We start from the raw sequence: 144,179 nt of genomic DNA, 5'->3' as shown, positions 1-144,179 counted from the left end.
CACACATAATCCATTTCCGACTGTTTTCCCCTCAAGTCTGAAAACATCGGTGTTGCTATGTTTCTGGCTCCACAGCTTAAATCCATTCTAATAGTGGAGTCCACAGTTCCAATGTGAAATAAGCCTTCAAATAGTTGAATTTCTTCACCATAAGAATCCTATTAAGACCTAGTGTCGGTAAGGTGGATTCCCCCCTCCCCTGCTCCTCTTCCCCTCCCACTCCCCAGCCTGTCCTCCCCTCACCCTGAAAAATTAGTCCAAACTTCCCGGATGAAGCGAGAACTATATAAGGGAGAAGAGAGGGGCCCAGTGGGGAGATGATGGAGGGGCTTTATGGGGCAGCGGCTCCAGTGAGCTGAGAAAGGTACCAGTCCCAGGCCGTGGAACACTCCTCTATTAATTTTAAATGCATGAAATACAACCAGGGACTGGACAAAAATTTTACATTGTTTAATAAACTGTCTAGAGGTGGTGCAAAAACGTGGACATCAGGAGAACCAAGTTCTGCCACTAAGTGTCTCTGCGGCCTTAACCATAGATACTCTTTGGGTCTCAGTTTCCACATCTGTTATATGAAAGTATTGAATTAGCTTTGAAGTTCAATAATATTATCAACAAGAAAGGTTTAACAAACTTAAGAAGAAATGTTTTTAAGTAGTCTCAGTGTTTCGACATAATGCCGAGTGAGTGGAGCAGAGCCAGGAGAGCATTGTACACAACCACAGATATATATATGGATTCCGTGAAGAACAACCCTGACAGACTTCGCTCTTCTCAGCAACACAAGGTGCAAGGACAACTCCAAGGGACTCACGATGGAGAATGCTATCTGCATCCAGAGAAAGAACTGTGAAGTTTGAATGCAGATTGAGGCACACCTCATGCTCGCCTTTTTTTCATCTTTTGTTTTTGTTTTTGGGTTTTTTTTTTTTGGTTCTGTTTCTTCTTTCTCATGATTCATTCCATTGGTCATAATTCTTCTCCACAACTTGACTAGTGTATAAATTAATTCAATGCGAAGTTATACATGGTAGTTATATGAGATTCCATGCCGTCTTGGGAAGGGAGGGGAGAAAATCTGGAACTCAAAATTATGTAGAACCATGTGTTGTAAACTAAAGATAAAATAAATAAATAAATAAATAGATAGATAGATAAATAAATGAATAAATAAATAAATGAATAAATAAAAAAAGAAAAAAAAAGTAGTCTCAGTGTTTTAGGAGGCAGCTCGGCTTTGGATTTAGGTTTGAATTCCATTTCGCACACTTACTATCTTTGTAACCTGAGACAAGTTCTTTTGCTTTCTCTAGTCTCCAGTTACCTCATCTAAAGGGATTGGTCTAAGATTCCTTCCAATTCTAAATCTATGAACCTCTGGAATATTATTTTCATTCAAATAAAAGGTAAGAAGGCAAGTTTAATGAATAGATAGGAAAGTTTTTTTTTCATCTAAATCTGTAGTTTCATGGAGGTAGATACTGTTATCTCAATTTTACAGATGGGTAAACTGAGGTACTAGCCCCAGGTCATACAGCAAGTAAGAGTCTAAGGCCAGATTTGAACTCAGGCCATCCCGATTCCACGTCCAATGCTTCTGAAAACAAATGGAAGTTATTCTGAATCAATTCTCTGTATATGGTCAGACCATTTACTTAAAGCTAAGACCAGAATTGGCAAAAAGAATAAATAATAACATGAAAAAGATACTTCATACAGTTGAAATACTTTATTCATGAACTACTTAAACAAGTAATTAACTGTCAAAGCTGGAAAATGAGCAATATGAATAAATAATGATTCAGCACTTTCCAACCCTCACTGTTAAGCCGTGCCACCACCTATATTGGCAGGCCACATGGGAATTGAAGGCCTCTCCTATAGGGCTGGGCTCTGATTAGCGAGCTTGCACTTTATCTGACACAGACCCAAACACACCCTGACACTTCCCTGCAATCTCCAAGCCATGTTACTATACTTGTACCCACTCCCTTTCATTCTAAGTGTCTCATTCCCCTACTAGAATATAAGCTTCTTAAGTCCAGGGTCTATTTATCTTGCTTTCTTGTATTAATATCCCCAACGCTGAGCAGAATGTCTAGCATATAGTGAGTACTAGAAAAACGCTTTTTTATTCATTCATATGTGTTGGGGTCCAACCAGCAGACCCCAACCAGTCTCCAGGAAATGAAGACACGGGTCTGGTGGGTACTGGGACACAGCACATTTATTGAAAGCCAAGTAAGTTCTTATATAGTGTTTCTACTGCTTTGAAGCCTGTGTGTGGGTCGTATGCCAGGAATGTTGCCTGTATTTTTCCAGTATTATCGCTTAGTTTTTTCTCACACCAGACCTTATTTTTTCCCACACCGTATCTCCATGTTTCGTCTCAGTCCGGGAGCGCAGAGGACCTCCTTGGAGCATTCCTTAGAGCCCTTTCTCAAAACATGAAGAGTTCATGTTGAGGTCAGACTCAGCTCCGGGCTTCTAAACATATGTAATGTCATTACAAATATTAGCTTACACTAAACCTGGAACAGTATCATGGCTTCTCAGGTCCATGTGAGTTCCCCTGCTGCTTTAGGGAACTTACATGAAAGAAAAAGGAGTACAATGGCTCTGAACCACGAGTGAGGAAAATTCCTAATATTCAGGCAGAGGTTTGGCCCTTAGCCTTAATTGACATTTGTATCCATCTCTGGGCAGCTAGGTGGCACAGTGGATAGAGTGCTGGGCCTGGAGTCAGGAAGACTCATCTTCCTGAGTTCAAACCTGGTCTCAGACACTTTCTGGCTGTGTAACCCTGGGCAAGTCACCTCTTGCCTCAGTTTCCTCATCTGTAAAATTTCCTGGAGAAGGAAATGGCAAACTGCTCCCAAATTAGGTCAAAAAGAATTAGACATGACTGAAACCACTGAACAACAAAATTCATCTCATTAACCCTTGACTTCTTTGTGGTTGAGGCAAAATTCTGGTTACTGAAAATATCTAGATCGGGGTGGGGAACCTGTGGCCTCAGGGCTACACATGGCCCTCTAGGTCCTCAAGTGTGGCCCTTTACTGAATCCAAACCTCACAGAACAAATCCCCTTAATAAGAGGATTTTTTCTGTAAAATTTGGACTCAGTCAAAAGGCAGCACCCAAGGACCTAGAAGGCAACATATGGCCTTGAGGCCACAGGTTCCCCACCCCGATCTACATAAAGAAGCATTACAGCTTATTAGTGTCTGTTGATAAGTATTGAGAGGGAAAGCTAGGGAAAGAGCTAGGATTTTCTTAAAACTTTGTTTAGTCCTTCAGGAAATGGGTACAGCTGATAGTTTCAGCCTGAATGTTCTGCTCAGAGATGCCTGTAAAGGCAACAATTCTCCTCAATGTCTCCTGTCTTTGCCACACCTTGGTCTTACTTTTAATAGGAAGCTAGGTGACACAGTAGATGGAGCACTAGACCTTGAATTAGGAAGATCTGAGTTTAGTCTAGCCTTAGACATTTACTAGCTGTGTGACTTTCGGCAAGTCACTTAACTTCTGTCTGTTTCACAGATAACACACAGGAGGCACTGGAGGTTTCTGGACTCCAGCCTCTAAGACGTTCACTCTTGATCTGATCAGACAGGAAGGATAGCTTCAAAGGGGTTAATAATAAGCTTTATTCTAGTCTAGTCTTCTCTAACATAGTATTGCTGATAATGGAAGCACCATAAACTCCTACAGCATTCCCTTAACAACCTTCTCTCAGAGGCCAGCAAGAAAGGGGTGCAACTACCCCTATGTCTCTATGGGGTCAATCGAGACAAGCACAACTTGTGCATCCCCTAAATCCTCTCAAGTCTCAGTGGGGGCTGGTTGAGGCAGATGCATGTATTCCTCTATGCATTACCTATGGTTTCTGCAACTCACTGACAAATGCCCACCTGTTTTATAAGGCACCAGACAAAGAAGGCATCTTGCCAACATTAAGCTCACGAGTTAACTTTAGCAATATTGTCATTCTGTACAAGCGTAGTATCAATTATGTCACCCCTATATCTCACGGCACAGCCTCAGTAGGACTGTCTGTCACTATGATTCCAGGAATTACTATATAGGATCCTTGAGGCTATTCTGGGAGTTATTATCTAATACCTGGAAAGTAGACATCGCCATGGCCATGGATCCTGAGAAACTGAACTCTAAAAGGATAACAAAATCTTCCTTACATACACTGTCTCAGCTTCCTCATCTATAAAACGGTGGTAATACTAGCTCCTACTTCCCGGGACTGCTGTGAGAATCAAATGAGCTAATATTTGTAAAGCAGTTGGCACAGTACCTGGCATATAGTAGGTACTATATAAAAGTTATTATCATTATTTTTCTTTTTCCTCTTGCTGGTTGCCTCTGGGCTACTTGTTCCTTTCAACTCACCTCTAATTGTCTCTATTCTTCCCTTTGCTCTCAGACCCTTGAAATCTCTCCTCCTGCAAATGTTGAAATAGCCTGGGTTCTGAACTGCCCTATTTAGTAGACAACTCACAAGGCATGACCAAAGTTTCCTCAGTTAATCTAAATGCTCTTCTTGTCAATATCACTCCAGTTTATTCACTGACTTTACACTCTTAATCCAAAGTCTTTGATTTATTGAGACTTGTTCTGACCTGATAAATGCATCAGGGCGTGGCATCCTAATGAATCAATCATATCAAATCAATAAACATTTAAAAAAGACCTACTATGTGCCCGGCACAATGCTAAGTGCTGGGGGGACAAATTTTTTTTTTTTTAAATAGGTCCTGCCCTCAAATGAAGAAAAAAAAATACAAAAAAAAGTTAAGGGTGAAAAAAAAAGCAACAAAAGACCAATAATAAAATGTCATCAATATCGCAGGTAAATCCTAATTTCTTACCTGGCTGCATTACTATGGGTCTTCTCCAACAACTTCCCCACCATGCCCCAGGAGGCTCATTACTGGGCTAACCTCATCACCTTGTGAGATCTCATCAGATTCTGTTATAACTTACTTTTCAGTGGGAATGGGGTACTTTTTTACTCTTTCCTCATCTTGATGCTCTCTCTCTGCTTTTAATATTTACTGTAGTATGTTTGGCACTGTACATCATCTCTTAAAAGTAACTGCTTTGGGCAAGGGTGGGGTTTCTCAAGCTTCAGCTACAGCCTGTTCTCTCACCTAGACAGGAGGGGCACCTGGCAAACTTCAGGGGTCAGAAGATTTCTCATCTTACCATCATTGACCTAGCCTCATCCCTGGAACAGCTGGCATCCTTGTCTGCAACCATGACCAAGAACAAACTGAACAGAGATTCACAATTTCATAAGAAGCCCAGTAAAGAAGCTACACCAGGGGTAAGGAACCAGTGATCTCAAGGCCACATGTGGCCTTCTAGGTCTTTGGGTGCTGCTTTTGACTGAGTCTAAGTTTTACAGAACAAATCCTTTTATTAAGGGATTGTTCTGTGGAGTTTGGATACAGTCAAAGGGCTGCACTTGAGGATCTAGAAGTTCTCTAGGGCACAGGTTCCCCACCCCTGAGCTACACAGTGCATAAGGAGGAATTTCTTGAGCATCCCATGAAGGGCAGAGAAAGGACTTCTAGCAACCAGAAGCTCTGACACTCTAAGTACTCTTTGTACTCTAAGTTTAAGGCATTTTGGAGACTCAGCTGGCCTGGCCAGTCCTCCCCTCCCCTTACCTCTCAACTTCCCTTACCTGAGGGTGTTCTGTCCAAAGAAAGATAAATTTTGATGGCCAAAAGCTACCTGGTTAACTTGGAGTTTACTGGCTAGATTTCTTTCTCAAAGACCAAGCCTTAAACCCAATTCACTCTGGATCTCATGGATTGGACAATAGGACCCTGCCCAAGCCCCACTTAATGGTTATTTTTTGGACCCTCCTAGCTCAGAATGAATGTAAATAACAACTGTTTCTCTTTTGTCCAATAACCCTGAGGGTCTTCCCTCCCAGTTTGATTTTTTTTTTATTAAAAGGGCCATGCCTTGACTTTCTTAAAAAGGCCTATTCACTGAATGGCCATTGTCTCATTTTAAAATGGCCAAGGTCTCCCACTGCATCCTGGGCCATCTCCAGTCATCCTGATCGATATCTGGCCACTGGACCCAGATGGCTGAACTGGTGACTTTGCACAGCCCTCCCTCACTCAAACCAAAGTCAATTGCAAATGTTATCATCATCTCCTGGATGTCATGGTTCTCTTCAAGAAGGAAGGACAAACCACACAACAACCATAACTTTTCCCTTGACTAAATATGTACTAGTGGAAAAATGTATCACAGATTTTTGGGGAAATGTTTTATAACAACTCTTCTTACTATTCCACTGTAGAAACCTCTTTCTAAAAGCTTATTAAGACTTGCTGATTAATTGGTAATTAATTGGTAACTCTTTCAAGCTTATAAGCTATATAGCATTCTCTCTGTCTCTCTTTCTCTCTCTCTCCCCCTCCACACACTTGAGTTTAGTACTCCATTGCAATACAACCACACATTTGTTTCTTATAACTAATAGAATTATTGTGATCTAGGGGTGCTGGGAACCCCAAAATTCAAGGGCAAAAGATATGAGTCCTGCCTCAAAAGAATTCGACCCAAGTCTTCTTTCAGTCAGAGATAGGGTTTATTAAAACACCAGTGGAAGTGGGCCTCATCCACCCTATTGGCCACATTTTAAGAATCTGAGCATCTGTATTACTAATGCAAGTGGGCCATATTCTTAAGCAATCTGAACTCTTTAATGGAGGCAAGAAGGACTTTTTATACAGAAAGGCTGTGGGAAGATCTGGATGTGATCTAGAAATGGCCAAATAGTCTGGGGTGACTGGGAGGTAACAGAGAAGGGGTCTAGATGGAATTAAGGGTGGCAAGTGGCCAGGGCAATCCAGAGTTAATAGACAATGAAGGTCTAGAGGTAACAGAGAATTAGAGATTGGGGCAGGGTCAAAGCCACAGTGCAAGGATGAACAGTTCAAGGATTATTCACTCGGAAGGGCCAGGTGCCCCAGCAGAATGTCAGGGATCTGGGCCATTTGGGAAAGTCCAGGGCCTTTGAGGGGTCCACCATTAGCACCCCATCAGAAACACTTCAGATTTTTCAGCATAATTAAATTATTTTTGTTTCTGCAAGCAGGACTTTAATTTTTATTACTAATTTTGTTAGATATTTCCAGTTATTACATTCTGGATATGCAAACAGTTTCAACTATCAGACATTCTTAATGGATGAGGGTTTAATGAAAACCATGTAATTTTCTCTAAAAGTCCTTAACAAAGTAGATGAGAAAAGTTTCCACAGCTAGACTGAATTCCTTAAATACTTGAAAATACTAGGTGTTCAATAAACATTCATTACAAAGTTGAGTTTTCATTTCTTTCAGCCAAATGAGGAATCAACATGGTCATCTTCTTGCTTTTCTCACTGAAATGGTTGGTGATTTCATTTTACTCCTATAAAGTTTTCGTATTACATGGATCCTGGACTATATTTCTTCGCATACTTGTCCCCAACTACTGTCTTTCACTCCTATGTTTTCTTACCATTATCCTGCCATCTCTTGAGCATGAAGCTGGGCTTTCTCATAAACTCATAATTGTGTAATTACTATCTTTTACTGCCTCTTAAAAAGAATCTCTCACCACTCTTTGTCAAAGACTTTGAAAATCTTCATTTTTATAAGAAGCATTAAGAAAAGCTCCTTTAGCAGGCAGTAAGCCACTCTGAGGGAAGGAACATCATGGCATACTGGAGAAAAGCCTAGATCTGTAATCAGAGAACTTGGGATGGAAATATAGCTCTGTTACTAGTTGTGTAAGTCAATTTATTGGGAAAGTCACTTAATCTATCTTAGTTTCCTCTTCTGTAAAGTGAAGAGGTTGCACCAAATGACCTCTAAGTTCCCTATATGGCTTGCTAGGCTGCCCCTTGTGTAGATGGAGTAGGAAGCTGCCTTCCTGGTTTGATTTAAGCATAGTTGAAATGCCTGGCTTTCAAAAATACTGTAACAACAATGTGGCCAGCAGCTGCTGCTGAGGTGTAAGACCCAACAAGAACAGCAACAAGAGCTGCCAGCACAGGTTCTTTGATCTGCTTTTCTAAGGAAAGCAACTCTAAGGGGTTAACAACCTCACTTTAATCAAACATACATGGATCATTCATTTAGTTCAGGGAGAAAAGCCAGCACCCTGAACTTCAGAGCAAATACAAATAGAAATTACAAACAGAAAATATCAACAGATCAAACAATACTATTCAACAGACAGGCTTTGTCTGATCAAGATATCACATACATAGTCACCAAAAAGAGAAGCACCAACATCTGGGGTTTTTTTCGGGGAGGGGGGCGCAGTGGCTAACTGAGTCTCCACATCAACACTATTCCAGTGAGTGAGAGGGCCAGACAAAATGCTAACCTCTGAGTTTATATACCCTTTTTAAGGTCGAAAGTGTTCACACCTAATCAGCAAAAGGCTGCGCCTGGGGATTTGCACCTAGTAAGGTTTAATCAAAGGCACTTGATCACTTTAGCATTCTAAAAGAGAAAATAGTAAAAAATAAAAGTCCCACCTTAATTACCAACACAAATACCTCCCTCATTAACCTAAAATTTCTACTTTGCTAGTTTAATATGTAGAAGGCTGAGAAGACTCAAAGAATCTTAGAATTTGAAAGGGTCTCACAGATCATCTATACTACCTTATCTCATTTTAGTTATAAGGAATCTGAGGTACAAAGGGTTGAGAGAATTATCTAAAGTCTAATAGCTAGTGAAAGAACTGAGACCCAGACCCAGTGTTCTTTTTTCCAGTACCATGCCACTTCAATTGAGTTCCAACTTCCTAAAACACAGGCCTAGCAGTCCCTTTCTTTGAAGTCTTCCAGCTGTGAAACCCATATTTAACAGGAAATTTCACACTTATTGAAACTAGTTATTATTGTTGTTCTCAAACTGGATGCCATTTCAAGTAAATTTCAGAGTAGTTCACTTATCTTTAAAGAGATGAAAGGCCCTGAAGCTCTGCCTGTCTCTTCTATAAACCCATTTCCTTTTACTACATTATTACTGCTTTTCTTATTTAGCTCCACCCAGATGGGCTGAATTCTAAAATTTAATCTAGGTACCATAAAAAGGAAATCTCACTGCTGCCTGAAATGCACCCTATTCTTAATGCGAAATTGTCAGATTTAGAAAACTCTAAACATATCAACTTCCAGTTAAAGAACCAAAACACTGATACGGTAGATACAATCATCCCATTCCCACTTCTTTATAGACACGTTCATATTAGTGCTGGAAATCTTATGCCAAAATGAACCAACTTTGAAAATGTATTTCAAAGTTTCACATCAATTCAGTCAAATTTAAATCTTATAATTACAGTAATACAAGCCTTTTTACTAGCAGGCATATATTACTGAGCGACTAGTTAGTAACTAAAAGCAAATTAAAGTCATGTTACCCATCCTCTTGAGGACTGCTGAGCAATGATTACAGAGCTCTGACTCTTACCCCCACAGTGTTTTAGAAATTATCCTCTCTTGTACCAGAAGACACCCCTCGGTGATTCCCTCAGCCTACTACTTCAGGCCTCCTTTACAAGTCTCTGCTTGTAGATGATGAGGAAGTCAGCTTCCTCTTTCAGTAAATTTCCACTGCCCACTGAAATCTCTCCTCCCTGGATTGCTTGGGGGATGTACCTAAACCTGTCTCGGTCTGGTCTCATTTCTGATAAGAAATTCTTTCCCAGAGTTTGGTTAGGGTCCAATAGCATACCTTCCTGATCTTGCCTTGAGGTTAAAAGGTACTGGGGTTTTTTGCTTGTTTTGTTTTTGTTTGTTTTTTAGCAGAACCAGAAGATCTCACCTGACCTTTGCCTTTACTCAGTTTTATCAGTTCAGCTGAAGTTTACCTTTGGTCTTCTGAAACACAGTTTCCAAAAGTCAATCCACAAGCATTATTAAGCACCTGCTACAAGCACTGGGGATACAAAGAAAGGCAAAAACACACTTGCTACCCTTAAGATGTTCACATTCCAAAGGGGAAAACAACAGGCCCAAAATTGTACATATAAGATATATACAATGTAAATGGGAGTGTCAGAGGGAAGGTTCTCTCACCCTACCCTACCACCAGCTCAGGGGTGGGATGAGGGGGAGAGGCAAATAAAAAGGTGGATACTCAATTAGAAGGGCCTCTTGCAGAAGGCAGGATTGAGCTGAGTGTTGAAATTGGGAAAGCCAGGAGGCAGAGGTAAGAAGGGAGGCATTCCAGGCATGGGGGATGGGCAATGAAAAGACAAAGGAAATGTGTGTGAGGAACCACTGTTACTGAAAGTTAGTCCTCTATTTTACATCTTATATCTTCAATATAATAAAACTATACTTTGAGGTTGTAACTAAGTGGAGATTCCTTACTGTGAACTTGTTGTGGCACTGGGAAACTCTCGGCTACCCCAAGTTTCTCTAGGAAACTAAAAAAAGTTATTCTTTCAACAGACAGGCTTAATTATTTACTTGACTTTTCAAAATGCTTTGTAATCATTTACTCCTCCTCAGCCTTACAAAGCGGATCAAACCCAGAGGAGGGAAGGGGCTCACACAAGATCATACAGCAGCTTAGCCATAGAGGCTGGACAGGTTAGGGGAGTCTAAAGGCATTACTCAGCTTCATTAAGAATCCTAAACAATCATCATCTGATCACTTGACAAAGAATTATTGCTATTGTGGCTCAAGAGAGATGGTATTTAATAAAGGGCTCCCCTCCAGGCCCCAACCTCCAAAACAGGTTCTCTGAAACTCCACCTAAACTTATGTGTCACCAGGCATCCCAAAGAGCCGCATCTGCTGCAAGTAGCCAGCCTATAGTGAGCAGCTGAGAAAAAACATATCAGCCTTACTTTACTTGGAATTAGAATTCCCAGAACACCTCTCCTATCCATTGATATGCTACTAGGACACTTATCCTGGTTTTCAACAGCAAATAAATCTCCTACCTTATGTGTATTTGCTAATACATGGTAACCCAAAAATCTTAGAATAAATCTAAAGCTATGAAAGCTTACTACTTTTAGCTTTGAGACACTGTGACATGTGACTGCTTGAATATTAGACTTCTACTTTCATTTTGTTCTTCATTTGTTTCATAGTGTAACGTGTATGTTGCTCTTTCAGGGCCAAAGAGGGTAAGTACATCTCTGCCTCAGGAGGTTAGGGTACCATAAAGAATTGGGGTGTTTCTTTTCTTTACTATCAGTTTGATCCCCCACTGGCTATTTCCTCCCATTTGTCAGGGGAAAATAATTTATCATCCTAGTTTCCTTTAACCACTTAACATTTTACGAAGATATACTTCATACGTATGTTAAAAACGAATGTGCATTTTCCCCAATACCTCTGAGGCATATTCTCCTCCATAGAATTGTTGTCTCTGGGGAAGCAGGATCAAAATTTCCTACGTAGCATTGGTCCTACCAAGTTCACATCCAATGGTGACACCGCTACCACTGGGTGTGTCCTTATGAAGGGCTCTCACTCTTGGTGGCCTGCTGATGTGGAGACTCTGTGCAGCTGTAGTTAAGAGCCCTCCAGCTTGTAAACCTGCATGTTTGGACTTTTTAAAATTCTGGTAATTATGCATTGAGATTTGAATCAGACAAGGTCTGTCTGTTGATGTTTGTAATTTGTTTGTATTTTTCTCTAAAGTTCAGGGTGCTGGGTTTTTCCCCTGAACTAAGTGAATGATATTTGTATGCTGGATTAAGGTAAGATTGTTAACCCCTTAACGTTGCTATACTTAGTAAAGCAGGTGTGTTAATAACCCAGTTAGCAGCTCCTGTGGGGGCGTAAGACCCCCCCACAGCCAGCACCCAGGAGGCTGCCGGGACCCAGGAGGCTCCCAGGATGCTGGGAAAGCACAGGTTCTTTTTATCTGCTTAAACAAGGAAAGCACGGTGAAGGGGTTGACCAGCTTACTTTAATCCAGCATTCAGTTAGCATACAGACAACATTCATTTAGTTCAGGGGAAAACGCCAGCATTCAGTTAGCATTCAGTTAGTTCAGGGGAGCATACGGGCAAGCATCAACAGACAGGCCAAATACAGATTCATTCACATACTTCAGGGGAAAAAGCCAGCACCCTGAGGTTCAAAACATTCATTTAGTTCAGGGGAAAACAAAACAGCACCCTGAACCTCAAAAACAAAATACAAACAAATTACAAATATCAACAGACAGAACCAATACAATTCATAGTTACCAACATCTGGGCTCGGCCCGAGAGCAAGGGCTGGCCCAGAGTCACGCTCCCCGCTGCTCCCACATCAACCGGAAGAGGAAAGAGAGCTCTTCAAGCTGTCCTCTCCCCTCTTATAGAGTTTTGACATCATCAAGCGCTGCCTGAATGACCAGAGCTGATTGGTTCTTGAGCTGGCCCCTCCCCCTAGCACAGACTAGGTTAACACCCAACAGGGCGTGGCTCTGGAGCTAACACCTCCCCCCAGCCAGCCCCATGACTCATCACACAGGAAGTTCTCTGCTCGAAGGCCATGAGTCTCTGGACTTCCTACCCCAGAAGAGGTCACACAGGAAGTTCTCTGCTCCCAGGTATAGCCCAACAAAGCTCAATGAGGTAAGCTGAGTCACTCAAAGAAAACAAAGGCCACTCTGGCTACAGCAGATCAAAAGAACCTGGGCTTGAAGCGCTCTGTGAGCTGGTTGTTGTTGGTTTTACACCCTTCCACAGCAGCTGCTAGCCAGATTGTTGAAATATATTCAGACTCCTGGATTTCTGCGACTCACTCTCCCATGGTTGGAGTTTTTCCTCCCTGAACCCATAATGAAAAAGAATGAATGAAAAAGCTGAGGAGGCCTTGTTTCTGGGGGCCACATGGTCCCTAGCAATAAAGACTCCACAGCCCTTCCTCTTATATTAAAGTCTCTCCACCAGACGCTATCACATTGCCAGATCTCAGTTGAACACAAGGCAAAGAAATGGCAGAATCTAACTCCAACCTTTTTAAAGATGCTGACTTTCTAGGTACTCAGCCAGTGGAAAAAAGCTCCTCCCAATCACAAGTTTAACCAACTGGAAGCAGTCATACAATGGGTAGAAATGGGGAGAAAATTTGTAATTCAAACTCTTGTGAAAATCAATGCTGAAAACTAAATACATTAAATAAATAAATTTAAATTTTAAAAAATCCCATCTTCCCATTTTATAGATGAGGAAACTGAGACCTAGACATTTAAGTGATTTGGCTAATAAGCATCTGAGGTGAAATTTGAACCCCAAGTCTTTCTAATTTTAGATCTAGTGACCCAGTATGCCTGTATGTATCAATATAGCTTGTCTTTTAAATTATACTTTTAGACTATAAAGATTATGTTTATACAATTCTTTTTATATTGTCTAGTATGTTGCTAGGCATGAATATGTGCTTGAAAGATGTTTCATGATGATTGACATTGTGAGGAATGATTGAATTTTGTTTCCACAGAAATCATATAAACATAATTTACAAAAGTTAAGGAGTCATACTTATGGCTAATGCAAAAGATAACTTGATTGCTGAAGAAAGCAGTGGGGGATGTTAATTAAACATTTCACTCATCAGGATATAGCTGCCTATTAATCAGCATATTTAAGAGCAGACTCCCTTTCTTTGTTCTCTGACAATGCCTTTTTCCTGTATCAAAATTTGCCCGGCCAGGTGAAGCTCACTAAGGATGAGGCCCATTAACCCAAGCTGTCTTAGATAATGGGACTTTTCTTAAGGATATCCTGAGTTGAATCTTCAATTCACGCTTTTGTCAACTCTTATCAATTGAGAAAATTCCTTTTTCATGCTATGGAGATCATAAAATCTGAGTGATACTCATCCTAGGATGAGATTTTAAAAATGGCTTGTCATTCCTTTGCTAAATAAAGTATAAAGAGAATGAGGATGAAAGGGGGAGGGAATTGAAATGTGGAAACAAGAAATCTAAGTAGGGGTGGAGACCCATGTGGTGTAGAGGGACAGCTCTGAGAAAGTCCCCAACAGGACGAGTCCAGGCCAGAGTTTTCACTGAAGCCTGCTCTTGTCCTCAGGCTGATAATACTCAAGACATCGGCTCTCCAACTCCCTTACGTGTAAGTGTATGCATAGAATATTTTTTTCCCAGAAAGGATACAGGCACAGTACTGATAAGGCGCAAGGAAACAAAGTACACAATGTGATTAACAATTGCTAAGTGTTTTCATGAGAAAGTTATGTTTACCAGCTTGGAGAGTATATCTACCCTTTCTTTCTGGTCAATAAACGGAGCTGTTCTTAACTCTTCCACCTGGCCATTGTTTTTCTTTCGCTGTCTCTGGCATTCTGTCATCTCTGGCCATTCCGTGCCACAGCCACTGGCGGCAAGTGGCGTCACAAACAGGGACCCAAAGCAGATGGGGTCAGAAAGCAGAGGTTCTGAAAGAGTGAGTCTCCCGGAGAGAGGCCCTGAACATGCAAAGGAGCTCCGGTCGGCAGTCGACTTAGGTAAGGGTGATAATCTTTTTCTTTTCAAATTTTCTTTTCTAAGTATCACCAGGCTTATACAGGAACTATAATTCACAATGGGACAAGGACAGTCGAGTGGAAAAGATCAGGAATATTATCCGAAAGTCTTAAAAAAAAGTTAGTCAAAGAGAGAAGACTCTTAATTGTAGGGAACAAGATGAGTGAATATTTTAGAGAAATAGGGCATTTAGCAACGAGAATTCTGAAGGCAGATATGGCCTCAGGAACAGCTGGGGATCTGCCTCAGGTCATCTTAAAAAGCAGGGTCTACAAGACCCCAATAAAGCATGGCACCCAGCCTCCATTATACTCCTGAGGGCCAAACAATTTGTGATCAAAAAATCCTCTCTGTGTTCTTATCTGTATCTGTGTCTTTTCTGTTTCTTTGTGAGTGTGTAATCTGACACCCTCTTATCTCTTTCTCTCCCTCCCTGACTCCAGTCTCTTTGGAGGAGTGGGAGGGCAGGGGAGAGAGAAAGAGAGAGAAAAATGTTTTATTGTTTAGGTTATATGATGGAAAAGGCAAGTTGAAATGTCAGGCCAGAATTAGAAAGAAATAAGGTTTGGAAATTTTGGGGAAGTTGTTAGAAAAAATGATCTTTCTTTCTCCCTTCTTTCCAAATTTCTGTGATCAGAGCAAGTGGTCAGTATAAGATACGAGCTATTTTGTGTTATCTTACTTAGCAATCTAACCTTGGTTTTATCTAGAACTAGAATGTGTGCAGAAAAATTATACAACCTGCTTAAGACTCACCTTAAGATGTTCTCTTTGTTTAAAAGGATTCTAAGAGCAACAGTATTTTTCCTGTAATCAATCTTCTACTGTTACCAATGTCAGATTTCATTACAACACCTTTTTGACTAAGAAACTTTGTGATATCTGGGAATTCTGCAGTAACTAGAAACTTTGTTATAATACTCTGGAATTACTGTTACTTGAGGATTTCTGCACCAACTTAGTAAAGCTTTATAAACAACAGTAGAAATGCATGTGAGCCACTTAGGGCTCGCTTTGTAATTGTTCCTTAAGCAATATGAGAATGTTATTTTGTTATTTGATTAATATCATGCTTGTCTAAAGTTTTGTTACAATTAATGATGCTAAAAAGAAAAATAGTTTGTGATTTTTTTATAAATGCCATCAAAGAAACATGGCATGACTAAAAGGTTTAAGATTCTATATGCATTGTGTTAAAAATTGACTAATGTATTTACATATGTACTGAAGCCTTTTATTAATTCTTTAAGTGACATCTCATCCTCCTGATGAGAAAATTAATAATGGAGAAGTGTAAAGTGTTAGACACTGGCTTCTGATGTGAATTTCTTAAATATGACTATTGGCCATGGTTCAAATTTTGAGTTTGTAATAATGATCAAGGTTATTAAGATTAGAAATGATAATTAAAAATTGTGCTAAGATCACTCTTGTAGGAGAATGGACAGAAAGCTGGTTCCTACAAGAAGAGAAGAAGAAGAAGAAGCTGAGATGCAGTGCTGGAGATGGCTGGAACAGATACCAAGGAACAGAGGATTTCATTGACAATGTTCCTTGCCAGACAGCTGTATAAGAAAGGACTTTTTGAATCTTGAAGAGACAATGGCATTTTTATTTCTTTTTGACTTCACGTATCTATATTCATAAAGGGGACTGCCCCCTTTGATTTGTCAATGCATCAATCAATCCTTCCCATATTTACTCAAAGGGGTGATGGACATGCTGTCAATAGACTTCGTTCTAGTGTGCACCAATTAATTGCTGGTATTACTATTATAGCCACTCTTGTTGCCTCCTTCGCTATGTCCACAGTGGCAATGCAGAATTCAGTTCAGACTGCTAGCTATGCAAATGCCCTGGCTGCAACCTTCTCCCACACTTTAGAAAAACAGATACAGATCAATGAAGAGCTCCAATCCCAAGTAGAAATATTAAAGCAATCCCTCATATGGGTTGGTGATCATGTTCAAGAGATAGAAGCTTTTCTCAATCTGCAGTGTGATTATAGATATACCTTTATTTGCATAACCCCTTTTGAAGGAAACCTTCCTCACAATGATGCTTGGAACAAGATCAAGAACACTCCAAATGGGGCATGGCATAGCCATAATTTAACACAAGATATAAGTGATTTAACAGCTATCACTCAACTGATTGAACATAACAAAGCCCCCGGAATTGATCCTGAGGACATTACTAATGATTTGATGCACCTGTTGAGACAGATTAAACCCCTTGAATAATATCATTGCCCTTCTATGTCACTTTCTTCCCTTGCACGCCTTCTTGATACTGTTATGCATCTTAGGGCCCTGCGTGATCCGAGTCTTTACTCATCTCCTCATTGCTGTACGTACAGACTTATATGAGCTCAAGCTTCATCTTGAGAAAGGGGGAGATGTAGAAGGTCAGCTCTGAGAAAGTCCCCAACAGGAGGAGTCCAGGCCAGGTTTTCACTGAAGCCTGCTCTCGTCCTCGGGCTGATAATACTCAAGACATCGGCTCTCCAACCCCATTACGTGTAAGTGTATGCATAGAATATTTTGTTCCCAGAAAGGATACAGATGCAGTACTGATAAGGCTCAAGGAAACAAAGTACGCAATGCGGTTAACAATTGCTAAATGTTTTCATGAGAAAGTTTTTATGTTTACCAGCTTGGAGAGTATATCTACCCTTTCTTTCTGGTCAATGAACAGAGCTGCTCTTAACTCTCTTGTCTGGCCTGTGTTTTTCTTTCACTCTCTCCAGCATTCCACCATCTCTGGCCATTCTGTGCCACAGCCACTGGCGGCAACATGGGGGTGGGTTTTAGGTGTTTTCAGATAGGATGTGGACCCTGAAATGCCCAGCCAATGGGGTGGGGGGTGGTAATGCAAATCAGGATAAGATATAAAAGGCTTCGTAATTCTCTGAAAGGGTGTGTGTCCCTATGGGTCACCTGGGCTCTTTCTGTCTCTAGCAAGAGAACAATAAATAAAATCTTTCTTTAATTCACTGAGCTCCATGTGGAGTTTTTTGGTAAGGTGATTATTCCTCACAACATAGTTCCTGTTTACCAAATATTTGTACTACTCAAAGATAATTTAGGCATAGACATTTTAACAACAACGTTGCTAGCAGCTGCTGTGGAGGTACAAGACCAACACAAAACCAATAACAAGAGGAGGACTGCTAGCACAGGTTCTTTGATCTGCTTTTCTAAGGAAAGCCACTTTAAGGGGTTAATAAAGTCACTTTAATTAAACATACATATATCATTCACTTAGTTCTGGAGAAAAGGTCAGTACCCTGAACTTCAGAGCAAATAGAAACAGAAACTATATAAACAGAGCAAAATAACACAAATCAGCAGACAGGCGTCTATCTGTCCATAGCAATACATACATAGTTAGCAGAGAGAGAAGCAACAACATCTGGGTTTTTCAAAGCCAGGGGGCTCCAAGATGGCTTCCCGGAGTCGCATCTTCCAGTGAGTGAGAGCCCCAAAACAAAATGCTGACCTCAGATCATATGTACCCTTCTCAGGGTCAGAGGGTATCACAACCATGGGACTCAAACCCATGTGAACTAGGCTTTCTTGTTTCTTAAGCAGGTCATCAAAGACTCTTGATTCAATCAAAGACTCCCATTGAAACAAAGGTGAGATTCATCAAAGGCACTTGATTACCTCAGTGCTGAGAAGCACTCAAACAAAAAACAGCAAAAAGTCCCACTTTGCTTGCCATTACATTTGAAAGACAAGACTCATCAAAGGTACTTTATTACCTCAGCATTCCAAAAGAGAAAACAGTACAAAAAAAAAAGTCTCACCCTGCTTAACATTAAATACCTGAATAGGTGAGCAACTGATACAAATAAACCTTTCTAAGATATATAAGATAAGATGGGTTGTAAACTCTGACCAACTCAACCTCTTTAATTCAAGTTCTCAACCTTAAAGGAGAGAATATGCTCCAATGATATTATGGGAAATGTCTGTACATTTTTTCTTAAGGATCTTAGTTGGCACTTAAAAGGAGGTTTAATAATTCATTCCATATTCACCTGTTCTGAATAGAAGAGGAAAAATCCAAAGTATTGGAGTCTACTACTAGGACTTGAGGAATCTCAGAGAAGCATTAGAAGATAGTAAAGGCTGAAAGCAGTAAGCCTTTTATTTTGGTGGATTTAGCAGAAGATTCCATGGCTCAACTGCACCTGTTTCAGAACCAGAAGTACAGCAGGAAAATTAAGGGAAATGTGATGTATAAAAAGTTGAAGAGATATAATTTCTGGTTACTTAATAATTTTATTAATTATGCTAGCATATAATTAATAAAGGAGGTCAGTGGCACTCTCAAATGCCAAAGACCCCTCATGGAACCCACTCAACATTAGTGCCCTTGGAAGAGTGAATGTTCCTGAGAGTGCCAATCAATGCTAGTTGATTAACAGATAATGAGAAAAATGAACATTAGAGGTGAATGAATATGAATGAATATGAGAGGCTAATAACGAGGGGCTAAGGGACAAGCCTTTGATCATGTCATTGACTTTTAAATCACCCCCAGCCTGGGGCAATCTAATCAAAAAATTCGTCCCCACCCAAAGCTGAGTAGAATACAATGGGCTTCCCCATCTGAGTAGGGTCTGAACAAGATTGAGGAGAAAGTCAGTCCAATGTCATTATTAGCAATGTCTTTCAGATGCTGGCTTGGCCTAGTAGAGAATAAGGTTTCAGAAAAGAATAAATCCTTTGTCTCCCTAATATTAAGAATTTGTTATTTGATTAGCTTATTATTAAACAAAACCATTTCTCTCAGGAACAAGTGAAGGATGTTGGTGCAGCATACACTCCCCCAAACAACTGGTGCTGCAATCACCTCCAAAACTAGAGATAGTATCCATATGCAAATTTAGACACTTGATAATATCTCAAAAGTCAATTGACAAAGGGCAGAGAAAGGGCCAAACCTGCAATATCACTAAAATACTGATCTTCAAGGACAAAGCAAGAAGAGAAAGTCAAAGTCCAGTGAACTTGCCCCATGATTATATCAAGCTCTCCCCAGTTCCATGGATGGGACTCTAGGGTCTATTTTATTCCACATGTAACTAGATTTTGGATGGATTCAGGGGAAAATGTTCTGAAAGTTACTGTGGATTCTGGAAATTATTGTCATGGACAAACAGCATTCTCTTCCTGCCCTTGGACGACCTGGGAGTGTTGAGAACTGTGAAGCCAGGGGCAGAGACAAGATGGCAGCTGGAAAGCAGGGACTTGCATGAGCTCCCTGCCAAGTCCCTCCAAAAACCTATAAAAATGGCTCTGAACAAATTCTAGAACTGCAGAACCCACAAAATAGCAGAGGGAAGCAAGGCTCCATCCCAGGAAACCCTGGATGATTGCTGGGTGAGGTCTATCATGCACAGAGCTAGCTGAGAGGAGCAGAGCCCAGCGTGGGCTGCACCTGAACCAACCAGACCAGGAGCTGGGCAGAACAGGCCCTAGTGCCCTGAATCAGTGAGCTGTGGCAGTTACCAGACTTCTCAACCCACAAACACCAAAGACAACAGGGAAGGTTAGTGGGAAAAGCTGCTGAGACAGAGTGAAAGGAGTTCAAGGTTCAGCCACCACCCCAGGGCTGTGGAGGTGGTGCAGCTACAGAACTACAGTTGCAGTTGCTTCCAGCCCTAGGCCCACCTGGTGGGAGGAGTTAAGTGGTAGAGCTGAGCAGGAGTGCAGAGCCTGCTTAAGATCCGAGTCAGGTCCAGGTTGGTGGTTCTTGGGGAAGGAGGAGTGCTGGTGTGGCAGAGCTGGCTGTTCAGAAACAGCTCTGAAAACAACAGCAGATCCCCTCAAGCTTGGAACAAAGTACTCTCTACTCTACAAGCAGTCATACCCCAACGAAAAACTCAAGGATCAAGTAAGTTGGCTGGGAACATGGCCAGGCAGCGAAAACGGACTCAGATTCAGTCTCAGACTTTGGAATCTTTCTTTGGTGACAAAGAACACCAAAACATACAGCCAGAAGAAGTCACCAAAGTCAAAGAGCCTACATCAAAAGCCTCCAAGAAAAACATGAACTGGCCTCAGGCCATGGAAGACCTCAAAAAGGATCTGGGAAGCAAGTAAGAGAAGTAGAGGAAAAATTGGGAAGAGAAATGAGAATGATGTGAGAAAACCATGAAAAACAAGTCAATGACTTGCTAAAGGAGACCCAAAAAAATACTGAAAAAAATACTGAAGAAAACAACACCTTAAAAAATAGACTAACTCAAATGGCAAAAGAGCTCCAAAAAGCCAATGAGAAGAATGCCTTGAAAGGCAGAATTAGCCAAATGGAAAAGGAGCTACAAAAGACCACTCAAGAAAATACCACCTTAAAAATTATATTGGAGCAAGTGGAAGCTAGTGACTTTATGAGAAATCAAGATATTATAAAACAGAACCAAAGGAATGAAAAAGTAGAAGACAGTGTGAAATATCTCATTGGAAAAACCACTGACCTGGAAAATAGATCCAGGAGAGATAATTTTAAAATTATTGGACTACCTGAAAGCCATGATCAAAAAAAGAGCCTAGATATCATCTTTCAAGAAATTATCAAGGAGAACTGCCCTGATATTCTAGAACCAGAGGGTAAAATAGAAATTGAAAGAGAACTGTGAAGCCACAACTGTGTTCATTGTGCTGGGACTTTATGTACTGGAATTCAGGCTTCAGAGTGGAGCAGCGCAAAGGTAGATGCTTTGAATGGAAATCCATAGGGTGTGGATGCAATTAGAGCTTACCCCTATTCATTGTTCCACTTACCAAAAGATCTCTGATGGAAGCAGGTGGGGGGAATGCCCCATGGGTGAACCCATTGCTCCTCAACTTCCACCACCAAAGAAAGAACAGTTTCTAAAATTCTATGAAGATTGTTTTAGATCTCTGAGCAACACACTAATGTCCAGAACTTTTTCTTAAAGAGGATCCAAACAGTTGACAAAATTCCTAACACTAATGATGACAAAGTAGCAGGGAAAAAAATCAACTTGAGATGCCCTTTTAATTACAAGAAAAAAAAAAGGACAAAACACCTGAAAAGCTGGAAAGGGAGTCTAGTAGCTCTCAGCTTCAAAACCTTTTCCTGTTGTTTAGCTGTGTCCGGCTCTTCAGAACCCCATTTGGGGTTTTCTTGGCAAAGATACTGGAATAGTTTGCCATTTCCCTCTCCAGCTTATTTTACAGTAGATGAGGAAACTGAGGTAAATAGGTTTAAGTGACTTGCGCAGGATCCCACAAGTATAGTAAGTATATGAGGCAGAATTGAACTCAGGTTTTCTTGACTCCAGGTCTGGCCCTCTATCCACTGTACCACCTAGCTTCCCTAGGCAAAACCTAGAAGAAAAAACCTAGAAAAAATACAGAAGCAGGAGATTAATTATAAGTCAGAGGCCCAAATATAAAATTTTAAATGAACAACTTGAAGAAACACAGAAGCAGAATAATATCTTGTATAAAAGTAATTATTCATGCACTGACCACCATATTCCCACAATGAGGAAATGCTTTTTTTGTACAATACTTTCCCAAAACTTGTGAATTGGGTTTCTTATTGTTCAGATGTCACCAAATATAAACTTTAATAAAGTAGGTGTTTTTAAAGCAAACATGGTTAAGTGACTTTCCCAGAGTCACACAAGTGTCTGAGGCCAGATTTGAACTCAGGAAGATGAGTCTTCCTGCCTTCAGGCTTGGTACTCCATCCACTGTGCCACTTAGCTGTCCCCAATTTCTCTCTGTCTACTAGCTATTTCCCCACTGGGGCAGCTGGGTGGCAAAATGGATAGAGTGTTAGGCCTAGCATCAAGAAGGCTTGAGTTCAAATACAACCTCAGACACTTATTAGCTGTGACCCTGGGTGAGACATTTCACTGCCATCAGCCTCAGTTTCCCCAACTGTAAAATTGGAATAATAATAGCATTTACCTCTCAGAATTGTTTTGAAGATGAAATGAGATATTGTAAAGTGCCTAGCAGAAAGTCGGCACTTAATAAATGTTCCCTCCTCCTATCCCTACTGTCTACAAACATGCCCACATCTCCCCATTCTCAAAAACCCCTCATCTAAACCATCTATCACTACTAACTACTTGATACCCTTAGTCTAGGGGTGGGGAATCTTCTGCCTTGAGGGCCCATGTGGCCCTTTGACTCAATCCAAACTTTGAAGTTTGAGAACCTAGAGGACCACATGTGGTGAGGTCACAGGTTCCCCACCCCTATAAGTCCTTCTGGAGAACAATCTATATTGTAAATTACCTGACTTTCAAAGTTGTGAGTTGCCCCCAGGCACATGGGTTTCTCTACTTATGTGCTTCCCTGCTGGGTTTCTCTAAGTGTGCACCTACTTTCTCCCACTGATATCATAGACACTGGTGGGACAAGGTTTATGGATAGATTTTATGTGTTTATGACCAAGGTTTATGGGTAGAAAAAAAGAACAAAGTAAAAAGTACACAGCAGAGAACAAAATAAAACCTACAAGGAAGTAAAGAAAAGATGGACAGCTCTGAACACAATGTGTAGTATTTGTTATATAGGCTTTCTTGAAATGGAAATTTATTGCTTTATATTTTGAATCTTCTCATATTCTGCTATGCACATGGCAATTTTTTTCTTTTCTTAATTTGTATTTAAGTTTTAGTATTTAAGTTTGTTTCTTTTCTCATTTTGTATTTAAGTTTAAAATTTAAAAATTAAAAAAAAACAAACAACAAAAAAGAGAAGGGGGCTTAAACTACTAATGTTATAAAGGTAGAATCAATACAACTTGGCAACAGATCAGATATAGGAAGTGAGAGTGAATTGTCAAGGATGACATGTAGGTTGTGAGCCTGGATAATTGAGAGAATGGTGGTGCCTTGACAGTAATAGGAAAGTTTGGAAGGAAAGAGTGCTTTGGGGGGAAAGATAAAAATTCAGTTTGAGCATATTGAGCTTAAGATGTCTATGGGATATCCACTTTGAGATGTCCAAGAGGTAGATGTAAGTTTGGAGATTGACAAAGAGGTTAGGGCTAGTTAAGTAGATTTGAGAATCATCAGCATAAAGATGATAATTCAGTCTATGAGAGTTGATGAGACCACCGAGTGAAACAGCATAGAGAGAAGAGAAGAGGGCTCAGGACAGAGCCCTATGATCCACCCACAATTAGTAGCTGTGAGTAGATAAAGAGCCCTCAAAGGAGACTGAGAAAGAGTGGTCTACTATGTAGGGGGAAAACAAAGAGAGGGTAGGGTCATGAAAATCTTGAAAGAAGAGATTATCAAAAAGAATTATGAATGATGTCAAAGTCTACAGAAAAGTCAAGAAGAATGAAGATTGAGAAAAGGTCATTCGATTTGGCAAATAAGAGATCATTAACAACTTTGGAAAGAGCAGTTTTAGTTGAGTGATAGAGATCAGAAGCAAGATGGTAGAGAGTGAAAAAGAGTGAGAAGAAAGCAAATGGAGGCACTTCTTGTAGAAGGCCTTCTCAAGGAGTCTGGTCACTGAAGGCAGGAGAAATAATGAGTAATAATTAGGTAGGGATGCCTAAGTAATAAATGCTTATTGAATAAATTAATGAATTAATGCCTCCTTTCATGTTAGTGAAAAGCTTCACGCACTAATATTAGAAACTTAGATATCTACAAATCACATACAACTAAATGAGCAACAGAACCTTATGAATGGGGATGAGAAAGATAGCAATTTGGTATAGTCCCTTTCATCTCTCTCCAAGTTAAGCCACTAGAGGGCAAGACAATTACAAATTAAAACTGCTGAAGGTTGAAGTTATTCTCTTCAAAGGGCTGCTTTACAAACATGCTGAATTAAATTTGTCTGGTTGGTCCCAGAAGCAAGGATTCTGAGCAATGGAAGAAGCTCTTCAAAGGGAAAAGCTTTTTCTTCTTATTTTTTCCTTTTTACGATTGTACTATCCAAACATAGAATAGGTTGCATCAGGAAGTAATGTGCCTCCCCCCCTTACTGGAAATCTTTGGGAGATATTATACAAATGACCACTTAGGGGTTAAGATAGAGGAGATTCCTATAGAAATATAGTTAGACTAGAATCTGATTCCTGGATTTTTTTATTCTATGAAGCTTTCATAATAAATCTGAGTTATTACATGCTCAAGTGTGTTGCAGTTCTGTATGTTAACAGTTCTCATAAATAAACTATAACCATCACTTTTGGAAAATCATATTCAGAAGACAATGTGCTGGGGTCCTTCAATATCTTCACTTTAATAGTTTTTTTTTAGTATTAACATTTCCACTTAAAACTTGTTTTTGCTTATATTCATAAATTAGCAGTAAAGGGATTTAGAGGTTCATGAAAATGTGTGAATTGTGCAACAACAAAAAAGATGAATAAACGATAAATGATTGAGAGAGTTCTCATTTAGTTTTCTGGTTGTTAACAGAACTTGCTGAAGACAGAAAATTTCCTAAGTTTAGATTCCAGTATCTAATAAGTTTTCCCTACTTAGAAAGTCCAGCTATACCCAACTACATACCATGAAAGAATTTAAACATTTTTGCATTAAAAAAATTAGGTTGGGGTGATGAAAGATGTCACAACCTAAAGGATGAAGCTGTCACTTAATTTCTCCTTCCTGAGACCTCTGGGGGAGCTATGCATGTAGCAGTAGTTCAGTAAATGCTGATGACCAACTATCTGATTGCACTATTTAGTGAAAAGAAAAACTGAGTGGTTCTTGGACAGCAGCATTGAGGAATAAGTTACAATCAAAACATGAAATCAATCTATATCTTAAGAACTTAAAATAAGTGGTTATTTATGTTCATGGTTATCATGTTCTTAATTATTCCTTGTTATTGCATCTGAGATTATCATTTCACAATGTCCAAATAATCCCTCTAAAAGAGAAAATTTCATTCCAATCAGTTAACTGTCAATAAGAAGCAGGATGGTATGGTGGGAAAAGTATTGATCTAGGAATCAAAAGACCAATACTAGAGCCATGGCTTCTTGTTGCCCTGTGATGACAAGCAAGTCACTTATCATTCCTAGGTCTCAGTTTTCTTATCTGCAAAATAGGGATAGTTTTATTACTTCACAGGGTTGTTATGAGGATCAATGTAGGTCATTCATATAGCGATAAAGTTCTATGTAAATGAAATGTATAATTTAGCACCATTAACTGAGCTCCTGTCATTTGCTCAGCAAAGTGGATACAAAAGCAGAATAAATCATGTTCTCTGACCTTAAGAAGTTTACAGTCTATTTCAGAAGGCAAGTTTGCATCTTTGATGCTTTCCCATTTTTTGTAAAGATTACTTGAACAAACACAATGTAGAGGGCCAGCTCTGAGAAAGTCCATTCTGGGATACAGATACAGGCCAGGTTTTCCCTGGGGTCTGTTCTTGCCTTTGGGCTGATAACTCGGCACGTGGGCTCTCCATACCCCACCTCAGCATACATGGGCTGTTTAGGATGAATGCTCTCCCAGCCTCCTCAGTATACATGTGCGCTCTCCAATACTCCCATGGCACACATGTGCTAAACAGCACCTGTGGGCTATTAACACAATATTGTTTACGGCAAAAGGGAACAAACCACGAGGAAGTCATGCAATGCAAATGTTTTAGCATGTGAACTTGATGATTCTGCTTGCCTAAAAAAGTATATAAGCCCTGTCCCTCAGTTAAATAAATGGAGCTGTTCTTTACTCCTCCGCCTGGCCCATGTTTTCTTTTCACTCTCCGCGGCATTTGGCCATCTCCGGCCATTTCAGCACCACAGCCGCTGGCGGCAACACAACTGTTGTTTTTTATTGATTTGGTCAAACTGACTTTTGTCTGGATGGGTCTGGATAATGTGCAGTGCATTAACTTGCTTGGTGATGCAACTTTCCTTCTCCTACAGGGGAAAGGAAGGGCAGATGGAAATGCTCACTCTAGAGCAGACCTGCACAATTTGGCAAAAGGTAGGGGCCAAAGTTAAAGTAGGCTAAACTTCTTCAGGCAGCGGATAGGTTACACAAAAGACAGAGTGATGATGGTTGGTTGGCGTGGGTCACGTGACAAACAGGAGAAAGTGTGCACTGGCAACCCTACATTTTTCCTGGGGCCTCTGAAATCTCCTTTGGCGGGCTGCAAACCATCCATGGGTTGTATGTTGTGCATACTCTAGGGTATCCTAGCACATCTGACCCACACTCTATGCTCACCTGTGACTTAGAGGTAAATGAACTGAGTTCAATTCCTGGTTGTACTAGTTACTATCTTTGTGACCTTGGATAAGTGACTTGAGTCTCTGGGCCTCAGTTTCTTTATCTGTAAAATGAGAGGTTGGACTTTAGTGTCCTTCCAGTTCAAAGGTGATGACGCTAAGAACAACTAGAAGCAAACATAGACATCTCTCTACATGCCTTTCCTTCCTAACTTTGGAACATATTTAGTTAAAAAAAAATACCCATGCATGCACAGATACACACTTAAAAAAGACATCTAAAATAATCTAACTCCGAAAAGCAGACATTTTCTATTTTTTTATAGTGTACATCAAGTGAGTCCTTCTTTGAAATGATATATACAGAATACTTCCAAGAACTGCTCCCACCCACAAAGGCCAGCAATGATCTATTGCAACTTATCAACACCCAATAAGTGGCTTTATATAAATTGTTTTTACTTGGTTATATAATGAAATAGCCTTTGGTTAGCCACATGGTACAAAGTCCATCATAAATACTCAAGAGCTCAGAGGCAAAGTTCATTAAAGCCAGTGAGTTCTCTAGAACAAAGAGCACGCCCCAAACAAAAATTAACATAAAAAGCTGCTTATTCTTTCTACTGACAAATCTTTTCAGTGACAATTAACTTCCTGTTTTGTATGAATACAAATTTAAAAGAAAATGTTTTTAAAAAGTCATAACAGTAACTTTTAACTTAAGTTATTTCTTTAGTTACTTGCTAGAGAGCACGGACCTAAACACTATTTATGAAACCCATTTGGAGCAAGTCCACAGAAGGGGAGGACTTACTGAAAGGGGATTCTTACATTGCTGGATATGTGTGTATTTTCCAGTAAACAAAAGGTAAAGGAGATCTTCCTAAAACTTGTGTAGGAATAAAAATTTAAACTGAAACCATTGCTGGAGGGGCATATGTAGCATTTCTTGCTTCTCCTATACTTACTGTGGATGTTTTGAGATAAGCAATCATGCAACACACTGCCAGAGCCCCACCCCTCCTAATATATTCTCTTTCTACTTTAAAACCTTGCCCATGAATCCAATGCATAGCATTTAATTAAGCAATATAAACATGAAGCAACATAAATATCAAGGAAGGGAATGTAATAAAAACATTCACCATTAGAACAAAAAAATGAGGTAAATCTCATATCTCTCCTGATTGAGGGAGGAGTAGAAGAAGAGGATAGGACACAAACCCACTGAGGAAAACTTACAAGGGAGTAAGGAAACTGCCCCTTACCTCAAGTATAGTCAAGTTGATGATAATGTTAATCAGCTCCCCCTCCATTCAGCATATTCTCAGTGGCCAAGATGAAGATCTACTAGCCATTCCTTTGAGGGCTATAGCCTTTCATCATTTATCCATTAGAGAATAGCTCTTAATCCCATGTATTTGTTCTAGCAGCCTATGTATCTTAGATATCAAACTCTTACCAGAAATTTGATGCAGAGATTTTTCCCCTAACCAACAACTTCCTTCTTATCATAGTTATGTTGATTTTGTTCTGTCAAAAGTTTTTAAATTTCAAATCATTTTAAAATTTTCTTTTGTAATTGACTTTATCCCTTGTTTAGTTAAGCATTCTCTCTGTAGTAATATCTATAAAAGGTAGTTGATCTGGATCTCTTCTGATTCTTTTTTAATAGTGTGACCTTTAATACTGAGGTCATTTTTCATTTTGATTTTACTATGGGTTATCATATAAGATATGAGTTTAAGGTGGAGCCAAGATGGCAGATTAGGGCCAGCCAACATTCCCCTCCAAACAATTTTAAAATAATGCCTCAAATCAATTTTTGGAGAGGCAGAGCCAACAAAAGGTGGAGGTGAGACTTTTTTTGACCTAAGAAAACTTAAGAGGTAGGCAGGAGAAGTCTGTCCAGAGCCCACAAATATGGTGGGAACGATAGCCCCAGCAATTTCAGGATATCTCAGCTAAGAGACTATAAGGAGATCAGAACTGCTCAGAAAGAGATTATAGTGCCTTTGTTGGTACTGGGTATAGCTGGCACTGACTGGCAAGTCTATTGCCCATAAGCAGTTCTAGGTTGCAGTTTCAGGATGGAGAAGAACCCTGGTGGTCGTCATAAGGAAGCAGGGGCCCTGGTCACAGTTCCAAAACAAAGAGGAGCACTAGAGCTTACAGCTGCAGGAGACTACAGGTCCTTCCAGGGTAAAGACCAGAGTGCAGACCAGGAGAGCAGTAACCATATCTCTCCCAGGAGCATACCATCTTGGAAACACCAAAAACTTGCAGATCCCCCAGAACTAGCTCTGAGAATAGCAGCATGAAAAAGCCTGAAGCTTGGGACAGTGCCTCCCCACCCCTAGGAGAGCAGAGCCCAATTTTAACATAAAGTTAAAAGTCAAGAAATAGGCTGGGAAAATGAGCGAACAACAACAACAAAGAATTTTACTATAGAAGGCTACTACAGTGGCAGGGAAGACCAAGGCATAAATTCAGAAGACAACAACAATGGCCAAACAGCTACCAAAAAAAGCCTCAAAGAAAAATTCTAATTGCACCCAATTGGCCAGAATTAGCCAAATGGAAAATGAGGTAAAAAAAAATTCACTAGAGAAAATAATTCCTTAAAAATTAGAATTGGGCAAGTGGAAGATGATGACTCTGTGAGATATCAAGAAACAATAAAACAAAGTCAAAAGGATGAAAAAATAGAAGGAAGTGTGAAATACCATATCAGAAAAACAACTAATCTGGAAAATAGATGGAGGAGGGATAATTTAAGAATTATTGAACTAGCTGAAAGCCTAGACATCATATTTCAGGAAATTATCAAGGAAAACTGCTCTGATATTCTAGAACCAGATGGTAAAATAGAAATGTAAAGAATCTACTAATCACCTCCTGAAAAAGATCTCCAAATGAAAACTCCCAGGAATATTATAGCCAAATTCCAGAGCTCCCAGGTCAAGAAGAAAATATTGCAAGCAACCGTAAAGAACCAATTCAAATATCGTGGAGCCACAGTCAGCTTCCACATTAAAATAGCAGGGGGCTTGGAGTATGATATTCTAGAGGTTGAAGGAGCTAGATTACAATCCACAGTCACCTACCCAGAAAAACTGTGTGTAATCCTTCAGAGAACAAAAAGGATAATTTAATGAAATAGAGGACTTTCAGGCATTTCCTGATGAAAAGACCAGAGCTGAATAGAAAATCTGACATTCAAACAGAAGACTTAAAGAGAAACATAAAAAGGCAAACATTAAAGAGTAATCATGAGGACTCAGTAAGGTTAAACTGTTTACATTCCTGTATGGGAAGCTGACACATGTAGCTCCTAAGAACTTTATTATTATTAGGGCAGTTAAAAGGAGTTTATGTAGATAGAGGTCATGGGCATGAATTGATTATATTGGAATGATCTTCAAAACAATGAAGGGGTGAGAAAGAGGGATGCACTGGGAGGAGGAGGAAGAGAGAAGTAGAATGGGGAAAATTTTTTCACATAAAAGATGTGCACAAGGCAGAGTTTTAACAATTGAAAGGAAAATGGTGGTGGGGAGGCAGCTGTTGGCAGGCAATTCTTGAACCTCACTCTCGTAGCAATTAGTTGAAAGAGGGAAGAATATACATACACACTCAGTTATGTATAAAAATGTAATTTATCCAATAGGAAAATAGGAGGGAAAGGGGATAAGAGAAAAGTGGGAGTGTGGAGGGAGACAATAAAAAGGAGGGCAGATTAAGAGAAGCAGTGGTTAGAAATAAAATTGACTTCTGAGGAGGGAGAGGAGAGAGAGAGAGAGACAGAGAGAGAGAGAGAGAGAGAGACAGAGAGAGGGGGGGGGGAGGGAGAAAGGGAGAGAGGGAGAGAGAGGGACACAGAAGAAAATAGGATGGAGTGAAATACACAGTACTCATATCTATGAATGTGAATGAGATGAGCTCACTCATAAAATGGAAGCAGATTGCAGAATGGAATAGAAACCAGAATCCAACATATGCTGTTTATGAGAGGCACACTTGAAACAGAAAGACACACACAGAATTACAGAATTAAAATAAAGGGGTGGAGCAGAATCTAATATGCTTCAGCTGAAGTAAAAATGGCAGGGGTAGCAATCATGACCTCAGACAAAAGCAAAAATAGACCCAATTAAAAGAAATAATCAGAGAAACTACATTATATTAAAAGGTACTATAGACAATAAAGTAATAAACAAAAAATTTTATAGCAAGTTTCTCCAATAAAGACCTAATTTCTCAAATATATACTGAGAATAAAACTGAGTCATATTTATAAAAATAAGAGCCATTTCCCAATTGATAAATGGTCAAGGGATATGAGCTAGCAGTTTTCAGAAGAAGAAATCAAAGCTATCTCTGGGCATATGGGGTGGGGGGAAATGCTCTAAATAAATCATTATTGATTAGAGAAATGCAAATTAAAACAACTCTGAAGTACCACCTCACACATATCAGAAATGACAAATGCTGGAGAGAGGGAAAAATAGGTACACTAATGAACTGCTGGTGAAGTAGCAAACTGATCTAACCTTTCTGGAGATCAATTTGGAACTATGACCAAAACATATCCTTTGCATATCCTTTGATTCGGCAATACCACTACTAAGTCTGCGTCCCAAAGAGATCAAAGAAAAAGGAAAAGGACCTATAATAACAAAAAGATTTATATAGCAGCTCTTTTTGTAATGGCAAAGAATTGGAAATTGAGGGGATACTCATCAATTGGGGAATGGCTGAACAATTTATAGCATATGATTGTGATGGAGTACTACCGTGCTACAAGAAATGATGAGGAAAAAAAGAAATGACAAAGGGGGTGGTTTCAGAAAAAAACATGGCACGAACTATGTGGACTTAGGCAAAGTGATATAAGAAGAACTGGGAGATCATTGTGCACAGTAGCAACAATGTTGTAATGATGATCAATTGTGAAAGACTTGGCTACTCTGATCAATGCAATGATCCAAGACAATTCCAAAAGAGTCATAATGAAAAAATGCTATCCATCTCCAGAGAAAACACTGATTAACTGTGAGTGCAAACTGAAGTATAATTTTCTCATTTTCTTTATGTTTCTTGCTTTTCTTTGGAAATACAGCTAATATGAATATGTTTTGAATGATTTCACATGTATAATTGATATATTTCTTGTTTTCTCAGTGGGTATAGGAGGAGGTGGAAAGGAGGGAGAGAATTTGGAACTCAAAATTTTTAAATAATTAAAATATAAAAAAGATATTGGCTTAAATCTAATTTCTCTCAGATTGATTTCCAGTTTTGCTAGCAATATTTGTTAAAAATGTAGTTCTTACCCTAGAAACTAATGTTCCCTGGATTTATTGAGCACTGAGTAGCAGTGTTGAGAAGAGTAGTGATTTGACTAATTTGGGGTCCTATTTATCTAGTCCGTTTCATTGATCAACATTTCTATTATTTAACCAGCATCAATTAGTTTAGATGATTATTACTTTATAGTATAATTTTAGATCTGGTCATACTAGGCTTCCTACATTCCTATTTCCGCCCCCCTTCCCCCAGTATTTCCTATGATAAAACTAGCATTTACACACAATGTGTTAGGCCCCTTGATGTCTTGGAATTAACTTCTACTAGTTGCCAAAAGCTGATTGTTAAATTTTCAGTGTGAGCATTTACATTTTAGAAATTGGCAAACAGTACAAATCATGGTTTAATTTATCATATTGTTGATTATTTAGAGTTAAGAAAGTGATAGAAAAAATGTTAGTAATTCAGATTAAACTTAAAACTGTGTTGTATGTACATTTTTTTGTCCAGGAGAGCTGGTTGTTAAATACTTACCAGCACACTCCTGCTTAGATTCTCCTTTCTCTTTTTCCTTGAACAACAGGAATTAACTTTCCCTAAAAGGAGACAAAGGTGTCCCTGAGACCTGATTGGTCCTGGCTTCCTTGATGCAGCTTCCTGGTCACGATGCATTAAAAAGTCTGGGCCTTTCAGAACTGGTGGGCTCCTGAGACCTTCCAAGTCACCATACTTGTCCCAACGACATGCTAACCAGACATTTCCATAAAGAGGCATGGGAGGCCAAGTATATCAAAATTGAAAGTAAGTGCCACAATATCCTTGTTGCATATCCTTGTCATATTAAGGCAAAAGAAACTTCCTTTCTGTTCACTGTTCAGTTCCTCCCAAAATCAAATCTGAATTAAAAGAGTGCTGCCTCTTTTATTTCCCTTGAGATTCTTCATCTTTTGTTTCTCTAGGTGAATTTTTATTATTATTTTGTATAGTTCTATAAAGTAATCCTTTGGTAGTTTGATTGATATGCCACTAAATCAGTAAATTGAATTAAGTAATAAAGTCATTTTTATTGTACTGGTACAACTCAATCATGAATAATTCATAGCTCCAATTATTTAAATGGAAGAACTGTATGGCATGATAACGAGTAAAGAAAGTAGAACTAGGAGAATATATATGACAACTATAATAATATGATGAAAACTTTACCAAAAGGCAGCCACTCATTAATTGCAATGGTCATTTTTGGTTTCTGAGAAGAGATAATAAAACATACATCTTCTCTTAGTAGAGAAAATAAAATAAATTGAATTTTTAAAAAAGATTAAGTTCTTTTGAATGCTTAGGTACGTCTTGATTTGGAGGCCTTGGTCCAAAATAACTATCTGACTTGGTGTTAGAAATTTCTTGTAACTCTCCTTTAATACATTATGATAATTCCATACGGCAAAAAATGAATGAAACTATAGTAGGGGTACTCTGCATTTGCCTGGACCATATTCCTGCTTAACCCTGTCAGTAACAAATAAAACTAAAGGCCAAAAAACAGTCCAAAGAGAGAGCCAGACAGACAAGACAGAGACAGACACAGAGAGGTATTTCTGCTGATGCTTACCAGTGCAAAACTTCACAAAAAAATGAAATCACAGAATTTCAGAGTTGAAAGAGACTTTGGAAGCCATGTAGTCCAGAGCTATATCTGGAAGAATTCACTCTATGAATCCTTGTCAAGTTGTCATCCTGTCTCTATTTAAAGACCTCCTGTATTAAGGGACTCATTACCTTTCATAGTTAGCCCTGGGAAGATTAAAGAAAAAGATTATATGATCTCTTAAAAAACACAACATAATTATCTGTCTTCTTTTTTTTTACTCACCTGACAAATATATAGTTTAAAATGGTAAAGTATTGTGGAATGGTAAAATTACAAAGAGGGTTAGAGTAGGGGATTTATAAAAAAAGTGTCATGAACCCCTGTGGCACTCTGGTAAAGTCCATGAGTCCTTTTCAGAAGAATGTTTTTAAATGCATAAAATGAAATATACATGATTACAAAGGAATCAATTATATTTTATACATGTATACATATGTGTACGTACACACACATACACAAAATTAGAGCCCTTCCATTCTACAGTATATCTCTAACATAGAAAAGTCACAATATTAGTTATAAGTTAATAGTTGATGACCTAATGGACCCCTTCATCACTATAGCCTATCATTTCAACTCATGAAATAATAAATACAACAGTGCCAAAGAACATGAAAACAATATTTGGGTATGCTTTGATGTCCTCTGAAGTCTTCTGGTCTGGTTCCATGCACTGACTAATAAAGTCTTGTTGACCTGACACACTACCTGTCCTATAAGGAATGCTTAACAAATGGTTGTTGATGCCGATGTTGGAAGGAATATATGAATTAATGAGATCACAGGTTCATTGTAGTATTATTATATTCATTTAACAAACACTTATTATGTATCTTATATGCATTGTAATGGTTCAGGCTCTGGTCATGATGATAGGTATTTGGACATATGGTATGTGAAATAGAGAGATGACTGCAGTATCAGGGAAAAAGCTAGAAATGAACAGGGATAATGAGAAAAGTCAAATGCCCTTGTGAGGAGGGGCTTCTGTATTAACAATCCGGCTAGCAGCTTCTGTGGGGGCGTAAGATCCCCCCCACAGCCAGCACCCAGGAGGCTGCCGGGACCCAGGAGGCTCCCGGGATGCCGGGAAAGCACAGGTTCTTTTTATCTGCTTAAACAAGGAAAGCACGGTGAAGGGGTTGACCAGCTTACTTTAATCCAGCATTCAGTTAGCATACAGACAACATTCATTTAGTTCAGGGGAAAAAAACGCCAGCACTCAGTTAGTTCAGGGGAGCATACGGGCAAGCATCAACAGACAGGCCAAATACAGATTATAGTCAGGGGAACAAACAGCCAGTACCCTGAAGTTCAGAATATTCATTTAGTTTGGGGGAAAACAAAACCACCACCCCGAACTTCAGAACTAAACACAAACAAATTACAAATATCGACAGACAGACCCAATACAATTCATAGTTACCAACATCTGGGATCAGCCTGAGAGCAAGGGCTAGCCCAGAGTCAGGCTCCCCACTGCTCCCACGCCAACCGGAAAAGGAAAGAGAGCTCTTCAAGCTGTCCTCTCCCCTCTTATAGAGTTTTTGACATCATCAAGTGCCACCTGAATGACCAGGGCCGATTGGTTCTTGAGTTGGCCCCTCCCACTAGCGTAGACTAGGTTAACACCCAACAGGGCATGGCTCTGGAGTTAACACCTCCCCTCAGCCAGCCCCATGACTCATCACACAAGAAGTTCTCTTCTTCCTGGCATGGTTTCTGGGCTTCCTGCCCCGGAAGAGAAGCCCCAGTGCCCAGCGAGGCTTGATGAGGTAAGCTGAGTCACTCAAAGAAAACAAAGGTCACTCTGGTTACAGCTTCTGATTTTTATTATTTACTACACCAAATGCTTAATTTCATTCCTTAGTTCTATTCCAACTCTACCTGTCTGCCTAGCACTTTAATAATAAGTCTCACACTGGGATCAGGATTAGATTAAACTGCTGCTGGTCCAGGTTATACCAAACAATAAATTTGTAGCATCTTCTAACCTATACTCCATTCACATCACTTGAATCTCTTTCTCCACCTCTTTCTCCCCTCCCTTCCCCCATTCCATAAAAAGAAAAATAGCTTAGAGGAAGATCAAACATACAAGCTATATGAATACACCAACCCACAGCACTGTATTCACTTACTGTGCCTGGGTGGCTAGAAATCAGCCACTTAGTAAACAAAACAAACTAACCACAAGTTTCAATACCTTCCCCGCCATTGGTTGGTTTCAATGAGCCCATATGGGAGGAGGTTCTTGGGGCTCTTGGAATCCATAATTCCTGGATAGATATAAAAATGCTTTTCCAGCAACCTGGCTAAGAAGCTCATGCTCTCATTATTGTCAATGCATAGCTATTGGAAGAAAGGCATTCTCGTACTTTGATTAACTTAAGGGCTCAATAAAAACTGATTAACTACCTCCAGTAAAAGGCTAACCTATTGCTGAGCAAAGTCATTCATGAAGTAGTAGAATAAAGTATTTCACAGCAGATTTCTGACCGTAAGAAAGACTTCACAGGTACAAATTACACATTACACAGAGTACTACGGAAATCAATAGAGAGAAAATATGAAGTTAGTTAAGAAAAGAATAATAAAATGCCAGGAAGTCTAGTAGGTAGAAAGGTATCACAATTCAGAGTACCATAGTGAGTCACTGGGTACCTTTTGTTCTTCATCCTTCATTCTTGAACAGGACCAATGACATCATGAGGGTGATGTCTTGACTTCAGCATGAATTGGACTTAAGTGGGACAGAGCTGTGCAAAGTTGTCAGCCTCATTCTTAACACCAGACTCACCAAAGTACAGTGGCAAGACAGAAGTCAAGATGACTGGTAATGACTCAAGATACAGTGGGTGACTTTGGCCTTTCTAAATTAAGGTCCTTCCCAGGTCTTAGTTAGCCTGAGGCAGCACTAGGGAGAGAGTGGAAGGAACAGTTGCCTTAAGTCTGCAGAATTGTGAACTAGATCCAAGCCAGGGAGCAACTGAGGTCAAACAGGTTGTCCACAGCTATTTCCATACTCTGAGCTCAAACCTCAGACCAAAGAGGGAAGTATGGATGAGAGGGCAGAGCCCTGGAGAGAAATCAAAATAGCTTTCTGAGCTGGAGGGGTTCTTTTACTGCAGTGATTCTCAACCTCAGTTTTGTATCATGTTCTAGAGTGTCTCTAATTATCTTTTTTTAAATTTAATTTATTTAATATTTTAAGTTTTCAGCACTGATTTCCACAAGAGTTTGAATTACAAATTTTCTCCCCATTTCTACCCTCCCCCCACTCCAAGATGGCATATATTCTGGTTGCCCCTTTGCCCAGTCAGCCCTCCCTTCTGTCACCCCACTCCCCCCCATCCCCTTTTCCCTTACTTTCTTGTAGGGCAAGATAAATTTCTATGCCCCATTGCCTGTATATCTTATTTCCTAGTTGCATGCAAAAACTTTTTTCTTGAACATCTTCTTTTAAAACTTTGAGTTCCAAATTCTCTCCCCTTTTCCCTCCCCCCCCACCCTCCCCAAGAAGGCAAGCAATCCAACATAGGCCACATGTGCATCATTATGTAAAACCCTTCCACAATACTCATGGTGCGAAAGACGAGCTATATTTTGCTCCTTCCTATCCTATCCCCCTTTATCCAATTTTCTCCCTTGACCCTGTCCCTTTTTTGAAAGTGTTTGCTTTTGATTACCTCCTCCCCCATCTGCCCACCATTCTATCATCTACCCTTTTTTATCTTCTTCCTCCTTCTTTCCTGTGGGGTAAGATACCCAATTGAGTGTGTATGTTATTCCCTCCTCAGGTCAAATCTGATGAGAGCAAGATTCACTCATTCCCCCTCACCTGCCCCCTCTTCCCTCCCAACAGAACTGCTATTTCTTGCCACTGTTATCTGAAATAATTTACCCCATTCTATCTCTCCCTTTTCCCCTCTCTCAATATACTCCTCTCTCATCCCTTAACTTGATTTTATTTTTTTACATATCATCCCTTCATATGCAACTCACCCTGTGCCCTCTATGTGTATATATATATATGTATATATATATATATATGTATATGTATATGTGTGTGTGTGTATATATATATATATACGTATATATATATATATATACGTATATATATATATATATATATATATATATATATATATACATACGTATGTATATTCCCTTCAGCTACCCTAATACTGAGAAGGGTCTCATGAATTACACACATCATCTTTCCATGTAGCAATGTAAACAAAACAGTTCAACTTTAGTAAGCCCCTTGTGACTTCTCTTTCTTGTTTACCTTTTAATGCTTCTCTGGATTCTTGTATATGAAAGTCAAATTTTCTATTCAGCTCTGGTATTTCCATTGAGAAAGCTTGAAAGTCCTCTATTTTATTGAAAATCCATATTTTGCCTTGGCGCATGATACTCAGTTTTGCTGGGTAGGTGATTCTTGGCTTTAATCCTAGCTCCATTGACCTCCAGAATATTGTATTCCAAGCCCTCCGATCCCTTAGTGTAGAAGCTGCTAGATCTTATGTTATCCTGATTGTGTTTCCACAATATTGTTTCTTTCTGGCTGTGTGCAGTATTTTCTCCTTGATCTAGGAGCTCTGGAATTTGGTGACAATATTCCTGGGAGTTTTCTTTTTGGGATCTTTTTCAGGAGGTGATCAGTGGATTCTTTCAATTTCTATTTTACCCTCTGGCTCTAGAATATCAGGGCAGTTCTCCTTGATAATTTCTTGAAAGATGATATCTAGGCTCTTTTTTCGATCATGGCTTTCATGTAGTCCAATAATTTTTAAATTATCTCTACTGAATCTATTTTCCAGGTCAATGGTTTTTCCAATGACATATTTTGCATTGTCTTCCATTTTTTCATTCCTTTGGTTCTGTTTTATAATATCTTGATTTCTCATAAAGTCACTAGCTTCCACTTGCTCCATTCTAATTTTTAAGGTAGCATTTTCTTCAGTGGTCTTTTGGACCTCCTTTTCTATTTGGCTAATTCTGCCTTTCAAGGCATTCTTCTCCTCATTGGCTTTTTGGAGCTCTTTTGCCATTTGAGTTAGTCTATTTTTTAGGGTGTTGTTTCCTTCAGTATTTTTTTGGTTCTCCTTTAGCAAGTCACTGACTTGTTTTTCATGGATTTCTCACATAATTCTCATTTCTCTTCCCAATTTTTCCTCTACTTCTCCAACTTGCTTTTTCAACTCCTTTTTGAGCTCTTCCATGGCCTGAGACCAATTCATGTTTTTCTTGGAGGCTTTTGTTGTAGGCTCTTTGACTTTGTTGACTTCTTCTGGCTGTATGTTTTGGTGTTCTTTGTCACCAAAGAAAGATTCCAAAGTCTGAGACTGAATCTGAATCCATTTTCGCTGCCTGGGAAATTCGCTGCCTGGCCATGTTCCCAGCCAACTATTTGACTGCTTGTAGAGTAGAGAGTACTTTGTTCCAAGCTTGAGGGGATGCGCTGTTGTTTTTGGAACTATTTCTCACAGCAAGCTCTGCCACACCAGCACTTCTCCTACCCCAAGAACCACCAACCTGGACCTGACTCAGATCTCAAGCAGGCTCTGCACTCCTGCTCTGATCTGCCACTTCATTCCTCCCACCAGGTGGGCCTGGGGCTGGAAGCAACTGCAGCTGAAGTTCAGTAGCTGCACCACCCCCACTGCCTGGGGAGTGGGGGAGTAGCTGAACTGAGAACTCCTTTCACTCTGTCCCAGCAGCTTTTCCCACTAACCTTCCCTGTTGTCTTTGGTGTTTGTGGGTTGAGAAGTCTGGTAACTGCCACAGCTCTCTGATTCAGGGCACTAGGGCCTGTTCCGCTCAGCTCCCGGTCTGGTCTGGGCGCAGTCCATGCTGGGCTCTGGTCCTCTCAGCTCCCAGCTCCATGCATGATAGACGTTACCCAGAGACCATTCAGGGTTTCCTGGGCTGGAGCCCTGCTTCCTTCTGCTATTTCAGGATTCTGCAGTTCTAGAGTTTGTTGAGAGCCATTTTTTATAGGTGTTTGGAGGGACCTGGGGGGGCAGGGAGCTCACGCAAGTCCCTGCTTTCCAGCCACCATCTTGGCTCCATCCTGTCTCTAATTATCTTAATGGATATTGGAACATTTATTAGAATTTCTCAAAATAAAATTATAATTTACTTAATTAAAAATATATTCATACATACATATATGGGCATGTATATATACATATATGTAACTATGCCTATATTTATAGCTATATTTTATATGTATACACATGTATGTTCACAATTCTGTATGTACATATTTGTGTATTTGCACATATCTACTTTGTGGAGGTAGGGAAGGAAATGAGTCAGAAAGCCAATAATGATAGGACATTGAAACTTCAAAAAGACTGTGAATCCTTGTTCTAGAAGAGCAGAGAGACAAAGCTGGACAGGGCCGGTTATAATAATAGTTAACATTTATGTAGTGCTTTAAGGTTTCGAGAAGTTTAGCATACATTATTTGATCCCCCCAAATTGGCAATACTTTATTCTAATTTTTTGAATTCTTCTTCATTTAATTACTATTCAGTAAAAGTCACCTTTAGTCATTTTGTTAGCCACAATTTTTAAGTGTCCCTTACTCATCTCCAATATAGTACCACATCTCAATACTGACTTTGTAGTCAGTATTATGTTTAAAATTAGAGGGAATCATCCACTATAACCCCTTCTTACAGATAAGGATACTGAAACCCAGGGAAGTTAAATGACTTGACAATGTGGTGTAACAGATAGAACACTGGACCTGTTATAAGGAAGATCTGTATTCAAATCCTACCTCAGGCACTCACTAGCTGTGTGACCTATGTCAAATTATTTAATCTGTCCGTTCCTCAGTTTCTATATCTATAAAACAAGGAGGTTAGACTGGGTGGCCTCTGGGGGAAGTTTTACAAACACACTCAAAATTTGAGTATGTGCAAATAAATTCATAATTTTAGGAATTGGAAGTATCATCAAACATTGTGCTAGGTGTTGGAGAGAAAAACAAAACTACAGAAGTCAGGGAGGTCTGAAGGCGCACTTAGATACTGTGATATATACCTGGGCATGAACTGGCCTTGCTTAAAGACTGCTCTTGAAATTGTTTTATCTCCTAGGTGCTGGAATGTGGACATCTCAGATTATATCATATCTGGATCTGTACTGATCAGAATTGTAGGTCCCAGTGTTGATTCAAACTGAATTGACTTATAAGGAGTGGAGGAAATGGCCAGATGGGTAATAGACAACTTATTCACATAGTCATATTACAATACTAGGCTATCAACTTAGTCATTCAAGAGTTACTGATCTTGGCTGAACATCCTAATTGTTTTCCTATTAATCACCTTGGATGCCATGATTCCAAAATAGCCAGGGAAGTATGAATTCTTGGATTAATTTTTGCATAGTGCCTTTAGCAACATGTGCACTTGAGCAGTCAACATTGTAGCAGCTCATTTATCTGGCCTACATTTCAGGAAAGAATAATTCTAACCTCTGTAGGTTAGGGAGATCTAGGACATGAAAGCTTGTTAGGATATTACATGTAAATTAAAAACGAATTGACTCTGCTTTCAGTCCTGACCTGAAGGACTGACTCTCATATGAGTGAAATGCATGGGCTTTGGTGCCTGGATCTTGTGATTCCAGTTTCTTGACTCTGTTTTAGATGGCAAGAGTTAAAGAATATATCAGAGGAGCTCAAATAAAGAAATTTTCTTTATATTATGTTTAAATACTTTTAATACTCTTTTAGCTGATTATTTATTAAAGGTTTTGTTTTCTTGTATCAAACAGGATTATTTTTTCAGTCTCCCGTGTATGGAATTCTTTCCCTTTTTATCATTGCTTCATGGTTTCCTTCAAGTCTCAGATAAAAGCCTTTCTACAAGACTTTCTCAATCCCTCTTAATAGGAGTGCTTTCCCTCTGTGATTATGTCCAATTTATCCTATTTTGTTTGTACATAGATTTTTGTATGTTATCTCCCAATAGACCGTGAATTCCTTGAGTAGGGACTGTTTTCTGCCTTTCTTTGTATCCCCAGGGCTTAGCTTGTATGTGTTTGTCCTTCGTTCTCGAAGAGATCCATGGCATCAGGAAAATGATGATATGACTTGCAGTTGACTTTGATCTGAGTGAGGAAGGGCTGAAGGGGGGCTTAGAACAGTGCTTAGCAAGAAGCAGGTGCTTAATAAATGCTTTTTGACTTGACTTTGATTATAATTTCAATATGTGCTATAATTAGTAAACAAAGAAGGGTTAGTTTAAAATCAATTTAAGGAAACACAACTCAAATAATTAATCAAAATTTATTCATGTAAATACTGAAGCTATTTATTTTACATGAGCCATCATACAAAGCATATTTCCATATTAGTCATGGTGTGAAAGAAAATATAGGCTAAAAAAAAACCCCAAGAAAAATAAGATGAAAAATATGCTTCAATCTACATTCAGGATCCATTAGTTCTTTCTCTGGATGTGGATATCATTTTTTTAATCATAAGTCCTTCAGGATTGTCTTGGATCTTTGTATTGCTAAGAATAGCTAAGTCATTCACAGTTGATCATCTTTCAATATTGCTCTTACTGTGTTCAGTGTTCTCCTGGTTCTGCTCATTTCACTCTGTATTAGTTCATGTAAGTCCTTCCAGGTTTTTGAGAGCATCCTGCTCATCATTTCTTATAGGGCAATATAATGAAGCAATTTAAAAAAACATTATGATACAATGTTAGAACAGATTTTGGTAGAATTGTCACATAGCTATGATTTGAAATTAAGAGCTCATTTGAATTGTTAAACTTGTGATGGAAAAAACAAAGTCCAGATAATACTGCTTCAAAAACTCTGAATTCTGGAATTTATGTAAATAAATTTTTTAAAAATTCTTTTCCAGAATTAAAAAAAATATTTCATTCTGGTTATTTCTAAATGATACTGTATTTAATCTTTTCCCAGAGGCTGGGTCAGTGCCTTGTATGTAGTAGACATCTAATAAATGCCTATTTAAGGAATCCTACCTGTAAGCTTAATAAAATTATGCAGAACATAAAAAAAAATCAACAAATGAGGCTCAAGCTTGAAAACCATCAAGCCGCCAGATTTCAAATTACTGGTAAAAATGGTCAGTGTCTTTTTTTTTTCCCATAGATCATAAAAATTCTATTAATCACTGATTTTTAAATGTCCAAGGCTGGCGGTGCTTATGGAGCACTTGTCTTTTCCTTTAACATCTTAGAAAACTAATAAAGCTGTAGAACGTGGCAGTCATAGCAAGTGATCTATCTATATGGCAGAGTCCAGGTATGAACCTAAGTTTTCTGGTTGAAGACATGGTGCTCTTTCCTCTACATCACGCTTCCTGTGTCTAATAACCTCATCCATAACGTTGCCTTCTTTCTTAAAACTTCTAATACATTTTTTTGGTACCAAGCAAGATAATAAACATAAACTTCTTCAGGCTTTTGTGATCACAGCATCATTAGCTTCTTTAGTTGGAAATGCTGACTGAGGAAACAGGTCCAGAGAAGTAAATAACTTGAGCAAGGTCACACAGGTAGTAAGAGAACATTTATTTGAATTCAGGTCCTCAGTCTCCAAATTCAATACTACTTCACTACTGCCAATTATTTCTAGACAACAATATATTTGTCACCGTGCAATGTTGGACTTGAAAGGGTCATCGAGGTTCAAAGAGGTTAAGGGATTTGTCCAAGGTTGCAGAGACATCACCTTGCCGACAAAGGTCCACATAGTCAAAGCTATAGTTTTTCAAGTGGTAATGTATGGCTGTGAGAGCTGGACTATAAGGAAAGTTGAGCAATGCTGAATAGACGCTTTTGAATTGTGGCGCTAGAGAAGACTTGAGAGTCCCTTGGACTGTAAGATCAAATCAGTCAATATTTAAAGAAATTAATTCAGGCTATTGAGATTAAAATTGATCCTGTGTCATTTTCTTATTGATCCTATTCACAAATAATTGATTTTGCCCTGTAATTGCTTAAGATTTAAGCAATTAAGTCATGCTTTTTTGTCTCTGATCTTGGTTCAGCAGCCCTGTAATGGGTTAAGTTTAAAAATCTAGCTTTCCTGCCTCAAGGAATTTAATTGACCTTGGAGAATGTGTGAGAAAGCAAGGGAGTTTGGGCCTGATACCTCTATTCCACCAAGGTATTCTTCAAGGATGTCTGGTTTGCTGTCTCAAAGTCTGAGCCACTATCTTGAACCTGGCACTTCTTAGTTTCACGAGACAAGGGGAGGAAGGGAGTTTGTTGCTAGTCCCCATTACCAAACTTCAGGCCAATCACCCTGTGCCTTACCTCTGTAACCAATCTCATTGCCCTTAATGTCATGTCATCTACCCTGCCCAGTTCTTTTTTCTGTACTCCCCCAAACCCTGTGTAAGGGGAATTGTCCTCTTCTCAGAATCTTTGGCATTAATGGGAGGTAAGCCATGGACTCATTTATTGACAGGTAACATGCCTTTGCTAATCAATATTATCTTGCTTGAGATTTGTCTCAATTTATCCTTTTGTTAAAATTTCAATCTTGACACTATTCATCGGAAGGCAGATACTGAAGCTGAATCTTAAGTACTTTGGTCACATAATGAGAAGACATGATTCAGTGGAAAAGACCCTGACTTTTTTATTGGGAAAGATTGAAGGCAAAAGGAAAAGAGAATGGCAGAATTTGAGATGGATAGATGGTGTCATGGAAACAACAAATACGAACTTGGACAGACTTGGAGAGATAGTGAAAATAAAAAGGCACACATGCTATGGTCCATGGGGTCACAAAGAGCTGGGCACAACTGGACAGCAGAGTTAGGAGTGGAAAGGATGCATTTTCCTGTAGCACAGCACTGCTCACTGCTTCCTAGGTGTTCTATTGACAATTATTTTTTCAAATTGCTGTTCTGAGCTCTCAGCTCAGGCATTTCTGTATAATCTCAGAATCAAAATAAAGATGATGTTTAACAACAAAAAATTTCTTTCCTCTTTTCCTTTATTACTGTTGAGGCTAAAAAAAAGAACTCATTACTTTAAAAGTTGTCTTTTTTTTTGGATCCATGCAAAACAAGTACAGTATTCTTAGCAATGCATGCTAAATTTAGAAACATTTTTGGCTAATGTAGCAAGTTTTAGAAAATAGCCTATTTCTAAGTGTTTTTAAAATTTTCAGAAATAATTTTTAATGATCAGGGATTCTACATTAACTCTAGTACTGGCTTGGCCTCTTTGTTTAGAATTATATATCTGGATAGTTGTTAATTCTACATTAACTCCAGTACTGGCCTAGCCTGCTTGTTTACAATTATATATATATGGGGAGCTGATGGGACCTCAAGGAAGATTAATCCACCCTAATCATTTTACAGATGAGAAAACCTTGACCCACAGAGGCTAAGTGACTTGCCCAACATTACATGGGCAGTAATTTTCAGATGCAGTATTTGAATCTAAATCCTGTAACTCAAAAGCCAAAACTCATTACCCATTGCAAATTTAAAAGCCTATTTGGGTTTTTTTTTGGAGGGGGGGAATGCAGGGAAATTGGGGTTAAATGGCTTGCCCAAGGTCACACAGCTAGTGTGTCAAGCGTCTGAGGTCAAATTTGAACTCAGGTCCTCCTGACTCCAGGACCGGTATTCTACTCACTGCGCCACCTAGCTGACCTTGAAAGGCTACTTGTTAAACAAATATGAGGAACTTTAGGAATTCAAAGTAATGCCCAGACTCTTTCACATAGTTTTAGAGGGTTAAGCAAGGTCATTCTTTCCTAGAATTTTATTAAAATTGACTTTTGATTTTCAAAGGTTTCCTGTGACTACAGTAAGATACAACCACCAGAATGTTTCGATTCAAGCTATTTCTACAGACATAGTATTTTATTTTTTAAAGTCGGTAGTTTGATAAGACAGCTCTCTCTAAATACTTGGGACACGTTTTAAGCAGGGCTGGGTAAGCCATCAGCTTCATAGATAGAAAAGTTTGTATTTCAGAATCCTTCATTTCATCTCTTTAAAGTCTTCTGCGTTAAACTGGCTTTCCTGGTTTAAATACTAGGCTTTCAGGACGGTCAGGGAAGCCTGCAGGGATCCTGCTCCCCGCCCTCGCACACTCCCACTCTAAGTGGCCACTTTAAGCTTATCAGTCTCTCTGGGTGACAAGTTCATCGACCTACTTCCATTCTTCGCTAAGTTGGGCTCAAGTTCAGCCACTTCAGTTATTCAGCTTTTCTTTTCTTTTTTTCATTTGTATTGCGAATTTAACAGTCATCAACAAACGTTTCAACAAAGAATAAAAAGAGGATTGTATATAAAACTTGTTGGTTTTAAAAAAGCTTAATATGTCAAGTTCGTGATAAAATTGCCGTTCACGTCTCTTAACTTTTTTTTCCTTTTGTGTATTTTAAAAATGTTATATTGATGCACTTTCCCCCCATTTTTATCATTTTCCACTCAGACCCTCCTCCTCCAACACCCCCCTGCCCCAGCCTTTCCGTGTAACAATAGTGACTCCAAACGAAAAGGATGGTCCATGTCTGAAAATAAATTCCTCTGCACATGTTCTGCACCCCAGGCTCACGCTTCACGGTCACTCGGCTGATGCACCTTCCCCCCTTCTCGGTAGGAAGGAACCTGACAGCCTCGTCACTTTCACCGGCCCCCCCGCCCCCGGCTCCAGTCCGAGCGCACACAGCTTCAGCCGGACGTGACGCCAATCCCGTCGTTGATGGCGCTCAAGTTCCTTCCGGTCTCCACTATACGCCTGGGCCTACTCCCCCCCCTCCACATCCCCCACCCCTCCCCCTTACCTTCTCACTTTCTTCCTCCCTCTCACACTTTCTCTCTCTCCACCTCTTTCCCCCGCCTCTCTACCTCTCACGCACGCCTCCACCTCGCTCTCCCCTCCCTTGCCCTACCCCTTCCCTCCTCCTTCACTTCCCTCCGCCTCCGCCCGGAAGGCTCCAGTTTCGGGAGCATCCGCGGCTGCGTCACCGCCGCCCCCCCAGACAAGATGGACACCGCCGAAGAAGGTAACGCGTTGTCGCCTCCTCCCAGTCCGCCCCCGTGACACCCGCACCCTCGCTCCCCTCCTCGTCTCCCCGCCCCCGGGCTGCGAGTATCGCTCCCGGTCCCTGCTGTCCCCGGGTCTCCCGCCGCAGTCCCTCGGGCTTCCTTGGAGGGGGGAATGGTGGGCGAGGGGTCAGTTCCCTCGGCACCGAAGCAGGCGACCTGGGAGCCCCAGGGCCGCCCGGAGGCGGCGCCTCCTCCACTGCCCTGGCACGCGCGGGGAGCGCTGGGGCCTCGGCTACGGGGACCTGGTCTCCCTTCCCCTCCCCTTCCCGCGGGGGGCGCGCGCCCGGGCTGCGAGGGGGATGCAGTGAATGGGGGGTAGACGAATGTGTGTGTGGGGGGGTGTCCAGCCCGGACGGCGGCGCCTTCCACCGAGAGGAGGGAGCGGGGCTGGAGCCACTCACCCCGGACTGACTGGACGGTGGGTCAGGCCGTCTTGGGGCGAGATGGCCGGACAGCTGGACCGTAGGGGTGGAGGCAGCCGCGCCGAAGGCTATTCGCTTCTTTTGCCCCACCTTCCGGGGGGGGGGGGGCGCGCGCGCGCGCGACTGTGTGTATGTTGGGGTAAAAGGTCTTTCGTGTGTGTGTGTGTGTTGGGGTAAAGGTCTTTCGTGTGTGTGTGTGTGTGTGTTGGGGTAAAGGTCTTTCGTGTGTGTGTGTGTGTTGGGGTAAAGGTCTTTCGTGTGTGTGTGTGTGTTGAGGTAAAGGTCTTTCGTGTGTGTGTGTGTGTGTGTGTGTTGGGGTAAAGGTCTTTCGTGTGTGTGTGTGTGTGTGTTGGGGTAAAGGTCTTTCGTGTGTGTGTCTGTGTCTGTTTTGGAGTAAAAGGTCTTTCCTGTAGGGCTTCTCCAGCCCACTTGCCCCGCTTTCTCCAGGTGGTCTTTTGCTAGCGAGGGGGTGGCCAGTAGAAACCGGACTGCTCCTCTCTTCCCTTTTCTCTTCCCTCTCTCCCTCCTCCTAACTAGGAGCCCTGAAGCACTTCCACCTCACCCCTCAGCGCCTGGCAAGGGAAGGGGACTTCACCTTGCAAAATTCACCTCTCTCCCCGAAAATGAAGTGATGGCCCTCAGTGTGTGCGATTTCCTTTTTTTTTTTTCCTTTCTCTGAAAATTTGTTGCCTCTTAATCCCTTTCCTCTTGAAAAATGTCGATAGATTTCTTTGTTGACTTGGAAAATTACGGAGGAAAACAAATAACGTCGACTCTATCACCGGAGTGAACTGGCCCTGATTAAAAAAAAAGTCCTTTTCCAGCTTGTGATTGAAAGTTTATTAAATCGGAAAAGAAAGATTGAAAAAAACATAAAAGGTTATTGGTAGAAGAGTTTCACCAGCTGTGGAGCTTGATGTATGCATGGAAGGTATACATGGTGATGTGTTTAAAGTTAATAACTTGTTAATACATAGTACATTAAGTATGTGCTTCAAAAAAAATTTTCCCCATCCTTTAGTGATGCATTATAGACCAAATATAGGAAATTACTGAGGCAGTTGTGAAAGGGACTCATAGTATCAGTGGGAAGAGAACCTTGAACCAGACTTATGGTCCTGGATTGAGGAGATCTTGATTCTACTACTAATTCTGTACCATGGACAAGTCACCTAACCAGTTCTGTTTTCTCATCTCTTGGATGGGGACTTAATTCTTGCCGTTCCTCACTGGCTGAGTTATATGTTGTAAAGAAAGTGCTATATAAATGTCATTAATTTATTTCCATATTCTGAGCTACTTCAGAGAATTACTGTAGCTTCCAATTTATCCAAACATTTTTTGATTTATGTATATAATGCAGTAAGTATTCTGCACTTCAATGGCATGTGATGAATTGGAGAGTTTCAGGCTATTTAAACCAAGTTGGATATCTGAACAAAGTTCAGATGACTGTTATAATTAGGTTAAAGTGAACAATTAAAGAAGTCAAAGTTACCAGTTTTTAGTTTAGTGGATTTACTTGTATAGAATTCATTTCTGAAATTTTTTGAAGTGTTTTTATGTTGTTTGTCCTTCCTTCTCGAAGAGAACTATGACATCAGGGAGGTGATGCCATGGCAAGTGAATTGGATCTAAGTGAGGGAGGGTTGTGCCTCACATCAGCCTCATTTTCTCCTCCCGGGCCATGTGGGTCCAGTGGCAAGATAGAGATCAGGACTACTGGAGATGGTCCTCTGTGAAGTGGGAGACCTTGGGCTTTTTAAGCTCAGTTTGACTGAGGCAACACCTCTACTGGTGATAAAGGCTAGGTAAGAAATGAGGCAGTGAATAGCCTCATTTACTTAGTCAAATAACAATTTGGGAGGGGAAGACCTTTAAGGTTTCTGGCCAAAACTGAAACAATTGCTATTTACATTCACTCTGAGCCAATCAGGGCCTAAACAATGACCAAGTGTGGCTTGCCCTGGGACCTATTTATTGTTGGCCAGTCAATGAGAAGCAGAATGATTTGAGTTTAAGGCATGGTCCTTAAGAAAAAAATATCTAGCTCATAAACCCCAAGATATCTTTTGAGGTTTCACAGATCCTTCTCATACATTAAATGGTTAAAACTGAAATGATTGTTCACAGTGTGTCAGGTGATACTGATAAATTATTTCATTTTTGAGAAGTCTTTATGTCATCAGTAGTGGGCTGCCTCCCTGTTCTCCCCAGTATCCTTAATATATTCTTGAAATTTCATATTGCAGTAGAAGAAGGTTCTTATGGAAAACCTAGTAAAGGAGACCACTCAAAGTTCAGAATGACATCTCTTTGTCAGTAATATTTGAAATTCAGGTTGTCTCTGAATTAGCTGTTTCTGAATTCAGAACTTATTCAGAAAGACTGAACTTTCTCTTTTATTCTGACATATTGGTAAATTTGTAATGTAGTAGTCTTTTAGTCAGAACTTTCTCAGTAGTACCTAAGAGATTCACACAATGTTAGTACTAGATTGGACCGTAGAGATCTTGTCCAGTGTTTAATATCGTGTCTAGGAAATGGCAGTTGTCAGGACTGGAACCCAGATCTCTACTAATTCACAATAGTGAGCCTTCAGCCCTGCAGCATTTTGAAATTCTTTCTGGGTCAGTAAAGAAATATTACATTATTTTCAATATTATTTTTGGGTTAAAATATTTTATTAAGATACTCCACTGGTCTGGACCTTGGTTTTCTCATCCGGAAAATAGGGTCGGTTCTAAATTATCTCTTAGGTTCAGTCAAGTACTAAGATTCTGTGATTCATGATAATTTCTTTACTCATAACATATTAAGTAGCCAGAGCATCCCATTCTTTGATTATATCTGCTAAGAGTTTTGTCGTGCCTGATTCCCATGATGTATCACATCACATTTCTGTGTAGGCATTTAATTTTGGGGTAGTACATCAAAATACTTTATTTCATCAGCATGAGTGAGTACTTTCATAGATGAAGATGGAATTTTGTCTGTGTCTTAGACTCATGAAATCAGTTGTGACCAAAAAAACAATGTCACCTAGCAGTGGCCAGTCTTGAGGTGATGAGTTGCTCTGAACTAGGCTGGTTTACTTTGATGCTTTTCCACCTGGGTAGGAGGTATCAGACTTTATCTCCTTTTTTCTTTTTTGTCTCAAAATCAGTAGAGTTTTATTCTCTTCCATTTTTTTCCCATTAGCAGAAAATAAGAGAAAGCAAAAACTTGTATGTGTTTGCAATGATAAATGCAACCTCATCCTTCAGAGTAAAACATAACAACATCAAAGTAGGGTGAAGAAATGAATGGGATACTCATTCCCCGTAGGACTTTACTGGGGAATGACATACATCTAAAGACAGAAACCTTCGGGTGGGTCCCTTGGTGTGAATTCAGACAGAGTAACCCAGTCCCAAATGTCTGTTTTTTAGAAGGCATTTAGCCCAGGGCAACTGTTTATAAAAATAACAGGATATATTTCAGTGACATAGCATGGATAGTAAATAGTTGAATATCATTTGATAACTTTTAAACTTCTGGTGATGCTGTAGGATTGAATCATAAAATACTCCAATTTTTGGTGAATCGAAATTGCAGGTTATGGAAAGTTCAGTAAAGAGGCTCATTGTAGATGTAAATAAGCTGAAGTATACTACCCCAAAATAATTGTGCAAGTACTATAAAAGATATAGTAATAATAATGATTGACATTTATATAGTGTCTTAAGGTTTATAAAACACTTTCCATATATATTATCTCACTTGAATCTCATATCAACCATGTGAGATATATCACAATTTTAGTGTCCACATTTTAGAGATGAGGAAACTTGTATTATCGAAAGTTAAATGACTTGCTCATTTATATAGATACTAAGTATCAGAGGCAGAATTTGAATCTAATGATCCCTGACTTTTTTATGTATGTATATATGACCAAAAAAGGAAGTGATTGGTCACCAGGTGAGAGTGAGGGATTGCATAATGTGGCCTTTTAAAAGGTTTGAGAGTCATAAAATTTAATCGTTTTATTAATAATGCCGGTATTTTGATAAAAGATTAATAGAACTTTAAAATTTGGATCTTCTAGTTTCCTAGTTTTAGAGATGAGAAAACTGGGCCTGCAATACACTGAGATGCTGCCAATTTATTAGACAAATCTTTTATTTAGGAGACTATATGTGATTTTCTAAAAGAGGTTCTGCAATATTTGAATATATTTCTTACCTTTTGACTACTACAGAGTAAGTATACATTGATATTAAACAGATGGCATCAGCTTTGCCTCTGGTAGAATACTTTTGTGTCAAATTTGAACCTGGTATGATAGGTAAAAGTAAACCTTTAAGTTTCTTGTTTTGGCAGTAAGTGCTGTGTATATGCATATATATTCTACATCTTAAGTCCCCTGAAATCATAGTTGGTCAGTGCATAGATCAGAGTTCTTAAATCCTTCAAAGTTGTTTATCTTCAAATGTTTTTGCTGTTGTATAAATTGGTCTTCTAGTTCAGTCCACTTAACTCTTCTTCCACTCACATAAGTCTTCCCAGGTTTCTGTGTTCCATTCTTATAATTTGTTCATCTGTTCCCTGACTGATGGGTACCCCTTTAGCATCTAGTTCTTTGCCACTAGTAAAAAAGCTGTTACAAATATTTTTTGTCTCTTTGATCCCTTTGGGGACCGAGGCCTAGTAGTGGTGTTTCTGATTCAAATATTAGTAGACAGTTTAGTAATTTAGGGGGCATAGTTTTTTGGCATCTTTGAATACCAGCAAAATATTATCTTGCCGTTTGCATTTATTATACATATAAACATGAAACATATGCTGAAGTACATGAATGTTTTTCAGGCATGAAAATTATATGAACAGTTCACAATTCTTCTAGATAAATTTAGATTATCTGCTATGGTGTGTTTGAAAGGAAGGAGGAAATGAAATGAGAATGGAAATAATCTACACACGCATTGAGGTAGTCCTTGATGAAGGCTTGAAAAGAAAACAGGAGGCTTTTATAAATTATATTCTATAGTAGATTACTTAGTTGGAGGAAAGCAGTGGACTAAAAGACAATACAAGAACCTATTGTGTTTATTACTATTTGTAAAAAAGCACTTGATTCAGGAGAGCAAAACCTTGCCTTACAGATTTTCTCCCATAAACATAACATTCCTTGAAAGATGCAAAAATAGAGAATTTTATTTCAGTCTCCTATTATTAACATAAAAATGAGTCTTGAAACAAGGGTATATGTTCATTAAAAGTCTTTACCACTGTCAAAGAGGATGTCCACTGTAGAGTCTGACTGTTGAAAGGATTCCTTGTAGATGGAGAAGAAACTGAGATGATTTGTACCAAGCCTCAGAATGTTGCATTCCAGAGTTCAGCATATTTGTACAGGAAAAAATTAAGTGGATGAAAAATGCCTACTTTCCAGACTATGATAAACATTTGGATGATGGGCAGCCTATTTCAGGACCATCAGTAAACATGTATCTTGGACAAACACCACAGACAGTGACTTGGGGCTCAGAATAGGACGATAGTGGATTAGTTTGCCTTTGGGAAATTGCACAGTACTTTTAATGACCTCAAGCTTCTCCCTGGGAGAAAAAATATGTTTCTAGTGGTACTATATAGCTGTGAGTCATGGAATATTGATATCTTGAGAACTAAAGTTGAGCATCACCCAAAGGCATGTGGTGGACATAAGTAGGCTGCATTACATGCTTTTCATTCATGTTGTTGTTTAGTTTTTTGAGAAGCGGCATAAAGGATCTCCTCAGGGAGAGCTATATGACTAGAAGAGGAGTTGGGCTGGTTACAGAATTAGAGTGAGAGATAACTAATGAACAGTCTGTGCTTTCTTTTTGTATCTGTGAAGTGTTAAGGGTTCTAGAGGAAGATTCCTAGTGCATTTTGTGTAGGGGCTGGGTGGGGTGGGGTGATCTCTGTAGGATTATGGGTAGAATAACCTAGCTGGAGGACCCTTCAACTGATCATTTAACTTCCACCCCTGAAAAACACTTGGGTATTTAAGACTAATATAGGATGAGAAGCCATGGATGAGTTACAGTCTGCACTTTTGGAGAGAGTTACCCCTGTGAATGAGATCACAGATCCGTTGAAGCATGGGAGAAGAGAATTGAATAGACTAAAATATTTACATGAATGAATGGATTTGTTATGCTACATCTTTAGAAAATAAAGTTATTCTTTATGAATAAATTTGCCACATAATTGAAACTCCCTTAGTGCTACTACAGCTCTCTTTAGTTTGAGGGTTAGGGTTTACATTTCTGTACTTTGAACTGAACTGACTGAACTCTATACATACACACACACACACACACACACACACACACACACACACACACACACATATATACACACACACATATATATACACATATAAATATATGCATATATACACATATACACACACATGTATATATTTGATGACATAGAAGTCACTATGAGCATCACTTATTTTATTGTGTTGCTTTATAATGATGATGGTATCAGGAACTATTGAATGGCATGGGGCTGTTTGCTTCTGTGCTTTATATCACAGTTTTTTTGGTCTACTTTTTATAGCTTTTACTCTTACAGCTTTTCCAGTGTGCCTGGCTCTAGCATTCTTTGTGAGTGGGAGTGGGAAATGAAAGTGTAGTAAGTAGTGCCTTCCATCAGATTACCTTCATTCATATTGTATATAATTTATATGCACATACTTACTTGCATACAATGTGGGCTTTTTGAGGCTGGACTGTGTTTTTGCCTTTCTTTATATATCCAGCATATACTATAATGCCTGGCACATAGCAAGTGTAAACCCAGATGACTACACTTAATAAAATTGGTTGTAATTTGAGAGTAGATTTTGAGTGAAGATCGGAGATACTTTCCTATGAGTGAACTACTTGAATCACAAAATTTGAGAATTGCAAGGGACCTTGGTGACCCTCTAGAATTGTTAAGGTTTGGGGTGCTGGAAACCCTGAAATGCAAGGGTACAGGGGGTCTGCCTTGAAAGAATTTGACCACTCAAGTCATCTTTCAGTCAGAGTAATAGGTTTTATTATGACACTAGATAGGCCAGCAAAATTCCTAGTAAATCTGCAGTATTAGCCAATAGAAGCCAATAAAAGCAGGTGAAATTCTAAGTGAATCTGATCAATTTAACGGGGATAAGCTCAGTACTTATTTACAAGAAAAGATAGTGTGAAGATCTGGCTGGGATTAAGGAGTGGTGAATAGCCTGGGATGGTCCTGGTGCAGACTGTGAAAGAAGTTAAGTGGTCTGGGTTGGATTGGAGTGCCACAGTGAAAGGACAATTAAAAGGATTATTGAATATCTAGGTAGAAATGTGTGGCAAAGTTCAGGGGCTGGGTTGAGTTAAAAGACCGTGGTCTTTTCCTTTTAGGGATCCAGCCCGAATCCCATAACCTCATCTGTATCATCCATATCCTAAAGGAATCCCTACTATAACATAACTAATAAGTATTTTTCCAGCTTCTTTTTGAAGACTCTTCAGGAGGGAGAACTCATTTCTCACCTGACTACACTACTTTGGAACGTCTCTGATTTTTCTACCATGCTCCAGGAAACTTGTTATTGTAATAACTTCATTTATTTTGTAAGATCTTATCAGTCTTGATACTCTATTTCATCTTTGCCACCTGGGGGCCATCTCTAGTTGTCCTGATCTGTGTCTTGTCGCTGGACCCAGATGGCTCTGGAGGAAAAAGTTAGGCTGGTGACTGCACAGCCCTCCCTCACTTATAATTCACTTGCAAGTGAGGGCATCACCTTCCTAGTGTCGTGGTCCTCTTTGAGAACAAAGGACAAACAACAGCAACAATATCTTTGCCACCTATCTCTCTGATTTTAGGCTGGAGCCATGAACTCCAAACCTCTGACAAACACTGTTGACTAAGAACTGACTGAAGGTACCTTGGTTTCCATTGCCAGGCCAATCCCTACCCTGCAGCTGACCAGACATTGTCAGTCCTGGCTTCTGATTATTTTGTAAATCTCCCAAACTCTCTCTTCCCAGGATTCCCTAGCTTTATTTATGGATTTTTACTTGTTATGCAAAAAAACTTAACTGGTGAAACTGTGGGTTAGATACCTAACTCCTCCCACCAGCAACCTAGCCATTCTCTTTGCCTTAGTACTTTATATAAACCCTATTCCTTGCCCCCTTCTTGGATACCCCAGCACTTGCTGTGTGACTCCCTAGGCTACAATTTATTTGCCCAGATTAAAAGACCTCCATTTTTGTTATATTGACAGTTTTCATTAAAATTCCAGTTGACACCTCTATTAAAGGAATTAAATAGCTCAGACATCTTTTATAATGTTTATAAATAAGTCATTTTGGTAATATGTTGTAGCCTGCTTATGCCCACCATGTATTGCTTCAATATTCTTTGTGTCACTAGCAGTATTAATGCTTGGGTGATGTGGTGTTCTGTGTTTAAAGGCCATATAGCATCACTAGAATAAAATTTATATTAAAGTGATGAATTTTTGTGCAGGGTGTAGTTTGAGACCTCTGTAAGCACTGCACATTATTAAAATTATTAAAATACAATTTCTTTTTCTCCTTTTTATTCCTGAGCCACAGCTCTTTATTTGTCTGTAGTGCCTAAGACAAATATACATATTCCACTTAATAGTTTTTATTTTTTCCAATTACATGTATAGATAGTTTTCAACATTCACTTTTGTAAGATTTTGAGTTCCAAATTTTTTCTCCCTCCTTCCCCTTCCCCCTCCCCAAGACAAGACTGTAAGCAGTCTGATATAGGCTACACATGTACAATCATATTAAACATGTCTTCACATTAGTCATATTGTGGAAGAAGAATAAGAACAAAAGGGAAAAACTACAAGAAAGAAAAAAAAAAGAAAATAGTATGCTTCTATATGTATTCAGACTCTATAGTTCTTTTCACTGGATGTGGACAGCATTTTCCATCATGAGCCTTTTGGAATAACACAAATATGTTGATTGTCCAACTCAATATAGCAGACTCAGTGGTCTGCTTATTGAACTTCATGTTATACTCTGAAAAATAGTTATTTTTCATACATTTGGTTTTTCCATTATCAGTTATCTCTTTTGATCTCAGTGAGGAAACTTTATTTGAAGTAGTGTTTTGGGGACTGGTTAAATCAGCATCATGTTACCCCTCTAAGCCCTAGGAGCATCTAGAGGGACCTTACGACTTCTATTCCATTTATACTCTGCAAAGGATAGCCTTCATAATAATAATGGTCATTTTTGAGTATTTATCTCCTTGTTTTAAGCTTTTCTTGATAGATGCCATCAGAACATTGTTGAATAAAGTTTTTTCTGGTTACCTTAGTCATACAAAACAAATCCACACATTTGCCACATCTAAAAATGTATATTACATTCGTTATCCTTCTTTCAGGAGGTGTGTAGCATGCTTCGTCATCTACTGTCCGAAGTCATGGTTGGTCATCACATTAATCTTAGTTCTTAAGTCTTTCAAAGCTGTTTTTCTTTACAGTATTGTTGTTACGGTATAAATTGTTCTCCTGGTTCTGTTTACTTCCCTCTATCAGTTCATGTATGTACAGTAATGGCCCATCATATTCATATACCATAATTTGTGCCGTCTTTATTCCCCAATTGATGGTTACCTCATTTGTTTTCAGTTCTTTTCTATAACAAAAAGAATAACTACAAGTATTTTTGTAAGCAGTTTTTCTCTCTATTTGATCTATTTGGGTATAGGCTTGGTAGTTTTATCAGTGGGTCAAGAAGTATATAGCTGCAGTTTAGAAACTTTTTGTATAGATCCAAATTGTTTTCCAGAATGGCTGGATCAATTCACAGGGCCACTAAAAATGCCCGTCTTTCCACAGCCTCTCCACCAATTGTAATTTTCCCTTTTTGGGGGGGAGGGTGTTATCTTTGCCAGTCTGAGCAGCGTGAGGTATTATTTCAGAGTTCTTTTAATTTTCATTTCTTTAATTATTAGTGACTTGGAGTCTTGGCTTGTAGCCTTTTCAAGTTATGTAATTTACTGTCATTGTGGTAGCTGACCTTCATGCCATTTTCATCCTCATTGAAGGCATCCTACATAGCTGAAAACATCATGCTGGAAGATTTCTGTTAGCTTTTGTATGGAAATTCGAATGTGACTGAAATTCTACTCTAAATAATTGCCTCAATTTTAGGTAAATATTAGTTAGGCCTGAGGTTAAGGTGATATAAATAATTCCAGGAACTAGAAAAGTGAGGTGAGTTCTTTTAGGGCACCAACTTATTCTTTAGAAAATTACTGCCTCATAATCACCAGAACCCTGAGGAGTACTTTACTTTTGACTGATTTGGAAGATTTTCCTTAATAGGGACACTTTATAGCCCTTATCAACAGAAGCTGACCAAATTAGCACCCAATACTCTATGCCTGTTGAAATATATAGACTACAAACTTGAGTAACTAGTAATACGTGTCAGCTTTTATATGAACAGTGAATCACCTGATTTATAGATCTCTGCTGGAATGGATTCAGTACCAAGAAAAGAGTGATTCTCCACCAGCCACCACTGCACCATCTGTACAGGAAACCATTAGTTACAGCAAATGGTTGAAGTTTTGAGTGCTGTGGATAAGTTCACTTGCCTTGGCAGCATATTTTCCAGAGATGTACACATAGATGATGAGGTTGATGTTAGCTCAGCATTTGGGAAGCCCTGAAAGAAAGTGTCAGAGAAGAGATATTAGGCTGCCTACCAGACTGAAAATCTACAGAGCCATTGTGCTGATATCATATGTTGTATGGACAATATACCAGCACCATGTCAGGAAACTGAACCGCTTCTCTTTGGATTTTCCTAGGAAGATTCTGAAGATCACCTGGCAAGGTGAAGTCCTTTCTCAAGCTGAGCTGCCAAGTATTCCAACGCTACTGTAGGGAGTGCAACTGTGATGAGCTGACCATGTTGTTTGAATGCCAAACATGTGGTTGCCTAAAAGAATGTTTTATGGAAAACTCACACAAAGCACAGCAGTCAGAAGTTTTACTAGGTCTCTCTGAAGAACCCTGATATTGATTGGGAGACATGGGAGACACTGGCAGAGGACCATCCAGCATGGCATGCCATCATCAAAGAAGATGCTGTGCTCTGTGAGCTAGGCAGAATTGCAGCTCAAAAGAAATGAAAGATGCACAAATTTAGAGACATCTCCATCCCAAATAGTCATACAGATTATTTGTGCCCAACCTGTGGTAGAGTCTTCTGTGCTCATGTTGGTCTGATTAGCCACAGTTGGACACACATTATACTTTTGATGCTGACATTGTGGTATCATTTGGTCCTCTTGAGTACAAAGGACAACAATAATAATAGTGATTTGGAGCATTTTTTTTTTCATTTGGCTGATGTTCTTTCTTGCTTTGAGATCTCTTCATATCCTTTGTCCATATCTGTTGGGGGAATTTGTTCTTCTGAATATTAAGTCAGTTCCTTATAGATCTTGGCTATCAGACCTTTATCAGAGAAACTTGCTGCAAAGAGTTTATTTCTCAGTTAACTGTTTCCTTTATAATTTTAATTGCACTGATTTTGTTTATATAAAAACTTTCATTTTTTTGGTAACCAAAATTGTCTATTTTATCTTTTGTGATCCTCTATATTCCTAGTTTAATCCCAGGCTCTTCTCCTAGCCATAATTCTGAAAGAAATTTTCCTCCTTGTGTTTTTCAAGCCTTTATAACATGACTTTTTGTAAGTAGGGTGTGTATCTAGTTAGAGCTTAATGTAACATGTAGTGTGAGATCTGATCCTAGTTTAATATCTGCCAGATTACTTTCCAGTTTTTATTGACTATAGTGAGTCCATCTTTTGGTTAATCACACACTAAATTAGTAGTTTTGTTTTCTTCCATATATAACTTATCCATTCTACTAGTGGACCTCTCATTTTTAATCATTACGTATTGTTTGAATAATTACTGCTTTGTAGTGAGTTTGAGATTTGATCCTACTAGGATCCCTTCCTTCACACTTTTTTTTTTCATTATTTCCCTTTAGAATCTTGACTCTTTGTTCTTCTAGGTGAATTTTAATCCTTTTTTCCCAAGCTCTCTGAAGTAGCCTTAGAGACCTCTCTGATGAGGCCCTCCTGCTACTAAGGAGATCAGCAACCATTTTCCACTTAAAGTGTAATTGGATCATGACATCATAGATCTAGACCTAGAAGGAATTTTAAAGATCATTGATTCCAAGCCCGTTATTTTACAAATGAGAAAACTGACACTCAGATTAAGTGACTTGCCAAGAGACACAGAGTGTCTGAGATGAGATTTGAACCCATGCCTTCCTGATTCTAAGTCTGGGACTATCCACTATCCTGTGTTTACTTTCATTACAGTCTTAGAGCTTTGTCTGGGGGCAGTGAGAAATTATTTCCCCAAGGTCTCACACTTAACCTAGTATGTGTGACATTTGAATCGAGGTCTTTTTGATGAGGCTGACTTTTTGTTGTCACGATACCATGCTTTCTTCTGGTCAGTCAGCAAATAATTAAATGCTTACTATTTTTCAGTCACTGTGGTAGGTATGCTCTGGTAATATCAGGGATGGTAAAAGTGTGCCCTGCCCTTAATGTTCTAATGGGAGAGATACCTTGTAATATATCAGGGTACATACAAAATATATGCATCCAGAGTAGATGGAAGGTAATCATAATGGGAAAGGCATTGGTAGCTGGGGGTGCTGGTAGTGGTAATGGACCAGGGAAGGATTTCTTCAGAAGGTGGGATTCGAAGTGAGTCTTGAAGGAAGCCAAGGAAGTCAGGAGGAGGAGGTGTGGAAAGAGAGCATTCTAGGCGTGGGACACAGCCCGTGTAAAGGCATGGAGGTAGGAAATGGAGTGTCAGGTGTGAGGAGCAGCACAAAGGCCAGTAATATTGGAATGTGGTGTATGGAGGGGAGTTAAGTGTAAGGAACCTGGAATGATAAGAAGGGACCGGATTATAAAGAGTTTTAAATGCCAAGCCAAGCCTTATGTTTGGTCTTGGAGGTAATGAAGAGCCACTGGAGTTTGTTGAATAGGAGATAATATGGTCAGATCTTCACTTTAGAAAAATCTCTTTCACAACTAGAGGAAAATTGGAGTGAGGAAGGTAGAACAATTAGAAAGCTTTTGATGTAGTCCAGGATAGAGATGATAAGGCCTAAAGTATAATAGTAACTGTTAGTGATGAGATATTTTGAAGGTTGAATCATAGTAAGTAATTGTATATAACACTTTAGGTTTCGCCACATTTCATCCTGAAATAAACTCTCCGAGCAAAGTATTCTAGGTGTGCAGAACTGCTCTTCTAGTACAGGTCTAACTTTTCTGTGAATGATGCAACGTGAAGACAATTGCATTTATAACAAAACCTAGGCAACTACCCCAAGGGACAAAATTGATTTCACTCTTATTACCACTTCTCAGCTCTAGTTAAACTTTGTTTTGTTTGGTTGATGGTTATATCAATAGAATGCTTTATTTGAATTGAAAATATTGCTATTACTTAGTGTTTAAATAGATCTCAGTTTGGGAGGCAGTTTTGTATTTATTTTCTAGTTATTTGTTGTGGCAAAATTGTGAAGTAAATATTTTTGTCTTATTGATGAAATGTTCAAAAAAAGCATCTGGATTGTAGTGTAGTGGAAAAGGTGACAGATTTGGAGTCAGTCCATTAGTTACCTAGAATTTATTAAGTACCTACTGTGTGCTAAGCGCTGAGGTCACAAAGAAAGGCCAAAACAGAATAAGGGTAATCTCAGAAGGCACTAGCATTAATGGAAATGAAGAAAGGCTTCTTGTAGGAGGAGAGGTTTTAGCTGAGACTTGAAAGGGAGCCAGGGATGATAGGAGATGGAGATGGGGGGTCAGGGAGTGAAAGGGGGTGGGGCAGGGAAGAGTATTCCATTCATGACAGATAAACCAGTGGAAACACTTGGAGTCTAGAGATAAGTGTCTTGTTCAAGGATCAGCAGGGAGGCTACTGTCACTGGATTGAACAGTGCCTGGAGGGGATTGACGTATGAGAAGACTAGAAAGGTAGGAAGGGGCCAGGGATGTGAAAAGCTTTGAATGCCAAACAGAAGATTTTATATTTGATCCTGGTGATGATAGGGAGCCATTGGAGTTTATTGAATTAGGGACATGTGCTTTAGGAAAATCAGTTTGACAGCTAAGTAGAGGATGGATTGAAGTGGGGAGAGATTTGAGGCAGGAAGACCAACCAGCAGGTTATTGCAGCAGTCTAGGCATAAGGTGATGAGGAGTCTGCACCAGGATATTAGCAGGCTAAGAGAAGAGAAAGAACTACATTTGAGAGATATTACAAAGGCAGAAACAACATGACTTTAACACTGATTGGATGTGGAAGGTGAAAAATAGTGAGGAATCAAGGATGACATCTAGGTTTTGAGCCTGGGTTACAGGGAGGATGATGGTATCCTTGTAATAAGGAAGTTGGGAAGAAGGGGGAAGGATTTGGGGGAAAATATGAGTTCACTTGTGAACATGTTTAGTTTAAGCTGTCTATTGGACATAAAGATCTCTCAGGTCCCTTCCAGCTTCCCAGTGTATCAGCTTTCTCAATTCCTTTGATCTGCACCCTTCAGAGATCACCAATAAGAATTCTGCCTCCACCATCTATAGCTCTCCCTTGCTCCACTGGCCTGTAGGTCCCTTTCCAGACCCTGAGCCTAATCATACAGCTCTTCTGGCTGGATCTTCCAAAAATGGGTTAGCTAATCTCAATGAAGCCTTCACTCTTTCTCTTCCTTGATAAATTCCCTAGAATGGCTGTTCCAAAAGTCTTCTCTCCTCAAGCTCACTATGCTACCACCATCCCTCTATCTCTCAGAAGACAAAAACAAACTCCCTCTCTTACCCAATTCCACACTTCAGATTATCTTGTTATCATCCTCCATCCTCTTCTTTCTTCCAGCCTGAGGATGAAGTCCCTTTCTTCTTTTCTAATACAAACTCCAGTTCCTCTATTTGCACCCAGACTGGACCACAATAGGTCCCTGCCCTAGCTCCACTTAATGGCTGTATTCTGGGCCCTTCTGGCTTAGAGTGAATATCGATAGTAACTGTTTTTCTTTGGAACAGCAACCTTGAGGGTCCTCTCCCAGCTCGATTTTTTTTCTTTTTTTTCTAATTAAGAGGGCCACCCCTTGACTCACTTTTTAAAGAGGCCTATTCATTGAATGGGTGTTACGTCACTTTAAGTGAGTACATGAAAAGGCCTTAGCATAAAAGGGCCAGGGCCTCCCATTGCATGTTGGGTCATCTCCAGTCATCCTGATGAATATCTGGTCACTTGATCCAGATGGCTCTGGAGGAGAAAGTGAAGTTGGTGACCTTGCACAGCCCTCTTTCACTCAAAGTCAACTGCAAATCAGGACATAAAGATCAAGATGTCTAAAAGCTTGATGAAGATGTCAGACTGGAGGTCAGAAGAGACATTAGGCCTAGAAAAGTATATCTAAGAATTGTCTGCATGGAGATAAATGATAATTGAATCCATGGGAGCTGATGAAATCATTAAGTGAAATAGTATAGAGGGAGAAGATCCAGGCCAGAGAGTTGTGGGACTCCCATTGTTAGCAGCTGTGGCCTGGTGAAGATCTAGCAAAGGATACTGAGTAGGAACAGTCAGATAGTAGGAGAACTAGGTTAGATCATTGTCATGAAAACCCAAGGAGAAGAAAGAGATCAAGAAGAAAGTATCAAGGTCAAGAGCATGATAGTGTCAGAGGTTGCTGAGAGGTCAAGAAGGATGAGACAAAAGGCCATTAGATTTTTCACTTAAGAGACAGAGTTCAAATTGCTAACCTCTGTAAGGTCCCCTTTCTTTCAAAGTCTGTGATCCTTTTTATCTGCTGCTTATACTCAGCCCCACTATCCTATTCTGCTTTAGGAAGGTGGGGAAGAAACCAGTACAGAATCCTGTATAATTTTACTTTGAATTGTTGTATTTCTTTCACTCGTTAATTTATTCATCAAACATTTATTGACCCAACCCACCTGAGGCATAATGCTAGGTGCTCTGCATATAGTTAGGTTTTCCTGAAACTGCACTAGAAATATATTATTACTCAAAGTCTACACTTTTGAGTGCAGCTCTGTTATACTTTTTATTTAGTTGGATGAAATTTAGATGCTTACCAGATTGCATTAAGATTCCCCACAGAAAGGTAAATCACATTTTAGGGGAAGGAACTACTCCAGCAATCATTTTGATATACTTAAACCATTACCCTCATTCTTTTTTTTAAGGATGTGCTTCTTACCAAGGTTTAGAGACATTTCCTCTTTCATCTTTGTTCCCTCTCATACATCTTAAGCTTCCGTACTGCCTTCACCTGGTCAGTCGACAAGTATATGTGTGTGCTATGCTCCATATCTTCTCTACTTAAAATGAAAGCTCTTTACAGGCAGGGACTGCTTTTCTTTTTGTTACCTGGTATATAGATACATAGATATATGTCTATATAGCTTAATAAATGCTTGTCGACTTGCTACTGTGCAATGTGCTGGAGGGATATAGAGGAAAATAAACAGGGCTTGCCCTTAAGAAACTCACGTTCAATTAAAAGAAGTAACATGTATATGTATAATTATGTACAAAATATATGCAAAGTAAATACGAAGTAATTGTGAGGAACCAGTAGTAGCTGGAAAAATCAAGAAAAAACCTATACTAGGTAAATAGTTTTTGAACTAAGATTTGTAGAAAACTAGAGATGCTAAGGGGCAAAGGAAAGGAGGGAATGAATTTCAGGCATGGGTGATTGCAAAGGACACGGACACAGGAAATGGAAAATATGTATGAAGAACAATAAGAATGCTTATTTTGTTGGACTTAGTATATGGACATAATATATGGAAACGTAACTTGGAGCCAGGTTGACAAGGGCTTTAAATGCCAAAAAGGATTTTATATTTGATTCTTGAGGTAATATGTAGCTGCAGATTTATTGAGCAGAGAAGTGGCATGAGTAGTGGCACGGTTGCTTTAGGAGAATAGTTCTCAAAGTGTGGTCCTGATTACGATATGACTATATGGCAGTACAACTAACTGTATTACTTGTCATTCAGTCGTTTACTCATGTCCAACTCTTCCTGATGCTGTGGGCCATATCACACTAATATGGTCCCTGGAGTTTTCTTGGCAAAGGCACTGGAATGGTTTGCCATTTTCTTCTCCAGTAGATTAAGGCAGAGATTAGGTGACTTGCCCAGGTCACATACCTAGTGTGGATTTGAACTCAGGCCTTCCTGGTTCCAGGACCAGTGCTCTGTCCACTGAGCTAATTAGTTGCTTAGCCACATTACTAAGCAATCTAAATTTGGATTTTATCTAGGCCAAAACTATGAGGATAAGGCTTCTGTGACTGGAGCACAAAGCTTCCTTGCTCTGAGGCTAATAGCATATATTTTTTTAATGACATCCTATCTCACCTGATTTTTAAAAATAGAGACATTTCAATAATAACTGATATACATAATTAAGCTTTAAAAAAACCCTTGACTCACAGCATCCTGTGGGTAGGTAACATAAATAATATCTTTATTTTATAATTGGAGAAACTGAAGTTCAGTGAGTTAACTTTCTCAAGGACAACAGCTACTAAGTATCCCAGTCAGGATTTGAAACCAAGTATTCCTGACTCCAGATCTAGTGCTCTACAATGTGATGCTGATTTCCTTCCTTCTGTACAACGCAGTAAAAATCCAAGCAATCTAAGCAAAATATCTAAGAATGTTGTTCTAGAATTAGGGAAGTAAGGCAGTAAGACTTTTACTAGAACATTGAACAATACAAATTCAGAAAACATTTCTTGAAATGCCCACTATGTGTAATATGTTGTGCTCCAGTAGTCTCTGGGAATGCAAAGAAGAAAGGGTAATGTTTTCGTGCTCAAGGAACTTCAATTTGGTGAGAAGGTGAATGCAAAATGTACTCAGGTAAGCAAATAAAAAGTAATTAAAAAGGTAGAGAGTATTAGCTGTGGGGAAGATTCAGAAAGACTTCATATAGGAGGTGGTATCTGTAACAGGCTACGTAGCGCTCAGGTGGGAGTGCATTCTAGGTCTATTTGCCAAACAGAAGTATGGAAATGGGAGAAGTGTCAAGTCCTTGTAACAGCTTGTAGTCCAGTTTGGCAGGAATGCATTGTATGAAGGGGAATAATATGAACTACATTAGAAAAATAGGTGAGACCCAGATTATGGAAAGTTTTAAATGCCAGGCTATTTTGGAAGCAATAGGGAGCTACTGATGATTTTGTGATCAAGGCAGTAACTTAGTCAAAATTATGTTTTAGGCACATTATTTTGGTAGCTGTTTAGAAAATAAACTGGAGAGGTGATATTTGGGAAGAAGAGGAGTAAATTAGGAAACTTAAAATCCAGGAGAGAAGTGATAGAAGCTTGAACTAGGATGGTAAATGTGGGAATGGAGAAAAGGAGATGGAATCAAGAGATACACAGATATACAGTCAACAAGATTGTCAGCTGACATGGAGTGGGGAGAGAGGGAGACAGAAGAAACAAGAAGGACTTCAGGATTATGGTCCTGGGTAACATGAAAGGGGATAGGACTCTCCTTTTTTATTTTTTTTTGGAGGGGGGAGGGCAGGACAATTGGGGTTAAGTGACTTGCCCAAGGTCACACAGCTAGTAAGTATGTCAAGTGTCTGAGGCCAAATTTGAACTCAGGTCCTCCTGAGGCCAGGGCCGGTGCTCTACTCACTGTGCCACCTAGCTGCCTCACAAATAGAAGTCTATTAGCAACAAGGAATGGGTAGGGGGAGTGTTCACTCATCTAAACTGGTCAGAGGACAGAAAAATATGCATGCACAATTGGGTAGAGAAATGCATTTCACTCAACGAAGAACTAGAAGGGTAAGGTGGAGAAAAGGGTACTAGAGGGAGGGTAAATTTATTAGATCTATGCAAAACAAGGATGTGTAAAGTTATTTTTAGCTCTTTTTGAGATGGCAAAGAATTAGAATCTGACAGGGTGCTCGGGTGCTCATTCTCATCAGTTGGGAAATGGCTGAATTGGTTGTGTTGTGGATTTGATGGAGAGCTGTTGTGCTGAAAGAAATGATCGAGGGAATGGTTTCAGAGAAACCTAGGGAGACATACATGTATGAACTGATATAGAATGAAGTGGCAGAACCAGAGCAATTTGTACAGTGAAAATAAGACTGGAGAGACAGCTTTGAAATACTTAGGAACTGATCAGAATATTGCTAAACCACAATTTCTGAGGACTAATGATGAAATATGTTATCACCTCCTGATAGAGAAATGAAGGATTCAGAGTGCAGAATGAGACATATATGTAAACATCCATGTATTGATGTATTTTTTTCTTTTAGATGTTGCCAGTGCACATATTTTTTTTTTTAACTATACACATTTGTAACAGGAGTTTTGTTTTTCTTGCTTCCTCATTTGAGGGTTGAGAAGGTAGGATAGAAGAGAGGAAGGACAAATTTTTATTTTAAAAAATAGAATTTAGTTTAAAAATATCAAGTTATGTAGACCCATAGACTAGGTGTAATAGATACTATAACAGCTTATTTTTTTTTTATTACTAGATTATGGAAAAGATAAATAATTTATTCATCTTAGGAGAACTCCCATTGTGACAGCTCTCTTCACCATCATATTGAGTTTATCTGTTTTGCCAGACTATCTCCTTTTATGTGCTTTGGTCAGAACTTGTGAATGACATCCTGGGAAAAAGGACTGGGTGGCCTTGGAGTCAGGAAGAGCTGGGTTCAAGTACTGCCTCTGGTACATCATAGGAATGTGATGTTGGTCAGGTCTCTTCTCACTGCTCTCTCTCCATGTCAGTGGAGAGTTTCCATAATGAGGAAATCACAAATTTGGACCAAAGTTTTATGTAGTATATAATGAAATTTATGTTTTTATGAAATGAATGTGATTTGAGGTTTTAGTTTGGCTTTTTTGTAAAGGCTATTTTCTTAAATAGTATAGGGTTCACACCTGTGCTTTCCTTCCCCCATACTAAAATTCTTACTTCAAGTAGCCAATTTCTGTTTTTTTAGAAATGCACTTAGAGCATTATCTTGGAGTGGGGCTGAGCCAAGATGGTGGCTGAAAAGCAGGGACTGTTCTAAAGCTCTCCCCCAGGTCCCTCCAAACCTCTGTAAAAAATGGCTCTGAACAAATTCTAGAGCTGCAGAACCCACGAAATAGTAGAGGGAAGCAAGGCTCCAGCCCAGGAAAGCCTGGATGGTCGCTGGGAAGGGTCTGTTGCTTGGAGCTGCGAGCAGAGAGGAACATAGCCCAACGTGGGCCATGCCAGGACCAACCAGACCGGGAGCCAGGCAGAATAGGCCCTAGCGCCCTGAAACAGTGAGCTGTGGCAGTTACCAGACTTCTCAACCCACAAACACCAAAGACAACAGAGAAGGTTAGTGGGAAAAGCTGCTGGGACAGAGTGAAAGCAGTGCATGGTTGGCCCTAGCCCCAAGCGTGGAAGACGTGCAGCTCTGGGGTTGCTTCCAGAGCTCCAGCTGAGGTTGCTTCTGGTCCCAGGCCCACCCTGTGGGAGGAATTAAGTGGCGGATCAGAGCGGGACTGCAGAACCTGCTTGGATCTGGGTCGAGGTCCTGGTTGGCGGTTCTTGGGGGGAGGGGAGCACTGGTGTGGCAGAGTTTTGCTGTGTAGAAGTAGCTCAGAAAACAGCAGCGCAGCCCCTAAAGCTTGGGACAAAGTACTCTCTGCTCTACAAGCAGTCATATGCTGACAAAAAGCTCAGGGGTCAAGTAGTTGGCTGGGAACATGAACAGGCAGTGAAAACCAACTCAGATTCAGACTTTGGAATCTTTCTTTGGTGACAAAGAACACCAAAACGTACAGCCAGAAGAAGTCAACAAAGTCAAAGAGCCTACATCAAAAGCCTCCAAGAAAAATATGAATTGGTCTCAGGCCATGGAACACCTCAAAAAGGATTTGGAAAAGCAAGTTAGAGAGGTAGAGGAAAAATTGGGAAGAGAAATGAGAGTAATGCAAGAAAATCATGAAAAACAAGTCAGTGACCTGCTGAAGGAGACCCAAAAAAATATTGAAGAAAATGACACCTAAAAAATTAGACTAACTCAAATGGCAAAAGAGCTCCAAAAGCCAATGAGGAGAAGACTGCCTTGAAAGGCAGAATTAGCCAAATGGAAAAGGAGGTCCAAAAGACCACTGAAGAAAATACCACTTCAAAATTAGATTGGAGCAAGTGGAAGCAAGTGACTGTAGGAGAAATCAAGATATTATAAAAGAGAACCAAAGGAATGAAAAAATGGAAGACAATGTGAAATATCTTATTGGAAAAACCACTCACCTGGAGAATAGATTGAGGAGAGATAATTTTAAAATTATTAGACTACCTGAAAGCCATGATCAAAAAAAGAACGTAGACATCATCTTTCAAGAAGCTATCAAGGAAGATTGCCCTGATGTTCTAGAGCCAGAGGTTAAAATAGAAATTGAAAGAATCCACTGATCACCTCTTGAAAAAGATCCCAAAAAGAAAACTCCTAGGAGTGTTGTCACCAAATTCCAGAGCTCCCAGATCAAGGAGAAAATACTGCAAGCAGCCAGAAAGAAACAACACAAGATCTAGCAGTTTCCACGTTAAGGGATCGAAGGGCTTGGAATATGAGTTTTAAAAGAAGATACTCAAAAAAAAAAGTTGTTTTTGCATGCAGCTGGGAAATAAGATATACAGGCAGTGGGGCATAGAAATCTATCTTGTCCTACAAGAAAGTCAGGGGAAAAGTGCCGCCAGCAGCTGTGGTGCCGAAATGGCCAGAGATGGCTGAATGCCTCGGAGAGTGAAAAGAAAACACAGGCCAGGTGGGAGAGTAAAGAACAGCTCCATTTATTTAACTGCGGGACAGGGCTTATATACTTTTTTAGGCAAGCAGAATCAACAAATCCAAGTGCAAGGGATTTGTTATATAGCATGACTTCCTCGTGCTTTTGTTCCCTTTTTGCCATAAACAATATTGTGTTAATAGCCCACAGGTGGTATTTAGCACATGTGTGCCGTGGGGGGTTTTAGAGAGAGCATGTGTATACTGAGGAGGCTTGGAGAGCCTTCATCCTAAACAGCCTTTGTATGCTGAGGGTGGGTATGGAGAGCCCATGTACCAAGTTATCAGCCCAAGGGCAAGAACAGGCCCCGGGAAAACCTGGCCTGTATCTATATCCCAGAATAGACTTTCTCAGAGCTAGCCCTCTACGATCTCCCCCCTATTATTTTAAGATGGAGTTTAAGCTAATGATGAGTCAAATAATGCCTTGTAGAAGACAGGGCCTTATGAGACACAATAATGTTGGGAAGGCAAACGGGAAGAAAGTGGCAACAATGTTGCTTTGACTTGCTTTAGGAGTTGCAATAACTCATTGGTATTGCCTTCAGAATCAGTTCCTGGGGCTTTGCTGTGTTCAATTAGGTGGGTGATAAATTCTTAAGTCACTTATATCTCGTGTCACAATATGATTATGCCTCAAATTTGTAGATACAAAGAAATAGGGCTATGACAGACAAGCTTGTACATAGTAATCCCCTTTTAAGTAAATATGGGAAGGATTGAATGACACATTGACAAATCAAAGGGAGCAGTCCCCTTTATGAACATAGATACAGAAATTCAAAGAGCAGTTGTCTCTTTAAGATTCAAAAAGTCCTTTCTTATACAGCTGCCTGGCAAGGAACATCGTCAGTGAAATCTTCTGGTCCTTAGCATCTGCTCCAGTCATCTCCAGCACCACATCTCAGCCTCTTCTTCTCTTCTTGTAGGAACCAGCTTTCTGTCCATTCTCCTACAAGAGTGATCCTAGCCCAATTCCAGATTTCCACTTCCAATCTCCATAACCCTGATCATTCTCACAAACTCAAAACTTGAATCATGGCCAACAGTCATATTTAAGAAATTCACATCAGAAGCAAGTGTCCTACAAACAGGCTTCAGTACATACATAAATACATTAGTCAATTTTTAACACAGTGTTTATAGAATCTTAATCTGTTAGTTATGTCATGTTAAAATAAACCACAAACCATTTTTCTTTCTAGTATCGTTAATTGTAACAAGACTTCAGAATCAAATAACAAATAACATTCTCACATTGCTTAAGGAATATTTACAAAGCGAGCCCTAAGTGGCTTACATGCATTTCTACTGTTGTTTATAAAGCTTTACTAACTTGGTAATAACAAAGTTTCTAGTCACTGCAGAATTCCTAGATGTCACAAAGTTTCCTAGTCAAAAAGGTGTGGTAATAGAATCTCACTTTGGTAACAGTCAGACATCTTAAGGTGAGTCTTAAGCAGTTTGCACATGTTCTAGTTCTAGATAAACATGTTATTAGATTGCCCACTAAGATAACGCAGAGGAGCTCATCAGACCTCCACCTGTTAACAGTACAGGATCATATTCCCTCTGAGTAGCTTGTGGCATTTCTCTCAGATACTGATTTTAATTCAGACGCAAATTCAAACTCAAAGCAAAATTAGTTATGGTCCCAAGTGCCTTTTGCCCTAAACAGCAAGCTCCACCAGTCACAGCTTAGAGCCAGGTACAGTTGCTTTTACTTTCATGGAGAATCTTTTCTATCTATTGTACATAAACCTGCAATTTTTCAGCAAGCCAAGTTAATTGTTTAGAGTTTACATAACTCAAACAAGTTCTTTTCCCCGGGGCTGATGATCTTGCCCATGCAGATAGTTTCCAGGGGCCTTGGCAATTTGCAAAATAAGGAGAATTAATGTGGACTCCGGGAAAGGGTTAATTCTGGTGCCCTTGCCTGCCGCCCTCCGCACAAGAGGACTGTTCTGAATGGGCAGAACCAACCTTCTTATCCTTTTTTCCTGCCCGCCTCCTCCTTTCTTTTGATTTTCTAAAAGAATTTTAATGTCCTTGTTACATCTTTCTACAATGGCCTGTAGCAAATTTTATTTGGGCCGTCTCAATATGTTGGATTACATAGACAGCATCTTTGCTATCAGATATAATGTTAAGTGGTTCAGAAAAGTCCTTTAATGCAGCTATTATAGCATACAGCTCATTTTGCTGTGTAGAGGAAAATGGTGTAGTAATTATTTGTTTTACATTTGGTGGGGAGAAATAGCATGCTTGGTGGTGCAGAGTTGCATCAGTGCATACTGTCCTAGCATGGAATATAGGGTAGGACTTAACAATTGTGGGAATCAATGGGACCTTGATACATCCTTAGAAAAACTTGCCAGTCAAGGTCATTAGCTAGTAGAAGTTCTACCTGTTCTTTAGTATATGGCTGATGAACAGCATGTGGTCTATTTCCTGTGACTCTTTTTATGCTTTTCTGAAGAAGTTGAGCAACCATTTGAGGGTAAGGAGAAATGCTTCTTGAGGCTTGAAATGGCAAATAAATCCATTCTGTGATGTCATTTTTATGATGTAAAGCCCCAAAAGGAATTTTTGGTGTAGGGAGGATAGTAACTTCTAGCAGGTGCTTGGGATAAATCCTATATGTTTGGCACTTTTGGAGAGCCTCCTCAACTTTTGTCAGTTGCTGAGAGGCTTGTGGGGTCAATTGTCAAGGAGAACCGGGGTGTGGATCTCCCTTTAAGATCTTGAATAGTTCTCCCAACTCTTGGGTACTTATTTGTAGGTGAGGATGAACCCAACTAATATCCCCAAGCAGCTTTTGAAAATCATTGAGTGTCTTAAGCTCTTGTCTACGAATAGATATTTTTGTAGGTGTTACTGATGTGGGACTCAGTGTCTGCCCTAAATATGATTTTATCTGGGGCAATGACGAGTTCATAATTTTTTAATTGTGCCTCAGTTTCCTGTAAAATGAGGCTCAAAATCTCTGCCTGTGGATATGAGCACAGTATGTCGTCCATGTAATGAATGAGATAAGCTTTAGGATATTTCTCTCTTATAGGTTGTAAAGCTTGTGCAACATATTGTTGACACATGGTTGGGACTACTTTTCATCCCTTGTGGTAGGACTTTCCATTGGAATCTCTTGTGAGGTTTCTTGAGATTAACTGAAGGCAAGGAGAAAGCGAAATATTTATACACAATCTTTTAAATCTATAATCCATAAAGGTCAGTACCTAGGTATCATGTTAGGTGTGGGGAGTCCTGGTTGAAGATTTCCCATAGTTTCTATTTTATCTTTAATTTTTCTCAAATCGATAAGTGTTCTCCATTTTCCAGATTTCTTTCTTATAGCGAAAATAGGAGAATTCCAAGGACTGTTGGAGCTTTCAATGTGCCCCGCCTTTAACTGTTCATTAAAAATATCAGTAAAGGCCTGTAGTTTTTCTGATGTTAAAGGCCACTGTTTGACCCATACTGGGGGCCCATCCTTCCAGGTTGTCTTAGGTACCCGGTTCTTGGAATTTATGACAGTGGCCCTTCCTAAAAATCCTGGGAGGATGAGATTGTATGGTGACCTTCATATATCCTAAGAGGTCTCTCCCCCATAGATTTATAGGTAAATGTGATAAAACATATGGTCTGAATTTTCCTTTCTGTTCCTCTACCTCCCAGCTTAACCATCCTGCACTTTGTTTTGGGCTGGTGACCGTCCCTACTACTTGCAGTGACATATTATTTGTTACTAGTGGCTGGGCTTTTGGCCAAAGTCAGTCTGCGATGATTGATTTGTCTGCTCTAGTACCTATCAATCCTTCAAATTCTATGCCTTCTATTTTTATTTTCAAAGTTGGTCTTTTTTGTGTAATATCTTGTACCCAGAAAGCCTCTCTTCCTGTACTTCCAAATCCTTGTGAGCCCTGAATCTTCTGAAAATTATTCCTTGTGGTTTCTTATTTTATCAAAATCAATTGTGCTGTTCTGTCCCGCTTTCCTATATGTATGGGATGTTGCAAGATTGTGTATAATAAAATTTTGATTTCTCCCATGTAATCTGAATCTACTACCCCAGGGACTATAATGAGCCCTCTGAGGGAGGAACTACTGCATCCTATGAGGAGTACCTTTGTTAGGGTAGACGGGGGGGCCATCTACTTCGGTGGAAGGTCAGAACCCACACTGCCCAGAATAGCATGAAGGAGGTCTTTTATTGTGAGGGGTAAAGTGTGTTCGTAGTTGGAACTGTCTGAGGGAGGACTAGGGAAAGGGAAGCCCCTATTGTTTGCTGGGGCCAGGGATGGCCCTGAGGGCGGTTTCCCGAATTCAGAAGGCATTCTGATGCCCAGTGATTCCCCATTCCACACCTAAGGCATGGTTTGGTTGGTCGGGAGGCAGAACTTCTCTGTTTCCCTTTGACATGGGGCTCTACATTCCTTTTTCATGTGTCAGGGCTTTCTACAGTTATAGCATTTTACAATGGTTTTTTACTGCTATTGATTAAAAGCAGTGGCCACTAACCTCAGCGTGGTATGCCAGTGTGCCCACTTTTTGGCACCTTTGAATCATCTCAGATATGGTCAAATGAGGTTCCCCCACCTAGCAGGGCTCTCTTACAATTGACATTACAATTTTCAACTGCCAGCTTTTGTAACAGTATATTGGCAGCTTCAGCATCCCCTATACTCCTTTGGATGGCTTGTGTGAGTCTATATAAAAAAAAATCTGGGAATGTTTCTGTTGCCCCCTTTCTATTGTTTTTCTAAGAGAATTTTAATGATTCTAATTTTTACTCAGGTAGATTTCACTTTTGTATTCACTCCTTAAAAACTTGTTGAGAGTGAGAATTTGAATTTGCCAGTCAAGGTGAGTGGGACTCTGGAAAAGATCTAGTGGTGCCTTGTCCCTTCTCCTTGTACTGGGAGACTCAAAGTGTCTCTTTTTGAGATCTATGCATTTTCCAAGTCAGTTTGCCTAGTGCCAAATAGTATACCAAATTCTGATTTTATTTCACTTAAATTTGAGGGAAATATTTCCCACTTACTTTCTTATCTCTCTTCACGTTTCAAATTGGCCAGATTTGGAATGGAGGGAGAAAGAAAGAGCATTTTTTCTAACTTCTTCCCAAAAGTTTCCAAACCTTATTTCTTTCTAATTTTGACATTACAGGGTGTCAGATTACACACTCCACACAGAAACACAAATACGGGACACAGACACAGAGACAGGAAACACAGAGAGAATTTTATGAGTCCTATACACAAATTGCTTGGCCCTCAGGAATGTAACGGAGGCTAGGTGCTGTGCTTTATCGGGGTCTTGAAGACCCTGCTTTTTAAGATGACCTGGGGCAGATCCTTGACCGCAGGGGAAATGTGCCTGTCTCTGCTGTCTCTAAAAATTCTTGTAATTTGGGTAGTTGTTATTAAGAGACCTCTTTCCCTTACTAGCTTCTTTAGAACTTTCATATAGTATCCTCGGACTCTTTCTCCTGATCATGTTTGCCCCATCTCTGCAATCCGCATATAAGCCTAGTGATTACCTTAGAATAGGAAAATGAAAGTAAAAGAGTTAATCCTGTATAAGATACTTAAAAGGAAAGTGAAAATTTTTAATACCCGAGAAAAGATTATTGCCCTTATACCTTAATCGACTGTGTTTGTCAACCGGAGCTCCTTTTGGTTTTTTGTTGTTGTTGTTGTTGTTGTTTGGTTTTTTTGTCTTTTTTGCCAAGGCCTCTACTGCAAGAGACTCAACTCTTTCAGAGTCTCTGTCCTCCAAACCTGTCTGCTTCAGGTTTGTCATCTGCTTTGAATCTGTGTTCACCTCAGGTCGGTTTGCTTTGGGTTCGTTTGCTCTGTATTCATCTGCTTCAGGTGTCCTTGCCTCAGGGTCCCTTGTTCTGGCGCCAGTTGCCGCCAGTGGCTGTGGCTCCAAAATGGCCAGAGATGGCTGAATGCCGTGGAGAGTGAAAAGAAAACACAGGCCAGGTGGAGGAGTGAAGAACAGCTCCATTTGTTTAACTGAGAGACAGGGCTTATATACTTTTTTAGCAAGCAGAATCAACAAATCCAAGTGCAAGGCATTTGTTATATAGCATGACTTCCTTGTGCTTTTGTTTCCTTTTTGCTGTGTGCCGTGGGGGTTTTAGAGAGAGCACGTGTATACTGAAGAGGCTGTATGCTGAGGTGGGGTATGGAGAGCCCATGTGCGAAGTTATCAGCCCAAGGGCAAGAACAGGCCCTAGGGAAAACCTGGCCTATATTTATATCCCAGGATGGACTTAACTCAGAGCTGGCCCTCTACAGAAAAGGGATGGGTGGGGAGGGGCAGTGGGGTGACAGAAGGGAGGGCTGACTGGAGAACAGGGCAATCAGAATATATGCCATCTTGGAGTCGGGGGGAGGGTAGAAATGGAGAGAAAATTTGTAACTCAAAACCTTGTGGAAATCAATGCTGAAAAACTAAAAAATATTAAATAACAAAAAAAAAGTCTTACCTTCTAAAAAAAAGAACATTATCTTGGTCATGATTTATTCCCCAAAATTAGGGTTTTACTGCTTACTTTATACCTAAAGACTAGCAATGGGAGATGAAAATTTCTATATTCATTAGGATCCTGTTTATACTGTTGGAAACATTTTCATTTGCTTAATGTAGTCAGATCATAATTGAGTCATTATTACTGGTTAGTAAATGATATCTTTGAATTTCCCTGTGGTCTTAGATTTCCCAGTTGAGACTCACCCTCTATCAATATTTTCATATGAACAAGTTATATAGGGTCTGTCTTAATCCAAGAAATAATTATATTACAACAGAAATTATAAGATTACTTAATAATGTACTAATTGTTTTTCCTTTGTTGCATTTTACTATTTGTCTGATTTTCATCTAATTGCACAATGAAAGCCCCTATTCATATGATTGCCCCTTCTGTTTACTAGAATTTTATACCATTTTCTCCCTGACCTCAGAAAATAGCAGCCCAGGAATAACAGCTTAACTGGGAAGTTGCAGCATTACCAGGAAGCAGGAAGTAGAATTAAAAAATGGACTTCGAGATCTTTATCCTTTATCCTCCTCTCCTTCATTTAGTTCATGTTCTCTCTCCAACTTCCATTCTGGTAGTTCATTCTTGAATTGTTTTATATTTTGCAAAGGTATAGCATTGCAAAGGCGCTGTTACTGTTAATGTTTAAGACATTTAATGTTATTAAATCACAGAATCCACATTTGGATGAATCATTTCTCAAGGAGATCTTTTGGTAATTTAATTCTATCCACTGTATTGGGAAGCCAGAAATTAAGTTCTCACTTTTGTCTCTTAGGTTCCCTGGCTTCCTTTAAGGCTAGATACTATATGGATGCCTTTCTCTATCCCATTTTTTCCCCATCCCATTTTTTCCCCTTGTCAAATTACCATGTATCATCTTATGTTACCATGTATCCTACCAGCATAATATAAGCTCCTTGAAGTTATGAACTGTATTTGATTTGGTCTTTTTATTCCCCAGCACCTTACAAATAGTTGGTACTTAATGAAGGATGATTGAATTGGACTAATCAGAAGCAGTCACTAGAATGTAATCTGTATTCTAGGTTAGATGCTTGCTAAAGCAATATTGGAATTAATCCAAGTAGCAATGGAAGTGAATTAATAATTTCTCAACAATGAAAATAGTATTAGTAGTATTTCTCATGAGGGCTAATGAAAATTTTCTTAGAAACAAAAAAAAAAACCCACCCTAATTTTTGAGTATTTCTTTGCCAGTAAATTATCACCTTTTACTTAAAGACTGAAATGAAAACTGATAGCTGTTATCTAGCTATTGATGACAGTTACTTGTTATCATCATTGTTTTTAATCCATACACATATACATATTTATTAATTACCTAGTGTGTACTGTTAGGTTCTGGGAATACTTAGTTTTTATTGTAGTTGGACAGGGCACATATCCAGTCATAAAACAATATAGGATGGCATACTATAAGTGCCATGTGAGAGATTTAGAAAATAATTGTTATAGAAGTTGAGAGGAGAAAGCAATCACTGTAAGCTAGGGGTATCTGGAAGACAAGCCCCAGAGAGCATAACTAGAACCAGTGGGTAGAAGTTGTTGAGAGGTAGATTTTGGTTTATCAGTAGTTTGAGCAGTCCAAAAGTGAAATAGACTTCCTTCAGAGGTAGTAGCTTCTCATAATGTCAGGCTTCGAGTGGATGCTTGGTGACAGTTTTTCGGAGATAATGTAAAGAGTATTTGTCTTCATTTATTGGTTGGACTAGAAGACGTCTAAAGTTCCTACCAAGTCTAAGAGTCTAAGTTTTATGAGTTGGGACTTATGAGTTATGAGTAAAAAATAGTGGAGAAAGACATTTTGGGGAAGTTGGTGAAGGGGATGTAGTGTGACAGTATGAGGAAAAGCATGGACTAGTAGTAATAATAGCTGACTTTTCTGTGATAGGGATTTGCAAAGGCCCTTTTTTATTGCATCTGATTCTCATGATGCCAGAAGTGCCCCAGTTGGAACACCCACCCTCTCAGCTAAGAATGTTGCTTCATTTTTTACTGAAAAAATTAAAGCCATTTGCTGAGAGATCCCTTTTCTCCAGTCATCCTCATCTTACATCACCCAGATGCTTCTGCTACTAACTCCTCCTTCACTCATCTCACATAATGAAGATAGTCTTCTTTCTTGCCAAGGCAAACCGCTCTAAATGCATGAGTGATCCTATTCCATCCTTTCTTCTCTAGCAGATTGCAGAACTCCTTAAAAAGCAGAATTGGCCAAATAGAAAAGGGGGTACAAAAGCTCACTATAGAATATAATTCCTTAAAAATTAGAATTGGGCAAGTAGAAACTCGTGATTCCATGAAATATCAAGAAACAAAACAAAATCAAAAGAATGAAAGTGAAATGTATCATTTGAAAAACAACTGACCTGGAAAATAGATCAAGGAGAGATAATTTAAGAATTATTGGACTACCTGGAAGCCATGAACAAAAAGAGGTCTTAGGCATCATATTTTAAGAAATTATCAAGCAAAACTGCCCTGATATCCTAGAACTAGAGGGTAAAATAAAAATGGAAAGAAGCCAAAGATTACCTCCTGAAAGAGATCCCCAAGTGGAAACTCCCAAAAATATTATAGCTAAATTCCAGAGCTCCCAGCTGAAGGAGAGAATATTTTGCAAGGCAGCCAGAAAGAAGCAATTCAAATATCCTGGAGCCACAGTCAGGATCAGACAAGATTTAGCAGTTTTCACATTAAAGGATCTTGGAATGTGGTATTTTGGTGGGTAAAAGAACTAGGATTACAACCAAGAATCACCTACCTAGCAAAACTGAGTAAAATCCTTCAGGGGAAAAAAATGGATATTATAATGAAATAGATGACTTTTGAGCATCCCTGATGAAAAGACCAGAGCTGAATACAAAATCTGACTTTCAAATACAAGACTCAAGAAGAGCATAAAAAAGGAAATAGGAAAGAGAAATAAGGGATTCAAGAAGGTTAAACTGTTTACATTCCTACTTGGGAAGATGCTACTTGTAACTCGTAAGAACTTTCTCATTACTAGGGCAGTTAGAAGGAGTATACATAGAGAGCACAGTTGGAGTTGACTATGATGGAATGATATCCAAAAAAATAAAATGAAGAAGTGAGAAAGAGGAATGCCCTGGGAAAAGGGGGAAGGGAAAGGTACCACGGGGTAAATTATCTCACATAAAACAGGCATGAAAGCTTTTTACAGTGGAAGGGAAGATGGAAAAGTGGTAGGCAATACTTTAAACCTTAACCTCATCGAAATTGGCTCAAAGACAGAGTGACATACACATTCAGTTGGGTATAGAAATCTAGCTTATCCTACAGTAAAGTAGGAGGGGAAGGTGATAAGAAAGGGGGAGGGCTGATAGAAGGCAGGGTGAATTGGGGGAAGCACTGGTCAGAAGCAAAACACTTTTGAGGAGGGACAGGATCAGAGAGAAAGAAGAGGATAAATGAGACAAATAGGATGAAGGAAAATACACAGCACAGTTAGAAATCATAACTGTGAATGTGACAAACTCACCCATAAAATAGAAGTGGATAGCAGAGTGGTTTAAAAATCATAACCCTTCAATATGTTGTTTACAAGAAACATACTTGAAGCAGAGAGACACACAGAATAAAAGTAAGGGACTGGAGCAGAATCTATTATACCACAGCTGAAGTAAAAAAAAGCAGGGATAGCAATCATGATTTCAGACAAAGGATAAGTGAAAATAAATCTAATTAGATAGGGGAAACCACTTTTTGCCAAAAGGTACCACAGACAGTTACATAAAACCAGTACTCAATAAATGTGCACCAAATGTTATAGCACCCTAAAGTTAAATGAGTTACAAGAGGCAATAGACAACAAAACCGTACTACTAGGGGACCTCAACTTTACTTTCTCAGAACTAGATAAATCTAGCCAAAAAATAAACAAGAAAAGAAGTTAAGGAGATGAGTAGAATTTCAGAAAAGTTAAATATGGTAGATCTCTGGAGAAAATTGAATGGGAATATGTAAAATGGATAATTTTGATTAAATTAACAAGGTTTTGTACAAACAAAACCAATGCAACCAAAATTAAAAGGAAAACAGAAAACTGGGTGGAAATTTTTACAGCAAATTTTTGTGATAAAGGCCTCATTTCTCAAATATATAGAGAAGTAAGTCAAATTTATTAGAATATGAGTCATTCCCCAATTGATAAATGGCCAAAGGATACGAACAGGCAGTTGTCAGAAGAAGAAATCAAAGTATCTGTAGTCATATGAGAAAATGCTTCAATTCAGTATTGATTAGAGAAATGCAAATGAAAAACACCTCACACTTACTGACTTAGCTAAAAGGAGAACAACAAATGTTGGAGAGAACCTGGGAAAATTGAGACACAGTAATGCATTGTTGGTGTAGTTGTGAATTCTGGAGTGCAGTTTGGAACTATGCCCAAAGGGCTATAAAACTGCATACCCTTTGACCCAGCAATACCACTACTAGGTCTGTATTCCAAAGAGATTTTTTTAAAAAGGGAAAACAACCATCTCAAACAAATAATTGGGGGGAAGCATAAATGACTATTTTTCATGTTTTGTTTTGTTTTTTTAATTTGTTCCATGAGCTCTTACTGGGTGGAAGAGGGCTATGTTCAGAAATGAATATGATGTAAAGACAAAGCATCAAAAATAAAATTACTTTTCAGACAACTTGAATTGAAAAGGGCCTTAGATAACACCTCAAACACCTGGAAATCTCAAGGAATATATCATTCTGGACGGTGAGTTTCTTAAACAGGGGAAGGTTTGTCCCATTATACAGTAAAGTTTTGTAAATTTTATTATCTATTTCCCTGCCTTAAATATGTAAAACACTTTGCAAACCCTAAAAAGCACTATGTACATGTTAGCTATGTTGATAAATATCTTTTGTGTATATGTATATATGTAAATATACATATATACACACACACATACACACACACACACACACCCGCGCACGTGTGTGTGTGTGTGTGTGTGTGTGTGTGTGTGTGTGTGTGTGTGGAAAACACCTATATGTATAAAAATATTTATAGCAGCTCTTTATGTGGTGGCAAAGAATTGGAAATTGAAGGGATGCTCATCAATTGGGGAATGACTACAAGTTGTGACGTATGATGGTGATGGAATACTGTGGTATTGATAAGAAATGATGAGCAGGGTGCTTTAAAAATTACCTGGGAAGACTTACATGAATGGATGCAAAGTGGAATGTGCAAAACCAGGAGAACATTGTACACAGTAACAGCAATATTATACTATGATCAGCCTTAAATCACTTATCTATTTTCAACAATAAAGTGATCCAAGACATTTCTGAAAGATTTATAAAAAATGCCATCCATCCCCACAGGAAAAAACTGATGGAGTCTGAATGCAGATTGAAGCATACTTTTTTACTTTAGTATTATTATTATTTTTTCTGTTTTCTCTCACAGCATGACTAATCTAGAAATGTTTTGCATAATTGTACTTGTATAACTTATGTCTAATTTTGTCAAACTTATGTCAAGTTTGCCTTCTCAATGAGGGGGGTAGGGAAGGCAGGAGGATGAGAATTTGGAACTCAGAAGTTTTAAAAATTAATGTTAAAAATAGGTTTTTTTTTATACAATTGGAAAAAAAATTAAAAAATTTGTCTAGCCATTTCCCAGCTGATAGGCATCTTTTATTTCCAATTCTTTACTATCACAAAAATGTGCTGCTATAAATATTTTGGTGTATGTGGGAATTTTCTTCTTATGGATGACTCTCTTGGGGTATAAGCCTACTAATGGATTCTCTGGTTCAAAGTGTATAGACATTTAGTCACTTTTATAACATTTCACAGTTCCAGTCATTTATTAGCGTGCCTGTTATTCCACAATCCTTCCAGCATTGACTGTTGCCATTTTTGTCATCTTTGCCATTTTCCAGAGTGTGAAGTAAAACCTCTCATGGCAATTCTTTGGTTAACTGTTCATATCCTTGGACTACTTATATATTGGGAATGGCTTTTAGTCATATATATTTGTTATATTATTGTTAATTGTTTGTTTATCTCAGATACCAAACCCTTTTGTTAATTGTTTATCCTGGATACCAAACCCTTTTCAGAGATACTTGATATAAATATTTTCCCATTTGACTCCCTTCTTATCTTAGGTGCAACCATTTTGTCTGTACCTAAGCTTTTCAATCTCATGTGATCAGAGTTATCTATTTCATCTTTTATAATTGCCTCTCTCACTCAAATTGTTTGATTAAGAATACATCTCTAACCCCCAACTGTGAGAGGTATATGTTCGGCCTCTCTTCTATTTTTTTTTTTATTAGGATCTTTAATATTGAAGTCATGTATCCATTTAGAATGTATTGTGGAATATAATGTAACCCTAATTTCTGCCAGACTGTAATTTTTGCAGCAGTTTTCATTTAATAGGGAGTTCTGCCTAGGTCAGGGGGGTGGAGAATTAAAGTTTTCCACTTTATCGAAAACTGGGTTATTGAATTCTGGTTTGTTTTTCTTTTTTTTTTTTCCAGATTCTCCCATGTCTAGTGTGTTACATTGATCTGTCTCTCTATTTTTTTAACAAGTGCCAGATGGTTTTGATGCTGCTTTATAATATAGTTTGAGGTCTGGACGCCTGTTACCCTTTTGTCTCTATTTTTTTCCCTTGGTGTTCTGTGTCTTCTGTTTTCCCAATGAATTTTCTTATTTTATCAAATTCCATACCATTGGTAATTTGATTGGTATAATGTTAAAGTGTAAATTAACTTTGGTAGTATTGTTATTTTTTATTATTTTGGCATGGTCTAGCCATTAGCACCGAATATGCTTTCAGCTATTAAGGTTTTTTATTTCTTTAAGGAGTACTTTGTTGATTAATTTGTGCAAGTCTTTTGTGTGCCTTGATAGGTTGATTTCCTCATATTTTATGCATTTTATAGTTATTTGGAATGGGATCTCCTTTCTATTTTTGTTTCTTGGGTTTTGTTCTAATTTAGAAATGCTGCTGATTTTTGAGGTTTTATTTTGTTGTTTACAGCTTTACTGTAGCTATTGATCATCTCAATAACTAACTTTGCTGCATTTAATTTGTATAAGTTGTTATCTGGTTTCTCAGTCCATGAGCAACTCAAAACTAGCAAATTGGAGTAATAGAATGGTGAAGAATGCAAAAGACAGATATTGTTGTTCCCAGAAAAGGGTTACAGAAATATTATTAAAAAGGAGACACTAACTCAGAAAGAATGGTTGGGTGGGAACATAGCATAAAAATTTTTTATAATGGTGCATAGCACATTTAGTGTTCATAATTGTGACTCAGAATAATTAAAAACATTTTTATGTTCTTTTTTTTGGAGGATAAAGGAAGAAAGGTATCATGCAGAATTGATGCAGTTTGAATAAAGTAAAATTTGTTGCTTAAAAGGATGTTTATCAGTTATCTAGGAAATTCACTTAAATTTTTATCACTGATGATGCTGGTTAAAATGATGTGCTATTCTTTCTAATAGAGAATTACAGATTGTGAAGAGGTACAGATTTTACAGAAAAGAGCCATGCATGGTTTTAAGCCCTAATCTTGAATATTACTAAGATAATGGAATAGGGGAATCTTGGAAGATTTGTTAATGTGCCTTATGTTAGAAGGTTGTCATGTCTATGGGTATTTTTTGTGGCACTGATCTAAATGTACCAGATTATTTTAAAGAGAGAAGCAGTGTAGTATAGTAGAAAAATATGATAGTCTTTCTTTCCCTGACCTGTTCAAAACACAACTTGATTATTGAGGTCAGTTCTGGCCATCTACATTTAAAATTTTTTTCAATTAAAAATCAATTTTCTTTCTCCATCACTCCTTCAAAGAAAAGAAAAAGAAAACCCTTGCAGCAAATATGCATAGTCAAGCAAAATAAATTTCCACATTCTGTACAACATGTTAATACGGTTTGTCTGGAAGAGGAAAACCAGGATGAGCTAGTGACTTATGGATCAGTTGCAAGAATTTGAAGGGTTGCCATGTGAAACAGGATTCAATTTATTCTCATTGTCCCCAGAGCATATAACCAGGACCAATGTTTGGAAGTTAAATAAAATTAGATTTTCACTCAATATAAAGAAAAACTTCTTAATTAGATCTAGAAGTGGGATAAGCGTCTTTGAAAGATAGGGAGTTTCCCATTACTGGTGGTCTTCAAGAAGATTCTCAGTGACAACTTGTTGAAACGTTCCACTTTTAACTGTAAACAGAATTTTGTGGTGGCGATGATAATGATGGAAGTAGGAGGCTCATTTTATGCTTAATTCAGTTCCTTGACCTGCAAATAGTAGGCATTTGGTCCTTGAATGCATTAAACAAACTTTTTTATGCTCTTTTAACTGTGTGAATTGGTTGAGAAATTGTTCCATATGTCTCAGATGAAACTAAGTTAATTTTTAAATTGAAGACAATTTCCATAATTTTTGTCTAAAGGTTTCTTTTTGTGGACAGTTATGGAGCACAACATTTTTGTCCTTTTATTCCTAGTACTCAGCCAAGTGTTTGACACTTAATAGTTAATAAATACTTGTTGATTGTTAATCTTCAAGATCTCGCCTTCTGCCTTTCTAGATCCCTCTAGTTAGAAACGATGGCTCCTTCAAGTGTCCTGTGCCTTGTATTCATTTACATTCCAAAACATGTCCTAGGTTATATGTCTTAAACCTTGTGTCTTTCTTTTGGAACCTCAGCCTGTAAAACACTTGGTAATTGCTGAATTGAATTGTATGGAAGACATACCTACATAGGATCATAGAATTCTCAGAATGGGATTGTTTAATTCTTTGAATTATATCTTTAGTACCTAGCACATAATAGGTGCTTAATAAATGTTCATAGATTGAGTGATTTATTAATACTAGATATAGGGCTGGCAGCATCCTCAGAGGTCAACTAATCCAAATTCTTTATTTTATAGATGAGAATACTCAGGTTAGTCAATTGGACCAGATTTCCAAGATATCTTTTAATTCTAATTTAATGAAATCACAAGTCACTGTAGTTTATATTAGAAAGCTAACTGTATTTTTCTGGAAAACGAACGTAGAAATTAAAAAGGATTTTTGAATTAAAGAATAATAGGAGATGTCCCTTTTTAATAAATGAAATCTTTAACATATACATATTGAATGAAAATACAATTATAGCATTTCAAGAGATTAAAAAGAAAGATACATTTAAATGTTTTTAGAAATTTCAAGGTAGAAAGTCTTTTTAAAAAGTCAAGTAGGACTTTCCCCCCTTCCCAAGTCTCTAATTTGAATAACTGACTCTTAACCATCATTATGAAGTCTTCTTTATTAGATTTTAAGAGAAAAATAATTTGACCCAAAGAGGTCTCATTACCAATTAATATGCACAAAGTTTGTTTAATGTATATTTGGGAGTTAATACATTTTTACTCACTCAAAAAGTTGCTAAAGGTTAGAGACATTTTCTCTATATAGAAGTCACTATTTCAGATAAGGATCAACTATGATTTTTCTTAGCTTTCTGTGAATTTAGAGAGGCTGGCATCAGAAAATGAGTTTCTTTTGTTACATTTTTTTGTGTATAATATGACAAATACTGTAGCTACTGCTATTGTGCTAGATAGGTCATCAAATAACCTTTCCTTGTATTTGCTATTGACACCGTACTTTTTTTTTATACCCTATGCAGCATTTTGTAAAAAGTATTTATTAGATAGTAGATATATAAACAGAAGGTGCCATTTCTTTGTTGAATCTAGTTATTTTGTTCTCATGAATTAGTCAGATTTTTATTAAGGAATAAACATTTTAGTGTCAGATTTCAAAAATTTTAATGATGTGCATGCCAGTCTATTACTCTTTTACAGCATAATGCCTTTCCTAATGTGCTACATTATAACATTTCTAAATTATCTTTTTACAAAAATGATTAAGCCAAATATAAATGAGTTTTTATTCTCAATTCACAGACATATGTAGGGTGTGTCGATCAGAAGGAACGCCTGAGAAACCGCTGTATCATCCGTGTGTATGTACTGGCAGTATTAAATTTATCCATCAAGAATGGTGAGTAGACTTTTTAGAAATTACATTTCAAAACTCATTTTTATTGCTAATATAATTTGGTGTTTAACTGTAGGAACCCCTTTATTTTTAATATATTACTATCTGTTGGGATTAAAGAAAACTTAGCTACTGAAGCATCCCATATTTTCATAGGGAGAAGAGAATGTAGACTACAAATAATTAGTGTCATGAGCTTAAAACCAATTTATTTATATTGTCTTTTAGGTAAGATTTTTCTCAGAGTTTATTTTTTAAGCAGTTAGCCAATTGGCAAAACAGGTTTCTTTATGAGAAAATTTCTACCCACTGAACGAATGAATTTAAAGTATCGTGTGTGCGTGTGTGTGTGTGTGTGTGTGTATCATTGAATAGGAAGAGAAAGCATTACATTCCTAGAGGGGTCAGATATCTGTTATATCCAGACCTCTCCACAAGGTCTAAATTTAGGCATCCTGTCATACCACACAGCCTAAGACAAGGACATGAACAAGGTCACTTCAGTTATTAGGCTGGGTTCAAAAAATGGATAACATTTTGGACATGACAGGGTACATCTTGACTTTACAGATGGGAAGGAGCGTGGAGGGGAGTCATTTGCTTCCTCATTTCAAGCTTCATGATAAGGACTGTTAAGCAGGATTCAATAATGTCCATTCTTTTCATTGAAATAAGTTACTCATATAACTATACTCAGTACTCAGTAGCTAATAAGCAGTTATAGAATATCAGCTCTGTGCTAGGCACTGAGAGTATAAAGATAGGATCAGTGAGAACAGTTTGATATCATAAATGCCATCTAGAATTACGTAAAAATCACAAAATTTGAGAGTTAGAAGAGACATCAGTGGCCATCTAGTCTAACCCATTTGTGAAAGGAATCCTGATAAGTGTTCATCCAGCCTCTGATTGAAGATTTCCTAAGGAGGAGGGAACATAACAATGATGCTATTATGCTATGATTACAATGCTCTGATTACAATGATTATAAATGTAACAGTGATATTATATGATGTTTTGAGGGAAAACATGAATATTTTATGAAAAATATCTAAAAGATTAGCATTATGCCCCCAAATTGCTAACTTCCCTAATAAAATTTTATGGATATATCATCCATGTATTTATCTAAATGCTTCTTGAATTTATATTTTCAGCTTTTACTATCTGTTGGAGGTAAGGAATTCCATGTGTTGACTACCTGCTGGGTAAAGTAGTATATGTGCACCAATAAGAAATTAAAAGTTTTTTGAAGATAAAGGCAGTGTCTTATTTATGTACTTAGCACTATGCCCTACAAAATAAATTGGTGCAAAATAAATGTTTATTGGATTTTTATATATATACTAGACTCAAACTTCAGGGTGTTTACTATATCTACTGCAGGCATATCTTGACTGGTATTGGTGATTGGTTCTGTAAAAACTTTGTTGGCCAGAACAGCAATGCAGAGGGAGAAATGAGGGCAGGGAACATTGTTTTAAATAGGAGCCCTGCCCTTCAATTCCTTATAGTGGTGACTTCCCTTGGGTAGGGCCAACAACAGTTTTCTGATTGGTTTCAAAAGCCACTCTCTCCAGGTATCCCCTGGGTCTTGGAATTTGTGATGAGAGAGGACAACCACAATGGGATACCAGACTTTGATTATTTGATATTATTTTGAAATAATGTTGATTAGGAGATTATGTGAGGTATGTCTGTCTTCTGTTTGATGAATTTGGCGATCTTTGTCCTATCAATAAAATTCAAGAATTTAAAAAACTTGACTCATCTCCCTTTCAGCCTTGGCAGACTAAAAAGTCATAATTATTTGTTCTTTTCTCATATAGCATGTCGTCCAGTTTCTTAGTTGCCCTGCTTTGTATCTTCTCTAGTTGTGTAACACCTTTTTGAGTAAGGCTTTAAGTAAGGATTGTCTGCACAGTTTTTTCCAAGTACAAGTATCACAAGTTTGAACAAGGAAACAGACACATTCTTTGATAGTGAATTTTCCAAATCTGTAATGAGTATTGAATTAATATTATTAGCATTAGACACTAGGTAATATAGATGAAACAGTGGTATAATTGAAATAACACTTACTTAGGATTCCTCATCTGTTAATTGGAGGAATTGAAAATAACTATCTACTTAAAATAAATTTTAAAGTGTCGTAAAGAAATAGGAACTTTAGTTAAATAAACTAAAGATACTTGTTGGGGAACATTATACAGCTGGATGAAACATTTGAGAGCATCTAATTCAGTATTAGTCCATTTAGGTTATTCTGAGGCCCGATTGTTTTTGCTTTTTTGCTTGAAGTAGTTTTGGTTACTTGGAAGTAATCATATATTACTTGTCCTTATGCACTTTGTCCTTAAGCCAACCTGGCATCTACCTGCTGTTCTCCGTATACAACATTCCATCTTTTGCCTGTCTTCCTTTCAGGCTGACCCCCATGTCTGGAGCATTCTTCCTTCTTACCTCATAGAATTTCCAGCTCCCTTCAAAGCTCAGCTCAAGTGCCACCTTTTACATGAGGAAGCCTTTCCTTATTCACAAGTTGTGTATATTTATTTTGTATTTTCTTATTTGTGAACATTCTCTGTCCTCTCCAGTAAAACATTAGCTCCTTCAAGACAGGAGCTGTCTCATTTTATATTATCCTCAACACCTGGCACATAGCAGGCACTTAATAAATGCTTGTTGATTAATGCACAACCAACTTTATAGATTGCTTTAAGCTTCTTAAAAAATAAATGTATTTCTTCATAACCATTTTTTTGGTTTTCATTTCAATGGCTTTTTCTTTCTGACTATATCACTGGTACCAATAGATCTTTGGTTGGAAACTCTAGCACTTGGTACATATTCAGTTGAGGAGGTAGGAATTTGTGCTTCTTCCCTGTGAAAGTCCTCTCTGCCTTGTGGTCTTCCTATAGTCCCATGCCCCCTCTGTGACTACCCTGAAGAGGAAAATAACTCTTCCTTCCTCCTTAACTCTTACCCCGCAAGGTTCTATTTACTACTGTGGTATTGTATAGTTATGCAAAATATTATGTAGTTATACAAAATGTCAAAATTAAATGCAGTGTTTTGAAGATGGGGAAAGCTTTTTTTGGAAAAGTGAAAATTATTGTTATTATAAATCTAAACTTTTAAAATGTGTTTGGTATAAAAATATACTATTTCTGCATTATTGTTTATAATTTTTAATATTATGTATTTCTAATTTCAGCTTAGTTCAGTGGTTGAAACACAGCAGAAAAGAATACTGTGAACTATGCAAACACAGATTTGCTTTCACGCCAAGTAAGTTTATAGTATTTAACAACTTTTACTGCCTTTTTGTGTATTACATCCTTGCAACTTTCAACTTGATATTCAAAAGTAATATTAAAATCTTTATCCTTTCTTTCTTTGATTTTTAGTATAAAAAGTATTCTGAGCTCCTTTTTCTTATTACTTTGTTCTTAAAAACATTGCACATGTGATGTATTACCAAATCTATTATGTCTTTATTTAGTTAAACATCTAAAATATTGAATTAAATTCAACATTTAGTGCCTGCTAAGTTTAAGGCATTATCCTTAGTGCTTAATATACAAAGACAATAGCACAATAGTCACTTGCCCTCAAAGAGTTTAAATTCTATTTCAGTATTTAGTAAAATTTTAATACCACTTTATTAAGCAGGAATAAGTTCCTGATCCATTGAAAAGAAGGTGTGGGGGAAACTAATTATCCTCTCCCCTACCCCCGTACTATCACTTTTTAAGTAATTGTAATGAAATAGGAACATCCAATTTTTGTGTGGAGCTGTATATGCTTTTTCTGGGACATAAACTTTGCAAGGTTAAATTTTTTTGAGTACTTTGAGTCATGTATGTGTGTTAGAAATGAGTATTATTGACCTTGTATTTCCTACCCCCACCGAATCAATGAATTATTAGTGAAACGAGCTTCTCATTTCTTTGACAAAGTATAATTATATTACCATCTATAAAAATTCATACACCTAAGAGAGATGAACTAGATTTGGCTTCTGGCTCTGCCACTTACCAGTATACTCTAGAACTCAGTTTCCTCATCTTCATAACAAGTTGTTTGGATTATATCATTTCTCAGCCATTCTGTCTGAAATCCAGTGATTGGCATCACTAAAGTCGATTTTATTATTAATTTCTTAGAACTGAAAAATTATTACATGCTCCTTAAAAAACTAATAGCTTTGTTGGCCTTATAGCAAATAAAAACCTAAACTACTGAGCTTCATTTTTTATGAAAGTTGTTAAAATATATACACCCTTAATTTTTTGTTAGAATGTTATTTTCTTTAGCCTCCAGTTCTGTACAAAATCTCAAATTTGTTAAGGTACCTTTAAGGATCTCTAGTACAATCTATACCTGAACAAGATAGCCTCTCTAGAATAAATATTTGTAGTTATTTCAGCTGATCCTCATGTGGCATGATCATGAGGCAGTTAGTAAACCTGATTGCTGTCTAGTCTGTAGATAATTTCCAGCTTATCACTGACCTTCCTAAAAGGGGGTATTGAAGGTAACACCTCAGATGTTCTCTGACCAAGACAAAATACAGTGGGATTATCACCTCCCTAATTTTGGCTAGTGTGCTTCTCCTAATGTAGCCTAAGATCTTGTTACCTTTTTTGATTGCCATATCACATTGCCTTACTGAGCTTACAGTCTAAACCCAAAATCTTTTTCAGAAAACCTGGAATTTCACCATACCTTTTCTATCTTATACTTCGAAAGTATATAATTTTTTACCTTGATTTTACATTTATCCTATTAAATTTTATCTTATTTGATTTAGCCCAACAATGTAAATTTAAAGATGGTTTTGAATCTTGATTCTGTCTTCTTACATGTTAGCTATTCTTAGCTAACATACTTATGCTTAACTTTGTGTTATCTGAATATTGGAAAAGTATGCCATCTATTCCTTGATTGGTGATAAAGAATGTTGAATAGCACAGGCTCTAGCAAAAATTCACCATTAATGACGGCAGTGCAATGAGGGAAATGGGTAAGAGGGGGTTTTGATGATGTCCTTGGGTCTGTGAGTGTGGCCTTTCTACCAGTGGCTTGAGAGGAGATGGAGGGATGCTAAGTGAACTCAGGGTGAGCATCAGTTCCTGGGTATTTTTAGCCTTCTTCTGGATTCTGGGTATCCTAAACTATGGAGACAGCTGTTGTCTTTGGCATATAATTTCTTTTTGGAGAAGTTTGAGAGGTCATGGGAGCAAATGTCTAGTCTACCATCATGTTGCTCATGTGACCCTGAAGTCTCTGTCACATTTACTTCTAGTAAGGGTCTTGTTCTTCTGGGACATTGAATTTGAATTAACCAATTGCTCTCTTACTATATCCTTGCTTGTCTTAGGTTGCATTCTCTGTTAAGAATTTTTACTTTATCTTTCATGGTATTTCTCAGAGAAGATGGAAGGAAATGAAAAATTTAATTGTTTTACCTTATGTTAGCTATTTGTTACCTTCCCCATCATCCCAAATAGCATTCTTACCCTTTCTTTGTTTCTTCTTCTGTTCTTCCACAGAGTTAAAAGTCAAATACCTCCTTTACCCCATTTTATTTTTCTTAGAATTCTTTTTACTGAATTCAGCTCGTTCTGAGCTTTAGCATTTAGACTTCTGTAGGGCCATGCTATACTTTAATTACCTTGCTTCTGTCTTTTGTTCAAATGAATCTGAATTGATTAGTAAGTGCTTGATATGTTGTTTCCTGTGGACATCTCTCCCCTTTCTTCCTCATGAAATTACTTCTCATTTTTTTAGAAATTCATTCTTAAAGATGTTCTCATTCTTTGTTCTCATTCTTCCTTGTTTGATTTCACATGTAGAATTTTAAGCCATGTGATTGTATTTTATTCTTCTTTAAAAAAACAAGAAAAAATCTTTTTATTGGTATGTTTTTTCACCATCGTTTGTATTACAAAATATTGCTTGTTATGTACCCTTGTAAACCATCCCTTGTAACAAATACTAGAGAGAGAAAAAAAAAAGCAGTTCAACAAAGCCTAGCACATCAGATGGTCTGACTGTATGTGATATTCCACACATCTCTCCCACCTCTGCAAAAAGGGGAGGAGAACACATTTCTTAGCTTTTCTGGGGTATGATTGATCCTATCCTTTTCCTCAATCCTTTAAAATGTGTTCTCCCCAAATCTGAGGTTTCATGTCAGATTGTTCCCAATTTATTTTCAATCACCTGTCCTAAAATGAAGTCCTCTTTCTTCCCTTTCCCCAAGACTCCAATCAATTCTGCTTCACCATCTAATTCTTGATGAGAATCTGGTCCAGAATTGGAAGCTCCGTCCTTAATTTCCCCATTTTTGGAAAGATGACATCATTAAGATTGACCCAGAAATTAATAGTTGCTTTACTTTTGCAAGAGAATATTCCAACAAATTTCTAGATAGTTGAAGTTCCTCTTACTGCTATCTTTTATATAGCTCCATGCCATAATCTTGTGATCTATTTCTTTCTCTCTGCAGGCAGTCTGTAGTATTTTTTTTTATGACAGTAACAGTTCTCTTTCTGGCAGTCAGATGCCAAATAAATGAGGTATTTGATACTCTTGTTGTTGTCCCTGGTTAGGCCAAATCTGGAGTTTTATGTTCAGGTCTAGCCGTAATATTTTAGGAAGGACATTGACAAACTGATGTGTATAGAGGAAGGCATTTAGCATGTTGAAAGGACTCCAGACTACTATATGAAGACTGATTGAAAGAATTTAATATATTTAGTCTTGAGAAGGAAGAGAAGACATGTTCGGTGTCTTGAAGTGTCTTTAAGGGTTGTCTGTCATCTATATTTGACACTAAAAATCATAACTTAGTGGCAGAGGGTAGAAGTTGTAGAGAGGCTAATTTTGGCTCAATATAAGGTTAATTTTCCTAATTACTAAAGTTGTTAAAAAATATAATGAGCTTTCTCTTAAGGTATGGAGTTCTAGATGTTGGATGTTTACTAATCGATTCTGGATTATCAGTTGTCTGAACAATTATAGAGGGGACTTCTGCTTAAGTATTGGTCGAATATATTACTTTTTCTTCTTTGAGATTCTTTGCTTTGGGGTAAATGAATTATTATGATCTTGGTTTCATTTGTTACAACTGTTTACTGAAATGTCTTATTAAGAAAAGTATCTTGTCGTGGAAATTGATACACATATCTATTATGTACATGGTATAAATAATTAAAACATTTATTTATACATTTTATTTTGATACAACATATGCTTCCTACCAGACACCCAATCCCTACTACAAAGTACATTTCCCAAAAAAACTTTCTCTTAACAAAAAGGGAGGATTGGATCTGTTCTTTAATAATGATCATATGGTACTAACATTGACTTTTTTATTAGAGTTTTGTGGCCTTTCAATATTAATGTTATTTACCTTGTTGTACTCATATAATGTTCTTTTAGCTCAGCTTTTAATATAAGTAGCCATTTTTTAACTATAAATTTTATGAGTTCTATTTTTTTCTTTCAGTTTATTCCCCAGATATGCCTTCAAGGCTACCAATCCAAGATATTTTTGCTGGACTGGTTACAAGTATTGGCACAGCAATACGTTACTGGTTTCACTATACACTTGTGGCCTTTGCATGGTTGGGAGTTGTACCTCTTACAGCATGTAAGTATTATTTTTTCAGTGTTGGATTTCTTAAATATTGCATAATAATAGATACCTTTGCATCTTGTTATTCCGTGTGATATCCTTTAATTGTTATATAATATTATAATGTTCTTAAACATAAAGAAATTTCACTTTAAAAAAATAAGTTGTATTAGGAATTCATTTTTGGCAGTTTAATCTAGGTAAACTTTTCCCAAAGAGAAACTAGGAAAGAAAAATGAACAAAATATGGACAATAATAATTATTTAGGAAGGAATCCAAACACCAAAAACTCACATGCTAGGCAAATGATCTTAAGTCTTTCATTCATATTGTAATTATCCTCAAATTTTGGATACAGTTTACTTTCCTTTTCCACCTTGTTTTTAAATTTGCTTGTAAGATGAAATCTGGAATATGAGTGACCACTGAAGTGGATGAGATAGTGGCCCCAAATAGACTAGCTGAACAGAAAGCCTCCTCTTCCTCCTGACCTTCACTCTTCTCCAAAAATAACAAAAATACCATTATGTTCTGTCATAGTGCAATGCAGATGTTCCTTGGAAGATTTGATTTATTAAATCTGTAGTATGGATGACTTACATAAGATATGTAGTAGGAAATTCTAGGGTGTGAGGTTAGACTTGGATAAGAAATTCTTTGAGCATTTTATTCTGATTTACTTGTAATTTAAGGGAGGGACAAGACAGCATTTTAAAACAAATTTAGTGGTATTTGTATTTTGATCCAATCTCAGGTTTCGATGTCTTCATAGAGAATGTAAGTTAATGTGTGCTCAGTAATTACAAATATAAGCATTGTAAACTCTGTCTAAAAGTTGCCACGTACAGTACTTTTTTTATTTTTGCACAGGCCGTATCTACAAGTGCTTGTTTACTGGCTCTGTGAGCTCACTATTGACACTGCCATTAGATATGCTGTCAACGTAAGTGTAAACCAATGTGATATGGAAAAAATGCTTCATTCAGATGATTCATTTTTACTGCTCGTTTGTTTTCCTTCCTATGTTCATGTTAAAATTTAAGATTTCTCCCTTACTGTATGGGAAGGCATAGTCTTTTTTTTTTAATGGTTAGAATGTTTTTTTCTCTTTAAAGTCTCTTTATTTTCTTTCTTTCTTTCTTTTTTTTTTTGAAGGGAGGAAGGCTGGGCAATTGGGGTTAAGTGACTTGCCCAAGGTTACACAGCTAGTAAATGTGTCAAGTGTCTGAGGCCAGATTTGAACTCAGGTCCTCCTGAGGCCAGGACCGGTGCTCTACTCACTGTGCCACCTAGCTGCCCCGAAGACATATTCTTTATAGCTCTTTCTATTTATTATCTTTGAAAGCATAACTATCATACTCTTCAGAAGGATTTCTAAATTAGATTGGTAACTTTAGGAATATGTTATATATTTAAGATATTCCATTTAAAGCCACACATTTAAAGATTGGTTGTATAACTTAAGATTTGTTTTGAATGGGATAATTAATTTGCACAGTGAGTTCACATTGAATTCATTAATGCCTTTACAAACAAAACAATAAAGAACCCCGGCAAAACAGCAATTACCTTTGAGTTCAAGTATATCACATTTGTCTATTTTATGACATTTAGGATATAATCTCTGATAACATTTCACCTAGTTGTCAGTACTTCTTAATTCTAATGTGTAAAGCATTTTGTAACGTTCTAAAAATAAAAGAAGAGAGCACTTGGCTCTCTGTTAATAGACTTAGAAGCAATGTAAATTATCAACCTCGTTAAAAACTTTCATACAGTTTTGCCCATTTCAGATTTACTTGTTCCTTGCACTTAGCCTTTCTTAACTCTTTCTGCATCTCTTTATGTAAGTAAGGAAAAGACCAAAAGGATCTATCATAATACATTGAGAGAGCCTCTAAAAGCACATATTCCCATGCAATTAATTCAAAAAGGAAAAGATAGGAAAGGCATAGTATTTTACACTTTTAGTAGACTTGTAGCTTTGTTCTTCTTAGACTTACTCAGAGTTTTCTAGGCCCCTTACATCTGCAGCCATACTTTTTTAAATTGCTAAAAACTGATCACTGCATGTAGAACTTTAAATCTAATTCCACAATGTGAAAAATCAATATTTTAACAACACTAACTTATTAACTTTGTAAACTGAATTTGGCCTGGGAACAGAAATTGTTTCTTAAGTATATATGTTTGATATAAATTTAAAAAGAAAAACCTAACATATAGACATTTAAGGTTTGGAAAGTGTTTTACATATCTCATTTGAGCCTTGTGAAATAGCACTATAGATAACAACCTCTTATTATGGATGAGGAAGCTGATAGGTAAGTTTTGTGACTTGCCTTCGATCATGAACTAGTAAATATAGGAAACAGGAATTGAACTTGGGTCTTTCTGATTCTTAAGTTCAGAATTACTTCTAATAGACAATACCACCTCTTTTAAAATTTAATTTCTGTGTGTTTCTCATTATATGTGAAATGGAAATTGAAGAGGAAATGAATTTCAAAATTCATGGAAGTTAAAATGTTAAAATCCTCTTAGAAGGAAAGACATGAAAGTTTTGTCATGAAGTCCTGAAGGAGTGTAAAGAAAGGGCATATTAGAAGATAAAGCAATAAAGAAGTAGAAATAGACAAAATATTATGAATAAGTAAAGTAAAAATAATGGAAAAGTTGGATCCTGCCCTTACTCAGACCTTTGGCAGATTTCTGTGTTTCCTTTTTATTTCTATGATTGTTAAAGTCCAGAAAAGGCAAAAGTCTGGTGTTCATTCACTACCAGGGAAACTTGCCCCGGACTCAGTAAGTGCTAAGCGTCTCATATACTATAAGTAAATCCTCCCCTAGAATTATGATTGACTCTAAGTGATACTTCCTTAGGAAATAAACCATGCCAGTTAGGCTTGGGACTACAAGGTTAAATTTCTGGACCATAGACCTGTTGAAAAATCCAGAAATTCGGAGAGTAGATAAAGCCATATAAATATAATTAATGCAGCACATCATATTTTCCTTTATTCCCTAATATGCTTCAGTTATCTGGAACCTTCAACAAACAAATTATTTTGTATTATCTAGTTTTCTGGATAGTTGATAGTTTACTGGAAATGTAGATGAACTCATTTTAAATTACTTTTGTTACTGTGGAAATAATTATGTAACTTTTTTTTTAATAGGGAAAATTTATTGGCAGATTGTTTGCAGGGTTGTTTTGTGGTGACATGCACGCTTTGTGCATTCATCAGCCTTGTATGGTTGAGAGAACAAATAGTCCATGGCGGAGCACCACAGTGGTTGGAACAAAATCATGCTCAACCCCTCAACGCTGCTGGACAACAAAATGAGGTAAGATACTTGTTCCAACTTTAGTTGTTATGGAATTATTGTTGCTCATTCATGATCTGAACATCTATTTTCTTCCTTTCTCATAGGTATACTTACAAAATAATACATGTTGTTGAAATAAGCAGTGTACAAATTTAGGACAGTGTTGTGATAGTACGGCTTCTGGATTTACCTGGGAGATTGGGAACAGCTAGAGGGAGATACTAAATTAATTTCTCTTTCTGCTTGTCTGGGGTGATGTTTAATAACTTTTCCTTAAAAACACAAAAGTGATGTCTTATTCTTGGATCTATTTCTGACTTACTTTATGAATTTAAGGAAATAATTTAATTCCTTTCCCTAACCTTGGTTTCTTCAGTTGTAAAATGGTTATCTAATCAGAATTATGAGCAATGTTGTAGTTAGATAAGTTAGAAATTTATGCTCCAACTTTTGTGTGATTTCCTGTAGGAATATCCTTACTTTTTCTCCCTTTACATGAGTGTTATCAATAGACACAGGATCAGATATTTAAAGCCTGAAAAAGAGGTAGGTTTGATGAATATTTTAAAGTTTGTTGATTAACAAATACATGATATTTAACTTTATTTGGTAATTGTGCTGGCTGTGTAACTGTTTTGAGTATTTAGCAGAACTAGGGGAGATAACATTTTTTTAGACTATTGGGCAAAAAACAATGATCCAAACTTTTGTCAAAGTGTCATTGTCACTTTGTGCATGGAAAACTTTTGGTGTCCCAGTCCTTCGTGTGTTTGAGTAGTGATAACACAGGTACTTGAGGATCTATTAGCTAATTAGGGAGAATATTTATATTATTAGTTGACCCAATAAGTTCATTGGAAAGTTTACTAACTGGGTGGGGGGAAGGGGAGTGGGGGGCCCCATCAGTGAAAGCAAGAGAGTACTTAACAAAGAGGAATTTTTTTTTTAGCCAAGGTAAAAGACAAAGTTTATTAAGGATTCTCCATAATGGGTTGTCTTAAGAAATCTTACATTTGTGACACTTGTTTTCATAAGCGGGCCAGATTCAATCTGAGCTAGATTGAATCTGAGCACCTTCATGGAGGCAAGATGAGACTTATATACAGAAAGATTGTGGGAGGGATCTAGGGGTGGTCAAGTAGTCTGGGGTGACTAGAGGAGGGGTTTAGAGTGGACTGGGGTGACTGGGGTGAGGTCGGACTCCAGGGTGGGAAATAGCCGAAGGCTACCTGAAGATGAAAGACAACAGAAGGCTAGAGTAATAGAGCTGGGGTATAAATATTTTGATCAGGATCAAGGGTGGGAAGCAGCTGGACCAAAGAGAAATTTCTAAAGAGACTATTGCAGTGTATCCAGGTATATGAACTTCATCACTGTGCTAGTTTATGAAATGTTAAGTATTAATTAATTGCACAAACTGATTTCTATTTGTGCACTAAGTTGTCTAAAATATGTGAACTTTATAGAAGTTGTACCTTAATTCAGAATAATAAATGGAAGTTCATACATTTGGTATCAGATGAAGTAATTACTTTCTTAGAAATTAATCAAAGCATAGCAAAGCTAAGAAAATTTATCCACATATTTGGAATATCTCATCATTGTAGGCTCCAGGTGTAGGAAATGGTGCTGAAAATGCTGCAATTGATCAGCCTGCTAATCCACCAGCTGAGGATGCAGTAGTAGGGGAGAACCCTGAAATTCAGGAAGAACAAGCTGATGAAGAAGAGGACGACAATGAGGATGAAGAAGATGCTGTAGTTGAAGATGCAGCAGATGCTAATAATGGGGCACAAGGTAAGAGCTGTCATAAGACAGCATTTCAGAGTAGTGACAGTTCTAATTTAATTTTGATCTAAATTAATGCTTTCTACTTATTTTTAATATTCATGAATCTTAAGCAAATTTTAACCTTAATATTGTTTGTATGTGTATACAAACTATAAATATGCTATACTATAAATATGAACCCTGTCATATATATGTATATATACATATGTATTTATAGGAAAGAATGAATGGAAGCTGGATAAAATTTTATGAAATGTTATTAAAGCTTGAGCTAATTTATTAATTTCTTCTTCCTAGTGTTTCAGGTGTGAAGGTATGGTTTGAAAGAATTAAAGTACCTTCCAGGTACTGTGATTGTAATGGGGCTAATGAATTGCTTTTTTTACTTCCCTCTCAGTAATAATGTTAGGTTTAGTATTTTTATATAAGTATCTGCAATTCACTCATTTCAAAGACAGTTCCTATTAATATTTGCAGTGCAAGGTTCCTCAGGCATCTCTAAACTATAATTATTATTTCAGATGACATGAACTGGAATGCTTTAGAATGGGATCGAGCTGCAGAAGAACTAACATGGGAGAGAGTGAGTAAGAGCCCTTTTTATCAAGTACCCAGAGTTGCAGGCTTTCATTCTCAGAGTAGCCTAAATATTTAACTAAAATTAATTGCACAACTTAAGGACATTCGGATGTATTTACTAAAACAATATTTAGTAAGTTATCTCTATTTAAATAAGTTGGTGATTCAGCAGACATTTTTAGAAAAAGTATTAGTAGTATAATATCACAGTTTTATTGTAGGTGAATATTGGGGTATTAAAAGTTTTTTATAAGCCATCTTCATAAATGATACAATCTGTCCTAATATGGTAAAGTGTTGAGAAGTACATTTTGAAGAGTAAATCAGTGGCTTTTTCAGTCAGAAATATTTTGTTTTGAGGGCTTTGGTTTTTGTATAACAAAATATTGCAAGTTTCAGGAACAGTTTGATTGGAATTACTATATTTCCTTCCAAAATGTAAAATGATAAATTCATGTGTAAGAAAAAAGATAGTCTCAAACATGCCTATACTGCTTGCGTGTTAATGAAGTATCTAATGCTAAAACTAAGCACCAAGATATTAAGTTTATTTAGATTTTTCTTTTAGGGAAATAGGAAAATATGTAATGAATAATACATATGTGTAATAATGAAACATACATGCATGGAAATGTTCTAACATGTGAAACCTTTGTACTTCATTGGTAGACAAAAATGCATAATGGTAAAGGAGGTTCTTTAGAATAGAAAATCCTACTCACTATTGTTGTCTATTTTATTTTTTCCTTAGATGCTCGGACTTGATGGGTCACTAGTTTTCTTAGTAAGTAAATTCACCCTGTTTAAGAATAGAATTGTGATTTACTTATTTAATCCATGTTTCTCTTGATAATCTGATCTTAAGATTTATAGCAGTGTAACTTTAAAATAGATTTTTATTTGGCATCTTTTGTTTTTATATTGCCTAAGTTTTCCCTGTATCGCCCTCCTCCCAGAGAGCCATCACTTAAAAAGAGAAGAAAAAGTTGAGCAAAACTAGTTAATATATCCCCCAAATCTGATGTTGTTTAGTGTCCCACACTCATAAACTCCTTGCCTCTGAAAAGGAATTGGAGAGGGGAGGGAAGGGGAAGATTGTTAAACAGGGTAATTTTATACTTTAAATTATAAGAACACTTCACTTTTGATTATTTAGTATCAAGAAAAAAGTTTATTTCATTTATTGGAAGAAAATGCATTTTTTGGAAAAAAATTAATACTTGTAATTTTGAGTAAAATTTTAAAAAAATTTTGAAAGACTACTATGTACAGAGCTTTGTGTTCAGTTCTGGAAAAAATATAAAGATAAGACATAGACCCTTTCCCTGTGAGATTTTCAGTCTAGTAAGAGAATATGACATGAATAATTTTAATATAGTTTGGAAAATAAAAGATTAAAATAAGGATAAATAAGAGGTGCAGTACAAACATCTAAGAATGTAGTGATTTTTTTTTTTTACAATTCTGTATTGTAATAGTCAAGAAAATAATGATGAAACCAAAGCAACTCTGAGTATATAAAGGACAAAACTTTAATGCTTTTTTTTGTTGTCCACTTTCCTCTTTCCATTTAACTCCAAATCTAATTTCTTTATATCCAGGGAACATTCTTTATTATTTCTAGTATACTAGCCATGTATGAGGCACATCTATCACAGTGGCTTTACTCTCCTCTGTCAGGGATCCCTGACTCTGCTCGCAGGCTCTCCAGGGCTAAAAATACCATTTTTTTTTTCCTCTGGGGTTATAAATAGTGGAGATTCAATCTCCAGGTAATCACTGAGCTAAAGGACATGGCCCAGAGTAGTGCATTCAGATTGTTAATGTCGTTTTATTCAACTAGCAAACATTTATTGTCAGCTGTGTTTAAGGCACTGTGCTAGTAATTGGGGATAAAAAGGCTAGAATAAAATTGTAGTTGCTCTGCAATGCCTGATATTCCATCATGGGAAATAGAGAGAGAGAGACAGAGAGAGAAAGGTATACAAAATAAGTAACAAAAATAATTTGTTGAGGAAACTAGAAGTTTTGGAAAGGCTTCATGTAGAAGATGGTGCATGATTTTACATTTTAAGGTAACTAGAGATCCTCAGAGGTAGAAGTGATAAGAGACTTACTTTCAGGTATGAGAGATAGCCAGTACAAAGACATAGGGGTGGGTCATGGAATATCTTGTATGAGAAACAGTAAGAAGGCCAATTTTGCTACATCATAGAGTGAGCAAAGGGAAATAATAAGTAATAAGACTGGAAAAGTAAGTTGTGCCAGGTAATAAATAGCTGCTAGTATGACTAGCTAGTAGAGAAATATAATTATATTAAATCCTAGAGGAAAAAAAGAACCACTGAAGTTTATTGACTAGCAAAGTTTGGCAAGATGTGTGCTTTAGGAAAATGAAGCATGAATGAAGCATGGAAGCCAATTAGAAAATTATTGCAATAGCCCAAGTGAGAAGTGATGGCTTGACCTGAAATGGTAGCTGTCTGAGTTAAGAGAAGGGGCAGATAAGGTACTGAAGGTAGAAACAGCCATTAGGTATATGGACAGTGAGAGAGAGAGGTCAACAGTGACACCAAAGTTGCATACTTGAATCACAGGAAGGACTGTGGTGCCTTTTGCAGTGTCCGGGAGATTTGGAAGACAGGTACTTTGGGGATTTTTCAGAAGAAAAAGTATGCTGTTTTTGACCTTTTGAGTTAAGAGATGCCTTTGGTGCCTTCAGTTTGAAATGTGTGGTAGATTGGTGATGTGGTATTTACAGCTTAGGAGAGAAACTAGGGCAGGATATGTAGATCTGGGAATTATCTGCATAGGGATAATTATTAAGTCCAAGAGAACTGATGAGTTCAGCAGTTGAAAGAGTGTAGAAAGAAGTCTCAAGACAACCTTGGAGTACTCTCTTAAAGGGTATGGCATGGATGATGATACAGCAAAGGAGAGTCAGAAAGAGTGGTCAAACAGATAAGAAGAGAGTCAAGAGAGCACAATATCATGAAAACCCAGAGAGTCATAAGCAGTGGCTTGTGCTACGAAGAGGTCAAGAGGATGAAGACTGAGAAAAAAGTGTTAGATTTGAAAGTTAAAAGATCACTGGCAACTTTGGGCAGAGGAGGTTCAATTGAAGTCATAAGTCAGACTGCAAAGGGTTGAGAAGTGAGTGAGAGGAGAGGAAATGGAGGCAGGCAAGGGTAGACAGCACTTTTCTAGAAGTTTGGTAGTGAAAGGGAGAAGAGGTGAAGTATAGGGTGATAATTTGAAAGGATGGTAGGATCTAGTGAGGGTTATTAAAGATAGGGAAGACATGGGATTGTTTGTAGGAAGGAATTGGTTGAACAGGTGAGAATAAAGATTAGTGATAGAGAAAGGATGATTGAAGGGCCAGTCTATTGGAGAAGATGGGAAAAGTACATGGCAAAAGATGCTTATGGTGCCTTTTTAGATGTTATTTTCATTTGGACAGGTTTATTCAGTTAGGTAGAGCATGGTGATCATGAAGCTGTGGTTAAATCACAAACCAGTTTGCTTTACACAGAAGGAAACTAATGTGCCCATAGTATCACACAGGCCTAGCTAGTTCTCACAAACTGGTTACTTGGTTGTGGATGAAATTAGGTTAGGTTTATTAGTTTAAAAACAAAAACAATCCATTTCACAATATTGATATGATAGCATCATCTTTTTCTATGAAATAGAGCAGAGTTAAAGTTGCTTAAAATTGCATATAATTTTCAAAATGCTTTTATTTGGTTATAATTAAATAAAATTGTATTAGATTGTTTTAAATATTGCAAATCTTTTGATATATCAAACATTATATTAAGGAAATATATTTTTTCTTATGAGTTTTTCTTATGAAGGCTTTCTGTAACTGAAGTATTGTTTTTTAGTTAGAAAATATTCATACTTGTGTATTTAAGATTTTAAATTAGATAATTTAAGAATTTTTTCTAATTATAAGTTACCTCTATGTAATATTCTGTATGACTTAAATTTACTATATGAACTAAACAAAGTCTGGTTATGTTGTTATGTAATTTTGTTCTTTAACTTTATTTTCATTAGTATGTTTCTTTTTTAAAGGAACATGTCTTTTGGGTTGTGTCTCTGAATACATTATTTATTCTTGTCTTTGGTAAGTATTCAATTCAACAAACATTGATTAGCTGCCAGCTCTTTCAAGGTGCTGTGGTAGATAAATTCTGGGAATACAAATATGAAAACCACTGGTGTACCCACTGGCTAATGTTTTTCAGATATACCTCTTTGTTAGGGAACTGTGTTTTAGATTAGTTTTGGATCTTCTGTTTGTTTTTTAAAAATTGGTAGTCTGACTTAGAAACACCTGATGTAGAAGTGTCTCATATAAATAGCTGTCCTATATGAAGACTTACTACTTTGACTGCTTGAACTCTCCTCTTATTTTCCTATCCCACTCACTGCTAGAGCTGACTCCTTCTACCACTGTTGTAGCAGATTTGCACCATTACTCTTGGCTCACCCTGATCCTCTGGCAAGCTAATGAGACATCCACCAACCCATTCCACTCTCCTTCTGATGGAAATAACTTCTTTTGTCCCAACCTCATCCTTTCAATGTAGGAGCCCACCATTTTTATTACCCTTCATTTCTACTCCCTATTACTGCCTCAGGTCTAATTCTGCCCTTCCATTCCTCACCTGTAGCTGACCTATTATTTCATCTAACTGCTAGAGATGACCATGACCTCATTACGTTCCCATCTATGTGCCCAGTGCCAGAGTTTAACCTATCTTGCTATTATTAACTTCACTCTTTGTCTCCAGAGGCACTCTTGTTTCTACCACCCCTGACCTATTTCTGTAGTAGAAATCCTTTTCTCCAGCTGTTAAAAGCCCTATCCAATCTCTGCTTTTCTGTTCAGAGACTTTGCACCAGGAGCCATGGCCAGTGTCTTGAGCTAGATGAGCTTCCATTCCCACTTCCCAGCAGAGTTTTTGTGGGGAAGAGGAGAGGATGGAGTAGTTTGGGATGGTATATGACATCTCTCTACCTCTTTATGACTTCTCAGCATTGGAATAGATATTTTAACATGAATTGCTAAACACATTTTCTTAGGTAAAAGTAAAATGGTAGTTAAATTCACTAGTATTTTTGGGTGGCAGTGTGAAATAGTGAAAAGAGCCCCAAACTTGTCATTGGAAAACCTGAATTTGATCTTCTCTCTGTGTGAGCTTAGTGGAGTCATGTAATAGAAATGACAGTACTATCTGAATTAGTTTATAGATTTAATACTATACTATTCAAACTACCAGGGTAATATTTTATAGAGCTAGACAAAATAATGCCAAATTTTTACTGTGCTTTTAAGCATTTTCCCCGCTGACTTCTAAAAGTAAATAGTAGTAATAGTTGTCTGTTATCCTTTCATTTGAATTGATTAATATTAGAATCTGTTGTAGTGAGTGCTTTAAATAAGCCACATTTATAGTTTAGTCAAGCATTTTTTAGCGCCTAGTATGGGCTAGATTCTACAGATATAAATACAAAAGTAGGACATTAGTGGAGTTCAACATTATGCAGTATTACTTACATATCCACCCTTATTCCTTCATACCTGGAAAAGTGGAAGAGAGGTACATTCTTATACTTCTTCTTTGAAGCCTGTTGTGCTTGACTCTGTGTGTGTGTGTGTGTGTGTGTGTGTGTGTGTGTGTGTGTGTCTCTCGCCGTGCACGTGCACGTGTGTTTTTTGATTCACCACCACAGCAGGACTTTTTCCTTACTCCAAATGATAACTTTAAACTTCCTCAATAGCTCCTCTTCTTCTGGAGAGAAGAATGAGTCAGTCCAATTGATGATGAATATGGTGTACATAGATGGTAAAATGCCCAGTAATATAGGCAATATTAGTCATGTGTATTTAGAGAAACTTGAAAAGGAATACCTTTCCTATACCGTAGTTCCTGTGGTCTCATCCCATGTTTTTTATGATGGTAAGGGTAGAGTGTTCCAGAAAAAGTCTTATTTTGAAGTTTTCATGTTTTATTTTTTTTCCCTTAGCATTTTGTCCTTACCACATTGGTCATTTTTCTGTTGTTGGCTTGGGATTTGAGGAATATGTAAGTATGATGGATTGAAAATATTCAAAGATATTTATTTTAATTAATTGATTTAAGTTCTTGCCACTTTAAAACAAATCTTGAGTAGTAATAGAGATCTTTGTTATGGCATGTTGTTCTTCCCAATTGCTTTATGTTTTGAGAACGGTTACTCAGTCAGTGTAACTGATTCTTTATTTTTATATTACATCACATCACTGTTATCTTTTGTATTCCATTGCCTCTCTACTGAAGTTTTCGAAAGGGGTATCTAGCAATAACTGTCCCCAAATGATAGCTACAATAATGAAGGTAGAAAGGAGATATCTAGAATAGCAATGTAGAGGTACTAGTACCTTAAAACACTTTTATATATGTTGAGGCACTTCTAAGTATATTGAGACTTTATTGAAAAGCTTTCTTTAATGCATTGTATCCTAATTAATGAAGATAGCCAGTAGCGTCCCCTAATTTGTTACCCATATCTTTTTCTTTTCCCTTTACTATCATAGTCAAGTGTATTGTTTTTCTAAAAGACCCAATTTCCAATGCCCTCCATCAATACATTTTGGACAGTTTTCTTAAGAGAAAAAAGTAATCCTTCTTCCTTTAGCATTAAATTACCACCAATTTAGAAATAAGCAAAAATGCCACGGAAGGAGAAATTTAAAATAATTATCCTGAGATGTGGATTAGGGGGCCATCCAAGAGGAGACATGTCTTTGATGGGTATTTTTGATCCTGAATAATGTAATAATTGTATCTAGAACATGGAATAAATAATATCCCTAATATCTGCTGCTTATATGAATAGATACCATGAAAAAGCCATCATATATAAGAGTTGAGAATTACTCTGAAAAAGGTGAAGAGAAATGTTCCTGTGTTGTATTCCCAAAGCAAAAATAGATATGTAGCATGGGAATTTATTCTTTTACCCTTCTCTTAGGTAAATGAATACAATGTTCTTAGAATTGGAAGAGCAACCAAAACAAATTTTCCTGGTTTTCCTATTTTAGGTGCTCAACACTCAAATGTAAATAAATGTACGTGTATCTCAAGTTTTTAAATTTTTGCACTAATGTAATTTAGTAGCATATTTTAATTCCTGTCATCTATCTGTTCTTCTTTAACGTATAGTAGACAGCAGAGGGAAAGAGTCTTGGTTGTACAAATTAATAGAGTATCTAAATGAAAATCTAGAAGACCTCATACTAAAATATGTCCCTTGAATGTTTAGGTTTCAACATCTTGAATTGAAATTTTTTTTCTTTTTAGGTCCAAGCATCTCATTTTGAAGGCCTAATCACAACAATAGTTGGCTACGTACTTCTAGCAATATCACTGATAATTTGTCATGTATCCTTGAACAAAATGATGGAGGTATCTCTGGTAACTTGACAGATTTATCTTCACATATCCCTGTTGGAGAAGCTCCAGTAGTTCTTTAGGACAAAACAGAAAATCTTCTGTTTGGCTTTTAATCTCACCCAATTCTGGCTCCAGCTTATGTTACAGTTTTACTGTGCTCTTCTTCATATATTCTGTGGTCCAGCCAGATTGGCCTGTTTGCTTGTCCCTGTATGTGACATTTCATCTTCCTTCTCCATGTCTGTTTTTAGGCTGTTCCTCAGGTCTTTGGTATACACCCATAGAATCTATAGCCTCCTTGAAATTTCTGTTGAGAAAACAACCTATGAGAAGCCTATCCATCTAGTGGCTAGTGCCCCCTTCAGGAATCACTTGGTTAATATATTAATTTACTATGTAGTAAATCTACTGTGTGGATTTTGATTCCCACAACTAGAAGGCAAGCTCTTTGAGGTCAGGGACCATATGCTTTTGTCTTTGTATCCCTGTTGGCTAGTACAGTGCCTCGTGTATAGCAGTCTTTGAACAGAATTGAATCTCCTAATAACTTCAGTTGGTCCTTCACTACTGCTCAGTAATCCTCTGTGAGAGGTTAAGGCTTGGCAGTCGAGATTATTTTCTTATCTTTTAGTGGCTGTGTGGCATAGTGCAAAAGATACCGGACTGGTAGTCAGGAGAACTTGGTTTGTATGCCAGCTCAGTGATACAGTCATGGGCATTTAAATTTTTCAGAGACTGTTTTCCTCATTGGTAAAGTTTGTGAAGGGCTTCCAAATTATCCTCTTTGAAAACCTGTTGTAGATGGAAGACGTGAGCTATCTAAAAGTATTTGAAAGGTTCTAGACAAGCATTAGGCCCACTCCACTTGCCCTACAGCATAGGATTAGCATGAATAAGTGAAAGTCAGGAAGAAACAGCTTTTGATTTGGCATAAGGAAAAACTTATAGCAATCAAACTCTTCCATGAAAGAAGAACAAAAAGAACGAGCTACCCTGGGAATTGGTTTCCTTTCACTGAAGGCCTTCCAGCAAAGACTGACTGATTTCTTATTGGGGATATTGTAGCTATTATTGTTCAGGTACAGGTAGGTCTGTGGGGCTTCTTGAAGTCCCTTTCTCTCTAAAAGTCTCTGATTCTATAACCTTTTTCCGTCTGATTGGGTATTGACTTTGTTTTGTTCCTGTTATTTGAGGATTCGAGAGCATGCATACATACAGTTTGAAAATGACTCCTACGTAGGTAACCAGTGACTTCCTTTTTCAGATACAGTTTTACAGTGTTTAGTCCTTGTCATGTATAGCATTTTCTAACTTGAAGAAATTATTTATGCTATACAGGGGAGACACTTCTGAATACACTGCCATCTTCCAGCCTATTTTATTTCGTAATCCTTTAAGGTTTATTTTATTTTTAAAAATTATCAAGTGCTTTTTCTTTCTCTCCCACCTTTCTCTACTGAAAACAAAACAAAGACCTTATAACAAATGTGCATAATTAAAGTAAAACAAATTCCCATTTTCTCCGTATTCAAAAATGTGTGTCTTATTTTGCATCTTGAGTCTATCACCTCTCTCTCAGGAGGTGGGTAGCATACTTCAGTTTTCTTGGGTTATATTGATCTCAATTCTTAAGTCTTTCAAAGTCGCTTGTCTTTGTGATGGTCTTGTATAAACTATTCTTCTAGTTCTGCTCACTTCTGCATCAGCTCATAGAAGTCTTCCTACATTTCTCCAAAATTGTCTCTCTTGTCATTTCTTATGACACAATAAAATTCCATTGTATTCATATACCGTAGTCTGTTCAGCCATTCCTCAGTTAATGGGCAACCCTTTAGTTAGCACTTCTTTGTTACCACAGTAATTGATGCTATACATATTTTTCTATATATGGGTCCTTTTCTTCTTTCTTTGATGTTTGTAGTATAGACTTGGCATATAAGTAAGTCAAAGGGTATGTACATATGGACATAGTGCCAAATTATTTTCCAAAACAACTAGACTAACTCACAGCTCCATCAGCTGTGCATTAATGTTCTTGTTGTCCTGCAGCTCCTCCAACATTTGTCACTCTCCTTTTTGTCAATTTTGTCAATCTTATGAGTGTGAAGTGGAAGCTCAGAGTTGCCTTAATTTGTAATTTTTAGAGATTGGAGCATTTCTTTTTCATATAGTTCTTGGTGGCTTGAATTTATTCTTTGCTTCCTTTTTGTATCCTTTGACCATTTATCATTTAGAGAATGGCTTCATTTCTTAATACTGAACGATATTCCTGTATACATTTGTCAGCATAGCGTTCTTCCCACATGCACAGGTTTATGTTGAAGTCACAAAATTTTAATATTGACTTGGTCTAATTCTTCATCACCAAAAGATGTTGCTCTGTAATATCACAGTTATATTTGGGGTAGTCATTTTGCTTAATTTATTAGGAGTACAGCAAGCTGGCATGACTCTACAATCCCAAGAAATTGGTTTTTTGCCTTTATATGAATGATAAAACCAATTTTACCACCTACTTTCTGTGTCTTTCCAAAGAGAACGTGTGAGCCATCTTTCTATTTGATTGCATCTTCTTTATGTTTTTGTATAGTTATTGTTATGATAACTCATTAAGTGAGTATTTTCTAATGTACCTCACCATGCCAAATGCTTAGGACACAGACAAAACAAAAACCAGTCCCTGCCCTCCAGGAGATTGCAAACTAATAGAAAGTTTAGAGTACCAAAAGTAAATTATATTTATGGGTATTCTAAAATAATATTTGACAATGATAAATGAAATTTTCTGACTGTGATTTTTTTACCCTTTTAATTTTGGCTCTCTTCCCAGTTACAGGTCAAAGCAATATAAACCTGGAGGGATTTATTTTGACTTTTTTGCTGCTGCAGGTTTCACTGGTAGCTTTTATATGGATCACAGCAAATTGTAGAGGTAGATGTTAAAAGAACTAATGGTATGTCTTACTTTCAAGCAAGTGAATTAAACTACTCTTGACACATGATTGTGTTTTTACTTCCTCAAAAATTCAAGGAATGGAAACTCTACAATGTCTTCTTCAGACTATGCTAGCATTATCGAATTTATAGTTAGATCCTTTATAACTTAACATCAGAATTAGCAATCCGCAAATTACATATTGTCTTATGGATATGTTTTGGATATATAACCTATGTAGAATTGTTTGCCTTCTCAATAAGGGGGATGGGGGAAGGAGGGAGGGAGAGAATTTGGAACTCCCCAAAGCTTTAAAAACAAATGTTTAAAAGTGTTTGTACATGTAACTGGGGAAAAGTTAAATACTAAAAAGATTAATTACACATTGTCCAAGTGCTTTTCTGATATTGTATTGAGTTATTTCCTTGACCAGATGATGTAGGGTTTGGCAGCTCTTGTGAAATTTCAGCGATCTCGTCGCTTACTAGGGGTCTGCTATATTGTTGTTAAGGTAATTTATATTTTATTTAATCTAAGTTATTGAAAATGTTCATCTGTTCTGTATTTATCACACTGTTGATGAAATTTGTTTTTACTTAAGGTCTCTCTATTAGTGGTGGTAGAAATTGGAGTGTTCCCTCTCATTTGTGGCTGGTGGCTAGATATATGTTCTCTGGTAAGTATTGTATTTTTTGGAATGTAATTTGTGAATTTAAGATTTCAGTCAGTTTCTCTTGGAAGGGTACTTTTGAAGGAAAGTCTCCTTAAAATCAGTGTTTATCAACTAGATGATTATTTTTTACCCCTGAAAATATGTATAACTGTGGAGTTTTGAAAAATCAGGTTTATGTCTATAATCTTTGGGTTATATAAAGATAAAATTGTAACAGGAATTTTTTCTGGTACAGTATTTTAATATATAGTATTATTATGTCTTTTTAATAGCAGATAGAGAATAATAACTATCTGTATTGGTCATTTTAGTGCCAATTTTTTTCTGGTGTCAAGAAATTATATAGATAAGAGATAATAAAAGACAAGATGAAGATTCTTTGCTAATGTTAGCTATAATAATTTGTATTAATTGAAAGACTTTTTCATTAATTACCATCTGAATGTCAATCTGTAAAAGACAAGATTTTTTTTTGAGGGGGGAAGGCAGGGCAGTTGGGATTAAGTGACTTGCCCAAGGTCACATAGCTAGTAAGTGTGTCAAATGTCTGAGGAGGGATTTGAACTCAGGTCCTCCTGACTCCAGGGCTGGTGCTCTACTCACTGTGCCACCTAGCTGCCCCAAGACAAGATTTTTTAAAAATTTAAATCTGTACCTGTGATTTCAATGGTATTAGGAAATCCTGTTGAGGAAACTTGATTGACCAGTACTGCTTGGCAATTTTTCAATGCCTTATTCGTACATCCACTATGTATCAAAGGCAGCACTTGAGCCTAGATCTTCTTGGCTCTTTATACATTATGCTATGCTGTTTCTAGTCTTTTTAGACTGAGCAGTTTTCTTTAAAGATCACCAAGTCCAGTCTACTTCCACAATTTTATAAACAAGTGAACTGAGGCCCAAAGACATGAGTTGCCCAAGGTCATGCATCTTATGTGATATATAACTGGATTTCGAACCCACATTCCCATAACTCTAAATCCATTGGTCTTTCCATTGTATCACTATACTTGTATTTATAGGTAGAAAAGCTATCAGCTTTTTCCAATACTTATAGTCCCTTTAATTATTGCTGTAGAGCATTATTTTTCCATTACTTAGTAGAAATTTTTACAGTTGCTAAACTGAGTTGTATATATAGCCAAAGTAAATTGGTCACCCAGGGGGACAGCCTTTGGCTGTTGGGTATTTCTAATCTTAGCTCTGTGGATTCTTGGATAATATTCTGTCTTTAGACCTCTTCTCAGAGCTTTTGTAGCTTGATAGAATATGCCGGAACTTGCAGTCTTCAAGTAGCCAAGGTCATCTCCTGAGACATTAGAGCAAGATTTTAGTAAATAAAGTGGTCATAGTAATGATTATTATGTACTTTGAAGCATCTAGTGGCACAGTGGAAGACTTGAGTTCAAATGTTATCTCAGATACTTACTAGCTACGTGACTCTGGGCAAGTCATTTAACCTCTGTTTGCCTCAGTTTCCTCAGTTGTAAAATGAGGATAATAGCACCGATTTCTAGGATTGTTGTGAGGATCAAATGAGATATTTGTAGAAGTACTTAGCACAGTCCCTGGCACATATATGCATACTTATTCCCTTCCTTTTTTTTAGAATCAGAGATATTTTGAAGTAGTATTACATCTATAATCAGAAAATAGGATCTTCAGTTGTTGCGTCAGTCTTTTCTGTCATAGAAATATAACAAAACATTCTTTAATTTACTAATGGTTTTTTTTTCATGTGTTATCTTTAGGTGGTAGCATATACACTGCCAAGCATATGAATATATTACTGGCACACAATTTTTTGTTTTCCTTTGGAAAAATGCTACATTTTCACTATATTTAAAGTCATCTTAAATTTTGTTTTATGTGTCTCCAAAGCAGTTTCCCAGTCTGATACAAAATATAAATGTGACACTGACATATCATAAAACGAAATCTTTGGTCTCAAATATGTTAAATATGTAAACATTTTATTTATTTATTAAAAAGTGAGATGTGTAAATTGAGCAAATTTAAACTATAGAAAAAAAATTGTTTCCACTTTTTTAATGTATGTATGTTTTCTGCTTTGATTCAGGAAATGTTTGATGCTACTTTGAAAGACCGAGAGTTGAGCTTTCAGTCTGCTCCAGGTACCACCATGTTTCTGCACTGGCTAGTGGGAATGGTCTATGTCTTCTACTTTGCTTCTTTCATTCTTTTACTAAGAGAGGTAAGTTCTAAGAAAAACAGTTACTAAATCATAAATTGGTGAAAAGTATCACTGCCTTGATCTCTTGTTACATTACCCTAAAAGGATTGTGGATGTTTTTGTGTATGTTAGTAATTAATGATCACTTTTTTGTTGTTAGGAAATGATATTAGGATAGGCGAATTTGGCTTAACTTGAGCATTATGAGGGACCTTAGAATTCATATAAGAGTTAAGAATTCAGTTTATTAGTTTTAATGTGAAATCCTTGTTCATTGACCAAGTATACATTTTTCTAGAGCAGCTGAATCATATCAGTCTTGACATTTTTTGCTCTAAATGAAACCACAGGAAAGAAGGAAATTTCAGCTAAAATGATAAAGATGATTCACAAGTACTCCTTGGAGAGGTAAAGAAAAAAAGGTAGTAGAATATGCCTTTTTAAAGGCAACGGGAAACATTTCATGAACTATTCGGTTTTCATGTATTGTAGTACTAATGAAAATAATTGCTGCATATGCAACAATATCAGTGGCTGAGGGTGATTTGGTAGAGAAATTCTATGAAGAACTTGATAATATCTTCCAAAACAGATCAATCTACGCTTTAACACTAATGACAGAACCAGAACTAAAACCTAGAACTGGATCTGACTTAGTCCAGTACTTCTATCTTATCAACTCTGCTGTTCGTAATGTTTTCTGTTGAGCCACTAAAGTAACACCATAAAATTATATTTTTAAGATAATATGATTAAAGTGCCAAAAGATTAAATCTTATCCAAAATCAAATAGCTTCTCTGTGTCGTAATGCTAAAACTAGAAATGGGTCTCTCAAATGTTTATATGCAAGTAGCATCAACTATCCCTGCGATTTATGCACTAGATGATACCAATTAATTTGTCTTTTTTCTTTAGAGGTGACCATTTTCCCTTGTATTTACCAACACTAGACATTTCAAAACACCCTAATTTGAAAATTATAGCTTAATAGATGAGTGCTTTTCTTTGGCTTTCAGAAATCCTTTGTCTTTCCAGAAGGACTTTTGGGTTTTTGTTTTTTTTTAATCTTTAGCTGAAAATATGTTCTAGAATTTTGCCACAAGTAGTAGTTAAGCTTGCTGGCATGTAGTTCCAACCTCTTCCTTGTTTTGAAAATTAGAATAATATTTGCTCTCCAGCCCAGTACTGGGCTCTCCAGTCAATATTGCTACCATTTCAGGAAAGGGCATATCCTCTGGTTTTCCTATGTATCAATTAATCATTCTTGTAAATCCTCAGACCAAAACTCCCTTCCATGGCCAACACTCCTCTCATCATGTGTTGTCTTTTCCCCACTGTAATATAAATTCATAGGAGTTATGGTAGTCATCAAAGGAGAAGTAGATGTTACTGTTTTGTGGAGCTTGGCCATTGACTCTTCTTGCTCACGACCTTGTTGCTACAGTGAAAGCTGCTATCTTCTTGCCCTTACCCAACCAATGATGTTACCTACTGCTTTCATAAACTTGGATCTTTATTTCCATAACAACTTAAAGAGCAAGTCTTGGTAGTGGAAAAACAGAAGAAATTTTAAGCAATGCAGATGTTGCTTTAGTTAATTTTGGCCAGATGCGTTCAATCTTTGAGGAAGGCTTCACTGTCACTAAGGAATACTATTCACATAAGATCAAGTAGTGTTTGCCAGAATAGATAGTGATCAGCACTCAGGATAAGTAAATACTCAACCCCAGAACTGTTTTGGAATGGTATGATGAAGAGAGAGTACAAAGAGAGATACAGACAATAACAGTGACAGCAGTAGTGGATTACATCAGGCATCTTTTAAAAAGTGACCCTGTTCATGACTTGGGAGAAATTAAATTTCTTGATTGTAGTGAAAGAACAACCATTGGATATTTTGAACACAGACAACTATGGCAACTTTGTATGATTTTTGTGCCTTTTCTACATTTGGGTTTATTTCACTAAAGCCAGAAAGTTTTAGTGTAAACAACGTAATCTTGAGTCACCATAGAATCATGCTCTAGATACGGTATACTCTCAGAGATCGCTAATGAATTTTAACATAGCTTGTACTTGGTTGGACTCAAGAAAAATGTGGTGGTTTTGTTCACTAATAAAATTTGAAAACAAAGAGGAATTGACAAGAAGACTGCCCTTTCTCTTATTTTTAAACATGAGAAATGAGACAAAACTAAGTAGCTCAGCAGTTTATAAGTATAAAAAGTACAATAAACTTTCTGCATGCTGATTGTGGTAAATTTAGATATACTCTTCTACATGCACAGAAAATACCAGCAGACGGCCATGGCATAGACATTGACAGTTACTTTAGGCACACACAAGTCTTTCAGACCTAAAGGATTTGCTGATTCATAATAAGCTCTAGCAGTTTGCATGGGATTTGCATCCTAAATAATTGCAGAGAATTCCATCATAGGCCTGATTTTTCTGATGTTGCTTCTGGATAGCACAATGAAGCTGCTGCAAGTAGTCCATTAGAGAGCTTCTTTCAAAAACTGGCACCCAGAGAATATAGATATACCATATCAAGGAACAAAAATGCACTTTAAAAGCTTGGGGGAAAATGCAAACCTTTTAAGCACCAGCATCAGATTATGAAGTGGAAATAATTAGCCTATATTTCCATAATTTTACATGTATTTTTATTTTGAGTGAACTTTAAAAAAAAATTGAGCTCTTACGTCTGACAATTCAAATTGTATAGTTTGAAGGGGTATTCATTAAAGCCCTTTTTAAAGTCATGTTAAAGTTGAAAAAGAAAAATATATCAGTTCCATCTACTTTTTGCATTTATCTTTATCCTCCAAAACATTTATAAATCTAATGGAAGGTTGGATTTTGCTAACCTTCCAGGATATTGCCAGAATGTAGCCATCTCCTCAAGGTCAGAGACTGTCTTTTTGCCTTTCCTACTAGCCCCAGTGCTTAGCACATTGCTTGGCGCAAGGTATATACTTACTGTGTGCTTATTGACTGACTATTAATCTATGCTGACCCAGTAAATAAGACTCAGGATGTTTTTTGTATAGCCTGTTAGCATGAACTCATTTTTTTCTCCTTTCCTTTGTATAGGAACAATTTTGTTGGTACTATCATTGTCACATTTCTCACAACTAAAAGGGTATATATTCTTCATTCTTGAGAGAGGAAAAAGAGGCAAAAGGTAGTGATTGTCCCACTTTTTGTATATGAACCCCCAGCATAGTGCCTAGCACATACACAGTAAGGACTGAATAAATCCTTTTTAATTCACTCATTGCCAAAGTGATAGTAAGAGCTTTTTTTTTTCTTTACTGTTTTTCTGTTTTATTTTGTTTCATGTGTATACAACTACATCCTGATTATTGCAAATAATTTGTTTTCCTCAAGTGGTTTCATATCTTCATATTTGTATTATTTGAAGTTGTAGTTATATAAAATATTGTGATTTTGAATTCATTCAATTTAATCAGACACAGTATTAATTCACATAATGTGACCACTTTGGAGAATTAATTATTCAATTAATTGGGACCTGGTTGTATCTTGAGAACTTGGTCAGTAATTTTTACAGATTTGAATTTTTTTTGTAGGTGCTGAGGCCTGGTGTGTTGTGGTTTCTAAGGAATTTGAATGATCCAGATTTTAATCCAGTACAGGAAATGATTCACTTACCCATTTATAGACATCTCCGAAGATTTATTTTGTCAGTGGTAATGAAACATTTTTATTTAGTCCTCAAAATAATTTGTTACTCTTTATATACCTTGCCTAGTATTTATTATACTCTTTCTGTACTGTTTTTCAGTTATATCACAAAAGACTTTTTTTTTGCTTAGAACAGCAGAACATAGCTCAATTTTTGCCTATTATTTTGTTAGAAATAAAATTACTAAATTTGTTAAAACAATGATCTCTTTAATATAATCATGGAATTAGTTATAATAATTGAAATTTACCTAGTGTTTTAAAATATGCAAAATGTTATACTTACATTGTCATTTGATCTACTCATTATCCTTGTGAGGAAGTACCATAGGTATTTTTGACCTGGGCCTATGATTTTTTTATTATAGCAAACTCTCAGTAAGAAAACTTCCTCTTCCACTCTTTCAGAGTGACACTGAGAGCTTATGGAATTTTTCCTTGCCCCTAATAGCCAGTTTATTAGAAGTGGAACTTGAGCCTAAATATTCCTCACAATCACACTCACACTCACGCTCTCACACATGCATGTCAGGAATTCTCATCTTCCTGAGTTCAAATCCAGCCTCAGATACTCAGTAGCTGTATGACCCTGGGCAAATCACTTTATCCTGTTTGTCTCAGTATCCTCATCTGTAGAATGAGCTAGAGAAGGAAATGGCAAACCACTTCAAAATCTCTGCCAAGAACACCCCAAATGGGGTCACAAAGGATTGGACACAATGAAAAAGACTAAATACCAACATTAAAATGCACATTTTGTAAGTAATAAAACTGAAGTTCACTTGACCAAGGTTGATATAGCAAGTGTGAGAGGTGAGAATTATTTGTCAGAGGCAGGACTGGAACCCACCTCTTCCTGACTCCAAGACCACAGCTGTATATACTGCTCTTAGCTGCCTCTCCAAGATCAAGCTGATAAAGAATAATTCATTTTTCTACATGGTCCTGACCAAAGAAAAGGACAGTAGACTCTTAAAAACTGGCATATATTTGGAAAACTAGTCATAGCATTTTTTTTTAACTTAAAAGTTTGACCTGTCTCAAATAAGCCATTTACTGTTATAGTTTAATGTCATTTTACTTGTTGCAGATCGTCTTTGGTTCCATTGTCCTTCTTATGCTGTGGCTCCCTATACGCATTATTAAGAATCTGTTGCCCAATTTTCTTCCATATAATGTCATGCTATACAGGTAAGCTTTCTGTACTTGAAATTTCTTTACTTCTTTACTAATGTGTATTTTGTATTCTGATTCTGTGCTTTATTGCTTATGGGAGTTGGTGGGGGAATGGTAAGTTCATGAGGTTACCTAAGTTTTGGAAAATATTAAAACTGATATACATTAATATATCATATGCCTTGCATTTTCTAGAAAGGGACTTTCTAAAGTAAATGTCATTTGTTTAATATTAAATTGTTCAACACATGTTACATGGCATCAGTTTTGTTTTATTTCCTGATAATGCCATTTTGCTAAAAAATATTATATTCCTGAAGGAAATATATCCATTAGAAATACATTTCTAAATAATCCCAATAAAAAAACATTTTTCTGTCTTATAACCATAGTGTTTTATGAACTTTGAGCTCGATTATGCCATTGTTTTGTTGCCTATAGAAAATCAAACACCTTTAAAATTAAAAAACAAAAACCAAATATTTTTACTATCTTTTGTTTTATTACTACCTTTGTTTGCCACCTTTCCAAATATATCCTCCCTTCCCATGTCCAGTAAGCCATACCTTGTAACAAAAAATAAAAAAGCAAAGAAAAAACCAAAAAGTCATACAGTAGAACTGAATCAACACATGACAGTAGTAATATAATTGCATTTGATCCTTCTTTTATATTTAGAATTTTCGTGAATTTAGAACAGTGTCTTTCCCTCAAAAAAATTTAGTACAAATTTATTAAGTTATAGTTCTAACTTCAAAGAGAAGGCCAGATTAGCAAAGTCATGGATTTCTAACAGTCTTATATATTACTGCAGAGGATGCTTTGATAGAAATAAGAATCAGGAGTTTAGCAAAGGTTCTGTGTCATATCACAGGAGAGATCACCTTAAATATATGTACATGTTATAGTTTATTAGTTTATTCTTTGTTCCTTTTTATTGTTATAGTGATGCCCCAGTGAGTGAACTGTCTCTCGAGCTGCTCCTGCTGCAGGTGGTATTGCCAGCTTTACTTGAACAAGGACACACTCGACAATGGCTGAAGGGTCTTGTCAGAGCATGGACTGTTACTGCCGGGTACTTGTTGTAAGTGTAAACATAGGAGTATTGCTTTTCGTTTTTGTGAGTATTTCTTAGGCCTTGACATGATGTGTGTATTTTTATTTTATGTGCTTTAAGCTAACTTTTTATGGTAAAGATTATTTCAGAAAAGATAATTGCCTCTCAAATCTAGTTTCCTATTATAGCATGAAATGAAAGACAAATCGTCAGAAGTTTAATTTTCATTGTCCCATTGTGGTAGAATAGAATGAGGACTGGATTTGGAATCAGAAACTTGGGTCCCAATCCCTTCTCTGCCATTTTTACCTACATGTCCTTAGTCTGGGCAAGTCATTTAGTCTTTCTTGGCCTCAGTTCATCTTTAAAATGAGGAAGTTGAATTGGATCATCTGCAAAATGCCATCTATCTAGAAATTCTGTGATCTTTTGACTTTCACTAAAACAGATGACATTAGTAGTAATAGGTGGCATGGTTAACATCTGTGAATATGGAAGAAAAATATTGTGGAAGCTATTAGAATCTGGCTCTCCCTTGAGATAAAAAAAATTTTATCCTTTTCATGTAATTTTAGATTGCTAATTTCTTTTTCATGATCAAGAGACTTGTATCACTGCAGGCCTGATTTATACCACTAATATAACTCAGGATAGTTTGTGATTTTTGAGAGGTTCAGGATAGATTAAGGGAATTTATATGTCTACTAAAATTCCACTCTTTAACCTTCCCCTTCAAAAACAAAAGCTTAATTTTAAATTTAAGAAACGTCATGGAGCAGTTTGATAAAGCAGAAGGAGGATCAAATTTGATCCTACCTCTGTTACTTATTACCCAACTCACCCTGAGTTCACATCACAGGCTGTGTCTGTAGACCTCAAGCTGGAGAGGATTCATGCATAGAGCTTCTGATGGATTCTTTGTCAGTCATCATAATCCCAGCCAGGTGTATAAAGGTTAGAAGGTTTATTGCCAAATGATTCTTTTTCCTCATTCATAGTATAGAGAGCTTGTAATGATTAGAGTATATGTACTGGTGAGATCTTAACCTGGCGAGAGCGTGGATCTACCTGCGTAGAAAATATCTACCATGTTATCTTTTGCATTAGGAGCAGATCATTGTGGGATATAATAACCTTTATCCATTTGGAAAGAGCACTACAATGCATCAGTAGACCTCTGGTGCAGTCTTGGCTCTGCCACTTGCGAGCCAGGTGAACTTGGGTATTTTACAATCCTTGGGCTTCAGATTCCTCATGTACAATGAGGGGATCAAATTAGATCATCACACGTATGGTTCTTTGATTCTATATTCTTTCCCTTTCCCCTTGACTTGATTTATATCTTGATTTAAAGAGAGTTTTACTCTGTTATGGGCCTTTTTGACATAGGGATCTTCATTCTTACCTACTTGGAGATCAAGAAGAGAACGAAAACAGTGCAAATCAACAAGCTAACAACAACCAGCATGCTCGTAATAACAATGCCATCCCAGTGGTGGGGGAAGGTCTTCATGCAGCCCACCAAGCCATACTTCAGCAAGGAGGACCTGTGGGCTTTCAGCCTTACCGTAGGCCTTTAAAATTTCCACTCAGGGTAGGTACAGTAATTCCTTTTTCAATATCTTGTATTATTTAGATTTGTGTACAGGGTTGGGGAACCTGGGCCTCATCGAAGCCACATGTGGCCTTCTAGGTCCTCAGGTATGGCCTTTAGATTGAGTCCAAGTTTTACAGAAAAAAAGCTTTTATTAAAGAGATTTATTCTGTGAAGTTTGGATTCAGACAGTGGTCCACACTTGAGGACCTTGAGGCCACAGGTTCCCCACCCCTGGAAGATTTATGTTAAGAAATGGTGCTTTTCTTGTAATTGCCAGCCCTCACTGAGCAGTATGGCTGTTGTCCATGCCATATGTCATGCTTGTGAAGGGTAAACGAAGTATGTTAAGAAATTTTCAAAACCTCAGTATTAGATGGATTGTAGTAGAACTTTAATGCATAATGAAAATGTATAAATTTCAGTCTTCTAAATTAATTAGATTTTTTAAAATGAATGTTTAACTTTTGTTACATTATATAAATCATTTGCGGTTAAAAAATGTGATAGCTTTATTACTATAGAAATCAACTGCCAAACATCTTGGCATTTTTAAAAACAAAACTGGGCTTCTATAAGAAATCCTGATTAACTGTTAAATAGAACATTAGTTATCAAGGATTATTGCCCTTAAGTTGGCATAATAAACTCATTTAAAATTAGGCTATATTGTATTTATTTAAAAGCAAAATCCCATACTTTGGGATTTTGAGTTGAGTAACATTTTTTCATAGAATAACTGCTAATCTGTAGTTATGTGTTTATCACATATACCTATATATAGGATGTATTTTATTTGCATTTTATTTCTGATTTCAAAAAACAGATTCAATTATGATGTGTATATAATTTTTTTTTTTAAAATGGCCCTATAATTCAGGGGTTATGAGAACTTTTTATGTGTGTCATGGACCCCTTTGCCAGTCAGGTATATAACCTATGGATCCATGGATCCTTTTTCATCGTAATATTTTTTAAAAGCTGAAGGAAAAGCAAAATTTAAATTGGAAGTTAGTGAAAATGATGTAATTTTTTTCCCATGTTAGCACGCATGGGCTACTTGAAATCTGTCTATCCATGGACTCCCAATTAAGTACTCCTCCTGTAAGTAGTTTATGAAAACACTTGGGTTGATGGCATTTCAAGAATATGTGTAAAGTTAGTATTTTCCTTTTTCATAAGGAAAGCTTGTTGGGATCTTTACTGATATAAGGTTAAGTACTAGAGTTTCTAGTTTTAGCTAAAGTAAATGAGCTGTGAAAAAAAAATTGACTGTCCCTTTTTTGCAAGTTTATTTTAATGTTCTCTTTATGTAAATACAGTTGCCTGTAACTTGTCATTGTATCTGGTTAAGTTGAAAACAGAAACTTATAGAAATTTTCTTAGGTCTAAGTTCTAGTTGATATTTTCATAAAATAATTTTTTTCCTTTTATATGTGATGGAGTTAGCTTGAATATAAAAACCAAAATTGCAGATAATCTTTAATGCTTGTTATAAAATAAATTAAGCACTCTTAAGATGTTTATACTATACACTTTGTATCACAGATATTTCTGTTGATTGTCTTCATGTGTATAACCTTACTGATTGCCAGTCTCATCTGCCTTACTTTACCAGGTATGTTTTTATTCTCATCCTTAGCTACAGTTATCCTCAATGCCATAATTTTAAAAGGAAATGTGTTTAAATGTGTGTTCATCAAATATAATTTTTAAATGATGTTTATAACATATTGGTTCAAGTAGAGGCTATACACTTAAAGTGAGATCTCTTTGAAAGGGAAAAAAATACAGATATTAGGCTGTGAAGTTTTGTATTAGCCAGATTTGGGGAGAACCATGTATCCTATATTTCAATTAATCGATACTTTTAATCTATCTGTTTAGGGTTTCCACTTTGAATTATTTGACCTATATATGTATCAGAAGGAATTGGAAGATTTGGTCAAGGAAAGAATATGATCTAGGAAGAGTTTACGTTCCATTAGTCAGTATCTGATTATTTACAAATAAAATATTTTGTTTCAGCCAGTTGCAGTTTAAATATTGCAGTCTCAGTTCTAATCTAGCTAGAAGTTGAAGATCTGTGGACAGGAATATATCAGGAACAGATCTTCATTATGGTAGTTTACTGTTCATCCCCTTAGGGCAATGAGAAGAGGGACCATGTTCTCCTGATCACAAGTTCTTTGCTCTATGAACAACAACAACAGCTACCATTTATATAGTACTTCCTGTGTACCAGACACTGTGCTAAGCACTTTACAATTATTGTCTCATTTAATCTTCATAACAATCCTGGAAGATAGGTGCTATCATTATCTCCATTTCAAGGTAAGGAAACTGAAGTGAATGGAGGGTCATCCAGCTAGCGCGGATCCGAGACTGGATTTGATCTCAGGTCTTCCTTACTCCAGGCCCAGCATTCTATCTACTACATTACCTGGCTGCCCTATGTTCTTTGTCCTCCCTGTGATGACTCTTGCTTGTTTGCGTAGTCAATCACTCCTCTTCTAACGTTACCTTCTTCCTTTTGCAGGATTGAACTTATGCTTAACCACTTCACCTGTGTTCTGGAATCTCTTGTTCTTTATCACCAATCATGCCTTGCCATATCCCATCCCTGGGTTACCTCCTCTTTCGTAATCATGTGCTACTTAATATTGGTCAAAGATGTCACAACCTTGCCTACTGGCAAGTTTGTTAGCTAATCTTTAAAAAATACGTGTGTATGTTAGATAGCTAGGTGGCACAATGGATAGGGCACTGAGCCCAGAGTCAGGAAGGACCTGAGTTCAAATTTCGCCTCAGATACTTAGTTGTGACCCTGGGCAAAATCATTTAACACTATTTACCTCAGTTTCCTCATCTATAAAATGAGTTGGAGAAGGAAATGGAAAACCACTCCAGTATCTTTGCCAAGAAAACCTCCCAAAGGGGTCTTGAAGAATCAAACATGACTAAAAATGACTAAACAACAAAATGTGTCACATTAGCTTATAATGAATGTAGCCAAGTGTAGAGGGGTGTGTGTGTGTCTGTGTGGGTATGCGTACATAAAATATATGTATATTGGATGCATGTATATTTTAAATTCTGAACTGAAACAACAACCTCACCATCCTTGTTTCTTCCCCTCTCAAAGAAATAGCATTTTTTATACACGACCAGAAAACAAAAGATAATTCATTATCTGGTACTCTGATTCTATTAGTAATGACATTCACTGTGCTTAACCAAGTAGTCCTTGGGCAATAGATTTAGTCTGTCACCAAGACCATTTTGTTGTTGTTTAGTTGTGTCCAACTCTTCTTTACTTTGTAGACCAACTGTCCATGGGCTTTTCTTGGCAAAGATATTTGAATAGTTTGCCATTTCCTTCTCCGGTTTAGGCAGGGGATATGTGACTTGCCCAGGGTCACATAGCTAAAAAGTAGCCCAGTGCCTTCTCCACTGTGCCACCTAGCTGCCACCGCACTAAGACCATACTTTAAGCCATTCCATTATGGAAGAGTATATCAGAATTCATATTCTACCCAGATAGTTTTCAAGAAACTGTTATGACCTTTATAACAATAATTCTTGAGACAGGACTTTGCTGTGAATTGATATGTTTACTTTGTAGAAATATGTGTGCACATATCACATGTATTCTTTGTTAAAATGAAATTAGTTTTGCTTCTTGATAAATAAGCCACTTCTAAGAAGATAACTCTTAATTTTATACTCTTTTTAGAATCTTCAAAATATTACATTTATCCCAGATATGTCTCCAGATTTAGCCCATTAATATAATTCTTTCAGTTACTGAAAAAAAAAAAACTTTAAATAATACTTTGACCTAAAATTCAAAAAATATATTGGCATGCATATGTTTGAGAACTTCCTGCAAATTTTTTCTCCATCTAGAATTATTTTGGAGTAGTTTTGACCAAACAATCATAAACTCACTTGGCCCCTCTGTACATTAGTTTTCCTCATAGGTAAAATGAAGAAATGCTTAAATAATTTCTTAGTTCCTTTCTACTAACATTTTGTGGTTCTTAAGAGAAGTTTTTTAAATGAAAGAAATTGACACACTGTCTAAAGTTTACAAGTCATCACAAGTTAATATAATGAAAACAGCTAATAAAATGTACCCTGTTATTATTATCAATGTAAAGATAACAATTCTTTTTGCTTAGCCATATGTCTCATTTATCAGCCTTTCTATTTTCAGTATTTGCTGGCCGGTGGTTAATGTCATTTTGGACGGGGACTGCCAAAATCCATGAACTATACACAGCTGCCTGTGGTCTTTATGTCTGCTGGTTAACCATCAGAGCAGTGACAGTTCTAGTTGCATGGATGCCACAGGGGCGCAGAGTGATCTTTCAGAAGGTTAAAGAGTGGTCCCTCATGGTAAGTTTTCAAAGAAAGGTTTATCATTTTGATAGGTGGATATATTTCTTTAACTATTACTTTTTCCCTTCCCTTCCATAATAGGTTTATTCTGCATCAAAGTCAGTTTGTTTAAAGAGAAAAAAAGATTTTATTGGAGAATAGAGCCCTGATTCCCTTATGAGAGACAAAATTCTTTTTATTTTTTTATTTTTAAGGATTACTTATAAGATAGAATTTTAAAATTCTACTAATAAAAGTAAAATTTAATAGGGCATAGTATTTTGCCATTCATTACAAAGGCAGTGCTTTTAAATAATTAATTAGACTTTGAAGTATTTTTTCCAGTTGTTTAAGACCAAGGGTATTGGTTTTTTTGGTTTTACGTATTCATAAACTAGATGCCTATTCTTTATAGGCATAATGCTAATTCAGGAAAGTTCTAGAGAAACTGGAATATTTAGTGAATTAATTTTAGAACTAGTTCTGAATTTTAAGAGCTTCATTCTTATAAATATGAAAAATCAGTATTAGATAAAATATCTATGTGCATATGTAAATATAAATATATAATACATTATTGTAGTGAGTATTAATCACTAACCAATATAGTTAGCAACTCACTTTATAATAAGTTATGACTGGTAATTTTATAATTTATAGACTACTTCTTATGCTTATTCACTTATCTAAAATTGTCATACTTCATTTTGAGTTTATATTCTATCTTCAGTTATCTTTAATGTTGACTTTGAGTACAAGTATAAGACTCAGTCAGTACTGCCTTTGCCTGCTAGAGAGCTTAGGAAATAAATTGTATTTCACTGTGCAGGGGGTGGCTGGGAGGGGCAAGATTTTGATTGCTAAATTGCAAGAGCTGCTTATTAATGTACTCAGTAAAGCCATACATAATCATAGTTTTTATTATTTCTTTTCTCATTTTTATCTTCTACTTGGAACAACAGAAAATGTATACATATACAAAATCAAGTACTGTATTCTCTATGCCAGCCTTGTTATAATCCATAATAAAACAAATTTCCAGTTTTCTTCATCTCTCGGCTATGGTATTTTATGCTATTATGGCTTACCATCATTAGAGTTGGAAAAGGATCTCTTTCCCACAAATTTTACATTGACATATTCATGAAATCTTGATTGCCCTGTGTATCCCAAAAGGTGTTTAAGGTAATGTGAGTTATTGTGTTGGCTGCCCTTTCCCTCTAAATCTAGCTTTTTAAAAATTGAGAGCAGTATGTCATGTATATAATGGGAAGATTAGGAAGTAGAGAACATCTTTATCACTTTTGTTGTTTAAGTATTTGGAATAGTGAAGATCAAAAATGAATAAAATTTATTTGACTGGAAAAACATGTAAGGAAAAACTTTTATAGAAAATATAATCTTTCAATATAGTAATACTGGATGAGTATTTTTGAGTACCTATTTACATTTCTTTTTCTTTCAAGGATACCTGATTTAGGGCTACATCTTATTTTGGGGGGAACTGGACTATATTCAGACAAATGCAATACCAACAATAAGTTTTTTCTCTCCTAAAAAAAGGCAATATTAAAAATTCTGGTAAACAAATATCTGAAGCATGTCACCTCTTATGACATTTTCTTTCTAATTAGATAATGAAGACTTTGATAGTAGCAGTACTACTAGCTGGTGTTGTGCCACTTCTACTTGGACTCTTATTTGAACTGGTAATTGTTGCACCACTGAGGGTTCCATTGGATCAGACACCTTTATTTTACCCATGGCAGGTCAGTTTTTGTCTCTTTCAGTTGCTGTTTTCCTACTAATTTGGAAATATACGGGTCCTCATTTAGATTTATTTCTTGACTTTTGAAGAATCTATCAGATGTTCTTACAATTTTAGGAAGCAGAGCAATAAAAATAAGTCAGCATTTTATTTATAATACCATTGAGTTTATAGTTCATATAGTGTTGATTTCTACAGCAAGATGAGGTAGGTGTAATTAATATTTGCTTTATAAACATAATACTTTAAGCATAATAATGTTTTATAAACATTTAGAGAGAAATGAATAAATATTAATTTCAAGTTAGCCAAAAGAAAGTTTGTTTTTTTTCCTCAAAGTTCATGCATCTTGAATAATTACAATATGTATTTCTTATAACCATAATATCTTGTTTAAGATAACATACTAAACAAGACATTAAGGTTGAGAGGTTCATGTTTTCCACAAAGCTGCCAAACACAGATTTGATCATATTGTTACACTACTGAGGAAGCTTTAGTGGTTCTTTCTTGCCTCTAAGATCAAATATACATGCTTTCATTTGGCATTTAAAAGTTTTCACAACCAAACTCCAGCCGCTTTCTAGTCTTCTTCCCATATTCTTCGTTCACACTCTAAGTCCTGGTAAATGGGTCTTTCCATGCAAGACACTCCATCTGGCCTTTGCACAGACTGTCCTCCCTCCCTGGAATGCTTTCCCCCCTCACCCCAACCCCAGAATGTTTTAATTCCTTTAAAACCTAAAATGCTGCTTCCTCTATGTCTTTCCTGGTCCTTCCTGATGCTTTCCCAGGAAACCAACCTCATATTTATTTTATCTATATTTTGGTATATACTTACAAGTATACACATTGTCTCTCTGGCTGAATGTAGGCTCATTGAGGGTAGATACTTTTTGTTTTTGTATCTCCCATGCCTAAATAGGCCTGACAGACATTATAGCTACTTTATAAATGTTTTTTGATTAAGTGAATAAGTGTAGGTTCATTAGAAATTCTAACAGTGATTTCATGTTTCCATACCTGGTTTGATGCCATTCCTAAGATCATGAGGTTAAAAAATAGATAGAACTTAAGTTTTCTGAAAAAGGACAGGTCAGAAAACCCTGAAAGCATTAATCTTTGTGTCTCTTTCTGTGCAGCTAGAGATAACTAGAGATGTTCGTAGCATAGTTAGAGAGCTGGCCCTGGATGAAGGAAAATCTGGGCTCAAGTACCATTTGTGACACGTACTGGCTAAGTGTCCCTTCACCTTTAAGTATCCCCCAGCATCTCTCAGAGACTAAAAATATAAAATGAAGAACAAGTGCCAGTCTGCATTGACAGTGGAAGGTTTCTCAACTAGGAATTTCCCATGCCAATGAAATCACATGTCCAATCCAACAATAATATAGTAACTGACATTTGTATGGTGCTTTACATATATTACCTAACTTAATAAAAGTAATTTGAAAGATGCCTAATTCTAATTTTGCCATTCTTCTCTGCATGATTCTGAGCATTTCACTGGAACTATCTTTTCCAGCTCTAGTAACATTTTGTGATTCTTTATAAAGACGGCTAAAGTATCAAGTGGAGGCAGCTGACTGATCTGCCTTTCCTTTTTCAATCAATCTTTAAGTAATTATTAAGTATCTATTATGTGCTAGGCACTAAGGATGCAAATACAATGAATTGAAACAGCCTCTTCTCTCAAGAAGCTTACATTCCCTCAGTACCCAAAGAGGTTACCTATCTGTGGGCCTAAACTGTGATTCCTTTAGATAGATTATGGCTTTTATGTCTCTGGGTCAGTAGAAGTGCAAGAACTATAACTGAAGTAGAATACTGTTAGGACTGTCATCTTTGCTCATCTCTAAGAAGTGACTAATTAGAAACCCAACAAACTATTACTTTGGATTTTGGAGCCAGTCCCACAAATTATAAACCAGATTAGTTTGTCCATTTTCAGGGAAAGATCAATGGTATAGGACATTGATCCCCTACTCTTAGGTAAAAACTCAAATTAAAGGTCTGCATAGATTTCTCAGGATGTTATGGAAAGGTTCACAGAGGGAGTTTAGCATATTTGGCCAGAGTACTTTCTGGGCTATATGTGTTGCAGATAAAGCCCTGTTAGTGTACTGCATTTTCTTTTTCCTTCACCCTGTCCTCTGCTCGGTTTCCTCCCTTCTCCTTGGGTACACTTAGAGAATGGAGCTCAAACCAGTTCAAATTTAATGGTAATTGAGAAATTTGGTAAAGCCCCCCCAGTACATTCTTACTGATGTTTCTATTAAGGAGTGCTTTTCCACTGCTGTGGATTTCTTCTTTTCAAGTTAAAATACATTTATGTAAGCAAGGAGGAAGAATAAAGTATGCATCTGAAGTTTCAGGTAAGGTTGTATGGAAATTATGTGATTCCGTGCTGAAATTACTAGATATTTAACTTTTAATTTAATTTTAATTTAATTTAATTTCACTTAACTCCTTTGATTTAAATTTCTCTTTAGGAATCCATGTGTTGATTGTTGAAAGACATTTTTGAAATTTATTCCTGTAGTGGTATTAGGCTTTTGGAAAAAGCAAGATTTATTTTCTAGTATAGGTTTACCAGTGTGTTAGCAAAGACTAGTGCTATAGAATTTTTTATTAATGGCCTTTTTTTCCTTGGCCTATACTTTCAAAAGGAAATGCATAACTTCTTACAAACTGACTAAAGAAATTGTTAGGTTCATATACTGATAATAAGCTCATCCAGTTACTAAGATAGAATACTTAAATATCTTTATACACTAGGATTGGGCCCTTGGAGTTCTCCATGCCAAAATAATTGCAGCCATAACATTGATGGGACCTCAGTGGTGGTTAAAAACAGTAATTGAACAGGTAAGAAAAATTTTCTATTAAACAACATTGAAACTTTGTTGCCTGTAACAGTACTTCACTTAATTGACGGCCATTTATTTGTCACTTATCTTAACTGTCAGGAATAAAGTAAAAATCTAAGAAAGAAGTTTTAAAAAAAGGTTTTGTGCTGCCACAATATATTTTGTCACTTTATGATCTAACATTCTCTTGCTTTGTTGGTAGACTTTCGCTCAGAGCCACTTACTCTTATTTTGCTTCTGATAAGTTTGGCTGTTAGATTAGTTTGATTTTGTTTGGGAAACCACATAACGAAGATTCTCAGAAAGACTGTGCTTGAGACATGAACCGTGAAAGCATTCAGAAGTAACAAGTGACTGCAAAGGAAGAGTTAAGAAATATTTGAAAGTAGATACAGAAGGCAATCTAAGCATCTTGGAACTTTTGTGATTAGAGGCAGAAAACCCTTACTCAAAGCCCTATCATCCTACTCTGTTTAAGACAGGGGAGTATAAGTCATTTTAAGGAAGATTTTTCATCCAAAATGACTCTGTGCTTTAAGGAATTAAAACTTTTGGTGCTTTCAGGACTGAACTTGTTAATTCGGAAAATTCACTAGTATAAAATACCTCATTCCCTGACTACAGATAAATGAAATGATATTGTTCTTTAGAAATACGTATGTACTTCCACTTTCAGCAAACCCTATAATTGAATAACTAGATCTATAAAACAAGTAGGTTATGTGATAAGTGCAAGAGACCACTCATCTGCATAGTCTCTTCATTTTGCTTGATGTGCAGATTCATACTCCTTTCTTAAGTAATGACTTTGTCTTTTGCTGAAGTCTGAGGAATATATAACCATTTTCAAAAAGGTGAAGTCATGTGGTAGTTTGTGATTGCAGGTTTGTTTAGAAGTGTTGGTTAAATGTATTTAATCATCTAGGTTTTAGTATTATAAGGAGTAGATGGCCTGTCAGGTTGTGCTATGTTCTCTACCAGATGGGAGAGAAGGTTGTAAAGAAGGTTGTAAAAGAAATTGCAGTAGAAACAAAATTTTTCTATCCTTCTTTTCTATCTTACCATGTATACTGCTGTCTGTTATCTAAAACCTGCACTGTACTCCACTGGTGCTTGTTTTCTTTCCCTTCAGTGATTCATGCTCCAAAATTGTCTTTTCCTCTTTTTCAACTAACTCATCCGTTGTAATCATCTTAGCTGGTGTTCGTTGGTCTGACTGAAAGAAATGTACCATGATCTGGTTGGATTACTGTAGTCTAGGTAGACGTATATTTTCAAAGAGGAACCTGTTAAGCCAAAAGAATCTCTCAACTGCTCACATTTATAGGAGAGATTTTTTTTCCTTGGGACCATATTCCTGAGCTGCCTATTTAGTAGAGGATACAGAACAGAACTAAAGAACCTTTTTCCTCCAAGACGAATCCTCCCAGGTACAGAATACATATAGTCAGCATTGTTGAAAAGGTCTGTGTATCCCTAGAATCCTAAATTAAGAGCTAGAAATTATCTTTTATAGATAAGGAAACTGTACCCTAAGAGCTTAAATGACTTGCTCTGTCCTCTAAATCATACTGCCTCTCAAGATAGAAAGCATACTCCCACAGCAATGTTCTATTAGTCACTGGGTAATTTTCTTATGTCTGTTTTCTGACACTTGCCTCACCTTTGAAGGAAGAAACAAATTTTTAGTTATTTTGGTTTGGTGAAATGAATAGGTAGGTAGGACTTTGGATCAGTTGATATCTTTTCTACCCTGAAATTTTTTTTGCTTATTTTCTTACTCTGCTTTTCATTGCCTTAGGTTTATGCAAATGGCATCCGTAATATTGATCTCCATTATATCATTCGAAAACTAGCAGCACCGGTGATATCTGTACTGTTGCTTTCCCTTTGTGTACCTTACATTATAGCATCTGGTATTGTACCTTTACTAGGTGAGTAAAATTCTTGTTATTGTTGACTGGTCATATTTCAGTGCTTCAAGAAAAGATGGACTTTATTTAGAATTGTGTTATGTTCTAGATATCTTTTGGCATCATTTTCCAAATTCTGTATACTACATTTTTTCACCAAAAAATTGTTTCAAATTATAATTTTATCAGATAAACTACATAGAGCCAGAGGAAGAAAATCTTAAAACTTGGATACAGTTTTTACCTCACCTACTGCAAGTTTTGATTTTCAGGATGTTGGATCTTTAAAACTGTCAGTTTATTGTTCTTATTGTTATTAAAATTTAGCCTTCTTGATACAGGATTTCAGGAGGCACTTCGTTCTATAGGAAAAAGTTATGATTCGTATGTTTGTTTCAGCATAGTTTTGTTAGGTTATAATGAAATAATGACATTTAAAACATTTGCTAAAGACAGTGTACTTTACAGTATCCCTGTAAAAATATTAGTATTGAAATATACTCTTTTTTTCAAAGTAGATAGGAGCCTATTGTATGACTTTTCCACTATATAATTGTGACAAAAATTTCTGTAATTATACACATTCACAATTTAAAATATGTGCACTTTGCTGATTTTTCTTGGTCCTCGGAAGAAATAGGAAAAACTAAATATACTAGATACACTCAGTTCATTGAAGGTTTATTTTGCCAGTGGAGTTAAGAAACAGGGTCCTCAACTATGCTATAGTTCTAACGTGGGCTGGTTTTATCACCTTGTTATTACTTGATATATTTTTAAATATGAGAGTCTAGTTCAACATAAACTGAAGGGAAGAAAACTTAAGATTCTCTCCCATTTCAACAAGGACTTTCAAAAAGAAGTGCTTTGAATATTTCCCCCCCAGGGCAGTCATGAGTCAGTCAGATACCAAACTTAGGGTATCTCTCTCTCTCTCCCTCTCTCCCTCCCTCCCTCCCTCCCTCTCTCTCTCTCTCTCTCTCTCACATACACACACAGTTCCAAAATGGTATGCGGAACAGAATATAGATAGTTGTATCATTTTCTCAGGATAAATACTTTATATTGTGGCTTAATTATTTTCTGTGAAGTGGTAGTGAATACTTAGAATATTATATATACCTATATACAGAGAAAATGGCAAAAATATATTGCAAAGCCCTATATAAGTGAATTTTAAAATTATTTATGTTATCCTGTTCTCCCATTCACTCTAGTAATCAAAAAAGTTAAATTCTTAAAATTATAGACAAATATTGTTTTATGCTCAATTTTTTAAATTTAAATTTGTCTTAGTCACTAAAGTACTTAGGTTTATAATGCTTATAAAACATATAACATTAATTTTGCTTTTAGCCAAAAAATTCATGTGATAGCTAGTATAGGGACTGGCACATCATAAAACCTTAATGCTCGTTGACTTTACTTGGTATAGTAAAAAAAATGGGACTGAGAAATCAGGAAACGTGAATTCTAGTCCTGGTTCTGATATTAACCGTGTGATCTTAAGTGAATCGCATAATTTCTTTCTAGGTCTCAGTTTGTTCATCTCTAAAGTGAAGGGGGTGTGGACTAGATAAAACTTGATGTTTGTTCCAGCTCTTACTATGATTATCTTTTTGTACTCTCAGAATGGTATTTATTCCATCCTAAGGCTTCCACAGTGAAATGGTTCTTGAAACCTTATTTTCTAGACTCCATGGAATTTTGTAGTTGGAGGAGACCTCAGAGATGCCGTCTAAGTCCTTCAATTCCTAGGTGAAGAAATTGGATCTGAGAAACGTAGATTTAATTATTTGCTCCATGGGTCACACAGCTAGTTATTGTAGGACTGGAATTAGAATCTTGAATCCATTGAGTTTTCTGCTACAAAGTACTGCCTCGCCATTAGGGAAATTAGATTTTATGTTAAATTTTTGACTACATAGAAACATTCATATCCCTTATCATATGTGCTGAGGGTTTATTTTATTTATTTTTCAGGTGTTACTGCTGAAATGCAAAATTTGGTACAGCGTCGAATTTATCCTTTTTTACTAATGGTGGTGGTTTTGATGGGTATCCTGTCCTTCCAGGTTCGACAGTTCAAGCGCCTTTATGAACATATTAAAAATGACAAGTGAGTTTTCAGGTTTACATTTGGGTAATATTTCTTCTTAACTTTCTCATAGTTCTTTGTGTTGTTAAAATCAAGATTAACTGGACAAAGTAAAAAAAAAAACATATAAATAGGCTCTTGTAGCATTACATTTTTGGTTCATCTGGACCGTTGACTCTTTGAAGGACTCTTTGAAGTCTTTAATTTCTGCATTAGAATACAACCTAGTAGTAGTAAAAAAAAAAAAAGTACAAACATATGTTTTTTTTTTTAAATTAATCATCTTTAACTTTCTAAAACACTTTTTGTGATAGTTATATTGTTTCCCAATATCTCAAATGGTTCTTTATATAGAGCATAAAAACCATGGAAAAGCAAATATAATACAGAAAGACTGAATGACCTACCTTACGTATACCAAATAGCAGGACTGTTATCTAATTATTCAAAATAATGGTTGGGAAGATTACTGCAAAGTGATATGAACTTTCTCCTGTTATAAGAACATGGGAAAGAAATTTTGAAAAATTTGTTGTAGAAAGATTAAGAAACTGAAAACATCTCAATGTGATAAATCATGACTTTGTGCTTTTATTTTCTATCAGCTAGTTAAATTTTCTTTAACTTTTAAAAGAATTTTAAAAAAAACTTTAAAAGAATGAAATTACATGTGTGCCCAACAGTCAGGTACAACAAAAGGGTACAGAGCTAATTGAATTTTCTTTCTGGCATATGTTCAAAAATCAAGATTACTCCAACAGTCCACAATAAACTAACTCCTCCTTTACCCACTGATGAGAGGAGAGGTCATTTTTAACTATTAAAGACAATTCTGAATTACTATAAATTAATGTACTGCCTATCTTAGGTGACAGCTTTGAGTACTTCCTCCCATATCTTAAAGACACAGAAAATAACCCTATCAAAATCATGATCTGGCTTGTGTGTCAAGTTTGACTTAAAGTCAAATGTTAGGTGGTAAAAGGAACAATAAAAACTAATGGTTATGTTGTGTTCATTGGAAAATACAATATAGCTAGCATTCATTACTCAGCTGATTTTTGCAGAGAAGATTTTATGTATATCCTCAAAGAACTAACAGTCTCATAGAGGAGTTAAGATACCAACACAAATAGTCATATTAGAGCAGGTAGAGATTCAAATAACAAAGAACTGTGAGAAGTTTGAAGGTTAAAGTACATTGCTTATGAGCGGATTACAAATACCTCCCTGGAGGAGGTAGCATTTTAATTAGACTTTGGAGGATGGTTAGAAAAATTAAACAGGCAAAATGGGGAAGGTAGTTCTAGGCAGAGAGACCAACAACCTGAGCAGGGGCTGCAGAAATTAAATATTTGTTCAAGGGACTAATAGTTCATTTTGGCTAGACTGAAGGGCCTTCAAATGCTGAAAAGAGTTTCAACTTTACTGGATAGATAATGGGCCACTACTGAAAATCTGCACAAGAAATTATCTGGAATTTGGGTCAAGGAATAATTGAAAATGTTGGAAGTGAACTTGACAGGCTGCATAAGGAAACTATTGAAGTAGTCTAGGCAGGTGGTAAAGAGAGCCAGACTATGTTGGGGTCATTCCATGGGGCTAGAAAGGAGGGGAAAGATTCTAGATACATTGCAAAGATAGAATTGACAGTTCTTGATAACTAAATGTGAGAAGAAGTAGAAAGATTAATTATAACATTAAGGTTACAGACATGAGAAATGGTGAATGGTGGTTACAGAAAGAAAGTGAAATCAGAAGGGAAAGTAGGTTTGGGGAAGGGTAGCGAATTCCTGTTTGGACATGTCTAGTTTTGAAGTATCTGGGACATTGAGGAATAATTATCCAGTAGGTAGCATGAGATAAGAACTTGGATCTTAAAAAGAGAGGTAAAGACTAGGGAAAGATTTAGGAATCATCTGCATAAATCTGACACTTGAAGCCATACTGAATGGGATTGCCAAGGTTAGCTAGGATGGGAAGAGAAGAGGACTAAGAGACCCATAGAGAACACACATATTTAATGCATTAGATCTTAAGTAGATGAACCTGGGAATGAGTTTCTAGAGATTAAGGAAAATCAGAAGAAGTGTGTGATATCTAAAGCTAAGGGAGAAAAGATTATCCAGAGAAAGAATTGATTAAATAGAAGTATGTATGGTACGGTTTTACATACTATTTCTAAATCTGTGTCAAATGGTAGCCTTCTTTAGTGCTGGATGGAGAGGGAAGGAGGCAATTCAAAATTTAAAATGTAACCAAAAAAATAAATTTAAATTAAAAAAAAAGAAGGTAGGTCATCTACTGGAAATGTAGCCTGTGGGTATATAGTTGTTAGTGAAAGGGGGGAGGGGAAGGTTGGAACAATTGGCATGGGAAATAAAAATAAACAAGTAGCATCATATCACTCTTTAGGGTTTGCAAAGTACACTTCTCACAACTCTGTGTAGTACAAGTATTATATTAGCGCTCATTCTACTTTAAATTACTATGCATTTATTTTTCTGTTTTTGCATATACAATAGAATGTAACCTTCTTGAGGACAGGAGCTGTTTCCATTTTTGTCTTTGGTATTCCCAGTGCCTAGCACAATGCATGCACATGATAAGTGTTTAATAAATGATTGCTGAATTACACCCATTTCACAAATAAGGAAATTAAACCTGTAAGGTGTTAAGTAATTCACCAGTGGTCACACAACTAGCAAGTATGTGAGAGGTGAATTTGGTTAAATCAGTTAAGATCTCTGAGTCTCAGTTTCCTCATATATAAAATGAGGTTATTAATTATTATTTTATAATATATATTAATTATTGCCTTTCTCATACAGTGCTTTGAGGAAGCCATTACATGAGCCTTGAAGCATTATGTAAACCTGACTTGTTAAGGCTATTAAGATCTAATGTTTATCACTTAGGTCTACTCATCCTCTTATCCCTTCTTCTCTTAATTTCCATCTTATCTTCTCTTTTTTCCTTTCCCATTGTTCTGTTCCTGTTCTCTATATCCACTTCTAGCCCAAGTATCTCCTAAATTCCTGGGGTGGTTATTGCTGAAATTCAGACCAATTGAAATTAATGCCTATTTGTTTCTGTCCCCTATTCTGTATTTTCCAAATAGCAAAATGTTATGATCCTGTATGTAAAGTGGTTTAAGCCTAGATATGCTATTTAATTGTATGTGTTCAAATGTAAGGATGCATTAATTTTTCCTAATACTAATAACTCTGCCCTTTTAAAATTTAGATATCTTGTGGGACAACGACTAGTGAACTATGAACGAAAGTCAGGTAAACAAGGCACGTCAACACCATCTCCACAGTCTTCACAAGAATAAAATAGTTGTCTTAAATACCTTGACCTTCCTTTTGCCTTTATGTGTCCTTTTTTGTGGACTCTTCTATCTCTGGATAATATTTTTCCTGGTGATCCTCACAGCAATGTTTTTACTTTACCTTTTTAAAACTTCATATTCTTAGCATTTAGATAGCAGTTGAAGACCTGCTGCTCTATCTGCATCTTCTTCATTTTTCATTGCTGTCTGAGATCTGTATATGTGTAAATAGAAAGTATCCTGACACCCTAGAACCTTGGATTAAACAGAATGTGCATTGTACATCTTTAAACAAAATGTATATTAATTTATTAAATCTAGTTGTCACTTTATTTTGGACCTGCTGTTCTGTTGGCAAGAAAAGTCCCACAAAGCGATGGCGCAAAGAGGCAAGACTTTTCAGTGAATTTGGAGCTCATTTTATGGTGTTCCTAATAGTTCTTATTAAATTGATGCTTTCTGACTTTCTTGGGTAGAGAGGCCTTACCAAGAACATGAAAAGAAACAAATACAAATCATCAGTGAAGTGTCTGTGGTAAGAAAACATGAACTGTGTGCTTCACTATCAACCTTTTTGAAAGTTATTTTGTATAACACCAAAGCTGTTGTATGTTTTTTACTGCCTGATTTTTTTTCATGTGTCTGTGTTTGTAATATTGTACAGTATCTTGCTCTAGGTAAGGAATTTATTTTTAATTTTGATAACTTTAATAATCCTAGAAATCAGCATTGAAAGTCAGGTTTTTGTGCTTGTTAAGGGCATGTCTACACTTAACCAAAAAACAAAAACACCAAATCAAGACTTTTTTTGTTATTTCCTTTACTCATTTGCATTTGTTGGCAGCAGTGGCCAAAAGTCATACAACACCACAAATCTTATAGAATGACATCATAAACAATACAATATTGCAGCTTTACTGAAGTTACTACACTTTTTGTGATGTTTTTCCTAATTGTAGATGTGGCTTATTTCCTTAGGTAAAATATATTGGAGAAGATTATTTGGAAGAATCTAGCCCTGTGAGCTAGCAAATGACTGGGTAGGAATTAGGGAATGTATTTCTCCTACTTTTCAAGCAATCCTCCTCCCAAATCTCAAAAGCTTTATATGTGAGCGAATGCATTGATTCTCATTAACCAACTAAATTTTATCTAGGAGCAAGCCAGTTGAGCTGGTTTTTTCAAAAGAAATACAGACTGTGTTACATTAGAAACTTGCTATGAAATCTCACTTAAAAAATTAGTTTTCCTCATAACCAAAGCTGCAAATTAGAAACTTTACAGGGAGAGCTGATGGGCAAAGGGGCTGAATGTTTTAAATGGTAGTCACTATATTGTATGAAGTGATCAACGACTCTGCCCTTTTTAAAGAAAGGCAGAATTAACTTTTTTTGGGTGAGTCACAAATGGTCATAGGAGAATGATCTTTGTAAATTACAGAAAAATCCATATAGTATTAAAATACATAAATGAAAATCTTCAGTTTTTTAATACAAAAGTACAGCCAAACACAAGCTACCAAATCAAATGCAACAATTTCTGATAGTTTCATTTATTTGCAGTCATTCTCAGCCACCCCATAGTGAGTGATTATTTTAATTTAAATTTTTATTAAAAACAATATAGATGGAAGAAGCTTTATGTGGGGTGTAGTATTACAGCATTTCGCACTTTGTAGTACATCTCTATGTGTATGCAGATTTCTTGTACTGCATTAAGGAATGTTCAAGCTAAAGCTCTGCTCAGTCCTTTTGTCTAATAAAATTTTGGATTTTCGTTGTTCTAAATACTTGATAAAATCTGTCATGTTAAATTTGTATAGAAATTGCTCTTTAGACAGAGAAAAGGTTTGACAAGTGAAATTCTATTATTATATTTCCCCAAATTCTTCAATGTTTAATTTAGTGTTAACAAGAATATAAATTCCTTTATACAGACATTTAATAACATGTGCATTTGTTTAGCACAGAAGGTCTGGGCAATTTTTCAAGATATTAATAATTGATATTCTCCAGAATTATGTACTACTTCATATACCTGTTGGGAAATTTCTGGTAAAACATAACATGAAAAAAGGCCAAAATAATTTTCCCTCTGATTCACTGCTGCATATATTACGATCATTAAATGTAAAATTTTGATTATTTTTACCATAAATTATTTTTGGTTTGAATATCAGTATTCCTTTAACATTCTGTAATTTCAAAAGGATATTTTTTACAAAGACAGGATTTGCCAACAAAAGTTTGTTGGCATCAAGATTTTTTCTTAACAGTCTTGTAAATATTTCAAATCTCTATTGTTGCAGTCCTTCATATAGCTTTTTCCCCCAGTAGTGCAATCTCATACATTTTACACAGACTGAAACTCCAGTCTTTGAGGAATATTAAAAATTGTTAGGAAAGTAAGGCTTTTTTGTCTTATTTATTTTAGTTTTTTTAAAACAAATTAAAAAATTAAACTTTAAGGTTGGCGTAGCATGACCAACTCATTAACATCATCAGAGGCCATTGTTTATGTCAAGTGCATAGTTGTTCACTGTGGGTAGATTATGAATTTCATTTTAAAATCATCAAGCACTGTTTTTTAAAAAATGTCAATCTGAGATTATTACTTTCAAAAAGTGCTAATGTGAAGTTTGCTGATTATAGCTAGGATCCAAAAACCTCAAAATGTTTTCTTTAGATGATTTTTCCTATTACATATATGGAGAAACAGTGGGGATTAAATGAAAACAAATGTCATTGGATACCTTAAGTCTGGATGTAAATGTAAAATAATTTTTATTTTAAAGTTTAATACATCTCTTAAATAATGTAATGATTATTGTCTTGTGTTTTTTTTTTCAGTCCCTTATTGAAATAGCAGAGGCTAATTTTCCCTCAAACGATTTGATTTTTATAATACATACTTTTCTCACATCTGGAAAAGCACCCAGTTGAAAATACGACTTTTGCATTTGGATTGAAATAAAGATAAAAAAAAAAATTTCTGCATTAACAAAATGTTTGCAAAAAACAAGAACACTGGTAAATACATTTGGTGAAATTGACACACGTAAAAAGTAAAAGTTTTTGGTTTTCTCATATATCTTAAGAATGCTACATTTTAAATTTGCTAAGGTCAGTTTTATAGTGTTAAACTTAGCTATGTTTAAAAGATTTTTCATAATGAAAAGTAGAAAGTATCTGTTGTATTACTACTTCCATTTATCATGAAAACTTTAGACAAACAAGGAAAGTATTATCAAAAAGCATGACATACAAATTCTTTCAAACTTTTGGTTAAATTATTTTATCCTAGTTTGTTATTTTAATCTAATGTTTTATTTTATAACAGACTATGAGCCCATGCCTTTTTTGAGTGTCCATAGGGGCATCCTTCCTTCATATTTCACTTCCTAATATCCTGTATTTTAAATGTCATGTGATAAATTAGACAATGTACCATTTATTCCTGTGTACTTTTTATATGTGCCTTTCACTTTTTATTTGTCATGAATGTAAATTATTTCCATTCACAGAACCACCATCAATAAAAATGTGAAGAATGGAATGTCAAAGAAGACCTTTGATAAAAAAAAATAATAGAACATCTGCTATTGCAGACATCCGATTTTATTTACAGTTTTTCACAGATGCAAATGACAGCAGCTATCAAAGCTAATCTCAAGCAAACATAGTAGTAGTTTAGTCGTTTTCAGTTGTGTCTGATTTTTTTGTAACCTAATTTGGGTTGTTCTTGCGAAAGATACTGGAATGGTTTGCCATTTCCTTCTCCAGTTCATTTTACAGATGAGGAAACTGAAGCAAACAGGGTTAAGTGACTTGCTCAGGGTCACATAGCTAGGAAGTGTCTGGGACAGACTTGAATTCAGGAAGATGAGTCTTCCTGACTCCAGAGCTAACACTGTATGTCACTGTGCCTCCTAGCTGCACTACCAGCAATCATACTTTGTAACTCTTCATTATTGTGAGGTAGTTTGTTCAGAGCCACATATTCTGAAATCAGAAGATCTTTTGAATCCTAGCTTTACCATTTGCTGACTGGGTGACCCGAGGCAAGTAGCTTTGTCTTTACAAAGCTCAGTTTCCTCATCTTTAAAACAGGAATAATAATACTTGCCCTGCCAACCTTAGAGGTTTGTGTGAGGATGTAGGGATCTAATGTACATAAAGCACTGCACAAATACCAGCTGTTACTCGACATAACGTACTTTTGTGTATAATACGTATGGGAAGACACAGAGATAACTATTACATGTTCCCTCCAGGAGCTTTTAGCCTTTAAAAAAAGGAGAGATAGGACACGTTCCAGGTGCCACATTTTAGGAAGAACATTGATAAGCTGGAAAATGTACAAAGAATGGCAGCTAGGAAGGTGAAGAGTCTCCAGTTTGTGCCATATGAGGAAGGACAAAAGAACCTGGAGAAGGCTTAAGGGAAACTAGAGCTACCTTCAAGTATTTGAAAGGGTATTATACAGAAGATGGGTTAAATTTGCTCCATTTGGCCTCAGGGATCAAAACTTGAAGTAATGGGTAGAAATTATAAAGAGGCGAAACATACCAACAAGTTGTTACACAGAAATGGCATGGGCTGTCTTAGGGGTGGTAGTGGATTTCCTCGGAGGAGGTCTTTAACCAAAAGTAGGGTGATAACTTTTCAAGTATATGTTGATGCAGATGTGTCAAACGCTGCAGAGAACTCTCTGGAGTGCATTGAACCAGGTTAAAATGTAATTGGGTAATGTTTAACAAAATAAATAAAAGTACAATAAAACAATGCTGATCTCTGGTTTTCTAAGTCAATATGCAGCCCACAGGGATCCTTATGTGCAGCTTACTGGCCTTCCTATCTATATGAGTTTGATACCATTCCTGTAGAGCAGGGCTGTCCAAAATGCAACTGCCTATAAGCATAGAAATTTACATAAATGCTTTAGTAAACGAAGCTGAGCTACCACAGAGCTCTCACGAAAATGGCAAATCAAAATATATTGTCTATTGTTCCGATAAAAAGGTTGGATAGCCCTGCTGTAGAGGATAACCTTGGTATAGGTTTGTAATTTTATGCACACAGAAAATAGAACTTAGAACAAGAGAAGTTTCAGTAAAATGAAGTAGTCTAGTACAGCCTATACCTGAAGGAAAAAATTACCTCCAAAACATCCAGAAGTAAGCTCTGCTTGAAGACCTTTAGTGAGGAGAAAACCCAGACTTATCCGCAAGGCAGCCCATCCCATATCTGGATAGCTCTGATTGTTGTGATGTATTTCCTTACATCAAATTGAAGTCTGCTCTCCTGTGTGGATACTGGAAGGAACACTGAACTTGGACCTATGAGATCTAAATATGAATTTTGTTTCTGCTGCTTACTACCTTTGGGAGCCAAATCACTTGGACACTCTGAGTCTCATTTTCCTCATCTATAAAATAAGGAGGTTGGACTAGATTACCTCAGAAGGCCTCATTACAGCTCTAGGTCTATAAGACTCAATTATTTACTGTTCCTGGTTCTTCCCTTTGGGTTGATGCAGGGCAAATCTAGTCAGTTTGAAACATGAGAGCCTTTGAAAAATACTTTGTAACTATTGTCTTTTTTCCACCTCCAAGCTGAACATCCGTAGTTCAACCTCTGTTTACATGGCGTGGCCTCCATTTTCATCACTATCCTCATTGCTCTTCTCTGAATGCATTTCAGCTTGTCACTGCCCTTCCTAAAATGTGGCCCTCAAAATAGGACATGATACCTTAGTTGTAGAACAGAGTCGTCAACTGCTCTGTAAATTTTGCCTCAGTGTAGCCTATGTGAGCTGGTTTGTTTTGTTGGCTTCTTTGTCACACTGTTGATTTGTAGTGAGTTTGTAGTGCATGGAAACTCCCTAAGTCTTTTTCATGGCTCCTGTGCAGCCATGCCTTCCTTATCACCAGCCTTGAAAGGTGATTTTTTTGAAACAGATAAAATTTATTAAATCACTGTTATATTCATCCCATATGTATGCCTTGGCAAACTCAAACATGTTACCTAACTTCCAGCCTGACATTTGAAAATTTGACAGACATGCTTTGTGTTATATCTTCATTAGAAAGTTGGTTTAAACTGTTAAAACTGCACAGGGCAAAGGGCAGATCCTTTCTATTAGAGACTTAAAAGCTACATGCAAAGTTGGTGACTCAGTAGTTCTTTGGGATGAGTCTTTCAGCTAATTCCAAGTCCACCAAACTACTATCATCCAGCCTAAATATTTCCATCTCTCCTCATCAGAGGATCTAGAAAAGCTGTCTAAACATTGCATTCATTTCATTACCTGCTAATTTTTCAAACCTTTGCAGTTTGACTTCTGGCATCATTAGTGAACAAATTGCGCTCTCCAAGGTTACTAGTGTTGTTCAGTTGTTTCAATTGTGTTCCAACTCTTCATGACCCATTTGGGATTTTCCTGACAGAGATAGTGGAGTGTTTTGCCATTCCTTTCTCCAGGTCATTTTACAGACAAGGAAACTGAGGCAAGCTGGATTAAGTGAATTGCCCAGGGTCACACAGCTAGTGTCTGAGGCCAGATCTGAACTCAGGTCTTTTGGCTTCAGGCCTGGTGGTCTACCGTGCCACTTAGCTACCCTCTTACTAGTGTATTATTTGCCAGAATTCATGGCCTTTTCTCATTACTTATCCTTCTCAAACTCTGTCGTTTGGTACTCTTGGCCACTCCCTTTTAAGTGCTCTATTTTCCTTGGTTGTAATTCCAGATCTTTCATGTCTGTCATTACTTTTCACTTAACACAACTACCACCTTAGTTAAGCTTTCACCTCTTAGTACCTCTTAATTGGTCTGTGAGCTTTCTGTCTCTCCTCGTTCCAACCCTTCCTCCCTGCAATTGCCAAATTATTATTTCTAAAGCATTGGTTTGATAATGTCACTTCCTTACTCAGCTTCCAGTGGCTCCCTTTTACCTCTGTTCTTAATGGTCACACTCTTAGTTGTCCATTTCAGGCTTATTGTACAGTGCTTTTCTTTCATGCACTAAAACATTTTTGCCAAGTTCACCTTGTGACTTTCTGCATGATACACTGCAGGTCCTGTAACCATACCTTTGCACAGGCTTTCCCCTTATGCCTACAGAATGTACTTCTCACTTCCATCTCATAGAATTCATAATTTCCTTCAAAGTGCAGCTAAAGTCCACCTACAGGAATCTCATCCCAGTCCCACTGTTAGTGACTTAACCTTTCACACACATATACCCATTTCTTTTTGTACATAGTTTTATGCATGTGTATTTTCCATAATAGAAGGTCTTGCTTAATCTTTGTGTTTCCCCAGCACTTAGCATTGTGCCAGGCACTTGAAGGTGGTGTCAAACTCAAATAGCAAAAGATCCTGCAAGGTGCATTTTGACTTAGTCATATCCCTGCCATGAATCCTTTCCCATCAAAAAAATCAATAAAAGATCTTGAAATGACTGAAGAAACAAAGGTTCAATCTTTGGAGCATATCAGTTTATTAAGCAATGCATAGCAATTGCCCAGCAAACTAGGACCAGACCATGGCTTAAGCCTCAACCCTAAATAGAAGGGGAGACAAGGCTTTTATATATTAAAGGCACTAAGACCTATTAATTAAAAGGAAACAACGTATTAGGTAATCTGATTTCTAATTGGGTGAAAGATAAGGGACTTTCATAGTTGGAAGGGGGAAAGTAAAGAAGGTACAATTCCATGAAATCAGAAAAGGTGTCCTTTTACCCTCAAGTGTCTGTGAACAAGCAACACAAATGATAACTGATGGATCAGTACAGGGCCAGTTTTCAGATAAGACATGGTTGCTCA

At 37.1% G+C, this 144,179-nt stretch overlaps 1 protein-coding gene across 2 annotated transcripts; it reads left to right on the top strand.

Annotated features, from left to right (window-relative positions):
• The first annotated feature begins 46,464 nt into the window (after positions 1–46,464).
• On the top strand, positions 46,465–139,912 carry MARCHF6 (membrane associated ring-CH-type finger 6). 2 transcript variants are annotated; one of them, XM_036752543.1, is made up of 26 exons: positions 46,465–46,775; positions 85,750–85,846; positions 89,061–89,134; positions 93,366–93,509; positions 94,366–94,438; positions 96,675–96,843; positions 98,433–98,622; positions 99,138–99,199; positions 99,947–99,979; positions 103,276–103,327; positions 105,235–105,293; positions 106,551–106,631; positions 110,021–110,089; positions 110,180–110,254; positions 112,332–112,466; positions 116,043–116,162; positions 117,248–117,348; positions 118,280–118,417; positions 119,780–119,984; positions 121,533–121,602; positions 124,204–124,385; positions 126,002–126,136; positions 128,914–129,003; positions 130,807–130,939; positions 132,902–133,037; positions 136,263–139,912. In XM_036752543.1, exons 1-26 carry the CDS (start codon positions 46,472–46,474, stop codon positions 136,351–136,353), a joined length of 3,018 nt encoding a protein of 1,005 aa, XP_036608438.1. In that variant the 5' UTR covers positions 46,465–46,471; the 3' UTR covers positions 136,354–139,912. The 2 variants fall into 2 exon arrangements, with proteins under 2 accessions (XP_036608438.1, XP_036608447.1); XM_036752552.1 differs by having other exon boundaries at positions 46,675–46,775; positions 124,189–124,385.
• Positions 139,913–144,179: the final 4,267 nt, after the last annotated feature.

The sequence above is a fragment of the Trichosurus vulpecula genome, chromosome 1 (genome assembly GCF_011100635.1).
Source record: "Trichosurus vulpecula isolate mTriVul1 chromosome 1, mTriVul1.pri, whole genome shotgun sequence".
NCBI classification, from domain to species: Eukaryota; Metazoa; Chordata; class Mammalia; order Diprotodontia; family Phalangeridae; genus Trichosurus; species Trichosurus vulpecula.
The sequence above is the reverse complement of the archived record's forward strand: the minus strand, read 5'-3'. Positions and strand labels throughout refer to the sequence as shown.

Bases quoted from the DNA above. Each gene is read 5' to 3' on its own strand.
- MARCHF6 (XM_036752543.1), top strand. From the start codon at position 46,472: ATGGCGCTCAAGTTCCTTCCGGTCTCCACTATACGCCTGGGCCTACTC. The intron at 116,163-117,247 runs GTAATGAAACAT...TACTTGTTGCAG, and splicing joins GAAGATTTATTTTGTCAGTG to ATCGTCTTTGGTTCCATTGT. The intron at 129,004-130,806 runs GTAAGAAAAATT...TCATTGCCTTAG, and splicing joins TAAAAACAGTAATTGAACAG to GTTTATGCAAATGGCATCCG.